A 144179-nucleotide genomic window follows, 5' to 3' on the forward strand; every position below is an offset into this window, starting at 1 on the left:
AAAATCCTCCTGATAAATTACAAATACAGTATTTGGTTAGGCAAATTATGCCTCGGCATAGTAAACAAATTGTGAATGTGTTCCAAGAAGTAACACGCAACCCTCACACCTATTTATGATATGACTTCCACAGTAAACAAACGATGCATTCCGAATACGTACAAATATTTTTCCCAATGAATTCTTGTATGTGTACGCTAACGTAAAAGACGTAAAATGTTTACTCTGCATCAAGATGTTGGAGGTGAAACAACACTACAACACTGTCCGTGCTCTGTGCAAATGCAAGAATTCAAAACGAAAACAAATTTTACAAAATGCTTCAGGGATTTAATAAGAACAATTTCCCAAGTAGCTATAAACACAATAAAAGGAAACATCCCTTTAAATTCTCGTCAGAAGCAACGTTTACATGGACATATAAAATATCTTACGTGCTTTATCTCAGCAGCGTACGGCATTGAGGAAAAAGTTGTTACTACCGTTAATATTGGGACTACTTCTTGCAGCAGTGGGAAGTAGTATTTTTAGTCGTCTAGTATGTAAGAACTACGTAAAATGATTTTATTTCCTGAAAATGCTGTACATGAAATTCAATCCAATTTTAAATCCATAGATTCACATTAATCAAATTTAGATGAAGAAATGAATAAGATTTTAAAACCCCTTAGTGTACAACAAAAGTGGAAATTATATCAACAAGCTTTGCATCGTTATTTAAAGTATATTTCATCGTCACATAAACCTTTTACTTTACCTGCCATTCAAGAAGAAGAAGAAAAATCCTCATCAACTTTCAAACATGATAACAATACTTCTATTTTATCATTTCTATCAGACATATTACAATCAGTGCAGAAAACACTTTGTAGGAAAACAGATCTATTATTAAAACAGTTGACAAGTTCTGATAAAATTGAATGGGATAAGTGTGGTATAGTACTATCCAAGGGAAAACATTACCAGATTCAAATATTATAGATTTAGTAAACTCTGTTCACTATCCTCTTATACAGTTTCAGAAACTCAAAGGCATGGTCTCTTTCCCAAAAAACCGCAAAACAGCACTCAAATAACGTCAGCGGGCAACTCTCCCGCTGCTAAAACCGATCCATCAATGCTTGTAGGACGTTGCCTTATGTCTTTTCAAATTATCAAGAAAGGGATGGACAGTGATTATTTTTTCTTCCTTTTTTCGGTGATTTTTTTTAAAATTCACAACACACTTTTCTTTTACTTTCCCGTAACTCAGATAAAGTAAACATTTTCCTGGAAACTAAAGACAATAAGCATAAACGTCTCCCTTGAACACTGATTAAATACTATAGCAAAGAATATAAGCGTTATATAAATAGTAACTATTGACTCTAGCAAAACCTAAGGAACGTACTGTAATAGACGCACTCTCCAATTTTGATGACACTGCAGCCTATTGTGTAACACAGTCCGAATACTATTACCAATATAATAAGATATATGTCTGATATAGTAGTGTTCACGAGTCGACACGATAAATGGGTTTCCTTATCTAAATTTTGTAAGTCACGTCTCTTCTCTCTTCTCGAAGAATTTTTCCTCTAGTTTCGATTATCGAAAAAGATGTCTTCGTCTCGTTTCATTTTGTAAATTCACATACAAAATTTATGACCTGATTTTTTAGATTTTCAAACTATGCTATGCATAAGTGTCGGAAGTCTTACCGAACGTGTTTGTCCGTCCGTTCGTCTGTCGTCAGTTATCACAGCCAAAACAATAGGAGATATCGAGTTGCGGATTTTGCAAACCATTCAGGACCCCAGAAACAGTTCCTGTCTTCTACATTAACTCTCTATTAAAACCAGAAGTAATTAAAAATAATCATTTCAGGTTTCAGTATTTATCGCCATAGGACAAAAATAGTAATAGACAGCGAGGAACATTTTTCTGCAATCGCTTCATGGTCTCAGGAGTATATATATATATATATATATATATATATATATATATATATATATATATATATATATATATATATATATATAATCACAACTTACAACACTTTATCGGAATCGGAAGTAGTTTAATCTATAGTACTTTTGGTTTCAATGCTGATTTTCATAGAGCAAGAACTGGAAAAGACATTGAGAAGCACTTCACTTGCAATCTCTTCAGCGTCAAAAGAAGAGTTTCTATACCCTCCCTTAATCCTCTATTCAAACTGGAAATGATCCAAATTAACGATTTTTGGTTTCAACATTTCGCCATAGAACAAAAACAGTAAGGAATAGCGAGAAATGTTTTATATATATGGACTCAGAAACAGATTCTTTCTTTGTTATTATTCCTCTATTACATCCAGTAGTTGTAGATGTAGCCGACTACTTCGAAGTTTTAAGTATTGTATTCGGATTGTTTGGAAGTATTACATAGTTTCAACTGTGAAACAATATTCACTTGTCTTAATTTCATCTAGAAGTTACCAGAATTTTTAAGCGTAACGAGAGGTTCATGAAGGGAATAACACTCAAATCATATTTATCATTGGAGTATATGGCGTAAGACTTCCGTATCTTTATAAAAATGATAAATATTCTACACTGTGTTCGTACAATCATTCTATCAACTTATGATTTTATTATGATTCATGTATTACTAAAACAAAGTTTGAGAACTAAGACTGGAATAAACCAGAGTTGCCTGCCAGACTAGTGAAATTTATCGTCTCGCTCGATTCTAGTCTCGAAAATTAGACGAAAATGGTCATTTTTCTAATCTCATCTCGAAATTAAAAGATATGTCTTATTTCGGGAACAACACTAGTCTTATACTATATATCCTATTAATAAATTACGCTTAATTAACCGTGTAGGAAAGACGTAGAATGAAAGCAACACTAGGAAAAACTCTAGGAACTAGTGAAAAAGTATAAAATAAAAAAGTCCCAGTTGCATTTGGCTGAAATATAAATTAGAATTGAACATATCCGTGAATTCATGTCATTGTGCTTTTGTTATAATTATGAAGGTTTATTTCCTGGTCTGCACAATTCCAATTGCTTGTTTCTTAAAGTCATTACGGATTCACTAGTTAATAAAAGAATCCTATTTGCTCATTTAAAACTTACTTATGAAATCTGTAGGACAAACGTAATACTTATATATGGATAATAATTATCAATCGCTAACCACTTCTCTATATATTAGCAGTTTTACAACCGTTTCTTTGTATACAAAATTCTGAGGTATTATGTTTCAATGTGGTTTTTTGTATTTTTTTAAAAAAAGACCTCTAGAAATAACACAAAAGGGAAAATGTGGCAACAGCAGATCTGTCACCCTCACTGACTTTCCTTCGCCCAGCCATAAATAAGCCTCCATACTGAGTTTGGTGACATCCTACACCACCCGCGGTGTGTCGGCATCGGACAGCAACTGTATACCATTAGAGCGGACTTACTATAAATGAGGTTGTTCGAACAAGAAATTATTTAAGAAATCCTATAGGTATTCGTGAATTTAAAAATTTATTAGATTTTAATGTTCCTAAAGAATTTATTAGTACACCTATTACCACACCAACATCAAAAGTGAATAATCTCGTAAAGTAAGCAAATCACCTAGTCCTATAGTAGTAGCTAATTTATTTAAACATTGGAAATAATATATGTAAAAAATGACAAAATTATCAAAAATATAATGATTATTCCAATGTTCATACATTATCAAGTATACAAACATTACAACGTAAAACAAACTTATTTAAAAACAAAAATTAAGAAATGGTTAGCTTTTCAAGATGCTTATACATTACATGCACCAGCTTGTGAAATTTTTGAACGTAAAATGTATTATTTTAGTGCACCAAAAGAAACATTAGAAATTGATTTAGCAGACATGCAAAATATTGCAAAGTATAATAATAATTATAAATATATATATTATGTTCTATTGATATTTTTTCACGTTATGCCTATTGTGTTCCGTTGAAAAAAGGAAAGAAAGGTCCTTAAATGGCAAAAGCAAAACAAAAACTCTTAAAAATTTTAAGTTGCCCGTCTTTAACGTACAAACAGATTTAAGTGATGAATTTTATAATCCTCATGTAAAACAATTGTTTAAAGAACAGGAAATTAATCATTATAGTGTTCATTCCAAAATTAAATGTGTTTTAGCAGAACGTTTTAAACGTGCATTAAAAGAAAGATTGTATCGTAATTTTACTAACAAAAGAACACTTATCGTTATATTAATGTATTAGATCAAATTGTAAGCAATTATAATCATTCATATCATTCAAGTATTAAAAGTAAAGTAAATGATTGCAAAGAGAATCAAGTGTGGGAAACATACGGAAATAGAATGAATAAAAATAATATAACTTGTAAATTTAGTCCGGGTGATTATGTTCGTGTTAGTAAATATAAACATATATTACAAGAAGGATACTTACCTAAATGGTCACAAGAAATATTTATTGTTGATAAATGTATTAAATCCGATCCTGTCACTTATAAATTAAAATATTGGAATGGTGAAGAATTTAAATGAATATTTTATGCACAAGAATTACAAAAACTAATAATAAATTCAAAGAAAACTTATCTAATTGACAAATTCTTGAAACTTAAAAATGAGTGGATGTATGTATAATGGTTGGGATATCCATCAAGTATGAATACGTGAATTACATCAGATTCTGGTCAGTCTCATATCGATGAGAAAGTTGAACGTCTCCATGTTCAAGTAACACCAGCATGATATTCATCAATTGAATCTATTCTACAGTTGATTCTTGAAAATGTTTCTAGGTTATATTTTTTTCAAAATAAAAAATCAAATTGTTATTAAACATTCTTTAAAATTACATGATCAATGTATGATTGGTTACGCCAGGATTACAACATATTTTTGGATTTATTAATGAATATACATTTGATATTAAAATGTTGAATACACAAAAGTCAGAAATGTAGATTTAGTATTAACACGTGTAAAATTTCCATGTAATTTAGATTATAATATTCCCAATACAATTAAGATGTGCGTTGATATTATAAAACAACAGCGAAATATAGGACCATTATTTCGAAAACTTTGTGTGCAACACGGCCATGAAAAATCTTTTGTGTTTCACATACCACATTATGTTAAAGTTGAGAAGAAATATTTTGATACGATAGAAGTAAACTTAAAAGATGAACACGGATTAAAAGTACCATTTCTTTATGGAACTTCAAACCTAACACTTCACTTTAAACGAAATTGATTTCTCAAAGTATTGATGGTAGTTTTTATATTACATCAGTTTCAAACGATAGTGCGGATGTGTATCCTACAAATAGTCGAACAGATTTTATTAATCAATTAAAAACGATATTCGTTTATCAGAATCGGATTGGCATGTAGGATTAAGTGAAATACATATTCTATTAACATAACATGTTATAATATTACCGAAGGTGAAAATGTTATATGGTACAAATTTAAAAATGGAGATCCTATGAAAAGTAAAATTATTGTTGGATATTATTTATCCATTCATCATTTACTAGAAGAATTAAACGCTGTGTCAAGATTTATATGATTTAGTTTTTCAAATATTGTACATGTTGAATGTGATCAATGTGTAAACTCAGTTACATTGTCGCCTACATTAGCTTTAGAATTAGGTTTTTTTTTCTGAAAAATCAGATCTTGTTAAAGAATCTCGTGGATTCAAACAACCATACGTAGATATCGGATATGCACATCAAATTTTTATTTATACAGATCTTACACAATATCAATTTTTAGGTGATAGAAAAGCACCATTATTACTTATAGCTACAATTTCTGATATTAAATACGACAACGTTCATACAATTACCTTTGAAGATGTTCATTATATGTCACTTGCAAACTTTTGTTTTAACACTATTAAAATACTATTAAAAGATCATGCAGGGTGAAATTTGCCATTTCGTTCTGGGACACTGACCGTAACACTACATTTTTAAGGCTCTGCTGCATCTTCTAAATAATAAAGATGAGAACAAGACGTGTTACTTACCATCGTGGACGTGGCATACCGTATTTTTCAGGACCTGTATATCAAAGGGGACATGGCATAGGTAGTTTCTTTAAAAGGTTATTTCGTTTTCCTTTACCATTTCTTTGCTAACTGGTAGCGGCAAGAGACGGTCACGCAAGTGAGTGGCTCCTGCAATTGTAAAGTTTGAACCTCCAACAAAACGTAAAGTTAAAAATGATATATTTTCATAATGGCGCTCCTAAATTCAGATAGTTCTGAATAATGTAACAATGAATTTGATTTCTTTTTCATACCAATGACACAAACAGCTTTTGGAGCAATTACAAATGCTGAATATCGTCCTATTTCTACATTAACCTCACAAGAGAAGAGAAGGAGATTATATATAAAAGTGGAAGATGGTTTATATACCAATCGAAAGCATTAATGACATCTATTACGAAACTGTAATAAAGATTTTGCGAATGCATGCACTGTGCGAGTTATACGAATATACATGGTGTCCAGAAAATTTGTTTCCATCCCTAGAAATCGCAAACGGTGATACAGATGGCAAAACAGGGAAACACGTTTTTAATCATTTTGAAAATGCAACGTATTAGAGCAAAATGTGTTGTCTCAGGGCTACCCGCAGGGTACCAGGAGTTGCCCAGCTCAAAAATTGCAAATGGTAAGGGGGTCAAGTAGCACATCGTCGGAAATTTGTTGGAAAATGACAGAAGATGGAAGGTCTCGACTCTCTAAAATTACCCTGTGTAAAATGGCGGCCTGTCACAATGTCTGCAAAAACGCATTGTAAAGTCTATTACCACACCTGCAAATCGGAAACGGTGAGACAGATGTCAAAACAGGAAGACACGTGTATCATTTCAAAACTAAACTATTGAAAGTAAAAATATTTGTCCCAGAATCCTCCACAAGTTCCCAGATATGGCCGTACTCAGAATTTTTAAATGGCAAGACGGACATTATCCCTCAAATCGTGAAGGGCTAAATGGCCTTACATGCCGAAAGCAGAGAAATCAAAAACCTTAAATGGCGGCTGGTCAAAATGTGCATCCTCATTTCGATTCCCCTAGGGCAATCAGTTTCCATTTTGTAATCGGCGCTTGTTGTCATTTTGAGACATTTGCACGTCTTCGCTGTTCCTGGTGCAAGAACATTTTTGAATCATTTTATCATTTGACTTGATAATCCGGACAACGCGCATAAGTACCACTATTCTACACTATACATCAGTTCTGTACTCAAAGTGTCAAATGTTATTTCTTTTCTTTTATTTCTTAATTTTCTTTTCTTTTATTTCTTAATTTTCTTTTCTTTTATTATATTTCTTTCTTTATTTATTTAGACATTACTGCCTCCAAAGAGTAGAATCTCACAATAGAGGCTCTCCCTTTCTTTCCGTTGAGTACAAAAATAGAGTGAAAACAAACTAAAACAAGACTACAGAAAGAAGAACTAAAAGGCAGGATATTTGCACAGTGTTATCGTAGAGCGTCCAGACCTGTTTCATCTGCTTTCATTTAACAACAGCTTTCCAACGATGTACTACTTGACATCCCGTACCATTTGAAAATTTTGAGTATAACGCCGTCTGAGAATGTGGAGGACCTGGGACAAATACTTTTACTTTCAATAATTTAGTTCTGAAATGACATCTATCTCACTATTTCCGATTTATGGGGGGTGGTCATAGACTTTACAATGACTTTTTGCTGACATTTTGAGCGGCCGCCATTTTACACAGGGTAATTTTAGAGAGTCGAGACCTTTTCCATCTTCTTTCATTTCCCAACAGGTTTCGAACGATATGTTACTTGACCCGCTTACCATTTGCCATTTTTGAGTTAGACCTCGCCTGGGACCATAAGGGTGGCCCTGGGACAACACTTTTTGCTTTAATATGTTGCATTTTTAAAATGATCACACTAGTGTTTCCTTTTTTTGGTTTCTGTATCACCGTTTGCGATTTCTAAGGGTGAAAACAAATTTTCTGGACACCCTGTATATTCATAAAACTCGCGCAATTTATCGATTCGGAAATTTTTGATTACACTTTCGTAATAGACGTCATTAGTGCTTGCGATTGATATGTAAACCATCTTCCACTTCGATATATAATCTCCCTCTCTTCCCTTGTCAGAAAGACCTATTGAATTTGTTATTGCTGGAGAAACAGGGGAATTTATACATCCTGCATATCTATATCTTTATGTACGTTCTAAAATTACAAAAGCTGATGGTACAACTTTAACTGAAGATGATAGTGTTGCACCGGTAAATAATTTCCTACATTCATTGTTTAGTCAAATTGATATTTCTTTAAATGATAAATTAATTAGTTCTTCATCAGGATCTTATCCTTATCGTACATACATTGAAACATTATTAAATTATTCTTATGAAGCATCTGAAATGCATTTACCATGTGCCATGTGGCATAAAGGTACTGCAAAACATTTTTACCCTTCAGAATTCGCGTCCTAGTTTCGTAACTGAGAGGTCGCGCACAGTCTTTTGGACCGTGCTGCTAAACTAAACTTAAACGAAAACAATATATTGAAAATACTATTTATATTACCTTGACATTATTTTTTAATGCATTTGAAGTTTATTTAATGACATATTTTCCTTTCATAAAAGAAGAAAACAGTAATTACAGTTTCCAACAATACGTGAAGAAAACCACAGGTATTTTCTGTCATTTGTAGTATGGAGTACAGAAATGAAGTTAAGTACTTATGAAACGTTTGTATGTCCAATATGCTCATTAATAATGAGAATACGGTGTATATTTCAAAATACACGCACTTAAAATTGATTAGGTTATTTGAAAAGAAAGTCAATAATATAATTATTCCTTATTACTATTCCCTCAATAAACAAACAACAACTAAAGGGAAATGATACGTCGCGGTGGCTCAGTGGTAGAGTGTTTAGCTCTGGTAAGTGGGCTCCTTGGTTCGATCTAAGCTCCTAGCAAAAGGGCTTTGTGGTTTGAAAACCCGTGTGCTCGGGTTCTCTCGAGCTTTTCTCGTTTTCTCCCACTTCCGTGATTGTGCTATTATTATTCATTTCATTATCACCACCTTCCTAAGTCTCGATGCATAATTGTAACATGTTAAACTCAGAAAATTAATAAATAAATAATAGAAAGTAATAGAAGCACAAAAAAACGGTTGGTAGTAGTGAATATATATATACTACATTTCGATCACAACTGAACATCTTGAATTTGGTTTTATTTCACTAGTGGTCAGTTTCAACTTCAGAATCAAGATTTTCATACCGTTTTACTCGCTCACAGTGGTAATTTCAGGTGTTGGCATGGCGGATTAAAGTCCCCAGGAGCAGTGAAATTTACCCGAGATATGTTTACGATTGGATTGAAAGTAGATTTCCAGTACTTTTGTTGTGTTACTTTCATTCTTAATTTACTCAAAGTTACTACCTGAGTAAATATTACAATTCACGTCGAGGTCGTGTGCTCTCTACAGATATACACACTGATGACAATTTGTCTTTTGTTTCCTGTTTTTCTTCAGGTCACAATGGTACCATTTCCGGGAGCATTTCTGTCATTAGTAGGTGGTGCAGCAGTGTTATTTTCTGAACTCTGTTATTTTGTGAAGCTTCTCTTTTGTGTTCAGATGATTTATTTTATTTAGAAGATGTCGTTCCAAATATTCACCGTAATTTTTTGAAGCTTTTTCACAAACTATTTATATTCCAGTTCATTATTCTGTCCAAGCACAATAAAACTATTCAGTCCAGTGTTTAGTAGACTAACAAAAATAGTATTGTCAATCGTTTCGATGTTCTTGTCACTGAACAACGTCCTTTGATCTCGTCTACAGTGTCCACTGCTCCTTTAGTAGAATTATAAAATATGCACAAAGTGTTTTCTCTGCTCTTCTGATTGTGGGTCGATGTTCTCGGTAGACAACAGCAATACTGTTTCGTAAATCCTTTGATTAGCATATGGATCTATTTCATACAGCACAGAGTTCGTAAGAAATACAGTACATGCCTCAAATAATGTATTTGCTGCATCTTCTCTCTATTTCACTACAGATAAACATGCTAAATTACATTCGCTCGTCCTATGAGTTAGGGTAGGATAGCGTACGTTCCATAACGTCTTGTCATCTTTTCTTTCATATTAGAACAGATAAACTTGGGTAACCTATTTCAATATTATGATGTCACCAAATAATTCCGTCATGATATCTTCTTCTACAATATCTTTTTCATCCTCAGAATCCAACATAGAACTGAGTTCTATTTCAGACAGATCATTTAAATAATAATAATAATAATAATAATAATAATAATAATAATAATAATAATAATAATAATAATAATAATAATAATAATATCATCCTTGAAATCGGCCGCACTTCTCTATAACTTACAGAAAATCCAGAATTTTGTTGTTCAGTTTAGCCAGTACATTTACGGCATAAAATTTATTTGTCAACGCTATCTAAGTGGCTTGTATTATTTTTCTTCTTTGTTACGCATGTATTACGTTCATTCATCATTCAAAAATACCACTAAATTCACAAAGAAGGCAGCAACACATTAAAATAAACGAACAATGTTAGAAAAGATTGTTACAAAACAGTACTATTTTTAAGTAATGCGAGAAGTCGCTCACGGTGCTTTCGACTGGGTTACTTTACCTCGAGGAGTCACGCAGGTCGAAAATACCAGTTAGTGAACAAAAGCTTTATTACGTGAAACTTATTAGAGCTAAAGGAAAACAATAAGTTTATATATGTAGGGGACGAGTTCACATGAAGGTATAGAATGTGATAGGTAGATGAGCGCAGTGACCTGTAATCTATGTAACTTAATTCTTCAGCACGGTCTTTAAGACCGTGGCGCGACCTCTGAAGGGTTAATAAATTAGATAATACAAATGCTGGTTTTCAAAAACGTGCTAATAAAGTGAAAAATAGTTTATCTTTTGAAATGTACGGACGTCTTCATACTGATATTGTAAGTTTAGATCGTATGCTTCCCAATAAAGTAAGTTTACGTGTAAAATTACACGGTAGTAAAGATAGTTATTGCTTAATGTATCCTGAAAATACAAGTAATAAAGTTGCACTTGAGGATGTTATTCTTCGTGTACGTCGCATTGATGTAGCTGCAGATTTAGCTATGCAATTAAATATACGAATAGTTTCGGAAAAGGCCAAGTTATCTCTCACAACAGTGGAGACAAGATCTTATACTATACCTGCAAAAGTAAAGTTTTACAACAATGATAATTTCCTCTTGGGTAATGTTCCTAAAGGCCTGGTTATTCGTTTCATCTCCAACACAGCCTTCAATGGGAAATCACATCTTAATCCCTTTGAATTTCGAAACTTTAACGTTAACATACGGCAATTACAAGTCGGCTCAAAATCATTTCCTTCCAAACCCCTCACCCCTGATTTTAATAACGATTTATACCTTCTAAGTTACTATACTTTGATTTCAGGTACTGGTATATATTATCAAAATTATTCGCATACTGTTACTCTTGATGAATATCCAAACAGATATGCTCTGTATGCTTTTATTCTATCACCAACAGGAACTTTAGATGACAATACATGGGATGTAGTACGTGATTCCCCTGTAAATTTAAAAATATCGTTTTCAGAAACTTTAACTGAACCTGTTACATGCATTGTGTATGCACAATTTGATTCCCTAGCACAAGTAGACAAAGATAGAAATATTTATACTGATAACACCTTCTAATTTATTTAGTTGAGTACGATGAGGGTTGTTGTACACTTCTCTGCTTTTGACGATAATGACGATGAGTTTATTGTAAAGGAGCTAGCCATTGTAAATCCTGACGTTTCCTATCTTCAAAACTGGATTTTAAAAAGACCATTTCCTTTAAATAAGTTAGCTGAGCCGATCATAATTAGAAACACGTATCTAGGTGAGAATGTATATGGCATTACCTGACACGAAGCCGATGTAGAATATTGACATCTTAAGAAAATACTTCAAACATATTGTTCAGATACTACAAGCATATATACACAAGGAGAAACTAGAAAGTGTTTTCTTCAAGAAACTTTTCAAAGAAATGTTACAAATTTAGAAGAAATAGACTGTCCAAAGTATACTTCATTAAGTTTTCACATTCATAGATGTGCACATAATAAACATAGTTTCGGACAATATAGATGCAGTGTTCATGAAGCATTACTGTACAGTGAATATCTGAAAGTGTATGACTATGTGTGCATGTGAATAACAGTGATAGTTACTTACTTACTACAATTAAAAATAATAATCATCATCATGTGTAGGGACGAGTTGTTAAAAGTGTTACTAGCTGATAAAATGACTGGTGCAAGTGTTACTGGGAAATCCCTATTAACAGACTTCCTGTAACGGTTGAACCTACTGCTGCACTTCTGATTAATCTGGATACGCCTTATTGAAGTGGATCACATTGGTATGCAGTGTACATCGATGAGAAAAAACAGGGATATTACTTTGACAGTCTTGCTATGCACATTTCCAAGGAAATAAAAAACTTTTTATCAAAAATTACTAAAACATACTTTACAAATAATCATCAGTATCAATACTATAATTGTCTGTTTTGCGGATATTTTGTTTTATTCTTTTTGCATCATATTATTCGTACACATTCATTTCAAAAGTGTTTAAAATGTTTAACAAGAAAAATTTGAAAACGAATGATACTACTGTTTATAAACATGTAAACAATTTGTTTTAAAAAAGAAAACGAATATTTTTAAAAAATTCTTTTTATTTTTATCTTTTATTATATATTTACATTTTTTAAATTTTTTTATCATATTTACATTTTTTTAAATTTTAAAATATTTTTAAAACTTACGTTCCTGCATTTTATTTACGATTTTTAAGAAAACCATTACAGTCTCGATAATGCATTAGTTAATGCTGTTGATCTTTCATATTGCCACGAACAATTCAACTATTATGCACATCCTGATTTCTTTACATTTGTGTGAAAAGAAGAATATTCATCAAATGTATTTCCACATAATTCATTTAATGAAGAACAATGTTTTGTTTCTAAATCAATGACATTATCTAATTAAAATATTATCTTAATCCAAAGAAATTTCTCTAAACCTTTACAACAAAAGGTTGATTTATTTGTACATAATTGATATATAAGTTTCCGTATGCATGATACAGTATATTCAGCTTTGCTAGTCCATTTCAAACCGTGTAAATTTAGTGTTAACCAATCAATTTGTTTTTGACAACCTAGTGATAATAAATTATAATCTATTGGTGATTTTATCAAGCAATGGAAATTTACTGTATCATCGCATGCAGTTAAACAGACTTCACGAATGATAAATTCGTTATCAGACATTTTAAAATCTTGAATATCGATAATATCATGATTTACGGATGTGTGCTGAATGCAATACGATATAATCTGTCCAACAAATTCTGTATTTATTAAAAGATCACAATTTTTACGCTTAACACATATAAATGAGATTTCACTATATTCTTGTTCAAACACCTCAAAGAGTTCACTAAGAGTTTTATAAAGAGATAAGTACTTCGCTGCAAATGTTCCAGTATTATGAAGATGAGTACAATCATCAAGAAGATTTAACTTGCATTCTATTCATTCAATTGGATTATTTTTGCGTAAGTATATTTTTATAGTTTTTAATACACAATTCATATTAATGTTTTCATCACTACCTAACACACATGAAACACTAGCACTATTCGAATATATTTTTTCAATCTTGAGAGTCCGATTTTCGTCTGTCTTTTCTTATGAGAATGTCCAGTAATTCCAGGAGATAGTCTGTATCACTAAATAATTCCGCATATGTTTCATAGAATTTTTCTCTTGTTAATATTCCAATAACATGCGTATTTGCCAACAAGTAAAACACATCTTTTCAACACTAGGACTTGCTGTAATACTCCAGGCGCTGGTTTTAATGACTTTGAGTGTACATTTATACAATCATGAGCAAAATCGTGATAGGATCCTTCTCTACATCCATCGCACATTAATGTATCGTTGAAACCTCATTTTTCTATATCCTTCTTTATACATTCACGGTCCACTTTTTGACAGTTACAATAAAAATCTAAACCCCAAAATCGTGATGTTCTTGATAATTCAATTCAACCTGAGATGGCGGTGGGGTTTTTGAAACTGTTAGCACTGTTGATTCTATTGCATCAATATCATATTCTTCATCTGACGGTGATTCGTATATTTCTGTTTCAGCATCAGATAATGTTTCAGTGTTAACATCGCAAGGTTCCCCTTCTCAAAGGACTGCATGATGTCTATATAGATATTTCCCGCTATAACCCGTATTTAAAGTATTTTCATACCCGCAAGGTAATCACGTGTTCACCATTCGTGGCGCCAAACTTCTTTTGAATTGCCAATTAGCATAGGGGCATGTTTCAGTGTGTTCACCTACCGCAACTTCATCTTCTTTTGTATTCTCCGCCGACATTGTCTTATGTTCACCCACCGTAGCACCAAACTTGTTTTATTACTCCGTCGGAATTCTGTGATGTCTACCCAATCGGTCTTCTTTTGTATTTGTGTTCATGTTTTAACACGTACCCGTAATAGGTCATTACCCTACAACAACATCTTTCACTCCCACGCAACCGGTTCCAAAAAAGTCCGCGAAAAGCTCAGTTCGTCTCTTGAGTTCAACAATGAAGAACGTACGAGGACCCTGCTCTGTATATGCATCAGTATCAAGAGCTTCCACAACTTCTTAACAATGAATATGCTATCCATACGATCCCTCAAAATACAAGTTGCTAAGCAATAATAGAATTTAAAAAATCCCGCATTGATAAAGTTTATTCCCTCTCTATCTTTAATTTTAATTTGATCACAGCATACGAACTAATTAAAAATAATTAATACCGCATAGCTGATCTACGGAGTATTCTTTGGCATACGTCCAACACATATGCTGAGTTTTCTTCAATAAAAACGAAAGAACCAAAAAGATACGATCCAATTAAAAATAATATTATGAAATGAAATTAAAAAGAATGACGTCATTTCGACGGATCGAATTAAATATTTTAGTATGACCATAGCATAGCTGTTTTAATGAGCTTCATATCGTAGCGAAAGAATAAATAATTAACAACGAGTTTTTATTATATATTTCTGAATATAATTCCTTTGAGTTTTCTATAGAAACGATCGCTATAAAGAAATCACGTGATACAGATAATTGAGCCTTTTTAGCAACCCTCCTAACGGTCAACATTCCAGGAACCACTCTGACCACCTAAGGGTCTGGCAATAAATCCTTTCCCCTCCCGAAGGTCTGTCCGACCACACTTGACTGGAAAACACATTGCAATAAAATAATTAACAAACAATAGTTCTATTCAAGTGTACAGTCTCGTCGGTCCCTACTCACTTTTCATGTAGGATCCTTGGTTCATTCGCAGCTCACGTCAAACGGGCTTTCTGGTGGAGGAATACCATGTGTGTGGGTTCTCTCGTTTCCTGCCACTTTCTTCATTCCAGCTTTTCACACATTCTTATCATCATCTTCCTCTTTAGACTACATGGTATAAACGCGTACAATTTAAAAGTGTTTTACAAGGTGAAAAGTTCGTCTGACAGTGGAATTTAGGTAATATACACAAAACTCTTTGGGCTTCATGCAGAATCGTTTTGACTCGCAATTAGTGCCATATTAAGGAGTTCGACTAACATAAGTCTCCTGCAGTAGTCAGACGTTTAGTATGATGCTAATCATATGCTAATCATATGCATAAGGAGGTTTCATTTGCACTCACTAGGACATATGGAGGAGGTGGGTCCTGGGGGTTCGTGCCACCTGAAATCACGACTTTTCTATAGATTTAGTCTAATTTTATAAATTTTACGAATTCTAATATAATTTACGTCATGTTAAATTTGGACCTACCTCCGACCCTCCAACCCTCCGAAAAGCTTTGACTCCACATCCATAAAACTACAATTTTTATGACTGATTATTCTTAATCAGTACCACTTACGGAGCGTAACGCAATGCGAATAGGGCAAAAATTAATTAACTGCTATGCCTATTATAGCAAACTGAAACATATTTTACTTTGCGTTGACGCAAACCAATACGGAGTGCGGCTCTTGGTTATGGTGATAAATGTAAAGAGATGATGGCAATCGTGTCAACGGCTTGGCAACTTTGTGAATATGGCCGGGAATGTGTGCGGGAAGTTTGTGTCAAAGAAAATTAACAAAATACGATGGAAACCAGTTCCAGAGCGAAATGTTATGGGAGCAGATCTCTTTCTTACTGGAAGCTGGGATGATAAGGTATACTTTTATTGTAATTCATGTGAGTAACTTTGAAGATACAATTATATGTCGGGTTTGTTCCCTAAGCACTCACACTTAAAGGTAATTGATAATATTCTCTATATAGATTGATAAACTGTCAGCACGAAGAAGTAGGGGTTATGTTTAGCAGAAGAGGTCCAGAAGCATGTAGAAAACACAAAATGTATAGGAGAAATCGAAGATGCAAGTACTACCTAATCTAACCTAATATAACGAGAATTAAGCGAAATTCTATCATTTCTTGGAAATTATGCTGGACCCCTACCATTGTTGGCTGGATTAAACTAAGGTGGTTTAAATCAGCTGTTTTTTTTCAAAAACAACAACTGGTTTAAGCCAAAAAATGAAAAATGTTTGCAAAAGTGTAAGTGTTCGTAAAATCTTGATGAGCACATGTTTGTTGGTTATCGCGTGTCACTCCCGCATATTATTCGTATTATATTCAGATCTAAATTTCCCATTCATTACTCAAGGAGATTATATTACAAAAACAACTTTTTTATATATAAGTTCATGAATGTTTCTTTTGTGATTTTTTTATTGTTTGTTATTATTGTTATGCAATTGCAATCAAAGAAAAGTTATAAGGTAATAGTTAAGAACAGCTACTTCTCATCTCCCGTGCACGAGGATACATCTTACTGTTGCACTACCTAAACACCCTAAGTACAAGGGCAAGAACTCAGTCTATTACCTACTTTTTAACATCCTAGATAGTCAATAAATAATTCCTGATAGTATGGCGTTTCTCGTCCTTCCCTAAATGGGAAGTACGGCTCCTTAACTATAACCAGTTATAAATATTGTTTCGTTGTAATAATGTTTACCATTGTTAAAATACATCGAAATACCGTACTTTTTTTTGGGGGGGGGGGGGGGAGGGGGTCATACAAACCTCACGAGAAGCATTTACTGAAGTCACAAGTATCTTTGGTATCTATTCATGTATAAATGGGTCAAAGTGGACTCAAATAATTCGTATCTTTATTCACTTTTTGTACTAATACGCCAATTAAGTCGTATTTCTTGATTAATATAAGTCGTATTGAACTAACTTGGACTTTTCTGTACTCTGCAGTATTTTGAAATTGCCCATATGTAATTCTGTATAATGGTTTCACTTGTGCAACTGTTTATCATTTTGTCCTTCTGAAATGACTCTTGACCATTAGACAATTATATTAAAAATATGTAAAGATCAGTACAACGTGTAAGGAGTCCTTCGTCAATGAGTCGACAGACTTATTGCATTTGTGGCCAGTTAGTCCCGGTTTCGAGTTCAAATTTAGGATAATTTGTTTCGAATATAAGTCGAGAAACGGTTTGGACTCCGCTTTAAACTTAGATGACCCCTTCCAACATAACCCGGTTGTTACATAATAACGCCTAGGTAGAACAAATTTATTTCTGTCCATATGGGATATAAATACATAGAGCAAATGACTTAAACCAAAAAACCTGGTTTAAAAAAAGAAAAAAAAAAGCACTGACATAAACTAATCTAACCCAAACTCACTTAAACTAAACCAAACCTAATGTACAAAGAAATCACCGAAATTGTAACATTTTTTAGAAACAATTGCTTTACCCATTCTGCTAAACATCAGTCAAAAGCTGATTTACTTTTGCGCACCACATTTTGGGAGTTTTACAGGTAAAATTCAGTACCTTGCATGAAAAGATATATTTATGAACAACGAATTTCTGCAAGCGATAGACTTAAATACAAAGTAATATACTTGTATTTTATGTTAACAGGTGTAGGGTTGCTAGTGTAAAATGGTATTTTTGCACAGTGTGCGGAAATGGAACGCTATAAGTGGAACGCTACTAGTATGAAAGCGTAACAAGTGCTGTGGAAACTCGTATCATTGCCAAAACAAACTCCTTTTTACTATAGGGAACTTATAATAATAATAATAAAAAAAAAAAATCAGGAAAATAAAAAAATGGCAACATTGCCTGGGTGTTTGAAATGGATTGACACTATACAGTTTTTACACTTTTCTTATGGTCGTTGCTTAGTACTGCTCAGGGTTGGCTGGTTTAAACCATGGTTTAAACCAAAAAACGAAAAATGTTCGTAAAAGTGTAAGTGTTTGTAAAATCTTGACGAACACACATTTGTAGGTTATCACGTTTCACTCCCGTATATTATTCGTATTATATTCAGACCTAAATTCCCCATTCATTACTCAAAAAGATTATACTACAAAAGCAACTTCTTTTTACAACTTTATTTTGTGATTTTTTTGTAGTTATTATTGTTATGTAATTGCAATCGAAGAAAAATTCTAAATATTGTTTCGTTTCAATGTTTACTATTGATAAAATACATCGAAAATGCCGTACTTTGTGTGTGTGTGTGGGGGGGGGGGGCTCATACAGACCCCACGAGAGGCATTTAGTGAAATAAGTATCTTTGGTATCTATTTATGTATAAATGAGTTTGAGCCAAAGTGGACTCAAATAATTCGTATCTTTATTCACTTTTCTTATTGATATGCAGATTAAGTCGGTGTATTTCTTTAATTTGGACCAATAAAAATCGTTGTTAACTAACTTGAACTAAATTAGTTCTTCTGTACTTTGTAGTACAGGGTGTCCGAGAAGTCCTTCCCTGATTACAGAAATTGATAACTCAGGCTAGAAATAAGATAGAAATATGAAACTGGTGTTGAATTGTTTACAAACTATAAAAGTTTTTGTCTGTGTTAGGTTTGTTCTGTTTGTTAGATCTTGAAACCCTGCAGCAACGAATAACCACAGTCGTTGCATCGATCCCTCCAGTGATGTTGGCTAATGTGTGGATGGAAATTGAATATCGCCTAGATGTGCTGCGTGCTACCAAGGGTGCTCATGTGGAAGTGTACTGATGTGACCAAAACTTTTATAGTTTGTAAACAATTCAACACCAGTTTCATATTTCTATCGCATTTCTAGCCTGAGTTATCAATTTCTGTAATCAGGGAAGGACTTCTCGGACACCCTGTACTTTGAAATTGTCCATATGTAATTCTGTATAATGGTTTAATTTCTGCAACTGTTTCTTTTTGTCCTGAAATGACTCTTAACAATTATATTAACAAGTGGACCTACGTAAAGATCAGTACAACATATGCTTATCAGGAGTCCTTCGTGAGTGAGTCGGCAGACGTATCGCATTTCTGGCCAATTAGTTCTGGTTCCGAGTTCAAATGGAGAACAATTTTCCTCGGATGTAAGTCGAGAAGCGGTTTTTATTCCGCTTTAAGCTTATGTGACCCCTTCTAGCATAACCCGGTTGTTGCATAATAACATCAAGGCGAAACAAACTTATTTCTGTCCATATATGATATGAATATATAGAGCAAATCATTTAAACCATAAACAAAAAAAAAAGTTTTTTTTTGTTTTTTTTTTAAAATAAAAAACATGGTTTTTGCCAACCCTGGTACTGCTGAGCTACGTACGAAAATCCTTAAAAAAAGTATAAAATTTTGCAACCGGACAATTACCCATTTAATTATTTTTAGAGTGGAATGGTTGTTCATATAACAATTGCTGTAATTTCTGTGTCTATGTTTTATTTCTACCCATTACGTAATTGAAATGTTCCTTTTTCACAGCTGTATAAACCCACCTATATTTTTTTTGTTGTGATTTCCTATATATATTAATTAGCATTAGAAAGCATGATCATTCGCTGGGATTACTTACCTTTGCGTTGTGATAGAGGACTTGAATAAATACTTAGATAAATAACTTCCAAGTGCTTACTTTGTTTTCCACAACATCAACACAATGTTCATATTGCTTTCATTATGCATTATTCACATTTAAATATCTTTCTCTATTTCTTTATTTGGGTTCACTCGAGCAGACTGTTCTATCAAATAGAAAATTTATAGGTAAAATACAATCTGAAATATTTTTTGTGAAGGAATGAGAGTGTGAATATGAGTAGTTACTGTCCGTGGACAGTATATTGAAATAAATTTTAAGTAATAGCCTAGTGGAAGTATTGTATGTGTAAGTGTGCCCTTCCAATATCCTCGTTTATGTATATACCCCCTTCACTGACGTGCCTGCTCCATACGGTCGCACCTCCTCGCTGCCGCTCGGGCGCCCTCCTACGCTTCTGCCCTGACTCGGTTAGATAGCGTTTGTGCTTTTCTAGTGCCCACCTAGCACAAGTTGGTTCGTGTTTTATGAACTATAGTTTTTATGCTATGCGTCCATACTGTATTTATACTGAGCCGTCCTGAAATCAATCTGCAAGTAGTAATGGAGCTTCTCAATTAGTGCTTGTCTGTTAAAGAAAATACAAAGCTTTAACCTAATCTGAAAATGTAAGAAATGTGTCAGAATTTAGTAGAGCCGTCTGCTCGAATAATGCCCTTTATTTGTATGGTCTTCCTAAATTTATCATACTTCCTGCACGATTTCAATAATTCGTGCCTCTTCACAAAACGTGATATTTCCTGTTCTTCACCAATATACGTACAGTAGTTATAATCAAAATGTCACATTAGTCACATGGAATTGCTATCTTTCAACTAATTGCCTCATCATTACACTCGAATGTTTTACGTCAGCATGCCTCCACATAAAATAGTACTAACAAGAGGCAGCTTTTTAACATATCAAAATAACACATTAAACTTGTTTTGTTTTGTATGAATTTTATATATATATATATATAAAAAAATAGCCGTTTCATCATTTCTTTCCTGTAAATTTTACATATTTTTCATATTTCTGGATCTACTCTCAGGCATTTATCCGCAATTATAGAATTTATGGTACACATGGCTCTATTCGTTCAATGTACAGGTCTTCAAACTGTTCGGTTTTAGTTATGTAAATTCCTTTTTAATTCGTTAATCAGTTCATTTGCTCTTAATCTGTGTAGTTCCTGCAAAATGGTTGGGTTTTTAGTGATATATGATAGTAATTTTGGATAAACTGTACAAGCTCCAGCTGCGCATCGATAGGTAGAGCCGCTTTAAAACGATAGAGTAGGCTTTAAAAGGCTAATTGAAGATATATTGTGAAACTGGTTTTGTGAGGAAATTGCTTTCAGACATTTTCTGCTAATCTCGAAAACTAGATTTTATAGGGAAATTTCTATCACTTCATAATGAAACACTTTGAGGTGTTCACATTTCATTGTTGTCCGTCTGACTGTGTTTAATAATATAATTGCTCCCAATTTAAGTAAAAAGCACCCCAATAAGGCTGATTCTGGTTAAGTAAAAAGTTTCCCAATAAGGCTGATTCTGGTTACCTTGGCCTATCTGTATACTTACAAGATGAGTGCACAATGATTATGGATACAAAGATACTTTTATCTAACTGTTTATCTATTCCAATACTGTTAAACCTGACGAAGACTTTAGCACCTGTCTAAGTTGAAATTAATTTTAAGGAATAAATAAATGCATCCGAAGAATAAATAAGACATTGTGACATAGTTATAGCCTACCTATGTTTAATTTTATATAATGACAATATAAGTCTTCATTACTTCAAGGTAATGGTAATGAGTAGTAAGGTTGCTCAATTCAATTTTGCATTTAGAATGCCGTTATCTAATGTTTACAACTTTTCGCTGTAAAATTGTAAACTCCACAGTTAAACATAAATTGTATTTAATTAATATATTGTTTTATTTATTCATTTAGACCAACGAAATAGCCCTTTGGCAGTATCCACCGAAGAATAACAACGAAGCAGACCCGACACTGTTATGTTCTATTCCTCATCACGGTGATGTAACGGAACTTCAAGTAAGTAATTACAATGTCTCCGCAAAGTTTTTACCTGATTACAAGAATTGTTAACTTCTGAAGTTCTCAAGATAGAGAAATAAAACTTTAGGTAAATTGCTAGAAACCTCGCTAAGATTTTTTTTTTTTTGTGTTTGTTTACATTCTATTTAAGTTAAGTGAAGAACAAACAATAATGTTTACTATTGATAAAATACATCAGTCATACTTTTTTTTGAAGGGGGTTCATACAAACCCCACGAGAGGCATTTATGGAAATCAGAAGTATCTTTGGTATCTTTTATGCATAAATGGGTCAGAGCCAAAGTGAACTCAAATAATTCGTATCTTCATTCACTTTTCTTACTAATATGCAAATTAAGTCGTTGTATTTCTTTAACTTGGACTAATAAAAGTCGTAGTGAACTAACTTGGACTAAATTAGTTCTTCTGTACTCTGCAGTATTTTGAAAGTGTCCATATGTAATTCTGTATAATGGTTTCACTGGTGCAACTGTTTATCTTTTTGTCCTTCTGAAATGACTCTTGATATTTATATTAACAAGTATATAAAGATCAGTACAATATATTTTTATCAGGAATGTTTCGTGAGTGAATCGGCAGACGTATCGCATTTGTGGCCAATTAGTTCCCGTTTTGAGTTCAAATGGAGGACAACTTCTCTCGGATGTAAACCGAGTTTTTCAACGGCTTTACTGCTCCAGCTTAAATTTGAGAAGTTGTCAAGATGTGTAATGAAAGGAAATCCTTGTAGCAATCTTGTGTTTTATGTAGTAAAAAAGTCCATTATCTAAGTAGGTATGTTTAAGACTATCAAGAAATCATCATTTTTTCTAAGAATAAATTGACATAAATTGCTGTTTTGTTTCTTTATTATTTTTGTAATGAAAAGAAAAATACATTTCTGTATTAGCAAATCATTTAATGGATTATTATGTAGGAGTTCCTCCGTGGCTAAGCGGTTAGCGTACGCGCCTTTGGCGGGGAGACCCGGGATCGATTTCCGGCGGAGCTCATGTGGTTCGGATTCCACGTTAATCTGTAGGTCCACGTCTCATATAGCCTCGCTGCTGGAAGGGACGTTAAACTCAAAATCAAGTCAAGGATTATTTTGTATGTGATTATAAACTTTAGTTTCCCTAACATCAAAGCCAACGGCAGTTTTCAAATTTATCTATATAAAACGTGATTTAGTTTAGTTGTAGATAAATTAAGATAGACGCATAATTTACTGAGTATTGAAATATATTCCAAACTTTACGAGAATTTTTTGTCTCTTTGTAAAAAGTTGTAACAAAAGTGATTTAAATAACTGTTAACTTGTCAATGAGGGCTTGCACCAACATGTAGAACGTAGATTTTAAGGTAATTATAGTAGTTCGTGTACAAAAGATGTGCACTATCACTTGACAGATTTCAAAATTCTTGCAGTTTCATCTAAAATAGATTCGCAGGGAACTATTAAAAATAAAAGGTACGGACGTCGCAGTAAACTCTTTCTCATTATTTAATAGCATAAATCATGCTAGTACTGTAGTGTTGTTACTGAAATACTTAAGTTATGAAATATAAACAGGTTTATAATACACATTGTCGGAAAATTTAAAAAAAAAAAAAAAAAAAATCACCCCTCAGTACATCACCCTTTCTATGTTTTCCAGAAAAGATATGAATTATGCCTATTCTAGAGCTGGTAATAAAATGTTGATAGTGGATAATAAACTACCGTGAAAATCATTAGAATGACTGTGAATACAATAATCGAAACAAAATACACATGCCAATAAATACCCTGTCTAAAAGAAATATAAGTAAAAAAGCTAGTATTCACCGCAAACCGTAGTGTTACTTTAATTAGCGCTTTCGGAAAGCTCGGTTTCCATTTTCAGCTTAAAACAGTTCGAAGTGAGTTTAAAACATGGAAAAAAGAAATATGGATAGGTAAAAAATGGTTAAAGAGGAATGAACAATGTGAAGCACACAATAAAAACGACACGAAGATCTTATTCCATCTCTCTCTCTCTCTCTCTCTCTCTCTCTCTCTGAAAAAAAAAAAAACAACTGGTTTAAACCACCTTGATTTAAACCAGCCAACCCCGCAAAAATACGAAAAATATCGAGCAAGAAATGTGTAAACTACTGTAAACATCGCCAATCAGTCGCTGCCATTTATTTTACTGTAGTTTTCAATGTTGCCACACCACGATATTGGTATGAATTTTTCTGTTGTTGTTATTGCTAAAATTTGTTTTGTCGAAAAACTCAATGCCAAACTATATCAACTATAATGTATTCAAGTTAGTGAATTGAATTCCTTATAATGAAATCGCATTGTTTATCAGTTTAATTAAGTAAATAATTTATCTAAATTTAATTTTTGATTATTCGTCCTGATAAAATAACATTCGCGTGTAGACTTTTCTACTGTATGATAAGTGTATAAGATCTTGATGTCTTTTATGGAATGCTTGAAATCAGTTAAGTGTTGGGTAATCCTGATACAGCTACATTTTGTGTTCTCTATCTTTGGTGTCAATATTTCTTTTAGTCATTCCACTATATGATCGGACTTGCCTTAGGTGCTAAGGACTCGGAGCAGGATGTTTGGGCTCAGACATTTAGGCGCAAAGCAGTTCACAATGAGCTGCTTCGTCGTAGTTGTTCGTTCTTGACTGGTCATTGAGAACTCTGCCATATTGTTATACAGATTCCATATCCTTATTGGAAATAATGCTGTTCTTCTTATGCCGCCGAATCGTATCGTTCCTTTACGTTAGATATATTATAAAGGACAGAAATTCGTTTTGGGGTGTCACAGGCTGCCTACAGTAAATTTTATTTGGTCTATTCTTCCTATTTCAATGTATAGGTAGTGCCTATAAGTGCTTATTTTTATGAAATCTGAAATAACTTTTTATTAATACAATAGAGCATCAACTATCCGGCCTAATGGGCAGATCAAAAGCATTCAATAAATACTTACATAGTACTTCCTGAACCACCCATAACATTAGAAACACCATTTTTATTCCAAAACTAGCTCTTATTCGTTTCTTCTGACCTCTTGGTACAGGCTAGTACTTAATAAACACTTCTTATGTTTTGTACCGCGCATTTTAATAATTTATTATAGAAAATGAAAATATGTACAGTGTTGTACATATTTTAAGATAAATTTAATAATGTCTGACTCAAAAAATCAAGAACACAGTGCAGTATAAATATATAGTCACAACTTTAAAATAACTAAACATTAACGAAAAACGTACGTTTTTTTTAACACAAATTACATATCTTTGTTACATATATCTTTTATTAAAAATAAATATTGTTTTAAATCTAAGCGACATAGTAGGGAGACCGGATACTCACGAGTCTGCTGCAGTTCCTTCCCATTTCTTTTCAACTGGTAGAGGCAAGTTGTGCATGATTGCAGAAATTTTAAAGTTTTCAAGATGTTATTTTAATTTTTTGCAAAATTATTTGTGGAATTATTCGAAATTTTCAGTGCCTATTTTCATATTTTAGTGCCTAAACGTCCGGGCTCAAGTTATGAAACACATTATAACATATGTAGGTAGGTAAACCTATTCGGATAAAAGGTTCTGAGCCCAAACGGCCGCGTCCAAATGTCTGCGCCCAAATGGCAGTGCCCAAATATCATGGACCCGAAGGACTCCTGGGTCGATCCCTGGCCACGCAAATTTGTGGTAGTCAGCATCATATTCATGGGTTTTCCCGTTTCCTTCCACATTTTCATTTCAACAGTTGTTTCATAATTATTCATTTTCATTAATCGTCCGTCTCCTTTAAATAAAGCACATAAGTGCGGGGCGTAAAACTAGAAATTTCATTCATTCACGTTTGTTCACAATCACATACAACTTCATATACGCCTGAGGACTCCCTCGTGATATTATGAACATGATGGTAAACTTAAAATCAATCAATCATATGCGCCCGAATTTACCATATCTGCCACGTCGATTAAAAGCCTGGCTTACTAAAAATAATACAAAATTTACCCTTGCGTGTTTTTCATAAGTGAAAAGAGATAATAAAATGCAACTTACAACAATTATAGATGATGTTATTCTACAACAGAAAATATGAACCTGAAGAATTTTCATTGTTGTCATCCAGAGAAATTACAGTGTTGCCAGAATAACATTTCTCCCAAAATCTAAGTTAAGGCAGCGACTAGAGGGACAAAACCTTTAGAACACGAAGTAACTATTTAGTTACCTAAAAATAAGGCTTGGGATAGAAGTAACTATTTATAGATACCTTGCAGTTTGCCCATTAAACCTAATTGTTTTTTAACTTTCTGGGTATCAAATATATGCACTTGCATGTGTTTTATTCAGGAGAGATATTAGGTAACTGCTGAATACAGAAATTATGTTATTGTCTTTTTAAAGTGATCGAACGTAACTGTTTGTATTTGTCATTCAAGCTCTTTAAAACGCATTTAAATTTTTAAAGTGTGCAGTTTTGTTCTCAGAGGTTTAACACGAAAATAAGTTAATTGTTGGGAAAGAAAATATAAATAGTCAGTCAGGAGACGTTTCCATTCCAATCTTGGTGCCAGGGACTTAATTGTAAATAGAGGGTGTGGGGGAGAGGTCTTGACCTGGCTGAGAAAGAAAGATTTATTTCTGCACGTGGTAACAACATAGTGATAAGAGAGTTTGTTTGGGTTTCTGGGCTCCTACAGCCCTTGTAAGACGTAGAGATCTTGTTCCTCTTTTCATATGTGTGTTGTTAGTCTGATGAACTGAGTGTTGAGAGCACGTTCTTTCCTGTATACGAATTTTAATTTAACATACAGTAGAATCTACCTTTACGGACCCTAAAATTTGAAAATTTGTTACCGTTGGTTTTACTTGTGAGACTTTGGTGTTGCTTGTATTAGTAGAAATGACATCGAGAGATTTTCTCGGTTCAGAAGACATTCGAGATGAGTTGGAAGCAATGGACACAGATTCGGAGTGTGATGAAGAAAGAATTGAATTTCCTTCCTCAGACACAGACGAATTTAATTTTGATGACTGATGATGATTCTTCTACCCCCTAATACTTGGTTACAGTGGTTGGGCGAAAACCATATTAATTATGAAACTTTCATGTATTCTCCGTAAAATGCTTTAACTTTTGTGAGTCTACTGCTATTAGAGTCTGAGCTACGATCATTTGAAAATAACCCTGCATTTTGTCATTTTTGTCCTAATCAGTGGCGTAGTTACATTTTAATATTGAGGAATTTCCTAATTATGCTGTATGTATCTTATGTTAACGCTGCTGTTATATGTTATTGAGAATATATCAAAGAACATTTTGATGTACATTTTATACGCATCGTCAATTTCTAGAGCGGCAGAGGGGGGGATGGAACTCAAAATTTTTGTTAGAAAAGTTGTAAAAATTCTGTTTTCCCCATCCCGTAATCCTAGATTAGAGTGGTCGGGGGGTAAACCATACTAATTATGAAACTTCCATCTATTTTCTGTAAAATGCTTCAACTTTCGTGAGGTTACGACTATTAGGGCTTGATCCACAGCCATTTGAAAATAACCCTACATTTTGTTCAAAATTGGCGCCGTATCCAAGGCTTTATTTTTTTTAAAAGGCTCCAATAACTGCATGTTAAAAAACTATTTTGTTTATTACAAACTAAATACGACTGCTCTTTAAAAAGTAGTTCACAGAATTCCAAGACAACATGATACGTAATCAAATACAGTTGAATTCGTTCTTCTAGTCGCTGCCTTAACTTAGATTTTGAGAAAAATATCATTTTAACAACACTAATTTCATGTTGCAACATTGAACATTCTTCAGGTTCATATTTTCTGTTGTAGGATAACTATCTATGATTGCGGTAAGTTGCATTTCATCATCTCCTTTCACTTATGAAAAACAAGCAAAAGAAAAATGGTAAATTTTGTATTATTTTTAGTGTGTCAGGCTCTTAATGACTTTTCAGCATTTTTCGAAGATTTGAATGTGACTTAAAATGCATATTTTTATGCAATTGTTTGAAATCTAAATGATAATCGTGGCCATAATGAGAATTGAGAATAAGATCCATTTGTCCTTTACCTTAGATTGTAAGTTGTTATTGAGACCTTTTTTACAAATCGTTATGCCATGGTTTGTTTGTTTTGTCTCCCAGTTATTTAACCTCCATTCGCTGTAAACATTCTGAGTGCCTAAGTAATAAGTTTGAGACTAGTTTTAATAAATAACTAATGATGCTGTGCATTGTTGAAGCGGGCGACCCTCTCCCTCATTAATTTTAACCACAAGCTGTAGAAGTAAGCCTCTAATCTCCAACAGAATACACACAATGCGATATAAAAATCTGGACAAATTTATGGCATCTGATCGCAGAATTGGGAATCCTTCGGAAGTGTTTTTCACATTGTGCACTTCGTGACAATTTGCTGAACGCTCAAGGAGAAGACTTTTACCAGGAGGGAATCTTCAAAGTCATCCCACACGCGACAAGTCCTTCAACCGATATGGAGACTATGTCGGAAAATAACCTAATGTATGTACTATCTGTTCACTGTATTGATTGTATGAAATAATATATACACGTTTCACTGCAGGCTTTGTAACCTTACTTTCTGATCAGCTCTCGTGTTCAGGAAAAGATGTTATATATAATTGCGGAGAATGCGGTTCCTCATTATTAGTTCATTTCAGCTGCAAGTAATTCAGACGATTTAAAATTTTCAGAAGTTAGACCATATTTAATAAAATTGTAGTTTTTTACAAAATTTGTCATGGAATTTTTATTTAAGTCTTCGGGGGATTAAGTAAATCCTGATATTTGATTGACTTCAACTGCAGAAGTGGAGATTAGGTGAAAAAAATATCGTAAACACATCATATTGTGTTAAAATCGAATAATATATACTGAAATTCCATAGAACATTTATTTTAAACCATGGGGGCAGTGGTGTGTATGACTACACTCTCTCGGACTCAATTGATTTTAAATCCAAGTAGCGGAAATGATTGTAAATCCTGAAAAAGTATATGCAGTATTACGCAAACATCTAATATTTTTACGAAAGATAAGAGCTAAATTCACCCTTCATTCTTGTTTGATTTTAATGCTAAGCATAGGCGATTACGGAAAGGAATCAAAGACATTATACATAATATTGTATCAAAATCGAATGAGTTTTATATGAGTTATCGTGGAACACTAAAAAAACAATCAATCGGTTTGGAGTAGGGGGAAGTAATACCACTACTTTGTTCCTTACTGATTTCATCTCCATGCAGAGTGAATTATTGTGAAGCTTTAGAGGAAATGTACGACATAACTATTACATAAAAATCAAACAATTGTAATGGAAATAGTAGTAAACATACTTCTTTTATTATTATTATTATTATTATTATTATTATTATTATTATTATTATTATTATTATTATTATTTGGGGAGATGGATTCACCATTCATTTTTGACTGATTTTTAATTCCAAGCACTGGTGATTAGGAAAAGTGTTAAAGAAAATATACATCAAGCGTGAGTCAAAACCGAATAAATCTAAGAAAATTTATTGTGGAAGTCTAGAACAAATCGGGGGAGGGGGAAGTAGGATGGTAAATTAACTGTTTTATTCTTTATTGATTGAACTCCTGCAGAGGAGGTGATAGAGGAGCTTAAAAGAAAATGTACCACATACTACACCAACATTAATAAAAAAAAATAAAAAAATAAATAAATAAAAAAAAACCGTAGAACATATTTTAAAGTTTAGGGCGGAGGGATGAATTCATACTTTCGTTCTCTGCAGATATTAACCCCAAGCTGTGAGAATATTCACAATGGCATGAACTGTAACCCCAAATAATAGGGTTATTTCTGGAAGTAGAAGGAAGGCACATACCAGGTTTCATCAAAATCGGATAAGTTTTTCAAGAGTTATCGTGAACCAGATGGGCGGACACATACACAAATCGACTCGAATAGTAGAAGCTTCGCTAACGTTCACTTCAAAGCTATATGACATGCTAACATTCTAGTGCACAGACTTCCTTTGTTCATTGCTGCACTTAATAATTTGTACCTTCTGATCAGTTGCCATCTGGTAGTGTAGAAGGATTTTTATCCCTCTCACTCACTCTTGCCTTACCTGTTCTTCGATAATACTTTCACATGTCGAAATGAAATAATAGAATTCTAGTTGTTAATTTGTGCTTTGGAGGAGTCTCAGGTAAGATTTTTATTAAACTATCTTTTTTTTTTCTAGTTTTTGGACAGTGAAAATGCAATTGTCTCGTCTTCCTTTGGGTCTGTTCTCGTTCTTGGTGCTACTTCAATACATTCACTCGGAGAGTGGTCACTAGTCCAGAGATCTTCGTGGGATAAGTTACATCATTTCAAGTAGGTGTATTGTCGTAGTGTGTAACTACTTTATTTATCTTAATGAAAGTAATGGGAAACATTGAAGTTTTAATGCAACCTAAATAACCCTTCAACTCGCCGAGGAAAAGTCACAGTGTTTTGGAAAACTCGTAAGCACCCCGGACAAAATATTACGAAGTGTATGCATTTTAAGAGCCTTGTGGAATGTGGTCTGGCATAGCAATATGCTTGTAAATGCCACGAATGTGGGTATTGTTTATTTGTGACAGTTTGCGGCTGGTAAGATGTGCACCCTGATGCGATATCATTTCATTACTGGTTGAACAATGCACTGAAGAAGGGATATGACCGAGTAGCAAGAGAGGCCATCGTCTTTGGACGTGGACATGGACATATTCTGCGGGAGGTAGCGCAGTTCCTTGTCTATGCAGAGTAGAGGACGTCTGGCAAAAATCAGTCGTTTCAGCCAACAGTAAACTAATCATGTCTGAGCGCGACCGTAGACGTCTGGGAAGATTATCGACCTCTAAACGATTTCAAGCCCGGCAGGAACTATTACAAGAGTACAATGCAGTACCCAATCGTCAAGTCTCTTAGCGATTCCTGCTACGGAAATTGCATGGTGTAGGCAGATTCAGTCGCGTTGGCAGGGCACGGCCCAGGTTGACTGCCATACAGAAGAAAAACTCGTCTGTCGTTTGCGAGGGAATACCGCCTCTGGACTAGAGACCAGTGGCGACAGACGAATATCGGTTCTGCCTCTGTTTCAATGACGGCTGCTGCAGAGTAAAGCGGCAAGCCAGAGAAGGCTACAAAGCTGTGTACGTGCACAGGGCTGTACAGAAGGGGGATGATAGTGTCATGTTGCGGGGTATATTTCGAGTGCTGGTGAGGTTCCTTAATAGAGGTATCCAACCGCATGAAGACTGTGTATTATGTGTCCATTCTGGATAATGACGTGTTGCCATTTATCCAGTTTCTGAGATATGTTCACATCCCAGAGTCACTGGTATCAAGACGACAACTGCACCGTTCACTGAACCAGGAATGTGCGGGAATGGCTTGCTGAAGATGAGGTGAACATCACATATCTCACCTGGCCCGCGAATTCACCTGATCTCAACGTTATCGTGAAAATTTAGGCTCTTGGAACGAGCCCTGAAGAGGAGACATCATCTCCCCTACTAATCGCTCTGCGGGGCCAGCTGTTTCAGGAATGGGGCAACTGGACTTGAACTTCATCCTCTTCCACATTAGCAGCATGTCACAGAAAATCAAAGCTATAATCCGCGCCCGTGATGATGTTGCGCATTATAGACTCATAAAGTTCGCACTTGTAATTTTTTTGTCCGAGATGCATATTATGATTATATATATCGTGCAACACATGAGAAACATTGAAATTAGTTCCGATTGTGTCCATTTAGCAGAGATTCAAATAAGGAAAATATAGGTCATCCGTTTACAAATAAGTGTTACGTATAGAACTTCATTCACAAATAAATATGTGCAAGTAATATTTTAATGGAATTTAAGCTGTATTTTTGCTGAAACACAGTGGGTGATCTTGGTAGGAAAAGATGTACCCTACTTCTACTTTTTGTCCCGAAATTCCTATTTTTCCTATTTTTTTAATCATTAAAAGTCGCTTGAATCTCTTGATTCAGTCATGACTTTTAATTACGCAATTGCAAACTATTTATTATTTTAGATAAGCTTATACATTTGTTTTAAGGGTGGTCCAAAATTTGTGAAACCTAATAAGCTCGGAATGAGTTACATAGATTAGGATGGAATAAGAAATGCGAAAGCAGAGGCTTGTTATGTAATTGAGCTTTAGGAAAGGGAGACAGCTGACCAAAGCATTCTTGGATTTGGGTGTTCTGTGAAATGTAGCTATGACTTGCGATACCTTATACGATAGGATGTATAGAAATTAATTATACTAGTTATTGTGCTCGAGCCTTCTGCTCGCTGTGTACTACAGGTTAAAATAAAAAGAAAATATTTACACTAGAAAACAAAACCTTACTGGTGCTAACAGTTGTGTATACTGTGTAGTACCAAGAAGTTTTAGTTTACTAGTGTAAATATTGTCACGGACGCTCATCGATATCATCGTTAAACTTTGTCCGAGATTGTACTTTCAGTTCAATATTCTTCAAAGGACATTCAACAAACAGCGAAAGGAAATGATGGATATTTCAAAATCAAATTGTGTTTAATTAATGAATTCTTTATCTGTAAAACTGCTATGTAATTCAGTCTTTGAAATCGTTGCCAAGCACTGAAGTCAGCTAGCTTTCACAATTCAACACGTAAAATCCATGCATTGACAAATATGATGACAGAAGTGAATTTCAGAGGTTTACGTCTTTACGTATTCTACCACGAGTACAGGAAGTTCCATAACCTCGTCTCGAGTCGAGTAACAAAACTACTGGGCTTTTCCAAAGGCAGGAGTAGTAGCTTCGAAGACCTATCAGGAGGAACACCTAGTTACTAGTGCGGATCATATTGCTTATCTAGGCTACATCAATAAGAAAAGGTATGTACCTGTTTCATATTTGTCAATGCCTAGTCATGAGTCAGTGCTTGGGAAGTTTCAAATAGACGCTACTGATCAAAACTACACACATTAAAAACATTCCCCACAGATCCTATTCTTTTATTTCAACCGAAATGACTAATGACGAATTTATTGATGTACAAACTTATCGATGTCTAGATTATTAAGAAAGTTTTGGTTATTGCTATGACACCTCTTGCGTACGTCCCGTTCTATGTAAATCATAGATAACTCATAGCATAACCGCAATATTTTAATTTATCTTATTTTTTATATAAAGTTATTTCTTACGCAACTAAGTCCAGACATCCTATCACCATTGAAACATTTTCTTACCTACTTTTGAGAGACAAGACTTAACAAAGTTTTGTGCGACTTATTATCTGAGATCCGAATATGTCTCTCCACTAGAGATAGAACCAGGAAACCGATATACAAATGATCATTATTGCTATCTGTAATTCTCCTACTTACGAAAAGTGGTGTGTTTCTGTCCTTCTATCATATAAATAATTCTAAGAATTTTTTTTTAGTATATCAATTATCTTCGTAGATTTTTTTTTGTTCATATAAATATTATTCACAATTACAAAGATTTTAAGTGAATTTCTGTCGTTTACTTTCAGCACTGGTCATTGTTCATGCACAAGTTTAGCATGTTATGATGATGATATCGCTACTGTGGGTGAAGATGGTAGAATTGTATTACTGAATGTGAAACATAAGAATCCAGTACGAATAATAGGTAAATATTAAAATGGAAAAGCATCAGGTACGTGATTATTTACATAGAAGAATCTGGACACTGGACTTGCGAGTACTCGAATCCAGTTGCTCATATCATTGATCTCCAGCAACACGACCGTTATTTCTGTTTTTGTCTTTCTTTCTCGCAGGTTCAGCGTCTATGTTTTTCTGTGTAATTACGTACTTTGCTCACATATTATAGGCCGATACACGTTAAACCTTTGTTTTAATTTATCGCAACGATGAAATATCATAAACTTGAAAGAACATTAACGTTAAGACATGTTGATATTCTTTACTCACTTGTGACTTGAGTTTCTGTGAGTGGTCTATAATTTTACACCTATATTTCGAGAGCGTCCCTGCTTCTTTTACCGGGATGAGTGCTTCTTTGGAAGGATCAAGGTGCGTCAAATTGGGTGTGATATATATATATATATATATATATATATATATATAAACTCATTTTCTTAAATTCTGACTCAAAATTGAAGAAACAAAGAACTAGAAAAAGAACTTGTTCCGCCCATTAAACTCCTGTGACCATATTTGTGCATATTTTAATTCTGACCAATACTTAAGAGCCTGACATACTAAAAATAATACAAATTTACCATTTTTCTTTTGTTTGTTTTTCACAAGTGAAAGGAGATAATAAAATGCAACCTACCACAATCATAGATAATGTTCAGAAAATATAAACCTGAAGAATTTTCAGTGTTGCCATCCATAGAAATTACAACAATAACAATTTCTTCAAAATCTAAGTTGAGGCAACGACAAGAGGAACGAACTCAACTGTATTTGATTACGTATCATGTTGTTTTGGAATCTTGTGAACTGCTTTTCAAATAATGGTTTATTTAGTTTGTAATAAACAAAATAGTTTTAACATACAGTTATTAAAATTAAACAATAATGCTATTTAAAAAGTAATACACAGGATACACAGTAGTAGATCAACTTGCTGTAAACGGCATTATGATCTTTACATCTTTCGAAAACCATCTACGTGATTAAATGTGATACATCTGTAAGCACTTTTTGGAAATAAAAGCTTTCGAATGAAGTCTTAATTCCTTGGTACTTTGTATTTATTCGAAATACTTCATATCATAATCGTAGTATTAGATTGAATGTGCATTGCCCCGTCCGTCTCACTTGCGTTATTATTGTTGTGGAGGTCTCCAAAATTTGGACGGTTTTGAATGTTTGTGATATTGTAGCGTCTTTAGTATGCAACACAGCAATAAATATGGTACTTGTATGTTTTCATTTGATACGCAGACTTGAAATATGTACTGTAATAAGCAATCGTATGTTTGAAAAAAAAAAAAAAAGTATAATTTTATATTCGGTTGACAACATCGTTAATGTAGTTGTATTGCAGAATATGTCGAACAATGTCCCTTTGCCGATATTTGCATGTTACAAAATTCCATTTCTTACCTATCTTAGTTTTCTACGGTATCACAAGGTGTAAATTTTCGTGGAACGCAATGTATGCTGTATATAAATGACGTCTGTTACTTGTTATAGAAAAACTGTTGAACAGTTTGAAAGGAATTTTTGAATATAGGTAGTAACTAGCTCGAACTGGTTTTTATCATGTCACTTTTATCAAAATGCATAAGGGGAGGAGAAATCGAAGAGTTCAAAATTTGTCTCAAAAATAAGAGTATCACAGAAGGGTTTGAAGTTAGGCAGATGAAACTCGGTATAAAAACTCATATTAGAAATAAATCACATGTGTCGCTTCTAAAGGGACCTAAGGATGCAACTTGTATATTTTAATTTTCCCATTTTGTATTCAGAAAGTGGCAAAAATAAGGGGACGATTGAACCTTTCAAAATGAATTAGCAGTTGGGTCAAGGAGGCTTTTATTCAAAGTGGAAAAAAATCATTTTTGATGATTTTTTTATTTAAATCGATTTTTTTTTATTTAAATCAAATCTTTCTCCTCGTATAATACAAGTCGCGAACTGAAGAAAAAGCCTTATGAATTAGTATTAAATGCCAATTATGCCATTTTAGTGAAAGTATTGGCGTTGAATGTTGAATTAATCCCCAATCGTTAACATATATTATCCCAAACAACGTTTCTTAACAATTTTAAATTATGGCTTTTTTTTTTTGGGAGGGGGGGAGGTAAATTATAGACTTTCAGTCAAGCATCATCCCTATTTACCTAGAATCATGGTTCATACCTCATTCTCTTCAGAATAGAACAGCTTTTGAAATGGTAACATTCACATTTTCCGTATCATGTCCCTGAAGCGGAAAATTTTGAGAGAAGTCGGGATTTTTTCTGATTTTTTTTTTTTTTTTTTTCAAATTTTGATCCTCTCTGGACTCCCCTGTGTTAACGCACAGATCCCAAAATCAACTGGGAAATACTAAGAGTGTACTAAATGTGTGTACAAAATTTCAAGCTTCTATCTTGAATAGTAAGGGCTGGAAAAATATTTAACAATGAGCTAAGAACATCCCCACAATACCCCAGATGACCCGGATGTAATATAAAAGTTTCCTCAGACATCCCTATTTATCCTAGAATCATGATTTGTACATTATTCTCTTCAGAATAAAACAGAGTTTCAAACGGTACCATTCAAATGTCTCCATCGTGTAGGCCAGTAGTTCTCAAACTTGTGACCGCGACCCATATTAAATATTAAAACTATTTTGTGGCCCAGCTACTTTTATTCAAATACACATCGTGATGCATTCCAAACCAATTAAATTTTAAGTCATATTTCTAATTTTTCCATAGAAAGGTAACTCAGAGCTAACAATATTCCCAACGCAATGCCCTACCCCGTGACAGATTTTGACTCACTCATTCTCTTTCCATCCTAATCCAGCATCTCTATTGATTGTACAATCACGAAAGAAAGTATTCTTCCGTTGACAAAATTTCTTTCCTTAATAACTAAACAAAAAATAGCCTATTAGAGTACCGCTTTTGGCAAGTTATTAAGTTATAACTAATCTAAGGATAACAGCAAAGAGATCCAAATTAATACATTTGTTCCCGAGTTATTGACAAAAGAAAATTTGTTAACTATCAAATACTTTCTTTCCCATGTGTACAAGACAGGGCTCTGAGCAATCACTTACTCTTCACCTCATTAACAAACGCTTCGAATTTTCATTTCCTGAACGGTACTTACTTTATAACATATGTTTCTGCATCAAAATAAGATTTTCATACTTAATTTCTCGCGACCCACAAAAGCACGGCCCACGATCCACCAATAGGTCGTGACCCACACTTTGAGAAACACTGGTGTATGCTATCTGGGGCTGGAAAATCACGAAAAAAGGGACTTTCTGTTAAGAAATATCCCCTTTTTTAATTTTTACCCCTCTGTACCGCCTCTGTTTAAAGACAAAGATTTGAAACAAATCTGAAAAATACTAAGGGGTGCAGTGAATGAGTGTCCAAAATTTCAAACTTCTAGATGCAAAAGTAAGCCCGCGAAAAATACAATCCCCAAATACCCCAGATTCCCGTATAAAACAGGATCTCAGGTAACAGTTTCCTGAGACATTCCTATTTATCCTAAGATCATGGTTCGTACATCATTCTCTTCAGAATAGAACAGCCTTTCAGATGGTACCATTCATATATGTCCATCTTAGGCGGGAAAATCGCGAAGAAAGCTAATTTTTGTTAAAAAATACCCATTTTTTTTAAAAAAATTTTTTTGCCCCTTTGAACCCCCCTGTTTTCACGCAGAAATCTGAAATCATCTGAAAAATACTAAGGGTGCGCTGGACGAGTGTGTAGAATTTCAGTCTTCTGAATGCAAAATGTAGGCCCGCCAAAAAATAATAAAAATAGGCACAACAAAAAATATATTTTTTTTTTTAATTTATGACGCCATCACATCGTATGTCTCGACGCAGAGAGACGTGAAAGCATATGTAACGTGCTCTACGATGCCTTCAGTCCTGATAAAAGAAGTAAAAAGCTTTATTGGTACTTTTTTTAATCGAATAATGAAGATTTTATCCTATCACTTAAAAATAGGTGATATAATTTAAAAGGTTAAGCGTTAAGGAAAAAGTACAGCAACGCTTATCAAAGTGACACTTTTTCCCCACAAAAGTTACTGATATTTGGCAGGGGCATATTTTTAAGGAAATTGTAACTAGCTTGCGGCACGAAATACCTGAATTTTGCCTAAAGTTATTAAAAAAAAAAAAAAAAAAATCGGAGACGGGATAGGACACTTCTAAATACGTCCTATTATCTGGGAACAAATATATAGATGCGCACACAAAAGAATCTTCGTCTTAAATGTCGATGGTGATTTCCCCGTTGGAATAGTTAACGATTTGCAATATAAACCCTGTGTTACGAAGAGAAGAAAACAGGATTATCCTGTTACCCGTTCAAAACGGGATTTTCCCTAATCATCCTCTGCATGACACTTGTTTTCATACTATGCCGTACATACTGTACATTTGAGTCTCATTGTATTATGATTATCATCTTCCATAATCAAAATAACAGAACAGAAACGGGACTTTACTTATTTTCACTTTAAATTATTTCGGAATCAGCGATTTTTATTTAAAAAATCAAGTGATTTAAATCAGACTGATTTAAATCAATCCACCCTGCTTTTATTATTTCATGCCGATTCAAATCTACACCAGGGAGGGGAAGGCTGTCAAATATACCCATCAAATACTTTCTATAAGCCTGTTCTTCCTGTGCACAAAATGATCATTTCAGCTAGAGGTCGGAACATTACACTCAGTCATATTTTGGCAATAGACTGTAACGTTTCTATTGTCATATGTGTGTGTGAGAGAGGAGGGAAGGGGTGGCGTTATCATGACGCATACAATATTGTTTAATGAAGACTTCCTTTTCCTTCGAATAGCTCGTATCTCTCAGACAAAACGTTTGCATTCACAGCAGACTGTTGACTGCCTTTTCTGTGCATTTGGGACAGTATGCACATCATCGTCTCTTCTGGATTTGCTGTTGTCTTGATGTTGGTGTACTCTGAACTGCAGTTTTACGCTCAACCAAAACGCCCACAGATTCAACAGCTCTGACAGCAGGAAGATGTAAACCACTTGGATTGCTTGTCCTTTGCAGAATATTGGGTTTTGTTAGTTCTTTGCCCAACTCCAACGGAATCGATATCTGCGATTTGTCTGGCGGCGGTTCCAATCTGTGTTTTTGGATATCCAAATTGTGAAAGCATTCAAGCCTCGAATATCAAGCATCTACATGAAGTCTCTGAAGCCATCTTGAGATACGTCTGGCACAAGAATACCGGTATTATCTTACCAACTTATCTGCATTGTCCACCGCACCTTTGGTGTTTTAGATTTTTATCTTGCGCATTTTTTGGAAGCTTCCCAGTGTAGACCTGCATCTTGAACAGGTATGACGTCTTCACGTCTTCAGCTTCCCAGACCTTGAACCCATATTTTGCTGGTTTTTAATGTATATACTGCTTCATTGGACATCTGCCTCGAAATGCGAGTAGTTGCTCATCCACTGTAGTATCTTCAGATGGTTTGAAGAGCTTCTTACAGCTTTTTACAAACCAATTCCAAACGTCACATATGGCTGCAAATATGTCCTTTACCTTCCGTTGAGCACGTATTGTTTTATCGTAAAACCTGATAAACTGAAGGCTATGCGTAAATCGGTTTCGTGTCATGGCAGCAGTAAAAACTGCACGACGAATGTTTTCGTCTGTTGTCCACATTTCAGAAATCCTTTCCTTTCGGCAACAAAGAGCTTTAGCAGTCAGTAGTGATAAAACGTTACAAGTAGTTGATATTTCCATTCGGAAACGTAATACCAGAAAATTATCAATATTTACTTATAAGAACACAATGAGAATTTACAGGTTTAATCGACGAGATTCAGTTCCATTACACACACATTAACCCAGGCAATATAAATGTAAGCAATCAAGACACTGTTCCTGGTATTACACAATTGCTTATTTAACCGGGATGAATTCAATGGTATTAGAACAAACAATAACCTACGTTACAAACCGTGTTCACCAGTCTACATTGTATTACTTATAATTCATGTGTGATTTATAAGATAATTTCCTTTCCTTCTAACCAATTAATAGAAGACACTTTGGAGTAAGAATATAAACAACCTAACAATACTTTAATTTTTCATATACACAAACCTAATTTTCTTCTTTTTCATGTATAGTATAAATTTAAATAGCACTTTCAGCTCTTTCAACTAATCATTCCCCTACAACATTTCCGTCTCCTTCTTCTTCTACACTTTGTTCTCTCAGCTCCTGTCTTTCGACCAATCTTGCTTTTGAGGACTTTTTCTTCTTCTTATAGTTTTTTCGTCTGCTAAAAAGCTCTGAATCCTCCATGTGACTCAGATTACTCATAACTGCGGTCTATTCCTTTAGTTCTGTTTCTTTTGCCAGTCCCTTTTGTACTTGTATAGATGAGAAGTCTACTATCTTTCTCCCAAGATAATGGATGTGTTACTTCTTGACATGTGATTGCTCAGGTTAGATGAATCCAATTTCTCATTGAGATTCTTCGAGCTGAATATGTGTAACCAGTCATATCCAAGAATGTTGTATTTAAAATTTTCTTGGCATAGGTGAAATCGACCACAATATTTTGTTCCGTATGCCGTAAAAGGTAAAATTACCTTTGCGATTATATTCAGAGAACGATTACGTTAATATATATTGGTTGCAGGAATGGGTTGTAGATCGATGGTATATAAGTAGTTTATATAGTTGGACATAGATATTACGGAATGTTCAATGTCCGTTCCTGGTACAAATTATAAGTTAGTTCCATTGCAATTTAAAATATCAATTCGGTCGGATTGAATTTCATTTATCATCTGGAAATCCCTGGTTGGGTATTTCAGAATTAAATCTGGACTGGGAAGCTGGTTTGTCTTGTAAATTCTTGTACATAGGGAGTTGTCCATGTCATTGGTAATACTATTCATAATCATTCCAGAATTAAACTGCTCGGATAGTTCTTCACATTCCTCTATTGCTTCTATAATACCGCTAAATTGAAATTCATCCGATGAAGTTTGCATATATTCCTCTTCCAAGGACCAGGAAGCCAGATTGTCCAAAATTTGTTGAAAGTCTTGGGATGTTGTATTTTGTGTGTTTTCCATATGTGGTTCATCAGATGGCAATTCATTTAACCTTTTCGTAGCAGCAAGCTGATATTTTGATCTCTGGAGGTAGCACGTTGTGAAATCGTTAAAAATACCACATCTTTTGCAATTAACATCTTAAACTTGACATTGATTAAATTAGAATTGTTTTCCGTAAGATTTATGTATCGGAAACTGTGATGTAGTAGCTTTCTGATAACTAGTTATTTCGTGATCTGTTGGTTTGCTTAGCTGGTAGATAATGTAACTGATTTTCTTGTCGGTAGAGTATAGAAGCTTCTTTCTTTAGAAGTTCAAACTGATTAGTAATATCAATTGTTTTGGACAATGTCAACTCCGTTGTATTCAACAACTTTTTCGTAGTAACTTCATTAACAATCCCACACACTATTTGGTCTCTTAGTGGGTCTTCACGAAATGTACCAAAATTACATCGATTAGCTTGCTTTTTCAGTTGTAAGATGTAATCCTGAGCTGATTGACCAACGCTTTGTTCCATATTGTGAAATCTATATCTCTCTACTATGTAATTCGATGTTTTTTGTACTGTTTTATTAATACCTCTTAAATTGTTCAAAATCTAGTTCTGGAACACATTTTGGAGGTGCCAAGTCTTTTAATGTTTGGTAAACTTCATTACTCATAACTGATATAATGATGCAAACTTTTTTTTGTTTCTGGAACGTCATTTGCGAGGCAATACTGCTCGAATCTCTCAATATAAGATTCAACATCAGTTTCTTCTGGATGTAAAGGTTCAAAAAATTGTATATGTTTTGATTCATCCATGACAGATTCTGTAATTTCCTACGTCGCCAATTTAATAAAACGTTACAAGTAATTGATATTTCCGTTCGGAACGTAATACCAGAAAATTATCAATAATTAATTAGAAAAACACAGTGAGGATTTACAGGTTTAATCGACGAGGTTCAGTTCCATTACACACACATTAACCCAGGCAATATAAATGTAAGCAATCCAATGTTCCTGGCATTACACAATTATTCATTTAACTGGGATGAATTCAATGGTATTAGAACAAATAATAACCTACGTTACAAACCCTGTTCATCAGTTTACATTGTATTATTTATAATCCATATGTGATTTATAATATAATTTCCTTTCCTTGTAACCAATTAATAGAAGACACTTTTGCAGTAAGAATATAAACAACCTAACAATACTTCAATTTTTTATATACACAAACTTAATTGTTTTCTTTTTCCTATATTGTGTAATATAAAATTAATTAGCACTTTCAGTCCTTAATTAATCATTTCCCGACAAGTGGCACACCAAAAAACGCTCTCATTTCGATAGAATCTACATCTGTCCAAATTCTCATTCTGTTCGAAGCAGTTCCTGCATCGTAATTCTGAACAACACGTGACATTTCAGCATTGGTGAAGGCACATGTAGTATGTACAATTTGGTCATCAAAGAACATGTTGAAAAATTCGGACATTGTGGTTGCAACATTAACTCTTTGCGTTGGCCCGGCAGATCCTTTGACAATATATTGACGACCGCCAGTTACTGGGGGCACTGAACTTGTCCTTTTCCATCCTGTCGTTGCTATGATTGATTTTCAGAATCGCCGTCAGATTTTCGTTGGCAGTGTCACTTTCTTCAGAATTCAGTTCAAGGTTGTCTTCCGATTCTGACACATCTCTTTGTGGAATTAAGTCCTCATTAGGTTCGCTCATCTTCTGGGTCACTGAGATCACACGGTTTCTTCCTGTTTCGCAGAATGCCTTATCAGTGTGCAACGTTGCCAAGTTTACCCATTTCTGTTTTGCAGAGTCGCATGAAAAATTTTGGTAGAACGTTAATATTAGAAATATTTCGAGAAAGGAACAAAACACAAACATAAATCTAAAGAGGTGCGGCTCGCAATAGAACCTTGTCACACAAGTGCAATCGTGGTCTACTGCAATAAGAACAAATTACAAACACCAACTCATAAATTAAAAAAAAAAAAAAAAAAAAAAAAAAAAAAAAAAAAAAATCATTGAACAATAATGACATAAACCTTAATAAATTTAGTATACTGTTACGATTCTTAATATCACCTTGTCTTCATTAAATTGTAGTTTCAACTATCCAAATGAATGCAATGAGGTACTGCATTAAAGAACAGAATAAGACCAATCTGACCAGTCGTAAACCTACTTTTGAGAACCGAGTACAACTGTCTAAACGTCTCCGCAAAGGTAAATTGCCTGCATCCATCAGCTGCATTCTTAGACTGTTCTTGCTTCAAAAGTAGAATGGATCTGTATATATAGGGATGATTTATGTCTACTTCCTATTAAACTTGAAATGCTAAACCTCAATATTGTTCGTGCTTTTTATTTTTTTTATTTTTTTTTTTTTTTGCTGTTATCAAATTTGTTTCTTATTACCCTGAAACATTAATAAAAATATAATTAGTACAATATAAGGAATCAAATAACAATCCAATAAAAAAAGTAAACTTTCAAATGTTGCTGTATTTACGGGTGGAAGGTTGCATTCAGTTCATCAATATAGGTGTCCGCCAAGTAGTTTAGGAAACCCTGTGCCTCTGGGATGTCGGGTGCATCGTCTTGTATATATGGAAATGCATCAGGAATATTTTCAAGAGGAATGAGTGGAAGCGCATCTGTTCTCCTAACCTATTTCCTCATATCAATATCACCTTGTAAAGTGGAGCCAACCCAATATCTTGCACCTTTCTCCATATAGATTGGGTAAAATGAAACAAACAAATGCGTAGTGTCGCTTGCTGGAATGTTTCTCTTGTAGCGTTTATTTCCGATTGTTCAAAGTCATTTATAAATTCTTTCACATGAAACTGGAAGCAACAATCTTCAGCTTTTTTTCTTGATTTGCTGAAGCATGGCTGTGTACAATGACTGACTTTTGCTTTGCAATAAGCAGAAGAGTGGAAAAAATATCCGAAATACTTTCCGTGCAGTGTATATAACTTTGAAAATAGACGTAAAGAAATTTTAATTTTCCATCTATCACTATCTTTTTGTTACTCTCACCTTACAGAAATTCCCTTTTACGGTGTGCTGATGTACTTTCTCAAAAATTTGTGAAATAATTTGTCACTTACTTACAATTTGTATATGTGATTACAGTATTACGATGGAATCAATTTTTCAATATGTGATACAAATATCGGCGTACTTCTGGTGCAATACTGGCTTTCCACTAACTTACGTAAAAAATAAAACTTCTCATTCTGCGAAACAGGAACACACACATTGAATTATTTTTCTGTTCTTCGAAACATGGCAACGCTGAGCGTGAAAAACCAGTTTCAATTCCTTTCTGCGAAACAGAAACACACGGATCACTTACCAAGCATCCTAACAAGGTTATTATCTGAGATTTCCCTGTGGGCTATTTTGGATTTTTTTTCGCATTCTGTAAAAAACAAGAAATAAATCAATCAAAATATGTAACGTAGTATACCAAGCGGTGTCCTGCCTGAAACCTAAGTATGTTTCTTATTTTATATTTTCTTTTGAACGAACACATTATAGATCTAATTATGTATAATATATTATAAACGGATATAAAACGGATAATTAACTCCTAATATCAAAAATAAATTGGTTGTTATAGTTGCGATAAAATCACTCTCTGGGGTGCTTAGAGGATCCCGCTTGATATACTAAGGGTTAATGTTTGTCGGCCTTGAAAGTTTTCTTCACATTAAACTACTTCATTCATTTTTTTATTTATTATTATTTTTTTTTATATATTTGCTGATGTTAATTGTGCCATTTCCGCACACTGCCAAGCGTCTTCCGGGTTCACTAAAGCCTGATATTTTAATTTTTATTTTAACTAATTAATTAATTTATTTATTTGTTATTATCATTATTTTGCAATGTTCTAACTCAGATCTTTGTTATTCATATTGTATTAGTCAGCTGCAAATAAATAAATAAATAAAGAAGTGTCTATTATTAAAGTTAGTTGTTGAGACGAAACCTTCGGTCTACTGTGCACTATAAGTTACTCTATTTTCAAGTAATTAAATTGACACAATGAATCTTTTAAGTTGCAGTTGTCCTATTTTTTACAATCTGCAAATTACCTGCACTTTAGCGACATCTGTTAACAGTCAACACAAGTAGCGACATCTATTAGCTTGACTGTACTATTATTAATTAACGCTACGCACGGACTGACGTAATCTACTATTTTAAGTAGGATATTATTTGGTATAAAAATTCAGTGCACTTAAGTAGGAGTTATTAAAGTGTAGGCGTTACTGTTGGGATAATTGGTGTATTATGTGGCAATATAGAAATTACTTTTGTGGAATCTCATCTACGATGTTAGATACTGTTTTGTCATGGTATGCTGCTTTTGTTAAAATTAAGAGATGGATTTCTTAAAAACCAACAGGTACTCACTTGTGCTTCTCCAAATTCTTGTAAATCGTTTAAAAAAATTGCGTTAAACGTCGAATTTCCGCTGACAGCATTTTCAAGACTTATAGTTAGATAAGGAACGATATTTGGTCTAGTAGAGTAAATGGAAATTTAATGTTTACCTCATAAATATAAGGGGTCATCATATGAAACTTGCTCCGCACTCTGGTAGGAACAGTTGATGACAGAATTGTATTGTAGGTATGTAGTGGCATGTATACTTGTAGCATTACTGTAGTAATCATTGTGAAACGTTTACTGCCTTTGCAAGATTTGAACCATGGCATTCATCATTCCAAATCCGTCGCAAGTCGAATCAGTGACCAGTCATCCAGTTTCTGAGTGTAGGGAGATGTCAGCCAATTGAGGTGTTTTATCGGATGAAGGTCTTCTCTGAAGATGCATGAGTATGGAAGACGACCGTTGTGAATGGACACGAATGTTTCGCACACGTCGAGCAACAACAAGTTACAATGTGTCACAATCGTACTGTGGTGGCTAAGTGTGTTCGCAAGAATAGACGTGTGTGTATTTGAGGTACAGAACTGAATATAAGCTATAGAACTGCACAAATAACAAGGGCTTGAGCTACCACAAAATGTGTGCACAGTGGGTGTTACGGATGCTTACGGAGACAAAAGCAAGAGCGTGTGGGAGTGAACATTTGAAGCGTTACTACACACAGATTTTCTTTTGCGGATGAATTTGGTGCCACCACTTTGAACCTAGTTCCAAATTCGCTGCTATACAGTGGAAACACGCTCCAAGAAATTCAAGTCGTAGGTGTCAGCTGACAGAGTGATAGTGTTCGTGTTTTTTTGACTGCAAACGACTATTACTACTCGTTTTCAAACCACTAGCAGAGTCCGTCAGTGTGATACGCTACTGTGCTACGTTGATCTATTGTCGGGAATCATCAAATCTAAACGACCTGGAATGCTGACTTCAGGTAACGCCCCTCCTCGTGTTGCCGGACAGGTACAGGGCTTGTTTCGACAGTTGAAATGGGGGATGCTGCATCACCCACCATGGCCCAGACCTGTCACCCTACAGTTTTTACGCGTTCAGTCCACTGAAGAAGACAAGATACTCAAGAGTTGTCAGTTCGACAGCGATGGTGTAGTTCAGCATGCAGTCAATGAGTGGTTCGCTCAACAACCGAGTGATTTCTACCTGGATGAAATTCATCAGCTAGTGGTACAGTGGGACAAGCGCCTGAACGCCCACAGTGACTTTTTCTGAACTGCAAATACCAGACGCACTCATCATGCATGCATGTTTCTCGTGTACACGTTTTGTAACAATACCTACTGTTAGTGGATATATGGGCTCCGAATGGGTTTTATTTGATCCCCCTTATAAAAACATCTAACATATCCACAAGTGCAAATATTTAATTTTCACACACCCTTCCCTTCACCGTTTTTTTTTTTCCACCTTAGTTTTGACCATGGTGACAGTTGTGTGTAAATTCCACGTTTAATACAACTTTTTAAACGACACATAAGAATTTGGAAGAGCAAGGATTAGGATTTAGATTTCTGGGCTTTCAGCATCTATGACCATGTTAGCCCGTCACGTTTGAGGGATGACGTCCCTCGGCGAGCATACTATTCGGGGAAAGGGAAGGAAGGAAGCGGCCTGGGACCTATAAGTTAGGTACCACCCCGGCATATGCCTGGTGTGAATGAAGAAAACCCAGGAAGACCTCACTCAGAATGACTGGACTGAAAAAGCTTTTTACACTTTTTCGACCGAGTGCCCCCACCGGGAATCGAACCCGGGACCACTCGCATCGAAGGTTGGAAGAGCGAAAGAGGGTACCTTTGAGTTTATTGGTAAGATTGCTCTTCAAATGATTTATATTACGTAGCTTTTCTATTTGTTTAGGTAATTTATCGAATAAATGTTTAGGTAATTTCTTTGGCATACTCTATAAATATATTTTCTATTGGGATTTACTCTGAAATTTTATTTTTTTCTTTCCAGATGAAGCAGATAGTTCATCTTTGCTTTGTGTATGTTTTTTGAAACATAACGAAATCATAACAACAAATTTGAGGGGCCAATTGAAGATATGGGATTTGAGGTCCCAGGAGAAGAGTCCTGTTACTTCATTAATGTTTTCAGGAGAGAAGGTAATAAAATCTGGGGTGCAGAATGATCTAGTAAATTATTCATCATTATTATTAATCGAGTTGAAGCTCACTTTACATTATTTTTCTCTCTGATGAATTTTCTAATGTACTTGAAGTGAGTCAGTTCTTATGAAACGTGATATGATTCAGCTCAATTCACGTGAACTGCAAGCTTTTTTTCAACACAGTGGTCAGCTTGAATTTTCTCAACCTGAGTTGTGAGCTGAACTAACAGTCAATATTTGTCATATAGACTTCAACAAAAGTTCGTAACGTGAGCAAGAAAAATAATTTAAGAATGGGACTAAGTCAATACAAAACTAAAAATGAATGTAAATAACGGAGATACAAGCCAGCAATTTCTGATATACTCGTTTACTGAACACATTCTACAAACGGAAAATAAGTGAGAAACTATTTGTACTCTAAATTGATGCAAAGGGATATCTTCGCGTTAGTTGTTATGGTGACAGTTTTGGATGTTCTAACGACTTTTAAGCTCTATGTGCGCTGTAAATTAATGATTCTAAGACCTGCTTCGGCATTTTTACTTCTTCTTACCAATATTTTAGTTGCTAACTGTGAAATTAGATTGACTGTTCAGAGGTTCCGGGTTTATTCAATAGTGTTCTGTCTATGAAAATGTTCTGTTTGTTGTTGTGAATTTAATATGGGGTCAGATAGATCATGTACTTACCTAATATGTAACGAACTCCGTGTCATAAATTTAGAAAGTGATTTCTTATATCAAATGAAAGAAAAAGCTTGTAACAGATATGGGTCGGAAGACGTCTCCTTTCAGAGTTATAAACTGCCAATATGCGAATAATCACGTTTTAAAAATTATGAGACTTCTCGCAAGCGGTTGTGTGGCCATTAAAGTTGGCTATGGTATACGTGATATTAAAGTGAGTTTTGGACGCACTATGTAAGGTGTTCAGGATGTCCCACATGCACCTTGTAATTTGCACCACCTATCATCATCATCTTGTGAACCAACATTGGACGAAACCCATAAAATACTGTTGGGTGTCCTTAAATGCATTTCAATCAGGGGGTCAAGCGGAAACCGAACACACGCGAAAAAGTAACAATGGAATGATTTTTATTTAAAAGAAATCGCCAGACACACTAATACATTTATCCCACTGGGAGATGAGACGATCAATTCAAGCCTTGTAGAAGGAGTTAGGTCGCTGACGAATCGACAACCTCACCCACTCTTGCACTTCCTTGTCCGACTGAAACTGACGTGCACGAATGTCTTTCTTCAGGTTGCCAAGAATGTGAAAATCGCAAGGGGAAAAATCTGAGCTGTACGGAGGATGTTGGTGTTTCCTAGCCAAAGCTCTGAAGCATATCTCTCACCAAAGTGGCAGTATGGAGACGGGCATTATTATGCAAAAGATGATTCCATCTGACAGCATTTCTGCAAAGAGTTTTCATGGCGCTTCGAATTTATTGTGACCCCATGCTCGAGGAAGTCAACAAGCAAAGGGCCCCTGCAGTCGAAGGTCATAATGACTTACCGGAACTCGTGTTAACGGCTTTGAATTTCTTTGGCCGGGGAAAATTGGGGTGTTTCCATTGTTGGCTTTGCCGTTTGCTCTCGGGCTGAAAATGGTGGCACCACGTTTCGTCTCCTGTGACGATACGGGACAAAAACGGCTACCCTTCCTCGCGGTACCGCTGAAGATGCATCAGACATGAAATCATTCTGTTAATGTTTTGTCCCTCCATCAGTTGATGCGGAACCCACTTTGTGCAAATTTTTCGGAACTGCAGGTGTTCTTTGATAATGGCATGCACGGACCCATGGCTAATTTCGACCTAAACATGAATTTCTTCCTCTGTGATTCTTTGGTTTTCCCGGATAAACCATCAATCCGCGCAATCACATCTGGAATAATGGCTCGATGGGCCTGTCCTGGGCGCGAATCATCCTGCAGTGATGTGCGTCCTTTTTGGAATCTCTTATGCCACTCTCGCACACTTGTCAGTGACATGCAGTGTTCGCCATACATTCCAAACATGAGATGATGAGTTTCGCGTGTTCCAACACCCTCAGCCACCAAAAAACGAACCACACCTCTGCTCTTCTTTGCTTGTCTCCATTTCTAATCCTGGACGAACACGCTTCTCACTACACTTACGTATAGAGCAATAAGCGAACAATTGTGTGTACCTGTGGCCACTATGCATTTCTTCTCCCGAGAGATGGCAGTATCAATAAGTAACAGCAGTGTTGCCAACTTTTGCGAGGAATGTGTTGTATGGAGTGTGTTCGGTTTTGACTTACCCTCATATTTGGTAACACTTGTTGATGCTACTCGTGTATCAAAACCTCTGAGTCTAACTCATCATGAGAACGAGCACCTCCACAAATGGATACTCCAGACATATTCAGGTAACCATAATGTAGATAAATTTAACGAAATTGTTTTTATAACTCATTATGGGCGAGTCCCATTCATTGGGTCTGCGATAAATGACTATATCTACAGTTGAAAGGAGTATAATGCCAATAATATGCATACACGTATTTCACAGAACATGGTGTTACAAATTTTTATAATGTTTACGCAGTTTATAGCGGTTTCAAAATTACGTACATGTTGCAAATGAATGTAGAAAGGGAGTTCAAAAAGTTTTGCATAATGGACCATAACTTTTTTAATAGGTGCACTAGGATCACGACCTTTTGTGTGTGTATACCTGTGTCCTTTATGTAGCACGCGTGTTTCTTAATGTATCTTCTGTCTGCTGTGACACATTTAGTCCACTGTTCTTTTGATGCTGTAAATGCACTTTGACGCTGACAAAGATCTCGGACGCTGACTATTATACCACTGTTTCATACAATTAGTTCTTGGTCACTGGCAAACTGCCTAAAAGTGGGCCCTCAGATGACCAAACAGAAAGAAATCGAACGGGGCCAGGTCCGGACTGTAAGGGGGTTGAAGAACGACTTCCTATCATCCTATACTTCTGATTTTCTGCTGCGTGTTGATTGGCAAGAGTGGGTTTGTTTCTGTTCGCTTGTGAGTAGGTGTGGCATCCAACAGGTATAAAGTTTTCTGTAACCTAAAGACTGTATTAATGTTAGAATATTACTCACAGATAACCCAGTCGCTTCAACAAAGCTGTCGTTGGTACACATTTGCAATGGGGTCTTTGTTAACGTTGTTCACTGCAGTTTATGGTCTGCTGTACCGTATTGTTCCAGCGGATTGAAATCACCACTGTGAAACCTTTTGTATCCCTTACTGGATATTGCTGCAGTCCAATGTCTCATCCCCAAATGTCGAAGCAATTTGTGTCGAATGGATGTGGCTGAGTAATTGCCGGTTTTGTACAGGACTTCAATGGCTGACCGTTGGAGGGTGCGGCTGTCCTCCATTGTGAGCGTATCTGTAAACAGAGGAAGAAAATGTGCTACACAACTTCAGCATAACGGAGACAAGTACACGCACAAAATTTCACGGTCCTAGTGCAACAATCAAAAGTTATGGCCCATTGTGCAAAACTTTTTGAACGCCCTTTGTATTAGGAGTCTCTGAAAAAGTTTGTTCTATAGTGGTTCGTTGAGATACCACAGTATCATATGTAAAGTAACAGATTTAGCGACTTGTTAATCAGGAATTTTAGTATAAGGGTAAGAAAACACAGCATTGTAATATAAAATTAATAGACAGAATCACGTAAATTTTGTGTTGTATGTATCAATATTGTAGTATCAATGCAATCTGATATTTTGAAATATTCAGTCATGCATGTAACGCAGAATCTAACTGAACGTTGTCATTATTTTATTGACTAAAATTAAGTTACTACAGAAGTCGGTAAACATCAAGCTTTTCCAATGAGACGTTACTTTGTTACAAAATGTTCTAAAGATCAGTTGATAACTCAGTTTCGATGCACGCTTTAGTAATTATAACAACATTATTTTGTAGTTAGATCATGTTTTTGGGATCTAACTGCGGCAACAAACACGAGGAGTAAATAAATAAATAAAACTCAGCACGAATGTAAATTGTAGGGATGTAAAAGTGTCCGTGACCTCAAGAATATTTTTCTTTTGTATTTCAGCAAGTAGCAGTGACATGTATTACTCATCACCCAACTCAGCGACATGTAATAGCAGCAGGCAGTGAAGATGGTTCCCTTATGATTTGGGACTTGCGGCAGAGTAAATACCCTCCCACAGAACTGAGTGCTCACACAGCTGTTGGTAAGTGCTTTACAAAATACTATGTGCTCCCCAATTTCAGAAATTTCTAATGCTAAAATTTATTTTAATTGTTCATTGGGTAAGCAAACGAAAATAAAGGAACTCCGTATATCTCAATACAGAAACGTTGTGTATGATCATTGTAATTTTGTCGAGAATGGGACAGAAAAAAAGTAATAGAAGCTGTGTAGACTGCTGTTGTTTTTATGCTTTTCTAATCCCGAGTTCTTACGTTCTGGAAAACCAGGAAATATGTGGGGAAACTGAAAATCCGCAGGGAAAACCTTGGACTTCTATAAAATATCAAGGAAAGTCAGGAAACAACACCTGACACGTTTCACTTCGTTCTTTGTATATAAGTAATAATTATTAAATTGTACAAATGAAATGTCTCCTTTTACGTTTGGTGTGAAACTCACCCTAGCAACACAACACAGAGGTGGACTGAGGTCACGCATGTAACGGCTCAAATTCAGTACACATTCGACAGACAGACTGGACTCCCCAGACAGTCAGGCAGCAGTTTGTTGTTGAACAGGGTCGCACGAAAGTACATCATAGTGCACGAAAGTGTGTTATTTTTCTTTATGAATTCAAACTGGGACATTCTGCGCGACAAGCCGCAAAAAGCATTAACAGTTCATGTGTACCAGGAATTGTGAGTGAACACACCATTATCACTTGTTTGTCAAATTCGTTCCGGTGTGAACCCCGTGGTCACTGACCAATTTCATGTTCTGATGAGCTTCTTAGGAACACTGTGGAGGCATACACCACACCACTGTCGTTCGGTGGCTCTGTGCAATCGGTAAGATGTAAAAGCTGGACACACGTGTGCCACATCTTATTCACATTGGACAACAAGAATTACTATCTGAAGGTGTGCAATTCTCTGAGTGTAATGGATAACCGGAAAAGTTCCTGCATCGAATTGTCCTTTTAGATGAAAAAATGGATGCACTGTGATAATAGTAAACGGTCAGGACAAATGTTTGAATCGCGATCAGCGTCCAAGATGGTTTTCTAAAATCTCATCTCTACCCACAGAAGGTGGTGTTGCTGGTATGGTGGTCTAAAGTGAGATTGATCCGTTATATCTTTATCAGAAGAGATGAAACCATCAATCCAGATCGTTACAGATCGTGCTGACCTCCATGAAAGCACCGCAAACTTAGTCGTAAGCTTCCAGTAATGATTAACAGGTATGATGTCCTCATGTGCTCGACAATGCTCGCCCATATATCGCACAAAGGACAGTGCAGGCTCTTCATGGGCTGTTGTATGAAATTCTTACTCATTCACCGTATTCCTTAGATCTCTCTCTCTCCCACATCTCACCTTTTCTGGCATCTCGATTACTTCTCGGGAGGAAAAATCTTTCACTTAAGATTGGGCGTTGCGGTTGAGGACTTCTTCGCGTCGCAAACTTCTTTCGTCATGAAATTCAATAGTTAGCTGAGCGTTGACAAAATTATGTGGTTGCAGATGGTGACTATTTTGATTAACTAGGTACTGTAGTTTTCATATTTTTGGCCTTTGGAAATGACACACCTGGGGATGGACATTTCATTCACACCAGCTTAATAAGTTTACTCATGTGTAGAAGTTGCAGTAAAGTAAAATCTTATCGAAAAGTAATTATCAACACTTATGTTGAACATAAATAAAAATGGAAGATGTACAGGAAGAAGTTACTATTGATTACTCTGCAACGATGTTGAATACAAGGAAAGAAAAATTTACAGTTAGAGTTCATGTCTGATGAATAAACGAAGCTTTTGTCTAACATTACCCATAAGCTTCAGCACAGAATTTGCAGTGCATTTTCGAGATATAGCAGACCAGTACGTTTCGAGTTAGCCATGTTTCGGGCAGCTTTACTGCCTTGTTTGACAATATTCTTCACAGTTGCCTAATATCGTTCGATTGGTCGGAGCTGTGGGCAGTTGGGTGGCTTCACTTTTGCAATAAAATCAAGTTTAATGTATCAGTTTACCGTAGATTTAGCGTACTGGGCACTTGTCAAATCTGGCCAAAACAATGGGGGGAGGTACACTGTGTTTTTATGCAAAGGAAGCAATCGTTATTTCTGCATTAATAGTTCCGTTTGTGTAGAAAATAGCGATCGTAGGCCAACGAACAAATTGCTTGTCACATGAGGACTTTTGGTCCAGAATTTTCCACTGACACACATTGTTTTCATTCATCCACATCTTCATCTTTGTCTTTTGTCTTATATTACGGACCAGGAAGTGCTTTGGACTCCGCTTTCACGTACGTTTCATCATCCATCAAAGCACATTGTCTTCTCTTTCTCACAATTTGTTCATACAATTTGCAAGCTCTTGATTGTGCTCTTACTTTCTGAACAGACAATTGTTTGGCTATTTTTTGCTTTTTGTAGGTTTTCAAATTGTGTCTAGCTTTGATTCGTTGAATCATTCCAATTGTAATAACTGCCTTTTTTAGCCAAATCGCGAACAGACAATGATCGATTTTGTTCGATGAACTTCATTACTTTTTGGTCCAGTTTCAGGTTACATGTACCCTTCTTTCGCCCTGGTCTTGGCAAATCTGCAAAACTTAATGTTCACACAGCATTATGAATTCTTTCTTGTTTTGCTATCTTTTTGTAGGCCATTCCTTTCTTGGAACATTACATGTGCACAATATCTCACTACCTTCTGTGGAATTCGCTTCTTTTCCTATTCGACCCCTAACACAACACTCAACACGCTACAGCTGCTACGTAGAACTCGCCAACTGACCCAAGGACTGCATTGCTTTCCCTTGAGCTGCCTGGCGCGTGCACTACACTATGAATGTTGATAAGTTACTTTTTGATACATTCCTTATCCTCAGTGCGTATAACAAATACATGATTAACACATTCTTTTTCTCAGTAGTGATAAGAAGTGTCACATTGTTGTTCGTTATCCGCGTTTAGAAAAAGATCTATAAAATAAATAAGTTAATGAGATACATTGACTACAAGTAAGGTGGAAAAATACTTTCATTAATGTGCAGTACTAGAACCTAGACAGACATAATACAGGTACAATATTTTGCCAAAGCAGTGTGTCCCTTTCTACCGAACTTGTTGCAGATGTGTATGGAAAGGCTTGTCACCTTAAGCTTTCTGAGAAACCTAAAAGATTTTTGGAAACGTGGACTACATGTTATCAATGGTGGAATCCGATCTAATTTGATACAATTAGATGAGACCATTAAAGCCCTCGATTCTTTAAAGCAGTGATGGTCAAATGGTGGCACGCGAGTGTTTCATCCTATCCTTGAATAAAAATACGTGAATCGGGACTTTTAACTGTGAATATATTTCTTTCTGTTTGGTTACTAAGCTTTTTCTGCAAGGTAAGGGCATTAGTACCAGGCCAATTTTCAGAAAAATACAATTTTGTAGTTAGTACCAAGTGCTCATGGTTCAGACTAATTGGCCTAGACACATGAAACAAGATACATAGAATAGAACAAAGATTCAGAAAATGCATCATTTAGCATATTCAGTTAACCGTCGCTTGTATAGAGAAAGGGAGGGCAAGAAATTTGCCCCTTAATATGGTTCTTACGTTATCCTGGCCCCGAAGTGCATGGGATCACATGCATAAATTCCCCATCACTGCATCACTACTCTAAAGAATCGAAGGAGTGTGCTTTTTCCCACTTGCTTAGGGTAATGTCCATCCTTTAATAGCTTCTTTTAAAATATATCCAATCCAATCTGAATTTCACTAGTCCTTTTTTATGTTGAGGATTACTTTTTTTCCTTTTTTTAAATGCATATGCCGCTTTTTTTTATATGTTACCTATTTCATTTTCGTTGAAATGTTTGTTTTCATGTAGTTAAAAGGATGATTAAAATATTCATGCTGAATATTCATTTTTTGGATGTTGTTCATATTATTGGCAGCTCATTCTTTTCTTTTCCCGTTGGGGAGGCGTGGTGGCTCAGTGGTAGAGCGTTCATCTCTTGTGCTTGGGGTCCCGGGTTCGATCCCAGCCCCCGCCAAGTGAACTTTGTGGTGGACAAACACCGTGCTTGTGGGTTTTCTATGGGTTCTCCCGTTTCCTCCCACTTTCTTCATTCCACCATTTCACTTATCATTACCGTCTGCTTTAGCCTAACCGGCATAACCGTGGGACGTAAAACTTAAAGATTTCATTTCATTTCATTTTCTTTTCCCGTTGGTGTCTAATGTTTCCATTGCTGTCCCTTCTTGTAGCGATAGATGTTGTATTAGTGCTTTTTGGAACAGTAATATATCCCTGGAGCATAGACAGATCTTACTATAACACAATTAGAAGTCAAACGAGTGTATCGAGAATCGGTTTATTGCAATCGATTCAGCATCCCGAAAATAGGTTCCATTCCCTCGGCTAACCCTCTATTCAAACCGGAAGTGATCTGTAGACAATCTCCAATACACACAATATCTTATTTTTTATCACTTTATTCTCTATCTGTGCTTATACTTAAATCTCAATTCCTTAAATCAGTTGTATTCCATACACTTATCTTTACTTACATCATAATATTAATCTTGTTATTTAACATTCATAATCTTCCTATAATCTTGTCTTAACATATCAATCTGTATCGTCAATCTATCTACCTTTATTTGCACATGCTACTCCCTTAACTACGTAACGGTTTAGTATCATCTTTCTAAATACTTTGTGCCATGCTCCAATATCCAACATGGTCCATTTCCGGTTTCAACACGCCATAGAAAATGGTAATAGCGACAAGCAGTTTTTTTTTTTTTCAGTCGATTCAATGTGTTAAGAAAACATACCATCTCTACCCATAACACTCTACTGAAACTGGGAGGTTAGAAGTTACCTAGTACTTTAGATTTCAATATAGATCTTCATAGAGCAAAAACTGTGAAATATATCAAGTTGCGTCTTTTGAAACCGATTACGAGTCCCAAGAATAGGTTTTCACCCACTATTTAAACCAGCAATGATAAAATAACTATTTCTGGTTTTAGCATTGCTCATCATAGAACAAAAACAATAATCAATATCGAGTAGCATTTTCTTTGGAATTGATTTATCGTGTTAGGAAAACATCGTTTTCACCATAATGCTCTACGAAAACCGGAAGTTATAAAATTCATTAGTACTTCCGGTTTCAATGTTGATTTTTGTTGAGTAAAAATGGTAAAGGATATCCAGAATCGGCTTTTTGTAATTTATTCAGCGTCCCAACATAGATTCCTTCTTCTCTAAATATCCTCTATTGAAAGTATAAAAAAAGCTAAAAGCTATAATAAATAGCGACAAGTGGTTACTTTGGAATCAATTTAGCGTATTAAGAAAAGACTAGCTGAACCTGCGCTCTCTACACTTCGCATCATTCGCATATGAGCATAAATCTCCTCCTCATTCTTCACAACATATGTACATGTCCCTTTACAGACACAAGTGAAAGACGTCTTAATTTAAAAAAAAAAAAAAAAAAAAAAAAAAAAAAAAAAAAAAATCGGCAAGGGATGTCATAAAGGAGAGATTTTTTCGATGATTTTTTCTCAATATCGCACCGTTTGCAAGATTTAAGCCTACTTCCAGTTGGAGTTTCTAATTCATGTATGACCAGTGTTTTCTTTCTTCTTGCATGCAGTATGTAATAAGCAAATACATTACATATACAATTAATTATAATGTCAGTTATATATGGTGTTCATTGGGCAAAACACTCAAAAAATAAAGATTCATCTTGGACTCGAGAAATGGTTATCCTTCCTTTTTCATTATTATTTGGCCATGAAACAAACGCCTGAGTCATATACAACCCCAATACAACTATGTGGTGTTGGAATGTATAATGCATAGGATATGATGCTTTAGGTTTTTTTTTTTTTTAATTTCAACGCTTCCAGTGTACCCTAAAAAAATGTAATAAAGAAATAATGGCCATGTTTTTTTTTTTTTTTTTTTTAATTAGAACTGGACAATCTACGCAAAATTTCCAATCGATCAGTGAAAACGTCATCTTTCTAGAGCTTGTAGTTTCCGAGATCTCATTGTCGAAAGGATTTACCACAAACATATAAACGTCCTCAACATATAGTTTAAAACAACTCGAAAGATGGAAGCACAATTCACATGCATTGATTTTAGAAAAGGCTTATTAAAATGCAAAGGCTTTAAACAATAATTTTATATCATAAACTTTATGAAAAAGATATAGCTAACTAATTTAGACTATTTAAAGTACAAATACTTAAAATGTTTGTCTCTGTTAAACGTGAAATCACACATAACCGTAAACGAAAGATTTGAAAGCTAAAGTTATAGGTTGGAGCTCAGGCGCTTGTAATTGCTATTATAGCATTTTAATAGATAGATACTATCTTCACACTAATACTCTACTAAAAGCAGAAGTGGAAGAAAGTTATTATAGTCCAGAAGGTATAACGTCATTGGCTTTCCGCGCTTGGACCTGTTCGTCACTGAGGGTATGGTAAGAGGGTAGCCAATCGCCACCAACCGTCTACTGCGCTCAGCGAGCCACGAGTAACCAAGCTGGCCACTCCCCATAAACGTTACTACAACTTTTCGACGTTATACCTTCCATACTTTAGTACTTTCGATTTCAATATTGATTTCTGTAGAGAAAAAACGGTAAAGGACATCGAAAATCTTTTTTTCTTTTTCTTTTCTTTTTTTTTAATCTATTCAGTATCCCCAGAATAGATTCCTTCTCTTTTAACCCTCCATTCAACCCGGAAGTGGTAGAAATCAACCTTTTCCGGTTTCAGTGTTGATCACCAAAGAACATAAATGGTAATACATAGCGACAAACTTTATTTTTTTGGAGGGGCGGGGGTGGAGGATTCAGCGCTTCAAAGAAAGATTCTTTTTCTACTCGTGTCACTACGAAAATCGGAAATAGTAGAAATTTATAGATATAGATTTGTTTTATGCATAGGTAATATTGAATTTACGTAGTATGGAAGTCTACCGTAGTTTCACAACTGTGAAAGGAAACTTTGGCTTTCTTTTACTCTTTTGTTACGTACTGCTTTGCATTACTTCTCAGTTTCTAACCCTCCTTGCTGGTCTAGTGGCTGGAGCACGTGGCTTTGGTGCACGAGGTTCTGAGTTTAATTTCCGGTGGGAGTTCATTAGATGCACTATAGTGATTCAGATCCCACTTTAAACTGTAGTTCTCGACTTGTATAGCCTCGCTGACAAAGGACTTATGTATATTCATTTTGTATTTACATCTCTTTCAGAAAGTACCAGAAAAAAATAAAAGAAATTTGGTGCAAAACTGTATGTCTTTTTTATTTTTCTCTTTCCCGTTTAGTTTTTGCATTTTGTTGTTTCATAGTTTTTCCTATTGTAATTTTTTCTTTTTTTAATATGATATATTTCTCGCACCCTTTTTTCCTTGTCCCGGATCGCGTGTCAGACGTTTAGTTATAGACTATACGGTTACATCATCCGCAGTGACTGTCCAGTACTTGGACACCGTAGGTGGCGCAAAATGTCAGCAAACTCGTAGTGGCGCGTATTTATAGCTGGTCGCAGGTTGTGATGAAGTTTTGTGTTGGCATATTTTTGGGAATAAAACAATTTTTTCTGCTTATAAGTTCGTGGACTTCCATTCAGTCATTGTTTTAGTCTGTGAAAATTGAATAATACATTTTAACACTAAAGAAAAGGAAGGGAAAGAATATCCTGTTATTACGAAATGAGGAGCGGCTTCCATCCGTGTTATATTGTATGACTATTTATTATTATATTTTCAAAGAAATTTCAGTTGCCTCTGGAAGTTTCGGGCATATTGACAAATAGGTTGTGCCAGCGGGAGGTTCGTTTGGTATCATTTGATGAGATTTTGTGGTTACAAGGAAATGGGCAAGAGCCTTTGACCTTCGGAAACTGTGTATGGGGAAAACGTCTGTACTATAACATACATGGCCTTCAATTTGCCGCCACAGCGAAAGTGAGTGGGTTTAGAAAAGTCTTATACCTTACGTTTCACTGACTCAAATGCAGCATTCTCAGTTAAGATACCAGAACACATATATGTTTCTGGAACTTCAGTCAATATGTAATTTCGTGGTAATGAGCTAGTTTCTCATATTATTTCGTCCAGTGGTGATTTCAGAAGATTCCCTTTCGGGAGGATTGGGGATTTTAATACATGGGAAATGAAAGTAGTAATCCCAGAATGCTGGTAAATCACGTTGAACAGGATCGGAAATATGCCCGGGGAAAAATTTCTTCTTGAGCCATACCCTGAAATCATCACAGGTTTCACCTATCATCATTAGTCTAGAGCAGCCCTGCCCACTGCGAGCAGATAGTGGAAACTCTCCTCGTGAACGCTCACGAGCATTCTACGGGCAAATACCATTGTTCGTGCTTCGTGGATCTTCGGGTTTCGTCCTTAGAGGAGCGGAAGTGTTGTCAACCTTGGCGGTAATCACTAGCTTACAAAAAAAAAAAAAAAAAAAAAAGTATGTATGGTAATTGATTGCCATTTAGTGTAAAGTGTTTTTTTACAATGTGGTAACCGTTAACTATAGACAATACAAACTTGTAACAGCAATCAAATGATAAACTATGTGCGTTCCTTTTCTTCTTTTTTCTTTCCTTTTGTTAAAGAAGGATGTGGGTTTGTTATATCCGAGTGTGGGTTTGTTATATTATGTTGTTTCGCTTTTTAGGAAAAGAGATAATCTGTTGATACGAAAAAAAAAAAAAAAAAAACTGTAGCACTTGTTTGTAATTATCTAAGTATTATCTCCAGAAAATTAGCTTATGCATGTATGTGTGTACGAATAGGCTTAGCAAGGGATTGGTTGTGGAGATTAGAAACCACTATTACACTATCAATAGGAAGAATAGTATTTCTTACTCCACTTTTAAAGTTACTTTGATCGCAAAGAATCAAACAAAATATTAAGAGAGCCAAAGAGATTTTCCATTTTTAAGAGTGACCGTTAGTGACTGCAATTAGTTTATTTATTTATTTTTTTTTTTTTTTTTTTAACAAGGAGTGTCTTTTTAATAAGGAAAAATGTATTGTTCCTGGCTGGTTGCTTGCCGGTGGCTTGTTAAAAGTGAAAAAGAATGTTAAATCATTTCAACGACTGAAGCTACACGCTTGTCTTTCTTCGATAGTTACTGACTGATTTTGAAAGTCACAATGTTGTAGGCCTACTGTAATAGCGTAGGCCTACTGTAATAGCGTAGGTCTACTGTAATAGCGTAAATTCGGAAGGAAACGTTCCAACTGAATGATACGAACAATTATTCCCAATGTCTTGAACATGAAACGTGGGTTGCACGGATAACGCTTAAAGTAGGCTGGACTGCACTGGAATTTCCTTCCGGCAAATTAGTGTTTGGTCGGAACTCAGTTCTTCTGTGTAATTGTCTCTTAACAACATTTGAACATTTCTTTTAGATAATAATAACTAACTAACTCTATGGCCTATGGAACCCGAAGGTTCAATGCCGCGTTTACAAAATATTTCCACTAACTTCTGTCCTTAGCCAACTGGATCCAGTTTCTACTCTGTACTCTTTTTTCTGCAAGATCCATCTTAATATTGTCTTCCCATCTACGCCTAGGTCTTCCTAGTGGTCTTCTTCCAATTGGGTTTTCAGTTAAAATTATGAAAGCGTTTCTAATTTCTTCCATTCTGGCTACATGGCCTGCCCACCTAAGCCTTCTACACTTAATAACCCTAATAATGTTAGGTGAGCGGTATAAACTATGCAATTCCTAGTTATGAATTTCCTCCAATCCCCATTTTCATCCCTCTTTGATCCAAATAATAATAATAATAATAATAATAATAATAATAATAATAATACGCATTATTATTATTATTATTATTATTATTATTATTATTATTTTCAACCTCCCGTCGTTCTCCTATCAATCTAGCAACGAAAGGCGTTTACAACTTAGCAAACGTGAAGCGAGTGACAAGTTACAGACCGAGTGCTAATGTAATACAACGTCACGAATTGTGTAAGCAAGCTAAAAAGGTCTGAAACAATTCGTTTCCGATTTTTGCAGTCGTTTTTACGTCTGTAAGATGACATGTTTAATATTAGTTTCTTTCTTTCTTGTTCATTTGTTAGTTACTTCAACGCTAACTGTAACCTCTATCATGCGTCTTCCTCGACCAAAAAACGTACCAATTTTATTTCCTGCAGTGTTTTCGCGTCACTGCTTTCGAAATGGGGAGGGGGAGAGCACACCTGCACATTTCACGCTTGCGTCTGCTCAATGCTTATCATCTTGCGAATTTCTGGCCAGGCTTGGCCATAGGTTTTTTGCCATCATGTGTGGTTGGCAACACTTATCGGATGCAGTGGAAGAAGCGAAGCTAGCAGCACCTGTGCTCACCTGTTCTTATCTTCGCTCGTGCTCGCTCACGCTTTGGCTCCGGGAGCCAATTCATGGACAGGCCTGGTCTAGAGTATTAAAAGTTTTAATGAATTAGTAGTTGTTAGTTTATATGTAATTGCCAATTCTAAGTGACGCCCAGTCTGTTTGTTTCTCACTCTTGTTATAATAATTAATAGGTCTTAAAAAATAGGGAAGTGGGTAATCGGTGAGAATTAATGGAATAACATGATGCAAAATAGGATCATATACTTCTTTAGACTCTTATCGTATTTTTTAATTTCTTTCTTGTAGTGAGCGAAGTGAAGTTTCATCCTACACAGCCTGAACATCTGTTTACTTGTTCTCAAAGTGGAGAACTGTGGCATTGGAATGCAGGTTCTTTATCTCGTGCTCCACCACCACTTCTTTCGTCCACTATTTCTGGCAGGAAATCTCCAGGTAAGAATATTTTTACAATGTACTTAAGTAAATGTCTTATTTCTACAGTGCCCTGCAGCTATCTCGTATGTTATAAACTGAAATTGAACGAGTGATTGCTTTACTGAGTTCAAACTACATAACACCTGTGTAGTTTCATGCTCATAATCCACGTTTCTCTTGCAGCTACTGAGATAAAAAATATAAATTCCGGTATCGATTGACTTAGAAACTATTGGACGCATAATTAAAATGTTAACCTTTAAAACGTACTGAATATTTCAAGTCGGATCTGACCCGAGAACATACCATTGCTTCTTTTTTTTTTGGGGGGGGGGGGCATTTATTCTTTTTTTAAAATTTCTCAGTATAGTGTGTGCCTTTCTTGGTTTGAACGAAGTAGAGTTTAATAAAATTATGTATCATAAATTACTAAAATATATACGTTTTCCTTAAGAGTAGTACTATTTTCGACTTTTTAAATTGAAACAGCATTGGCTCGGATCCAACCCAACCGTACCGCATTTGACCTCACAGTGCACCACAATAGAGGAGGGTTAAGAACAGGGTTGGCTGGTTTAAACCAAGGTTTAAACCAGCTGGTTTTTTCAAAAAAAAACAACTGGTTTAAACCAAAAAACAAAAAAATGTTCGTAAAAGTGTAAGTGTTTGTAAAATCTTGATGAACACACATTTGTGGGTTATCACGTTTCACTCCCGTATATTATTCGTATTATATTCAGACCTAAATTCCCCATTCATTACTCAAAAAGATTATACTACAAAAGCAACTTTTTTTTTACAAGTTTATAAATGTTTATTTTGTGATTTTTTTGTAGTTGTTATTATTGTTATGTAATTGCAATCGAAGAAAAATTCTAAATATTGTTTCGTTTCAATGTTTACTATTGATAAAATACATCGAAAATGCCGTACTTTTTTTGTGTGTGTGTGTGTGGGGGGGTCATACAGACCCCACGAGAGGCATTTAGTGAAATAAGTATCTTTGGTATCTATTTATGTATAAATGAGTCTGAGCCAAAGTGGACTCAAATAATTCGTATCTTTATTCCCTTTTCTTATTGATATGCAGATTAAGTCGGTGTATTTCTTTAATTTGGACGAATAAAAGTCGTCGTTAACTAACTTGAGCTAGATTAGTTCTTCTGTACTCCGTCGTACTTTGAAATTGTTCATATGTAATTAATTCTGTGTAATGGTTTCACTTGTGCAACTGTTTATCTTTTTGTCCTTCTGAAATGACTCTTGACAGTTATATTAAGAAGCATGTAAAGATCAGTACAACGTATTTTTTTTATCAGGATTCCTTCGTGAGTGAGTCGGCAGACGTATCGCATTTGTGGCCAATTAGTCCTGGTTCCGAGTTCAAATGGAGGACAATTTCTCTCGGATGTAACTCGAGAAGCGGTTTTTATTCCGCTTTAAGCTTATGTGACCCCTTCCAGCATAACCCGGTTGTTGCATAATAACATCAAGGCGAAACAAACTTATTTCTGTCCATATATGATATGAGTATATAGAGCAAATCATTTAAACCATAAAAACCTGGTTTAAACCAAAAAAACCGTTTTTTTTTGGTTTTTTTAATAAAAACCATGGTTTTTGCCAACCCTGGTTAAGAAGCTGACCTACCTAAACAGTTTTGTTATTCAATTGTCCAAAGTTATTTCACGGATAATTTCTGTCTTTATCGGTGAAAAAGTAAAAAATATAAGCTGTAGAACACATCACATTATGGCGGTGTCTCTAAACTCATCAATACTGAAGACTGTCTACAAATGAAATGGTAGAACTCTTAAAATCTTTCAATTGATTCTGTGATTAAAACTTGTGACATATGAATAAGTATGCTCTTCTGGAAGGAAAGATCAGATGCTAAAACATCACAAATTTGAACGTAAAACTTTATACACTAAGGTAAAGAAGACTTATGAATGTTAGTTGATTTATACTTCTTAGTAAACATAGAAACTCGCGATAAAGTTAAGTGATTGAACAAATTTTTCCAACTGTAACTGTCGTAAGTTGTACGTTGAAACAGTTTGGACAATCGAATCATTGAAACAATTTCTAACATCTCACATTAAACGACTTTATTTGCATTTATTCTTGTGAACTTTATTGAACAAGAAGATTTTTATTATTTTTGTAAGATACAGATACTTAATTTAATGGAAACACCTGAGTTGGCAACGCGTCAAATCTCTGGGTTAGCAACGCTCAGGCAGAGACCGCAGCGGAAGGCTGTTGGTGGTTGTGTATTAGGGACAGCTCCGTATTGCGTGAGGAGCGGTAGAACGGGAGTGTGCAGTGAACTGAACAGACGGTGATAGTGTAAAATAAGCAACCTCTCTGATTTCTAAAGAGGACAAATTGTTGGCGCTCACGTATGCGATGTGAACGTGATGAAAGTTGTAAGTGTCATGGGTGTGTCTATCCTGGTTTTCCGTGAACCCTGTAAAGATTCTTACCGATCACGTCACTGCCCATAGATTATATTGCCGTTTTAGGGATTATGTACATCCTAAGTCCGGGTATTATTTCCGGGCAGTGACGCGGCATTACACGATTATAATGCGCCCATTAACACAACTGGAGCTCCTGAGGCGTGGTTTGAGGAACATCGGGACGGAGTTAAATACTTTCTTTTGCTTCCTAATCCCTGGAGTTGTATATAATTGTACATTTGTGGTCCGTTCTGGAGACAGAAATCTGACAAAAATTTCCGCCTGCATCCTTCATGGAACTGAGTGATATACTCCACGCGGAATAATGTGATACTCCATTTGCTACCCTACGCAACCTTATGACTTCATTCTATGTCGCATCCGAGCTGTTTGAGAGCGAAAGGTGATCCAACTCCATATTCATTGTCTAGCACTTTTGCCAGGTGTTTCCATTAACTTGATAAGTGTATTTATGCCTAGAAATTATTATCGATATTTCTTTTGGATACAGTGAATTCCAGAGCTGTGGAAGTTAACAACAATCTTATTCATTCTGATATTGAACACATGAGATTGAGAGATTCAGGGGTAGAGTGAAGTTAAGAGACGTGATTATGTAAGGTAAAAAGGATACCAGATGAAGTGCGGACAATGGCAAATAACTGATTGATGTTTGCAAACAGAAAATAGGTCCTCTGAAAATCTCTCTCTATGGTTACACCATGTGTAACCCTTGGTTTACAAAACTATGATCTCCCACTTCAACATTTTTAAATCTAAGAACTACTAAGATATCTGCTTCAACATCAAGAAGGTGGGGGGGGGGGGGGATTGCATAATGTATTCTTTAATAATATAATCATATTTTGAATACGAATATGTAATAATATTGTAGCATTATGGCTTAGTATTATAAACAGCGCTTTGTTTAACATAGTAGTCAAAGCAGAAATGTTAAGGATAATCTGATATTAACTAATTAGTCTGAATACATAAATAAATAATTACTCTGATACATAATTTAAAGTTAGAATTGCTCCAGTTTTTTAGTAAATTGAAAACTTAACAAAATTGAGACAGTGCTGTTTCTACATTGTATCAAGTAATCTAAAAGGCATTGAGCCTTTTGCGCATGAGATATGTTAGTGTCTCAAATCTGAGGGTATATGGGTCAGGTTTAACGTCATTTGATAGTTGAAGCTAGCAGACGTGCGAAAGCGTTGGTATTCTCATCAAATGTAAGGTACTGCGCCGTAAAGATAAGTGAACTTTCCACAAAACTGCGCTGCATTTTACAATTTTATTTCGATAAAGGCGCACATGCTGCGCAGACCCGTGAAGAAATTGGTGTTGTTTAAAGGCAAGATACGTTATCAAAAGCAATAACTAAAAGATAATTATTCACTTTCGTTCTGGAAATTTCGATGTCCAAGATGCTGCTCGCAGTGGGCGACCATTACACTAAGTGGATGATATTGTAGTAAAAGTCGAGCAAGAGCTGTATGTCAGTAGTCGTGACTTCATTGCTAATGACCTAAACATCCATTACCAATCAGTGTTAAACCATTTAGAGAAAACTGGCTACAAAAAAGAAGTTGGGCGTTTGGGTGCCACATGGTTTAACTCAAAAACAATTACTCGGCTGAGTTCCTATCTGCGAATTTCTAATGAAACGAAACAAACTCGAGCCATGTCTGGAGTGTTTGATCACGAGTGATGATCGTGTCTGTCTTTCTTATTATTAGTAAATTCTCATTTGCAGTCAAATCCAAAATAAGAAGCTTCACTGCACTGTCAGAAAGTCAAAATGCTTTGTTTGACACAACAACTCATTAGATTTCTGAAGAGAGAGAGAGAAGTTCTCAGTACAGGAAACAAATTGCTCAAGACTGGAATTTACACTTCATGAATCGTCTTGCACATTTACGTTCCCTGACTTTCCATGACTTTACGCAAAATGCATGATTTCCCTGACATGTTTTCATTTCCCTGACTCCCTGATTTTCCAGAATGTGGGAACCCTGCATATAACTTCACTACTGGGAGGGACGCTTAACTCCAATCCAGCCAATCAAATGAATATATTTTTCTTCTGATTTTTGGTCAGAAAGCGATAGCATTCATAATATTATATAACGAAATAATGGTCATATTTTATCATACATATTATCACAATGCGTATTAGATATTTTAAAAGAACAGAATCTGTTCCACGCATAATTAACAATTAACAGAGACAGAATTTGCCCGCTCTACTGGACGGACATTGTTACTTTCTGAAATGTGTAAGGAATAATTTGGCTAGTGTTAGTAGCTTAATTAAATTTAAGGTAATCTATCCGGAATCTTATTTGCACTATAAATCAAACACATATATACACTATTATATAACCTGAATTCTTTATTCCTCTTCCATTTAACTGTATCCTTGTTATTATATCTTTAGACAATAATCTCCTTGAATCTTTCTCAATTCATTCACTTATAATCTTCCTAATCTTTGTCCTTACGACATATATTCATAATCTTTCAATATATCTTGTTTATCTTAATCAACATAACAACCACAGACTATAAATCTTACGCTACACAGTATGTGTAGTCTACCGTGATACTTCCTACCAACAGACATAATAAGTTTTGAATACTTAAAATATTATGTTACCACACTACCAGTTGAACTTACTCCACCAGAAATAGTATGCTTCGGACAATTTATTTTATTTTATTTTATTTATTTATTTTTTTGCCTTGTTTCTTCCATTATACAGTTAAAACTATTATTCGCTTCCATTCATCAGTTTCTTATTGTAAATTTATACCAAAGGGCTTAAGCTCTTTTGAAGCGTTGAACATTGTGAAGTCATAAAACTTGGTATATTAGCGTTTTTAGTAAACAGAATCGAATGGTTTGTTCAGTTGCACGACCTAATTAAGTTGGGTAAGAAAAATTTTACATTTTTGTTTTAGAAAATTTTGTAGCAATATTCCCCTTGTGCCTTAAGTGACGATAATAAATCGAGGTTTACGAAATGTGAGTTCTAAGAGAAGAAAGGAAGGCTTGATTTTTCTTTCTGTTCTTCAAATCTCTGAAATTATCAGATGTAGAGCTTTGAATGTATTAAATATTCCTCTTATGCCCTAATCCAACGATAAGACTCCGAAGGGGAAAAATAGGCCGAGTGTCTACGTAACCTTAGTGAAAAACTCTCATCAACAAATATTTTGAAAGAAGAAAATAAAATGTATATAGCTTTCTATGAACTTTTATTCTTGGTGTGTGAAGATAAACATCCTGCTAATTTTGAATAAGATCCTTATCCAATAGTAAGTAAACTATAGTAAATAACGTACCTTAGGTATTACTACTAGTTTTGTAATGTATTCATATTTCGGAGTGTGACATGTTTAACGCTGTCAACAGGCTTATAACTTCGTAGATGACCGATTTTCTTGTTCTAATGTATGCTTTTGTAAATTCTTAACTTATTTAGTTGTTGGTGAACTGACTACTGGAATGTTATTAAATAGTTGTCGTTCCGTTACTTTTCAGAATTTGTAGAGCAGAATCCGTGGCTTAACACCGATGCTGTAAAACATCGACTGGATGTGTTTTCTTTGATCTCAACTCTCCACAAACCAGTTAATTCCTTGGATGTGGATCGCAATAATGTGATATGTGGATGTGACAACGAGGCAGTGTATGTTGTAACTGATGTTAAACTGTGAGAAGAAGCAGATAGAACTAACGTGTATTTTGTATCATAAAACCTTTTGTTAATTCAATTTATGGGCCTTTCATTCTAACATCCTCTGAAACAAAGCTGATACTAGTTGATTATTTCAATCTCATTTTTTCAGTGCTTCGAAAGGTAGCCATAGGCAAAAATATAAAGTATGTTCGAAAACAACACCAACAACTCATAAGGAAACATGAAAAAACCTTTGCACCAACGTGGGGCACAAACACGTCATTTCGGAGATACAGTCCTTCGAAAATTGGAAAGAAGTTAAAGGTCATAAGTTGAGAACAAGGTGAGATCAAGGTCGAGGAAAAGAACATAGGGACAATATTGATTAATGTAGCCGTAAGATATGGAACGCATACCACTTTTTTAGTTCTCGATTTTTATTTTTCATAGGTGAATATTCATGAATTTGAAGACGACCTATTCCATGTACTCTCTCTCTATCGTGTGAGAAGTAATTTCCCAAAGTGTTGTTTCCGAATAGCCTGAATGTTTGGAATAAAGACACTTTATTTGATATGGGGGGGGGGGGATCAGTGGTAGAGCGTTCCCCTCCAGTGCTTGGGGTCCCTGGTTCGATACCAGCTCGCGCCGTATGGACTTTGTGGTGGACAAACACCGTGCTTGTGGGTTTTCTCGGGTTCTCCCGTTTTCTCCCACTTTCTTCATTCCACCATTTCTCATAATCACAGTCTCCTTTAGCCTAACCGTGGGACGTAAAACTGAAAAAATTCTTTTCATTTTTCTAATACGTTGTTTTGGTAGGTTTTTCCTCAACTTTGTAAAAGATGCTAATTGGTCTCCACCACATTAAGAAACGAAAGAGATGAATCAAGAAATAATATATTGTAAATCATAGACAATAATAGAGCGTTGCTTTTGTTGTGATCGAACTTACAAGCTCCCGTTGTGCCAGGTTGTGCAACACATCATATGTTTCTTAGGGTGGGTCGAAGAAAGCGAATTTTGGAATATCGAATTTTAATAGTACGGAAAAGTTGTGTATTCACATGCTAATAAAGGGGAAAATGTTGAAAATGTTTCTATCTTATCTTCCGTTCGCACAGAGTCTAAAGTTAAAAACTTGATCATTCAAAGTTTATGTTTTCAAACTTCTAATAGATAAAATTACTTGTTTAATAAAGATAAAGGTATTAAAAAAAACGTTAACTTTATACGAGTTCGTGCATGTGGCTTAACGTTAGTGAATTTCGATGAAAAATTGATTTTTAACAGCTTACAAAATGACGCACTCTTGTATTAAAATCAGGGTGGCCACGCGTCGAGAATTTCGGGAATTATGCATGAATTTTTAAGGCCTTGAAAAGACCTGGGAAAGTGTGTGAATTTATTTATAGATCTTTGAAATTTTAAAAAATAAACTAAGTTACAAATGTGAGGCTTTATTAACATTTATTAATATTTGAGAATATTTTTCAGACACTGCATTTCCCGTTGAGGTAAATTTCCTTGTTAGGTACATTAGGTACAGGGGCAAATAGTTAGAATTGGCTCCTATTTTCGACGCAAAAAAAAAAAAAAAAGTCTTTATTGGTCTGTAAATTAATTTTGTAGTGGGTATCTATAACAAGGGGGACTTATTACTGTACTCTTTCCAGGTTCATGATGTCAGGAACAACATCAAAGGGTTCCCAATGCCATGGTAAGACTTAGTTTCAAGAAAGTTGGCTCCAGGACCCACTCCTCCGGGATAGGCTAGTGAAACTGAAAGAGATGTTTATAGTGCAGGTTGCCGATTTTCCCTCAGGCTATTATTTCTGTTGCCAATATGGGACGTAAGCATTAATTAGCCATATGCAGGGGAGACACACAGAAAAGAAGGAAGCCTGTGATTGGTCCAACCTTCTCACATTTATAAGAAGACCACAAACACCAAGTTCATCAGGAGTGAAAAGCCGAGAAACTAATACTGTTTCGTGTTCAGCTCAGGGTTTGAAAAAACCCGGGCTTTTTTGAAAAAGCCCAACCCAGCTGGGCCCATATTGGTTTATTCGGGTTTAATCGTTTTTTTTTTCCGAAATATTCCAATGCCTTTGGGGTAAAAGTATCAAAATGTGATTTTTATTTCAAGATTATCATTGTCACAACTTACAACAATTTTCTACTCACTGCTGTTTTAAAAAATATGGCCGCCATTTTTAAATTTTACATTTGATCGCCGAGAAAATCTATAGAACAAATTTAGTATATATCGTGCTTCCACCGTCAAAATTTCAACTTAAAAGACTGAAAATTGCGCCTTGTAGCGTGGATGCTCGCTATTTTGAAAAAATGACCGCCATTTGAAATTTTACGTTGGTATGCCGCCAAAATTTATACAAGAAAGTTAAGAGTGTCTCGTGCTTGTACTCTGAAAATTTTAACTTAAAAGACCGAAAGTTGTACCCTGTAGTGTGAGTGGTAGAGGCAGACAAACAAACGAGTTGAGTTGATTTTGTGTTTAACGTCCCTTTCAGCAACGAGGCTATATGAGATGGGACCTATTGATTAACGTGGAATCCAAACATGAGCTCCCGCCGGGAATCGAACTCGGGTCTCCCACGCCGAAGACGCGTATGCTAACCGCTTAGCCATGAAGGAGCTTGGCAGACAAATGAACAAATATAGATCAAGTCATACAGAAGCCTGACAGACGTTCGGCATATATGAATACCAAAAGGGGTCTATTGATTGAAAACAAAGATACAATTCATGTTGTATGAAATAAATGCAACTCTATCCATCACGACTCTGGAACTCACTAAAGAAATAATAAACACTTCTGACCAGAGTATATACACAGTTTATTAAAAACTAAATTCCAGTGTAACAGTTTCAACCACGTAACGTTGTCTTCATCAGACACTAACTGAAAGAGATACCTTAGAGCGCAGTTATTTATACTAAAAGTGAAAGTCCTTGTGTGCATGGGAAGCCACCTGGGTCGGCCTTCCCCGGGCGTCATCTTTCGGCCACCTGCCCTGACTTAATTACCCTCCCACCTGTGTTTATCTTTTCCAGACACACCTGTTGTTTATACTTGACCAATTGCCTTAAAACATTTCCTCTTAATCTACCTCTGATGCCTATTAGAAATAAATAACAGACTATACTACATACAACTGATTATAAATACAGCAATACAAATATATATATATACATAAAAATAAACTATAAAATATAACAATATATAAAACTCTATATATAACTATATACAACATTAAACTATAATAATATTAAACTATATATAATATTAAATATATGAATATAAATTACATATAAATATGTTCAATCTCGCTTTTTCACTTCAATTTGTTCTAATAATTTATCCCATAGACCATGTATTAACAGTCCACTTGCCCAGTTCATTAATTTGTCACTTTTCTCTTTCTTTATCCTTCGTGCTTCCTTCCATTTTCTTATCATTGGTCTATTCTCCCTTTCTAGCCCCTTTACACCTTCCCAATCTATATCATGCCCCGTTTCTTTAACATGTTTATATATGGCATTATTTTCTCTCTCAAGTCTCACATCATCCCTATGTTGTTTAATTCTCTCCCTAAGTTTTTTCCCTGTTTTCCCTATGTATATCATATCACAATCCTTACACGTCACTTTATACACTACACCTTCATCTTTCTCACATATTTCCTTCGTTCTACTTTTCGCTTTCTTAATCATTTCCAAAATCCTTCTTCCTTCTCTTCTGTACGTCTTCACACCACCTCTTCTAAGTATTCACTCAAAAGAAACTTAATAAGGAATATGGAGAGAAAAATAGAAGAAATAGATACTGAAGAGGATAAAAAGGAGGAGGACACAGAGAAGTTCCACAGTTTACTAGAGCAGAACGGGTACAACAGACAGAAGTTAAGGAAGAACAGAATTGAAGAGGAAAGAAGCAAAGGAAGGAGAAAGGAGAGAAAGGAAGAGGAGGAGAACAAATGGCACGGGATAGAGAGCATCGGGGAGAAGACAGAAGTACTAAAGAACTTACTTAGAAGAGGTGGTGTGAAGACGTACAGAAAAGGAGGAAGAAGGATTTTGGAAATGATTAAGAAAGCGAAAAGTAGAACGAAGGAAATATGTGAGAAAGATGAAGGTGTAGTGTATAAAGTGACGTGTAAGGATTGTGATATGATATACATAGGGGAAACAGGGAAAAAACTTAGGGAGAGAATTAAACAACATAGGGATGATGTGAGACTTAAGAGAGAAAATAATTCCATATATAAACATGTTAAAGAAACGGGGCATGATATAGATTGGGAAGGTGTAAAGGGGCTAGAAAGGGAGAATAGACCAATGATAAGAAAATGGAAGGAAGCACGAAGGATAAAGAAAGAGAAAAGTGACAAATTAATGAACTGGACAAGTGGACTGTTAATACATGATCTATGGGATAAATTATTAGAACAAATTGAAGTGAAAAAGCGAGATTGAACATATTTATATGTAATTTATATTCATATATTTAATATTATATATAGTTTAATGTTGTATATAGTTATATAGAGTTTTATATATTGTTATATTTTATAGTTTATTTTTATGTATATATATATATATTTGTATTGCTGTATTTATAATCAGTTGTATGTAGTATAGTCTGTTATTTATTTCTAATAGGCATCAGAGGTAGATTAAGAGGAAATGTTTTAAGGCAATTGGTCAAGTATAAACAACAGGTGTGTCTGGAAAAGATAAACACAGGTGGGAGGGTAATTAAGTCAGGGCAGGTGGCCGGGGAAGATGACGCCCGGGAAAGGCCGACCCAGGTGGCTTCCCATGCACACAAGGACTTTCACTTTTAGTATAAATAACTGCGCTCTAAGATATCTCTTTCAGTTAGTGTCTGATGAAGACAACGTTACGTGGTTGAAACTGTTACACTGGAATTTAGTTTCTAATAAACTGTGTATATACTCTGGTCAGAAGTGTTTATTTCTTTATGAAATAAATGTTTCAAAATATCTTATATAAAATAAACATCTTCCAGTGTAAAATAAATGGCTTTATTGTTGAAGTTCACTCACGAGACTTTGTGCGTTCAATTACGGAAATTTCCCAGGGGCCGCGGTAGCTCAGTGGTAGAACGTTCACCGCTGGTGCTTGGGGCCCCGGGTTCGATCCCAGCCCCCGCCAAGTGAACTTTGTGGTGGACAAACACCGTGTGCGTGGGTTTCTTCAGGGTTCTCCCGTTTCCTCCCTTTCTTCATTCTACCATTTTCATTCATTACTCATCATCACCGTCTCCTTTAGCCTAACCGGCATAATCGTGGGACGTAAAACTCAGATTTCATTTCATTTTTACGGAAATTTCCCGAGCACTTGTTGCAAGATGGTCCTTTCCCGAAAATTAATTTGAAACAATTAACAAAGATATAATTCATATTTTATAAAGTAATTGTTTCAAAATGTCTTAAATGAAATTAAATATCTTCCATCGTTAAATAATTAGTTTTATAGTTGAAGTATTCATTTCTGATGCTTCTGCGTTCAATTACGGAAATTTCCCGAGCACTTCTTTCACGGCGATTTTTTTTCCGAAAATACAGGTTTCTTTACTGTATATCGAAACTTCCATTAGTACTGAAATTTGAATTCAGCACTTGAAATAGTAAGCGTTACATAGTCTTCGGAACTCCGAGCATTAAGCTTCTTAAATTTTACAAGAATTTTTACGTTTATTGCTGGTGTTGATTTTACAGAATGCTTGTTTGAAGAATAGCAAAAAATGATTGAACTAAACTGTTGTTAATTGGAAAACCAAATTTTACTGAAGAATACTTGTTTTACATCCGAGGTAAGAAATAATACTAATAGTTTTACTAATGTATTTACATATTTACTATTAGTATCGGCATCTATGACCTTAAACTCGTCAAACGTATGAGGGATAACGTCCCTCGGTGTCGCCGTGTCTATGAGCACACTATTTTCGGAAAGTATTTTCTAAAGTACAAAATTGCATATTTTACTTCAAATAGGCAATAAGCATAATCCATATACTAATTTGTTCTATAACTATCACAAACTGTTTTTTTTAAATTCATTCAGTGCATTCAGAACTTTGTAAAGGTCTTCTTAATGTTGAATACTGTTGTATACCCTAACGTGAAAACATCTAATTCGCCCAAGGAAAGTCTAAAATCTGATAAAAATCACTTTCAATGTGATCACCTTAGTTGTACCAATAATATACTAACAAAAAGCTCAAAAACCCAGGTGGGTTTTAAAGTGTTTTTTTTTTTCAGGTGGGTCCAACCCGAAAAAAAAAACTTTTTTTTCGGACTGGGCCCATTTGGGCAAATCCTGGTTCAGCTTCCTCGTTAGGTGTGAAAATCCCAGGAACTAACACTGTTTCATGTTCAGCTTCCTCGTCAGGTGTTGTCTGTGATAAATCTTACGGCAATAGTAATAATATTGGACCTTCTGATCTTCATTCAAATGCCTTTAAGAAATATCTGCTAAACAGGGTGTTACTAGTGCGGATATTAAAATTGTGTTTACAAGTAATTGACACACACAAATCCTTCCGTTCTGCGGAAAAAATATACAATTATTTCCCTACTTATTCCCAGACAGTGAAATAGCAGCAAAAAATGCAACTGGGCCGTACTATGCTAGGTTACATCATTTTATTTGGATTAGCACTAATTTTAAAAGGGAATTTCATAACACAGTGTGCAGTAACAGTCCATTTGTTATCGAGTTCGATGAGGCACTTAACAAAGTGTCTTAGAAAATTAAATGGACGTCAATGTCAGATTTTGGGACACTACTAAGAGAGAGGTTTGTACTCGTTACCTGACTTCTGCTTTCCTTAGACGAAGTACAGCCTCAGATCCCTAGGAGCATTCATGGACTCTGTGAAACCCCTCAATGTCAAAAACATCATACAGGTTTCTATGGATGGACGCACGGTAAATTTAAAGTTCCTTCAGGAGTTCCGTCAGGAGCACATTTCTGAAATCATAAGAATGTGACTCTTGTCCTTTAAACTTAGGCAGTTGCGGCTTGCATACGTTAAATAATGTTTTTAAAATTTGTATGCTCGCAATAGATGGGGGATATTGCAAAGTTTGTGCGTTCTTTATACAATTTACTCAAGAACGTTCCTGCAAGGAGGGCTATACATACTGAAATGACAAGTTCCGATATGTTTGCCCTGTCCCTTAGTTATTAAATGGAAAAGTAGCACAGCGATCTCTTGATATGCTTCCCTGCCTCAGAGAATTTGTGAAACAGGCACCATTCTTCAAAGATAGTAGCAAACCGTCTTGTAGCAGTTGTAGTAAAACACTGCCTTGAACACCCAATGTTAAGCCCCAAACTAGCTATCTTTAAAACCATAGCTAGTGACATTGAACAATTTCTTACGGATTTTCAGAATGACAGACCTTTAGCTCCCTTCCCACACTCAGAGTTGCACAGGAATGTGTATGCAGTTATGCAAAAATTTGTGGAACCAGAACACGCTGAAAATTTTTAGAATTGATGTATAGAAAGAAGAAAACTTGTTGAATTCAGCAAATGTTGATGTAGGATTTGCCACAAAAAAGGAAATAAAGAGATGTCGGAAAAATGTTAAGGATGTAGAACTAGCCAGTTCTACAGGGATTGTCGAAGAATATTGCAGAAAAATGCTGCAGGAACGATTAACACTGAAATTTAAGTTGATAAAAGCCATAACTTGCTTGAATCCAGAGATTGCTGCGTCCGCTTCAAAGAACTTTTAACCATATTGGTTGAAAGCAATTGACTCGAGGGCCACACAGCTAATGTTGCTGCTCGGCAGTGTTGTTCTGTAATCAGTGATCCAAATACCAGCCCGTGTCTTTAATCTTTTGATAAAAAGTATCACAGATTTGACAGATTGTGGTCTAATGTCATTTCTGCCCACAAAGGTGAGGCAGATGCCTTGATGAAGGTTCTGCGTTCTACACTAATACTCTCTCTCTCTCTCTCTCAAGGAAATGCCAATATGGAAAAAGGATTTTCCTAAGTAAGGAGTACATTGGTGAGAACATGGCAGAAGAGACTTTGGTTGTACAGAGAACTTTGTTTGACACTATTAGATACAATAGGTATATTAGCAACGTAAAAATCACAAAATCTCTTCTGAATGCTGTCCGTTCTACTAGACAGAATTATCAAGCTGCTTTGAATGAAAAAAAAAAAAAAAAAAAAAAAAAAGAATACGAAAGAATGTGAAGATGAAAAAGACAGGAACAGAAAAAGAACGAAGTTGTTAATCAAAGAGCTAGAAAGTAAAAACGCTAAGATAGAAGAAGATGCAAGGAAAGCTAAAAGTGATATTGACAGTGAACTTGAAAAAAACTATTCAAAACTCAACGTAATATGAGTGTTTGGTGTATGGATCACTCAAAGGAATATCTGACATTTATAATTTTCTACAGTTCTTTCCTTTATTACAAGATTTTTTTTTTTTTTTTCATTTGATAAATTTAGGTATACATGAAATATTCAAAGCAATCTATTGTTTTTTTTTTTTGGTTTTGCTTTAAATTGTGAAAAATGAAACATTAATTTTTTTTGGGTGTAACTATGAACATATCATCAGACTGTGAATAGACATGATATATCGGAAAAAAAAAAAAAAAAAAAAAAAAACCCGACAAACTTTGGGAGGTAAATCTTCCCATGAAAAGAAGCAGAAAAATCTTCGCAAGTACTGCTCTCAAGGCATATAGAAATAAATGGTGCATATTTTTGTATCTGTTCAGACATAGTAATATGGAACTTATCGAAATAACTTTCTCTGTGCGTGTGTGACAGAATATTCTAGTAGTTACTCTTGATTTGTTGAATCTGTGCATATTCGTTTGGTGCATATATATAAATGATGTATTATTATATCTGTACCTGTTCAGACCCTAGAGTAATGTGGAATTTATGAAATAACTTTCATACAAAAGTTCTTGAAAAATGTTATGATGCTGGAAAACCTGGAAATCATTTTTTTTTTCATACTTAGTAACATTTGTTATTTAGGAAAGTATAAGTATGAAAAGAGTCTGATTTTTTCCAAGTTCACATTTCTAACAAATATTCAGTTTTTATTGATTGTCTCAATGTCTCTTAAGCTGGACTTGTGTGGTTATGGAAGTCATAGCTTCAGTTGTTTATTTCTATTACTGCCGGTTTGAATATTGCCTCTGTAATCGAACTCTATTTTTAACTTTTGACAGTCTACATACTGAACATATTTGATGGTGATCCATCAAGTAATCCCTGAGGTGTTTTCGTCTTGCGAACAGACGGACACACGGACAGGATAAACATATCTCCTTAACAAGATTTGTTTCTAACTGAAGTACCTTTGCCTAAAAATTACAAGTTGTTCCCTGTTTCTATCTTCATGAAAAACATTCTACCTCTAGAGAAGCGGGAGGAGGACCTTGCCAGGGAGGAAAAGTTTCTTCTTCACGAGAGTACATATTTTTGTCAAGGAGAAATTCCTAGCATCCCCTGTCGTCCCTACGCACACGGGGAAGAATAAACGGTTTAACTCATTTTAGTAACATCTATGTAATCTTTAAAAAGAAAGAAAAAAGGAAAAATGCTCAGATTATTGATTTCCTTGGTATTTAAGAAATTATCAGATACACACGGCAATCAGCGAATTTCTAAAGCATGACTTCTACTGAAGAAAGAAAGAAAAAGAACGAAGCGAACCATAAAATCAGGAACTGTAAAATAAGAACAGATTAAAAAAAAAAAAAGTACCAGTGGGATACGAACCAGGTTGAAAAGTTTTGAATCTCAACAGAAGAAGCAATTAAACACGCACGGCTATCGAAACAAACTGTGGAACTGTCTTCCAGTTGTGTTGATAGTGAGGAGCCTCCTTAAAATCGTTCTTGGTTTTAAATTTTCTTTGGGTTAAAAAACGTGTGTGTTCTTCAACAAAACGAAGTTTTCTGCATTTGTCAAAGTACTATTTTGTTCTGAAACTAACATTTTACATCACGTAATGGCAAAGGACCTGGATATTTCAAACACCAAATAACAAGGTGTGTTAGGAAGGCTTCACTACTCTTTTTCTTATGACTTCCTCTTCTGTAAGCTCGAGCGCGTTGTTGCCGAACTCACAATTTTAAAAAAGACAGAAAAATTCAGCTGATGTATACCTGTATTGTGGAGAAGTGCACATTTGAGGATATAAATGAGGTTGGAAGAATCTTAATTATTATTTTCTAATGAGATGTTGGAAATTCAGATTGGTCTCTAATATAGATCCAATTTCACATCTAGGTTTCTCACATTCCTTCGATAAAATCCTAATCATAATAAAAATAATTTAACATTCCACAGCTATGCCCTTTAAATTAAACGATACGAATGATTCATGAAGGTGAACAATAATGATAGAATTAGCGAAATAAGAATGGAGGAGGAGGAAACTGAAGAACACCGAGAAAACATACGGATATGATGTTGACTAGACACTTACTTGGTCTGGGATTAAGGATGGGCAAACTAGTTTTTTTTTATATATAAAAACCGGTTTATGAAAAAACCGACATTTCGGTTTTCTCAAAAACCCGGTTCGGTTTCTCACCAGAGTAGTTTCCTTGTTCTCCTGAAACCGGATCCGTTTACAACAAAAGCAGTTTTGTTTTAAAGATATTGGTTTCTAATCATAACGGTTTCCGTTTGGACTTCCTTTTTGTGAGAATTTCCAACGAAACACTATTCTGGTCAGAAACAGAACCAGTTTTGGAGAAACTGAAACCGGTTTCGGCAAAAAAAAAAAAAAAAAAAAAAAAAAAAAAAACTGAACCGGTTGTTGGAAAAACGAAAACCGGTTTCGGTGAAAAGCGAACAGGTTTTTGGAGAAAACCGAAAAGGTTTCGGCAAAAAACCGGTTTTGTGCCCACCACTATCCGGAATAGCACCAAGGACGACTAGCACCAGAGGAAAGTGCTCTACCACAAGCAATCGTGTTTTCTTATCTTTGGTGGAGGTGACGAGTATTTCACAAGGGGCCAGAAACCGTTTTTAGGTGAGTATGAAATACGCAATATTTATGAGTTTCCATAAGAAATGGTATCAAGTGATAATATGCGGAATACAAAAATCTATGAGAGGGGGTTCTTTGTTCTATGGAGCTCTATGCATAATTAAAGTATTTGCAGATAAAGCTAGGAAGGGGGAGAAAGTAAATCCAGTTGAGAATGTCGTATGAGACGTCGCTTACAGCTTGTTGTGGCACCGAACCACAAGAGCTCTTACCGGGAATCGAACCCGGTCTCCCGTGCCGCTGACTAGAATGAAGGAAAATCGATTTGGATCATTCTGTGGCAGAAAAGTAGATCTGAGGATATTTTATATGTATTTATCTTAAGATAATGAACAAATGGAGGCTGCGCGTTGGAGGGGACTTTAGATTCAAACTTGGAATCACTCAAAAGTCTCCCAATATGAAGCATTTTTGTCACAAAGTTAATCGTTTAATCTTGGAAAATTAGTACATTTATTTTGGCGCGAGTGACATGTGTATGAGTGGCAAAAATTAAAAGATATATAATTATTCATTTTGGCGCGGGAAACAAATGAGACACGCGACTAAGGGGGTTTCACATTCAAATTCAACACTATCATGCAAAAACTGTTCAATTTATTTTCAACATTTTTGGTAGTAAAGTAAATCTTCGACCTGATAGACGTAAACATTTATGTTAGCGCTGAAGTCAGAAGGGTTATAGCAACAAAAGGAAGCTCAAAACTCAAATTCACTATCACCACGTAAAATTAGTTTACCGACGAACACCGTACAAAAGGCATTCCACTTCCTCGTCTGTTCGATTTGAGTAATTTTTGGATATATTGTAGCTGAGGACCCCCGGTCAATTGTTTATATAAGGCCAACTCCCTATAATCAACCCTGGGTCACACCGTATAAAAAGCATTGCATTTCATCTTCTGTCCGATTTGGGTGATTTTTGGATATGCTGTAGCTGAGGACTCCCTGGTCAATTGTTTATATGGGGCCAACTCTATGATCAACCTTGTGACCTCAGAGGTCACCAAAGGTCACACCGTACAAACAGTATTCCATTTCCTCTTCTGTCCGATTTGGAAGATTTTTGGATATCTTGTAGCTGAGGTCCTCCCGGGAAATTGTTTATATGGGGTCAACTTCCTATGACCAACCCTGTGCCCTACAAAGGTCACCAAAGGTCACACAACGGGTGTTGGTAGAACTGGTACAAATTTGGCATACCAAAAATTGTTGTGTGTTATACTGGGCTACGGAAAATAAGGATAGTCCACGATAACGAAGTGACTTTTGATGACCTCTGGAGGTCACAGGATTGGCCATAGGAAGTTGACTCCATATAAACAATTGAACGGAGGGTCCTCAGCTACAACATATCCAAAAATCACCCAAATCGGACAGACGAAGAAATACAATGCTTTTTGTACGGTATCCTTTATAACAGATGATGCTCAGATTCATGTTATAGTCGAAGAAAGAAAATTAAATAATGATAGCTCGTTCCCATTATTTCCTGGTCAGAACTCAGTAGTATGATGAACTGTTTGTGAATCCAAAATTAAGAGGCAGTGTGCTGTAGCATTTTGTAGGTAATTAGCATGTTGAAATTACATCATTTAAATCATACAATGCAAATGGCACAGTACCTAGGCTATAGGAGACGTGCATTTATAGCTTAACGCGGAATCAGAAATACGAGGGACATTCAATTTATAACCGGAATTCATTTCTTTTTCAGGTTTTGCTATGCGCAGTTTGATGTCCGTGTCTCTTCCTGTGATAGGATAGTTTTGACACTTTTCTGCAACAACGGGCAGTTGAGGAGATACAGTCTCAGAGAGCGGCGATGGACGATAGCAACGAGCCCATTGGAGGAGTGTTGCATCAAGTTCCTCCTGAAAGAAGACGTGAAACCTGCTGAAATCTTCAGAAGGTTAAGTGTGCAATATATTGAAGAAATTCTCTCTCAGTCGCAAGTATGCGAGTAGTATTCAAAATTCAAGGCAGAAAGAGAATCCGTTCTCAACGTGACACGTACTCCACGCCAAGCCAGGGTGTCCACTCTCAAAGCGTTTTGAAATTCCTGGTTAATTTCCGGTTTTCCCGGTTCTACTAGATAATTTCCCGGTTATAACGGGCACTGAAACACGAATATTTTGTGAAAGAGGCGGAAGGATTGTTATTTAGTTCCCACCCGAACAACATAAAATTATACTATCGAAAGAAATTATATTTTCTTACCTGTTTTCATTACTTCCCGATAAGTGCATTGATTTTTTCTTCCAGAAAAGCAGCTTCTTTTTTGGCCTTAGCAATTACCTTTGCCTTTTTAGCTTCCAATTCCAGTCTTTCTCGCGTCCGTTTTCTCTCTCTTTCCATCTTTTCCTTTTCACTCAAATCCTTCGTCTTTTTCTTCAAATGTTCAGTATACCGAGCATGTGCATTTCTGGCCGCATCTATTATATCTTTGCTGATTTTAATTGTCTCCAATCCAGCTAATGCACTCACACCATCATACACTTGTCTCATGGCAATAAGGCTTTCCTGTTTGATTCTCAAAAATGCATTCAGAATTCCCAGAAAATCCTCTCTCTACTGATGCATTTCCGTATGACAGTATCAAAATACACTGTCCTCACTGAATACGCTAAGAAGTTCAACATAAAATGCATCCAGACGCTTCTCCTTTCTTTTAAACGTTTTGCCTGATTAATAGATTGAGGTTACGAAAATACCTTCCGATATTGTCCCATAATTTTATCTGCTTTGCTTCCTGTAAACCATCGTTTAGCTACCATCTCCTCCAAAGATAATGTCAAACGCTTCTCCGCTAGTGTCAGGTTGTGACCAATAAGCACAGCATCGAGACACGAAATAGCTCGAGTAAGTTTGTATTTCAATGGTGACCTATCCATTATTTTACTAATCATCGCTGCGATAGCTTCTCTGCACGTTCGTCACAGTGTTAGCTTGTCTAGATCCGTTATTTCCTTGATTCCACGCATGGCATTCCTAGTTGCAAAGCCTATGTCCATATCTTTAGCAGGAAGAAGATTGTTTGGATCTGATATATCTATTTTTTGAACAGATGCACCTGCTTTATTAAGAATATCATCTTTCACTATTTTTTACATTAATCTTTGTACGAGAGAAGTGAGCTCTTCATGCAAAAAGGGTTCCATGGGTTGGTTTGTTTGAAATTCGGTCAGAAATGGTTCCACCATTGAAGCAATAGTTGAGAAAAATGCTAATTTTGGGGCTAGCATTTTGTCGTGCAATTATTTTCTCTACAACCGAGAACTTTGTCGAGTTAGGTGTTTTCTTGTCCTTCTTGACACACGCAATATATACATATATATATATATATATATATATATATATATATATATATATATATATATATATATATATATATATATATATATATATATTAATGAGGCAACATTAATAAGGCCCGAGCTGCAACGTCACTGTTTTCTACCCATCTAACAGCACAATACTTCTTTGGGAAAATATCAGATTCAGTGTAATAAGTGTAGTCCGAACTTGGCCCATACTGAATGAGTTTCTTTAAAACGTCCGAAGATACCTTTTCACTGATACCTTTTAACAAATCTGACACTGCTGAGTGTCCGAGAAAAACAGATGTAACGTATCTTGTTGTAACAAGAGATTTATTTGGATCCCAAAATCGTACATGTAAATCCATTTGTTGCCTCTGAGAAACCTTATTCATGATTCGTCGAAACAGATCACAACGTAGATACAGTCTTTTAATAACCTCTGAAGCGCTCGCTCGAAACGGGGTGCTAATCCAAACTCTACCGTGTACCCGACTTTAGTTCGATGCTATTGCATTCTTTCTACAATATCAGTCAGAAAACATCAATTTAAATGTTGATGCACAATGCTCAGCTTCTCGGAGAGACATATGGTTCATTACAATTTGTAAACATCAAAGCACCTCAGCTTTAGTAACTGAATCTGCTAATAGGTAACGTTTAATAGTCGGTTAAGAAGTAGAGTTGAGTTGAGTTGATTTTAGTTTAGCATCCCTTTCAGCAGCGAGGCTATATGAGACGTGGACCTACTGATTAACGTGGAATCCGAACCATATGAGCTCCCGCCGGGAATCAAACCCGGGTCTCCCACGCCAAAAGCGCGTACGCTAACCGCTTAGAGTTAAGAAGTAGAATGAATACTGCCTGATTGACAAGAAAAAGATGTATCATTCTCAGTCGAATATACACAAGTTGACGCATGACAATGATCAGTGGATGAACTTTGCTTACTATTAGTGTCGGACGAGTTTTTATGACGATTTGTGGATGAACTTTGATGACTATTAGTTTTGGACGACTTCTTAAACGCAACATGAGTTAATCCATTCACAACGCAAATGAAAGTCCTTCAGCTGATTTTTCCATTGTATTAGGCAATAAAAAATAAGAAACAATAATAATATTTCGGCATATGTCGGCCTGATAGGGGCCAGAACTTCTTACCAAAAAATATTGTTTTTTAAATGCCTAATTTTGGTTAGATAAGGTCAATTTCGGTTAGGTTGGGCTAGGTCAGGTCTGCTTAGGTTAGATTTGTTCGTTATTTATGTTTGTACTTACTATCACAGTTTGTATAGATTGGTCCGCAAGAATTTGTGCAAGAAACTTCAATATTTCACTTACATTAAAGTGGATTACTGCCGGGACTGGGGTGACGATTGCACATCAGACGCAATCACAAACTCGCTCAGTTTCATATATGTTCATGAACAATTTATTTATTTTCTGTGGTGTGGAATCACTGTAACAAAAACCTTTCTACTGTTATTCGATACTGTTAAGAGAATAATGACCATCAAGACGTAATATGCTCCCTTATTGTGCTGATGTTACCACGCGTGATAAAAAAAAAAAAAAAAAACTTTTTTAGTCACTTCGTGATGCAGAAGTAACTTTTGCCTAATCCAGAAAATTAATGCCCTCCTTTATTTTGGCATTCCTCGCCTCAAAACTGCTTTCGTTTTACATATTAGCTCACATCTGTTTAAAGAAACCCAATAAACTTGTACGCCATCAATAATGTTTTATGAGGGCCAGTCCTACAATCTACTGATGCTGCAAGAACGGGATGATAAGTGATCACAATATTAATATTGTATGTAAAATGAGAACTACTGCCGCAACATCTTGCTGAAAGTTTTAAATTACCCAACAAAGTTGTATACCAATAAATATGCCCTCAGGGCAAGCCCTGCAATTTTCTGAAGTCTCTTAATCGTCAGATAAGATAATGGAATGATACAACTTATCACAGTACTAATGTGTTATTTTACTAAAATAGTAACTACTGCAGCTGCATCTTGCTAACTTATCTGGTGGTTAAAGATATCAGGAGATTGTAGAACCAGACCTATTACTAAACAAGCAATCATAACTGCCAACTAGACGATCTCATTCTCGCCACTTACTATTCGCATTCATCTTTACATTGCTATTCATTTTAAACAAAAATAATAATAAAGAATATATCAAAGAAACAATTCGTGCTACTTAAAGTTGAATTATAGTTAAATAATTATCCATATTTTTTTCCTTAAAAGACCAAGGCCAAAACAAAAGACCACACACATGATTGTTGACTACAACACAGCGCTCTTTCAGGTTTCAAACAACCCCCTATGACGCATCACTACTCTATTCTTTTTTAAAAAATACAAAACATGGTCGATAAGCGAACCACAACGTAGGATTCAAGCGAGCGCTTGTTTCACCGTCGCCACGTTCACTTGCGATTCACCATTGATGCTGAATTCGGACGCCCCAAAAGATGGATACCGACAGAATGACGCTGGATCCGACCCAACGGATCATGAATTCAGAAGCGCCCAGTGACTTATTGGTAGAAAACAATTGTGCCACGCCTTGCGTTTTTAACTTTCGGCCTTCTTTGGCTATTATCGTTGTGTTTTCCGGTTCTTCGGAGAAATTCACGGCTTTTTTCCCGGTTCATGAAATTCACGGCTTTTTCCCGGTGGGTGGACACCCTGCAAGCTAACGAAACCAACATTCGTCGTATGGAGCAACTCATTTTGAGTAACCGACCCATCAATATAAGAGATTTGAGTGCGAAAACAAATATCAGCGTGGGATGTGTGAAAACGATGTGCAGGTATGTGGATCCGCGAACACCTACACTTCCGGAAAATCACAGCCAGATGGATCCCAAAACTGCTAACGTTCGACCAGAAGCAGTGTAGTGCAAACGTCTCGTCCCGGCATCTGCAGCGATTTAAGAGAGAAGGCGAGATCTTCCTTGCAAAGATAATCACCTGCGATGAGAGCTGGGTGCATCAGTACACTCCGGAGTCAAAGCGCTCCAGCATGGAGTGGAGGCATCCACATTCGCCGATGCCGAAAAAATTCAAAGCACAGGCGTCTACTGGCAAAGTGATACTGATGGGGTTACTGGGACAAAGATGGAGTGATACGCACAGATTTCCTGGCGCGCGGGGCCACAATCAATGCGGCATACTACAGCAACCTCCTGCGGACCACAGTCAAAAGAGGGTTTGAGAAGAAAACGGCAACAGAGGTGAATGATGGCATCATCATCCTGCATGATAACGCGCGTCCTCATATGACCACAACGGTCAAAGCTATCACCAAACTTGGTTGGGAAATCCTAGACCATCCCCTGCATAGCCCTGATTTATAGCCTTGTGACTCCCATCTTTTTGGTTTCCTCAAGGAGCACTTGGGAAGACAGAAAAAAAAAAAAAAAAAACAGTAACATCAACGACGAAATCAAAACGTGTGTGCTGAAATGCCTTAAAGATCGTCCCAAAGAATTCTGTGCCGAAGGGATACGGTCACCCCACACCAATGGGACAAGTGTATGCGTGTATATGACGAGTACCCTGAAAAAGAACAGTAATTGATTCTCATGTTGCCTTCTCTATGTAACAGAAAAAAGAAATTCCGGTTAACTTGAACATCCCTCGTACATGAACTATTTCCGGGAATCGAACCGATTTCGTGCCGGAGTCGCGTACGCTAACCTTAGAACCATGAGGGAGCTTTGATATTATTTATAAGATACAAACTGATTCGCATGTATTTCATTAGAAATGTGTATATTAGGTTCTATAATAGTTATTGATTCAGTATACATTTATATTTTGTAAGTTGGCCACTTTTCAATGAAACAGATGGTGGCCAACAAAAGGCAGCTTTCACTATATTGTGAAACGTTAACAACTTGTCTGTTTTCATGGTTTCTGAATAATTTGCTCTTCGCCTATATAAAGTTTAAGTCTACTAGATTCTGTTGAATGACAAGGTGCGAAATATTTTTTTTTTCTCGAACCAATATACTGATTTCTCCATATACTCAAACCTGAACAGCCCTCCCTACTGATTTTTTGGTTAGCACGTCTTTGGTGTACGTGATTCTGAATTCATTCTTGGTGTAAGCACATTGAAATTTGAACGCATTACAGTAATTTGGATTCCAGCTTAAACTATAGGTCCACTAGGGCTTCGGTGCTGAAAATCAACACTAAACTTTAATAAATAAACAACCAAACAAACGCTGAACACCGGAGACTTACAAACTTCAACCACTAGAATAGAAAAACCTTTAAATCTACGTACTAGTGAACAGAAAATCGCTATATATTATGATGGAAAAATAGATTTTTCTATGTTAAAATTATCTTCGATTGTTTAAGTCTATTCACAGTTTATTTTGCACAGTAGTATGTTGTATTTTCGTGTGAGAAATGTAAATTTCTCGTGAACATTTTCGAGCATTTCAAATGCAGTTAAACATCGAGTCCAAGAGATAGAAGTACCTCTGTGAATATCTCTGTGAATAGTATGTGCCCAGGAGGTAACATGAATTAAGTTGGGGTAGAAGGTTTTCAGATGTTGAGAAGCAGCAATCATGTAGGAGGCAGCGTCGGTACTGAGAAGAACTTTGAAATCATCTACACCACTGAGATGTAAAAGTTGCAAACTTTTATTAAAATATTTATTTTTTAATTCTTAAGAAAATATGTGTAAACATACTATTTTCTTGTTTTAGGTTATTTTAGGCTTTTAAAGCACAAAAAATGCACAATAGGCGCTAACACCTCTTTTAGAACATTTTAGGACACTAAAACATTGTTTCAATAGGCCTAATTTGTATAATTCGTCAAAATCCAAAGTTTTATTACCGTACTGTGCAAGGAAGAAAATAGACATTTGCCCTAAAATCCGAAGTCTAGTGATTATACTCTTTACCTGTTCTCTGCCAATAGCAGCTATGAATTTATAATACAAAATGTATACAAAAGAATATATATACAGGGCCAGATCTAGGATTGTCTGAGGGGGAGTGCACTAATAACTACCAATATAACCAATCACATTGAAACTCTTCAAAGTAACATGTGACAATATTCTTTACACCTGACAACGCTGATACAAAGGACGGAGGTGAGGGCAGTATTTTAAAGCGGGTCGCAAGTGTTATGCAGGAAAAAAAAAAGTTCTCTCCTCCTGGTTTCTGTTTTGTTCCCTACTTGATAAATGCTATATTGTTTTTTGTTTTGCTTGGTAAATCCTTTTTCTTCAACCTTTCGAAAATTGACTGAAACTATTGCTTTTGCAAAGCTCTGCTTTCTTTTAAGCCCCAAAGGGAAACATGATGGCAGAAAGTTTCGGAAAGTGTGACTATTTTCACTGCTAGCTTCTCATTTTAGATAGTGTATATTTACAACGAAGGGGGGTGCACGTGCACCTTTGCACCCCCCCCCCCTAAATCAGGCCCTGTGTATATATAAGGATGTATACAGAATAGCCCAGTAAAAATAGTTCGACGAGCTGAAAAAATTCTAAAAAAGCTGAAATTTTCAAGATTTGCTCCTTGTGCCAAATACAATAAAACTTCAAAAGTCCCAAAATATCCCATGTGAGCTTCATCCTCAAAATGGCGGTCAAAGATGGCCGCCTTCCAATGCGCGCCTGGTTTTCTATTTCATCGGGTGTCTTCCAAACCAATAAGGATATTTGAATTTAGAAAGCACCATTTTACTCTGCAAGAACTGTACTTTAATTTGGTATATCATACATTTTAACCAATTCACATCCAAAACGGTAATGCATGATCAAAGTTGATAATTTCGGGATTTTAGAAAGGCAGTCTGTAGTATTTTGCGTTTAAGCTCCTAAACCATTAAAAAATCGTAAAAACATGTTCATATGTTTTTGATTGTTTGTTTCACAAAATGCATTTTAAAAAATATATAATCAAAATCGGATCATAACTTTTCGAAATATTGACTCTGTTGTGAGCCTAGCTGTTAGCGGTGATTTAACCTTTAGACGACCTCCAGGAATTTTAACAAAATCGTAGAGTCTCACGTTGGGGGCTCTGGTGACCCTCTTAGTTATCACAGTCATGACCCATACACCGTTGGAAAGCTTATGGACCACGGATTCCAACGAAATAACATTCGTGCAATTTCCGCAATATTCGTAGAAGAGGAAGAAGAAGAAACATAAACAATCATAAAATAATATGAAAAAATTGACTTTGCGGGGCCCTGATAATCCTTGCGGTCACTCTACGTTGACAAAATGATGCTAATGTGTAGGCCAGCCACTTGTGACAATTATATTTAAAAAAAAAAAAAAAAAAAAAAAAAAATGGTACATTGCTGTAATACAGAGCGAGATAAAAATTCATGGCTCCTCAAAACCTGATAAAAATGCACACTGGCGGAAAGCTTCATCCCTCAGAAATACGTTGTTACAAAAGTAATCTTCCTACCTTAATTAGGAGCTGAACTATTGAAGTTTAAATTTTTACTTTGAAACATTTCATATTTGTGAAGTATACGCATGAATAGTAACAGAGCTAAACACGTCAATATTCTGAAATAGTTTAAAACACCATGCACAATATTGAATAAAATTCTGTGAAATAAAACATGGAAGCAAAGGTGATAGGTAAAACGATTAATCGTCAACCTTCTCACTAGATTCACCAGCCGGTTATGAGTTTGTGCAAGAAATTCCCTTACAGAAGGAGCAAAACTTGGAAAGATTGGCACGCGTACATTCGCAGGTTTCAACATCACAATCTTTTTGCGAGGAGTTATTTTGCATTGTCAGGCAATCAAATTAAGCACTTCTTCAGGAACTGGTAGAAGGAATAGGAGAGTGTCTGTGTTCTTTGAGGAACCATCTCCATTCAGTTAGATTCATATTGTTTCCCAACCCTGTTGCACTTGCTGATAAACGTGAAGGAAATGTTGAGAGAGCCGCACTGACTTGTGCTAAATTTGCTAGTTGAAAATTAGAAGAAAGCTTTTCTTCTATTTGTCTGTTGTACATGTTATATGTGAGAGTGTCTAGTGAGGATGCTTTATCACCTTCATAAAGCCATAGTAAGTAAGGTTCTCCAATTTCAGTAACACTCTGTGGTGTAAGGTTGGTTTCATTGAAGCTCAAAATAGAAGATCGAAAAGCACACTGTCCTTTTGAAGGAGCTTAAAGGCTGCTTTCTTTTCTTTTCTGAAGATCGCTAGTGGTGTCACACCAAGTGATCTAACGAAGAAAAAGGAAGCAGTCTTTCAGTGGTCCAAGAGCATTTTGTATTTTGCCAATGTGGTAGCACTTTCCTTCGTTGTTGCTTATCTTCAACTTTACAAAAAAACAGTGACATTCCAGGAAGTCCATGAGCGATGAGAATGGGTAGAAGTCTGAATCTGTCTCTATAACTGCAATAGAACTATGATTTCAGCTCAAATCTATTGCTGTTTTGCAAATTAGGATATCAGCATCTCCAACTATTTGGTATACTGTGTCCCATTTTTACAAAACTATGACTTCAGCATGTTAATCAGTCGTACCTTATTCTCAGAGTTCCATAAAAATTCAGATTGACCTGTCATTGCCTCCATGTTTTCGTGACAGGCGGTGGTTGTAGCCATTTTCGGCACTTTTCTTCTCTTTCTCTCAATATTCTTAGTACAGATTTTAGAAGTATAGCCATCAAACACTACTGCACCGCAGGAGTGATACGTCGTTGTACAAAGTCTACATACTTTTGACATCACATTGTAGGTGTCTGATTTGGTCCAAACCGTTTCATAAAGAAGATATCCTTCATCTATTACAGCCACAAAATTTTTCAGTGCCCTTACACATGACTCAAGAGTTACAACTACAGTCGAAAGAATGAATTTTTCATTGACACCTCATCAAATAGAGATAGAGGTATCGGTTCTAATTCATATCTGAGATACTCGTTAAGATTCTTACTCGAATGAAGTACTGCTGCAATTCTACTGAAGAGCTGCAACGGATTGATAAGACACATTTTGCTTTCGAATTTTGTTGGTAGCAGATACAGGATTTTTTTTCCCTCCTTTCCAGTTTTACAGTTCCAGAGTCACCACCAATCATCTTGTTAAATGACGTTTCACCAATCTTTTTTGCTTGTTCATGGTTTGTCTGAGTGTCAGCGATTAAAAGACTTGCAATGTTCATGAGTAAGTCATTGGTGATGAGTTTTCAATGGGATCATGAAGATCTAACTATACTAGTCAGACATTTTTAGAGCCTGATTATCTCGTATCTGGCAAGAGGGTCTAAGCTCAACATGTTCTGAAGACACAAAATGTTTATGGCAAAAGTTTTCTAATGCTTCAGTGACTTTCACGCTGATGGGAAACGACAGTATCTATTTGGCAAATGTTGAGTCTGTTATTCCTCGGCCTTCAAATAACTCTCCAAAAATTTTTATTGATTTCATTAAAGTTTGCTCAATGATCATACCTGATGCAGCCTTACTGCAATATCTATTTCTTCTGCGAATGGTAAAATATCCTCATGTATTTGCTGTACTCCTCAGGATTCACTTTCTTCTTTTTATCTGCTGAACATATAGATGTACCTTTTGCATAAAAGTGATGGCCGACAACGTGGAAGTACGGCAGCATTGATTTGATTGCATGCAAATGCAATTACCAATCTCCAGTAGGATCTGCTTGGTTGTATAATAGTGCGAGGTTGACTTGTTCAGTGTATTAAAGAATGGGAACATTCTTCTGTATTGATCATTTCAAAAAGAGCGACAACCAAAACTTGAATATCTTCATTGTTTTCTTCATTGATAGACATTGCTCCGGAGAACACTTCGTCAATAGCTTCTCGGATCTTGCCCTTCCTTGTCTTGTCTACTGTTTCTCCAACTGAATGTAGAATGTTATGAGAGTCAACAAATGTGCTTTCAACGATCGTGACCACTCAATCATTTTCACGACAGTGTTTTGGGCATACAACAAACTTCAAAGTTTTTCCAGACCACTAGCTGACATGATGTGACAAATTGTTCCTAGAAAAGACATAAGCAAGTGAAATCCTCCCAACCGCATCACTAGTTTTTGATAATACATTGTCGTCTTCGCTGCAGAACAATTTCTCCACTTTCCAATATAGTGGTTGATCGAATGAGACAATACAGGTGTTCTGTCCTAGTTTTTCACATTCATTTAAACCATAGAGTAGAGTGAATATTGTGTTAATATTTCATGCGGTATTATTAAAGAAAATCATCATCATCATCATCATAGGTATTCTGCCTTTATTGGCAGGTCACTTGCCGCAGCTGAGAAGCTTCCATGCTCCACGGTCCTCCGCTAACCTTTTCGTCTTCGCGTATGAACTTTCTGTTTTAATATCATCCATTAATTGTAGTCTCTTTCGCCCCCTCCCTCTCTTTCCCGCCACCATACCCTCTAGGACGTCCCTCATGATACAATCTCTTCTTAGGCAATATCCCAACCAGTTTCTCTTCCTCTTCCTAATAATATCTAAAAGTGTTCTTTTCTCACCCACCATTTCTAACACTCTTTCATTCGTTTTCCGCTCTACCCAACTAATTCTTTCCATTCTTTTCCACACCCACATTTCGAAGGTTTCCAGTCGATTTTCGTCACCTTTACGTAATGTCCACGTTTCCGCCCCATACAGTACAACACTCCACACGAAGCATTTTATGAGTCCTTTTCTCAACTCTTTATTCAAGGTCCCACAAAACAGACTTTTCTTCCTCCTAAAGGCTTCTTTCGCCATTCCTATCCTTGCTTTTATTTCACGTTCGCACTTCATGTCATTACTAAGAATACTACCCAGGTATCGAAAACTATTCACTTGTTCTATTTTCTCCCCTCCTACTTTTATATTTGACACAGACCCCTTCGTTCCAATCACCATGGCTTTTGTCTTTCTAACATTTATTTTCATCCCATATTCTTCAAAGCCCTTTCTCATTTTTTTTAACATTTTATTGATTTTCTTTTCAGATTCTGCAAGAAGCGCCATATCGTCTGCAAATCTTATGCATCTAATCATTCTACCTCCTACCGAAATGCCATCATCATCATGTAGGCTCTTTTTCACTATCTCTTCTAGATAGACATTAAATAGTGTTGGCGAGAGGCAGCATCCTTGTCGAACTCCCCTTCCAATTGCACTCTCTTCCGTCAGTTCTTCCCCTGTCCTAACACTTACTTGTTGGTTCATGTATAAGTTATTTCCTCCCAAATTCTTCATTCTACCATTTCATTCATTTCCCACCCTCGCTGTCTCCTTTAGCCTAGCCGGCATAACCGTGGGGTGTAAAACATAAAGATTTATTTTTTTCTCTTACCAAATACGTAGTTATCCATATGTTCGCCCACTCAGCCTCCTCTACTTTTGGAATAACTTTATCTGCAAAAGAAATCCGCTAACAGCTAAGCTCACAACGAAGTAAATATCTCCAAAAGTTGTGATCCGATTTTGACTATCTTTTTTTTCAAAATGCAGCTTATGAAACATACAATCAAAAATATATAAACATATTTTCACGGTTTTCTAATGGTTTAGGAGCTTGAGCACAATATACTACAGACTGCCTTTCTAAAATGCAGCAATTATGAACTTCGATCATGAATAACCGTTTTGGGTGTGATCTGATTTAAAGGTATATCAAATTAAAGTACAGTTATTGCAGAGTAAAATGGTGCTTTCTAAACTGAAATATCCTTATTGGTTTGGAAGATACAGAATGAAATAGAAAACCAGACGCGCATGGATGGCGGCCATCTTTGACCGTCATTTTGAGGATGAAACTCACATGGAATATTTTGGGACTTTTGAGGTTTCATTGTATTTGACACAAGGAGCAAACCCTGAAAATTTCAGCTTTTTTTAGAATTATTTCCACTCGAGCCCCTTTTTGGGCCTTTGTTTACTGAGCTAGAAGAGAAGGCGAAACATCACATCATATATATGAACAAACTTGGACGGTGATAGTACATCTATAAAGAAGCAAAAAAAAGTCCTAGTAAACATGGGAGAAATTTCATCACGTTTAGGAGTGACAGAGTGTCGAAAGCGTGGGAACATGAACTTCAGAGGCCAACAGCTTAAAAACAATACATCGTACAGTGCGGTTAAAAACGTCACTTAGAAAGTCATACCTACTATATTGAAAAATGCATGTTTGAAAACACAGCGGATTTGTGCGTACGGGATTAACAACGTGTGACACTTCTTTTCTTTACAGCATGTCCGGGAATCCCGTGCGCACGCATAGCTGCGTTTTCAGACATGTATTTGTCAATAGAGTAGGTACGACTTTAAGTGATGTTTTTAACCGCACTCTACGAGGTATTGTTTTTAAGCTGTTGGGCTCTGAAGTTCATGTTCCCACGCTGTCACTCCTAAACGGATGGAATTTCCCCCATGTTCACTAGGACTTTTTTGCTTCTTTTTAGATGTACTATCATCAGTCCAAGTTTTTACACATAGTTACCGTTCACCCTATATATATATATGTATATAAATGTGTTTCACAGGGCGCTTACATAAAGGGCGCACTGTGGCTCAATGGTAGAGTGCTTACCTCTGGTGGGTAGTGTCCGCGGTTCGATCCCCGGCCAAGTAAGTTTGTGGTGGACAACATAATGTTCGTGGGTTTTCTCGAGGTACTCCCACATTTCATTCTACCAATTCTTTCATCATCATTCACTTGTCTTAATCATCCTTCTGCGTTAGCCTAAAAGGTATAATCTTGGAACGTTAAACTTAAAGTTTTCATTTTATTTCAAGAACAACTAAAACCACTTATCTATAATGTGATGTTTTGCAAAGCTCTTTATGTAAAGGGCGCACTGTACCCTTCAAGAGTTGTTAACCAACAGTAACTGTATGTATTTATTGTACCCTGTGGTATACAGAAGAATAAATAATACCGTTTATCTCTGATATGGTTTCGCAAGGACGCCGTATGTAAAGAGCACACTGTACCCTTCTCAGGTTCTTAACCAACAGTAACCGTATGCATTTATTGTACAGATCTTTGATATTACAGAAGAATAAATAAAACCTTTATCTTTGATGTAGTTTCGCAAGGACGCCTTATGTAAAGGACGCACTGTGCCTATCACAGGTTCTTTGCCAATAACAACTGTAGGAACTTATTGTTAAAAACTTGTTATCTTTATTTATAACGTGATGTTTTAGAGGGCGCACCGGCACATGTCCCTCTAGGACCCCTTAGGTGAGATTTTGTTTATGATTTCTATAATTCTAATTTGAAAAATTAATTTTACATAACAATTATAAAAGGTACAATTGTAAAGTTGAAAAAAAATTGAATTTTCGTATTTTTTCTTTCCGCTCAGGTTTATATACATCCTTTTAAAAATGTTTACCTATACACGTAACACAAGTAAATCTTAGTTACAAAGCACAATATTAAATTTCACCTAATGTAAACTTGAGAATCTCAGAGAGTAACTGATCTCAATATCATCTTCCTTTCCTTACCCACGGAATGTTCTTGTCAAGCACTAGAAACAGTTTAGATGTAATTCTCACACTATTACGAAAACGCCTCAACGGAAATGATCTACTCTTAAAAAATCAATGTTATAGTTTGTGCAGGTTAATTAAAATCTCTGGCAACGAATAACTGTGAGTAAAACAGCTTAGGACATTACGTTAACACTGACAAACAATTACACACAAAATAAAAACACACGCATTTTCAATTTGAGCTATTCTCCCCTTCACATCTTACTGCCTCTGCATACTGAGCTATCCAATCTTTTGGCTTACAGTTACCATATATCTTACAGACACAGTTCAAAATACCATGGCGAGAGATTTCCTTTTCTGCACGTTTTCCCCATTGATATTCGTATATCGCAGGATCAGTGTTAGGAACTCGAGTGTACTCCAAATACAACTGTCGAACAAATTCCTGCTTGATTATAGCTCTTGCATCACCGAAAAACAAATGACGAGCGTTGTTCTCATATATTATCTCTAATTTTGTCAAAAACGACATCAATTGTTCTTCTCTGATCGGTTTCCCACTCATAAATATGTAAGATAAAACGAGCATTAATAGAACGTCTTTTGCCTTTTCTGTTTCTGATTCAATGATATGAGGCTTATCGGGATCATTTCTCAATGAATTCACTACGATGAAAGATTTTGCGCTGTCAACATCAATCAACTTCAAACCAAAGCTTCTCAGTAGAACTCTTTCAGCTTCTTGCATTACCCTCCGAAAATGTTTGCTGTAACTTTGAAGCACATTTTTCGATATATCTTGTCGTTTTATTGGGTACTTTGTTTTAGCATGTGAGACAATGTAAAGCACTGTATCATTCACCAAGTTCTTGAATTCCTCTCCAGAGAGAGCTTGGCTGGCAGCCTGAGATCCAAAGTCATCACTTTCCCTCTGAGATTGAGAAGCCTGGGACGTAGATGGACGATTCATTCCGATACCTGAGGAAATAACAATAATTTCTCATTAAATTCACATTTAAAATTAATTCAAACTTTCAATACTAGCAACGTTATACACAATAGAAGTATTCTAATGCTGCGCAATTATTTTCCTACGCAACTTGTATGCACAGACGTGGACATTATTAGCAAAATTAACTTTCCGGGAAAGGGACACTGTAGAACGACGATACGTGTGGTTTCTGTGGCAGATTCTCACGAACTTACGGTTGCGAAGTTGCCTTCACTCAGCAAGAAAGCAGCAGACACTAAAAGCATGCTTTCAGTAAAACGCAAGTGTACGAATAGTTTGGTCGGTTTAAAAGGGGCGAAATGACCACTGAAGATCAGCCCCGTTCCGGTCGTCCTTCAGGTGTGTGAACCGAGAACAACACACCAAATCCCGTGATTTAATCAGGGAAGATCAAGGCAGAACAATCGACCAACTCGAAGACTTATCTGGATTATCCTGGAGCTCCATTCAGTGCATTTTACACGACGATTTGGGAATGCGACGAATGGCTGCTAAGTTTGTGCCCAGATTTCTCACCGAAGAGCAAAAGGATCGTCGCGTGGAATTCAGTGTTCGCCGGTTTTTGGCCTCAACGTAGACGACTACCGTGACCCACGCGCTCTATTCGCCAGATTTGGTTTTCGTCGAATGAAAAGGGACTTGAAAGGCAGGCGTTTTCCCAATGTCGACGAAGTCAAACGCAATGTCTCGATGGCATTAGCAGGTATCAAAGAGGCCGAATTTGTGAGGTACTTCCAACAATGGAATGAACGTTTGGACAAGTGCATTAGTACTAATGGAGAGTACTTCGAGTACTAATTAAAAAAAAAGTTTATCAGGAAATTCCTATTATTTCTGGGTTTCCTTTCGTATACAGCAAAATGCAGTTGTAAATAAAAGCCTGTTGTTGACTATTGTATAAAATATTCTTCTGACACAAACGCCCCCTAGGTTCACTGCTTCAAATCAACTTTCATTTGCTACTTCTTTTCCTTTTCGTGACATGCCAGTTTTTGTTTAGTCAAGACATTTAAGCGTTCTTAGGTTTGTATGGAAAGAAATGAAAATGGTTAAATAACACATCTAAACATCGCATGCTTAATACCGATAACAAAGCATATACATTCTCAGGTTAATATTTACTCATCTGAAATTTGTTGTAATAATGTCTCTACTATTGTGTATTAGCCAACTAGGCATACACATTCGAGTATTTAAAAAATTCTATTTACCGGCAATGAATTATTGCGAAAGTAAGCTAAGTTCCCACGTCACAAAACGAGCATACAACTGCTTATTCCTGAACATTATTTATACGGGTGAAAGAAGTCAATCATTGGAAATGTATAGTTCGCAATTCCCGAAGCGCCTTACCGTTACTGACAGACGAAAACTAATTGCTTAACATTTATACTTCACATGAAAGGAAAGCATTAGTTTAACGTCCGACAAAAGAGGAAGTAATTCAGGGTTGGCTGGTTTAAACCAGCTGTTTAAAAAAAAAAAAAACTGCTTTAAACCAAAAAACGAAAAATGTTCGTAAAATTTGATGATCACACATTTGTGGGTTATCGCGTGTCACTCCCGCATATTATTCGTATTATATTCAGACCTAAACTCGCCATTCATTACTCAAAGAGATTGTACTACAAAAATAACTCTTTTTATATAAGTTTATGAATGTTTATTTTGTGATTTTTTTAATAGTTTATTATTGTTATGCAATTGCAATCAAAGAAAAATTTTAAATATTGCTTCGTTTTAATAATGTTTACTATTGATAAAATACATCGAAAAACTGTACTTTTTGGGGGGGCGGGGTCATACAAACCCCAAGAGAGGCATTTATTGAAATCATGGTGGTATCTTTGGTATCTATTTATATATAAATTGGTCATAGCCAATTAAGTCGTATTTCTTTAACTTGGACTAATGAAAAGTCGTAGTGAACTAACTTGGACTTAATTAGTTCTTCTGTACTCTGCAGTATTTTGAAATTGTTCATACGTAATTCTATATAATGGTTTCACTTGTGCAACTGTTTATCTTTTTGTCCTTCTCAAATGACTCTTGACAATTTGACAATTATATTAAAAGTATGTAAAGATCAGTACAACGTGTCTGGAGTTCTTCGTGAGTGAGTTGGCAGACGTATCCCATTTGTGGCCAATTAGTCCCGGTTTCGAGTTCAAATAGAGGACAATTTGTTTCGGATGTAGGTCGAGAAATGGTTTGCTCCGCTATAAGCTTATGTGACCCCTTCCAGCATAACCTGGTTGTTGCATAATAACACCAAGGTGAAACAAACTTATTTTTGTTCATATGTGATAAAAATACATAGAGCAAATTATTTAAACCAAAAAAAAAGAGAAACTTGGTTTAAACCAAAAAACCTGTGTTTTTGGTTTTTTCGACAAAAAACATGGTTTTTGTCAACCCTGGAATAATTATTGAGCTAATGATGTACAAACGAAAGGAATGTGAGTAGGGGAATGCAACATGGGGAAACAGTCAAGCAGTTTAAAATGCATTTTTGAACATATAGTAGACAAACATTTTAGAACATACATAGTTAGCCTACCCTAAGCTAAGCTTTTATCATATTACTTTGATTCAAGGGCGAATCTTAGGGGAAGGGGGGAAAGGAGGTTCAAAATTCATGTAAAAAAAAAATACAGTATGTAACAAGCCCACCAAGTTAGGAAGATAAAATTCGGTATATAATATCTTCATTAACAATAAGTACACACGTGTTGCATTTTAGATTTTTTTTTATTTAAGGGGAGGGAGTATTTCTCCATAATTCCTTTGTTTGTGTTGAAAGCGATATTGGGCGTTATTTGTGATCGCATCATGGAGAAACAGTTGAATAGTTTGAAATGAGTTTTGGAACATAATTTATTATCATTATTATTATATTTATTTTGATCGCATCATGGAGAAACAGTTGAATAGTTTGAAATGAGTTTTGGAACATAATTTATTATCATTATTATTATATTTATTTATTGTGTTACTTTGATTAAAGGGCGCATGTTAATGAAAGTAAAGTAGATTAAAAATTTTAGCCAAAATTACAGTATCTCATGACTATGTCAAGTTAGGAAGATGAAACTCGGTATATAAACACTTCATCAAAAATAAGATGGACACGTCACTTCCTGTTTTTGAAAATTTCAATTTTAGGGGAAGAAAGAACGCGTTTTCTATTTCTTTCTTCGCATTTAAATCGACGACGCCTGTTGTTTGTGATCGCGTCACGGGGAAACGGTACAACCGTTTAAAACGAATTTTTGAACATGGTTAATACCTACCTCAACCTGGGATTTTATCATGCAACTTATCTTAAAGGGAGTATCGTAAGGGAGAAGGGAAAATTCATGCCAAAAATATAATATCTTATGAAGTCACTATCATTGATATACAGGTAGAGAACATTGAAAGCGAAACACCTGTGCAAATGGCATAGGATGTTCACTGGGCTCACCAGAGTCATTTGATAGTTTATATCGTACTTTTGAGCAATGAGTCACGTTTGTGGGTCCTTGGTAGTAACTCCAGTACGAAAGGTTCGTCAGTGAACGTCAAATCATGTGTAAAGAGTGGTATAATGGAAGCTATATCCGAGTTCAAAAGAGTGCAGATCGTAGGGCGCATCTAGCAGGTGTATCTGTGTCCAAAATCACACTTCGTGACGTCTCACGAGCTATGGTATCCCGGGTGATGTGTGCATATGAACAAGAAGGACGAACCACATCCACGAGGAGCAACTACAGGAGAAAATGGAAGTTGTGTGAAAGAGACATCAGGACGTTTAACTACTATTGTTGCAACGAAAACGGAAACCACCGCAGAAGTGAATACACACTGCACAAAACCTGTGTGCACGAATACGGTCCGTGCACGATCGCCATATCAAAGCCTTTCAGGATTAGCACAAATGCCGGAAATCGAGTTCAGTAGTGCCAGAAACATAAACACTAGACGTTGGATGACCTAAAACGTGTCATATTCTCGGATGAGTCCAGGTACACTGTTTTGCAAACAACAGGAAGAGTGTTCATCTGGGGAAGCCTCTCTCACGCATACAATCGTGACTATTTGATAACCACAGTAAAACACGGAATGGCATCCTTATGGTTGGGGTGCAATATCGTGGCAAATTTTGGGCACACTTAATTGTTCTAAAGGTGTCCCTGCCAAGGACTATAAAACCATTTTGGAGGACTATTTATACCATATTGTTCGAACATTCTTCATGGACGGTGGTGCAGTGTTCTAGGATGATAACTGTCCCATTCACACTGCCAAACTTGTGACAGAGTAGTTCAATGAGAATGACAGTGAGGTTCAACATCTGCCGTGGTCCGCTCAATGGCCGGATCTCAACATTATTGAGTCTGTATGAGGTTTGTTAGAGGATCGAGTGAGGAAACGTTTCTCTTCACCATGTGACCATGCTATACGTGTCACTGCGCTTCAAGCGGAATAGCTGAAAATTCCTCTGCCAACGGTGCAGGACCTCTATCGATCCTTTCCATGTTGTACTGCTGCTATACTAACCGCCAAAGGCGTCCCAACACCTCATTAAATACAAATTATGACTTTGTACCAGTTGTTACGGTTTCAATGCCCACTACCTGTATGTATCCTAAGGGGATAGGAGCGTTTTATTTTCCATGAACATAATTCTCCCCGTGCAAAGAACAGGTATTTCAGGTAGTATGGAATAGAGCAACGTAACTACATTTCCTTTGATTTTCTAATACATACTTGCGTATTAATATAAACAGATAATAAAATGTCTTTCTCCATGTGCCAGTTAATAACAAATCGAGAACGCTTCACTTTGAAAAGAAAATTACTAAAGATATAGCTCTATCTTCTCAACACTAACGACAATCAAATCGTGAAAGTCTCTTAATTGTTCTTGCGTATCTGATGGAGTATGTGAAGCATAGTACAATTACTGTATGTCACAAAAACTCTTTAATTGGAAAATCTATTGTAAGAAACCAAATTGGCAACTGAAAATGAGAAAAAAAAATCAATAAAGCCATTTTTTTATTATCTGGCTCCTGAACTTGACGTACTATCCCAGTATTTACCTGGCGTGTTTTGAGAGAAACTAAAACAACCTTTAGTCAGGAAGGTTGGCTTAGTGATTTGAATTCTGAGTGCAAGAGGTGATTTTATTCCTATTCTGTATTACATAAAATTGTACATTTCTTTGTTACTCTAGAAAATTGTGTACTTCCTTCCTTCTAAAAATCGAAATATAAGCGAGTGTCAATGATACAGTGTGTGTCCCATGGAAACGCTGATGAGGCTTGACGGACTGCTTGTGCAATATTTTTTCTTTCTTTCTCTTTCTTTGTTATTTTTAAGTTTCGTTCAATGTCTCATAAATATGCACTGACACTAAGGGAAACTGATGAAATGGGTGATAATGATGACATGATGAAAATGGGAGCGACGGGAAAACCAGAGAAAATCCACACACACGTTGTTCGACCAACACAAACCGCACTTGGCAGGAGCTGGAATCGAACTAGGAACGCGCGCCACAGGTGAAACCACCGCGGCTCCACAATGAAGTTCCACAGTCATGTGTACGATAGAACATGAATCCTTAAATAGTATTTTAAGTAAGAATATGTCTTTAAATATACATATGCATAAAATGTAACAAAACTCAATATTGCCCAATAAACTCCAACTTTAGCCAATAAAGCCGACTGGACTGTTTTTTTTTTTTTTTTTTTTTTTAAACCTGGGTTTTTCATAACCTTGGTTAAAATACTTATTGTCTACTGTACCTGACGGTTGAGCAACCACTATATTTAATATGTTATGACGTTATAATTGGAATGCACTATCTTGTAGTGATCACCTAACACGCGTTGAGGAGCATGGTTTTCTCACGAATAACTTCTTTGCGGGCCCATCTATTTTGTCCCACCGCAAACAAAAGAAATTTTGCTTTTAATGACCACCCAGCACAAATTGGTGCTTACTTTTCACAAATAATAGTTTTTATGAAATATCAGTATTTCGGAATACTATCAATTTGTACGCAATTATTGGGCATGCACAAAAAACTCAAGAATGTGTTGGGATAAAGTGTTCCCCTACATTCTGAACCTGCGCGGACTTTCACTTATATAAATTGTTCCCTTGTATTCTTAACCCGTGGAAAATAAAAATATCTATGGTACTAACTCTCACTATTGACGTTTTCGTAGTATATCTATACGAATAAATTTATTTTTGTAATCTACCGGTATCAGACGGTCCCATGACATTTGGGCGTGGCTATTTGGACGCAAAACCTTTTATGGAATTGAAAAAATGGAATCTTTAAGTTTTACGTCCCACGCTTATGTCGGTTAGGCTAAAAGAGATGGTGATGATGAGAAATGAATGAAATGGTGGTATGAAGAAAATGGGAAGAAACGGGAGAACCCGACAAAACCCACGAACACGGTGCTTGTCCACAACAAAGTCCACACGGCGCGAGTTGGGATCGAACCAGGAACCCCAAGCACCGGAGGTGAACGCTCTACCACCGAACCACCGCGCCCCCTTTTATAGAATTGGTTTACCTACCTACATGTGTTAATACTATATTTCATAACAACAGTCCGAATGTTTAGGCACTAAAATATGAAAATAGTGACTGGAAATTTCGAAAAACTCCCACAAATAATTTTGTAAAAGCTAAAAATTACATCTTGAACACAGCAAAGTATCGGCACATCATGCACAACTTGTCTCTACCAGGTGAAAAGAAATGGAAAGAAACTGCAGCAGACTCCTGACTATCACTATCGCGAGTATCCGGTCTCCGTACTATGTGGCTTTACAACGATAATGTATAATTTGTATGTACTTACTAAGTATTGTTAATATTTACGGGCAAAAGTGCTATTTTAAGGCACAAGCAATTAAGAAGAAGAAGAAGAAGAAAAATATAAAGAGATAATTTAAATATTTGTATCATATTGAAATATTTCTTAATTTCGTTGCTATGACAACTTGTTTATCTGTTTGATATCATTGTTACGGTAACTAAGAAAGATAGATAGAATGAAGAACCATCTTGTAAAGACCGAATGCATAATATTTTAATGTGACAAATAAGGTATATGTGGAAAAATATATATAATGTAAAAGTGCATAACTGTGTTGTGTAATTCAGGATAATCTCGTGAACTGTATAAATATTCAATATATACATTTGGAATCACGTAATGTAACGTAGCAGAAGAAATAACGTTACAGCGTAGCTTTACAAGAATATTTCTTTATAATAAAATAATAGATATATAATAAGGACATGTAATTTGTGTTTAAAAAAACAATGTCCGTTTCTCGTTAATCTCAAGTTACTATAAAGATGTGACTTAAAATTTGTACAATACTGTACATATTTTAATTTTTTGCATTTTCTTTTTCTATAATAAATTATTAAAACGAAAGGTACAAAACATAATAAATGTTTATTAAGCACTGGCCTGTACCGAGAGATCAGAAAAAAATAAGTAAGAACTCGTTTTCGAATAAAAATGGTGTTTCTAATGTTATGTATTGGGTGGTTCAGGAAGCTAGTATTTATTGAATGCTTTTTTTGTTATTCGATATGCCCATTGGGCCGGCTAGTTGAGACTCTATTGTATTAAGAGAAAGTTGAGACACTATGGGCCTTATGCAGTCGTTTTGACATGTGATTAGTGACATATTAAAGAGTTGGATTAACATATGTTTCCTGCAATAGTCAGTCTTTTAATATGACGCTAATCATACGTCAAAACGACTCTGCATAAGGAGGTGTAATATTAATAAATGTCATAAATATAAGGCCTAACTATACATTTAAATAGAAAGAATAGGCCAAATAAAATTTACTGTAGGCAACCTATGACACCCCAAAATAAACTTCTGTACTTTATAATATATCTAGCGTTAAGGAACGATATTGGTCGATTTGGCGCTTTATTGATGCATTTCGGATTACACACATACAAAACAGCAGAATTCGGTGTACGAGGCAATGCTTCAAGAAGACCATCCGCCCAAGCAAAGAAGAAAATATATTCAGGCAGATGAAAGAATTTGCCGTACAGAATTTTAAAACGGTTGACATTGTAGAATAATGCTGGATTTGGCCCATAATTCCGTCATGGAATGACAATGTCATGTTAATTGTAACATAAGACAATATGTATATTAGATTTCACTGTTTACTTCTTGTTTCACTGTTGTTTCCTTTCCAATTATCTCTGTTGCAAATACATAATAATAAGCAGTAATGCAATGTTATGAATAGCTATGAGGTTATGAATATCCTTTACGTTAGAGATATTATAAAGGTAACTTCACAGAAGTTTATTTTGGGGTGTTATAGAATGCTCACAGCAAATTTATTTTAGCTGTATTGGGCTAAAATAAATGATGGAGATGCTGTGAGGTTTACGCCCTTGGAACGATTCCCTAGAAACATAGCTCATAGTCGTTAGAATTATCGATTGCTGATTTTTTTTCCCTTTATAGATAAGTACATTTGATAGTAGCGATAGATAAGTCAGGCATATTAGTGATTTTAAAAAGATAAATCCTATCGAGTTGAACATAATGAAAATGCATTTTGCGTAAAGAATACAGTGTAATTTATAGTTTTTTGCTGACAAACAGTTCGAGTAGAATTACCTTTATGCCCATCCTCGCTACGTTTGTGCATTTGCTTAGTTAGAGTAACTTTTATTTAATTGTTTTTTAGTTGAATGATTAACTGAGTGAGATATATGCAAGTGATTTTGCCAAGTTAATATATTTTTTGATATATATATATATATATATATATATATATATATATATATAGAGAGAGAGAGAGAGAGAGAGTAGTGTAAGATATTTATTTATTAGTGTGATTAAGAATAGTGGTTTAGAATAATAGCTGTAATGGAAAATAAAGAGTAATTTCATCCACATTAGATCGTTTAGTAGAACCCCGCCCCAGATTTTCTGGCAAATTAAACGAATCAGTTCAGTTAATTTTTAATCAATCTGAGGACTTCTCTATCCTTCATAACCTTCGTGAAGTACAGAAACGTCATTTGTTGCCATATTGTTTGGAAAATGGGGCTCGTGCTTTTTTGTTAGCTTTACAATCGACCACAGAATATGACAATCGCATGTATGTTCAAATTAAGAAAAAAATAACAGAGGCCTATCAAGACAATATAGTTTTACAAGTTTTACACCAAGAAATGAGAAATAGAGAACAGTTAGATTCTGAACTTGTTTTAGATTACATTTCTCATAAGTGAAAATTAATCTTAGAATACGATCCGAAGATGCAATTAACAAAGCAAATGAACTTGATAATCCACGGGCTATTGCCTTCATTCTATTCTGTACCATCAAGAAAATCCTTTACGTCTGTTATTGAGTTAGCAAAAGTTCTTAGCTTTAGAGTAAAGAATTAATTTTCTTGTCAGCATGCGTAGTCAGCGATCGAAGTATTCGGCAATATCAAACGAACATAATTTACATCCTGTTGGTAATAATGCTACACAGCAAAAAGAAAATATTTTAGATTTTAATACTCAGAACGTAAATGAAGTTGTAATTCAGCCTGTAGAAAAACTAACTTGATCGCTCAGTTGGAGGATATGAAAGTCCAACTTGAAGGTTTCGTGCTGCGAAATGCGGTCGCAAAGGCTATTCACGCACACAAAGACAAATCTGTGAGCGTTCGCGTTTCCTTCGACAAATAAAGAGCAGCATATCAAATCCGGCGGAAAATTGGAAACTCCCCGAAAAACAAGACCTGATGACAAATTTGTGACAAGGATGAACATTTATGACGACTTTTTCCGCGCCACAATTCGAAGACATGTCCATGCGTTCTTCAAGAGGAATGAACTATCGACAAGATCTTACACGATCTGAGGGATGACGACGAAGTGTCTCAGTGTTCAAAGTGGACTTTGCGCCGTATTATGAAAGAAATGGGGTTTGCCTATATGAGACGGCAAAGAAGTTCTCTACTTATTGATAGAGAGGACATCATTGCAAGTAGGCATAAATACTTGCGTCTTATCAGGAATGCTAGAACAGGGTGGCCACTCATTTGGAATTTCAAAATTCCCTGACTTTTCCAGAAATTTTCCCGGTTTTCCAGAAAATTTCTAGAGATCTAAAATTGGTATATATAGGAACCTTGGGCAACTCAGGGACACGAACCCCTAAATTCCAGTAAAATTATTGCTTTTAATTATTCTTTTGTGATTCCAGGGCCCCGGGCATTTGTCCCCTATTCCCCCTCCCCTGTCGCCGGCCCTGCAAACCCGTAAACCATTATTAAACACAAATCATGTGAGTTATACGGCAAAGAAGTCCATGTGTTAAGAAAAAGAATTACTCGAAAACATGGTATTTTGATCCAGGCCCATAGCTAGGAAATGACCAATGGAGGTGGAGCCCGCACCCTGCGACAATCCTCAACTCCCTTGACTGAAATTTTCATTTCTTTTTTAAACAAATATATGTTTAAAAAATAAGTAGTCAATAATTCTTAAATTTATTTTCTTGGAAAAACACCATTACAGAATTTACATAAAATCGGTTTAAAATTGAAAAATTCAAATCAAGAAACTGTTCTACTCATTATCTACTTATTATTCGTTAATTTGCAATCAAATATTTCTCCGGATTTAACAACAAATATACAATACCTTCACCAGGTGTGCTTATTAGCAACCTCTGTCATATTGCAGTACAAGGTTATGCTATCGTTCTTTGACGTCACAAATGAATGGAGAGGACAATTATGGAGCTACCTGTATTAAGAAGTAGCGGACTTCGGTCTAGAAAGCCGGCATTAACAACTTTAGGTAGGCCCGGGTCCCAAAGGTTTTGTCGTGCCAGCAGTGGCGTGCGGTGGTTATGCAACCGGGGAACAGGTCGACATAGATGGGAAATATTGTGTAACAAATCAACGGAACTGAAGTAAATGAGCACTATTAAAATGTGCTTTTAAGAAATCAGAAAAATTTGTTTGAAGCTGATTTTTTTTTTTTTTTTTTTAGAACAATAGTACATGCAGTAGCGGAATTGGGTGTAAAAACTAGGGGGAGGGGAATGCCATTACTTCAAATTGGTGGTCAAAACGTCAAATATCTGTAAAAAAGCATGGCCAATTAATCGTGTGGCGCAAAAAGTACTGCCGCCACTGAGTACAAATGCATGTGGAATCCACACAGTTTTTGATTCCACATAGAAATACACGCATTAACCAAAATTCCACACATTTTGTGGAATTCGACACACATTCGGAACTCTTCCGGCAGAAATACTCAACTATCGTTCAGCCTTTATATTAATCACGTGACCACCAAAACGGGATGCAGGGGCGCAGCCCCGAGCGAATTCTGGAAATCAAGCAGCCATCGAACTAAACAAGTTTGTTAATTACAAAATGGTCCCGATTTCGCTCCAGCTCAATTCATGGGCAGCACTAAATGACAAAAGAATATGAAGAAAGTATGCGCAGCCCAAACCAGCAGAGCTAGATAAACGAAACCTGGAAGGAAGGAGAAATCTGGGGGCGAAGCCCCCAGCTACCAAAGCTACTTTGTATATAAATAAACCGGCTAAATGGCTAGGAATACAGCAGAACGTAAATTTTCTCCCGAGTAAAAATTCTATGTTTTTCATCAAAATTCCCTGACTTTTCCCGAATTAAAAAATTCCCTGACTTTTCCCGGTTTTCTAGGTGAGTGGCCACCCTGTAGAAAACAAGGCAGATCAATCGTGTATACTGATGAAACCTGAGCCAACAAAGGACATACAAAATCTAAGGCATGGACTGACACTAGCATAAAATCAGCTGATCAGGCTAAACGAGAAGGACCTTCTACAGGGGTGAAAGCTCCAATAGGGAAAGGAAAACGACTGATTTTGGTACATGCCGGTTCTGAAAACGGTTTCGTTCCCAATACTCAACTGAATTTTAACGGAAAAAAGGATAAAAGAAATACCGATTATCACGGTGAAATGGATAGTAGAGTTCACGAAGTCTTCACTGAGAAAGTGCTTTCCAACGTCCTGCCATATTCATTGATTGTCTTCGATAATGAAAGCTACCACAGCGAAAGAAGTAAAAAACTGCCCACGAAGAGCAGCAGCAAGAAAGAAATTCAGTGCTGGTAGACATCAAAGGGAATTTCGTGGGATAAGGACATGCCAAAGTTCGAACTTTATGTAATTGGGCAACAGCATCGAACAAACTATGAAAATATTTATAAATTAGATCAACTAGCTAAATCTGCTGGGTATGAAGTGTTGCGATTGCCTCCATATCATTGTGAATTAAACCCAATTGAATTGATTTGGAGTAAAGTAAAAATCACATTGCGAGTGAAAATAAAACTTTTAATCTGAAAGATGTACGTGTGCTAATGGAGGAAGATATTGCGTTAGTGACTCAGGAAGACTGGAAGAATTGACGTCATGTGCAGAAAGTAGAGAGCAATATGTGGGACGTTGATGGTCTAATGGAAGAAATGCATGGCTCGTTAATTATTAATCTTAATAGTGACTCTGACAGTGAGGAAAATGAAGAATAGGAGTGGAACCATTGGAATCATTTTAAGATAAGTGCTAGTTTAGAATATCTTTTTCACTTGTTATATAATCACCATTTTTCTAATATAGATTTTAATATTTTACGTTCAAATAACTAAACCAGTGATGAAAGAATTGGTGGAGAGAAGAAAGTGGATGGAAACGAGAGAATCCCGAAGAAAGCCACGATTTCTATCAGTAGCAGTGCTTCTTTTAAGTATACTTTCAGGGGGGCTCTGCCCCCTAGCTTCCATCCCTGGAGCTGACCAATCTCCCACATAGAGTTAAGAAAAACTAAATTGCAATTGCCAATATATCAAAGTATTTAAGTATACTATATTCAGGAAGAAACTCTGATCAATATCTTAGTGGTAACCATGTTTGAGAAGGAAGCCTGAAAAGAAAACCACCCTTACATCTACTAAAATTTAGTTTAATAACCACAAAAAAAATTTTTTTTTAAATTTTCTATCTTTTTTTGTTTTTCCTGCTATTCCTTTCAAACACAAAAAGAAACTTCGGGACTAATGTAGCTGAATTATCATTTCATATTTTTTCTTCCTTAATACGTAATGGTATGAATGAAGTTCTGTTCTATAATGATAAAAATCGTGTAACTGGACATAGACCGGAGAAATGTACGAACAGAAAGTGCCACTCACAATACAATAAAATGTAACTATAATCAAAATACAGCAAAATACATTTTGTGTAGTATTTTCCTTTTCTATTACATAATACAATTGCTTTAAGTTGCGTGGCGATTAGCATGATATTGACATCTTTGTCATTTTAACATGCGTTAACATTAAGCGACACAAGTGAAGCAGGCTTCGGGATGTTTACTTTGAGAAGTCTCACGTTTGAATGCGCGGGAGTGAGATCCGACAACGCCACCGGAAGAGTGAAGTTCCTTGTAGGAAGGGAAACAATGACTAATCTTGTCGATTGCCTGGTTTCATAAGTTGCAACTTACTTTAGTGCTCATCCTTTATCTTATAGTCATAACCCATCTCTCTCTCACCTTTCCCCCAACTAGTCATTCTCAAAGTTAAAACATTTGAGTTTTATTTAAATTCAATCATAACTCTTACAGTTAAGTACCGTGTTGGGCATCATTTTCATCCCCAATTGCTACATTCATATAATTAATATTTTAGAGATTATTCTGAGCTAGGACTGATGGCACAGCACCGGCACATGGACTCCAAATTTATTTTAGCCCAATACAGATTCATGCTGAAAAAAACTTCTGCTGATCATTGTCTCCGATTTTCCTGAAATTAGGATATATCATTCTAGAAACTAAATAATTAAACCCATATCTTTTCTTTCTCCATTATACAAAAAAATATTAGAACTAAATTAAGCATCCATTGCAACTGAGACTTTCTGTAAATGTTTACCATAGGACATACTATAACGTAACGAAAATTTGGTTTTGAAGATGGCATTAAAAAAAAAAGTCAAATTTCACCTTTCTGAATTTCTTAATTTTAGGTTGTGCAGTTATTTTTAAGACAGAGTTTTCGTGATATTAAATCTATTTTTAAGGCTTTTACTGCGTAAACACCCGGTTTCTTGTTATGAAATACATTGTAACTCATTCAAATAGATTAACCTATTTAGATAAACGGCCTTGCGTCCAAACGTCTCGCGCCCAATCGTCCTGCTCCGTATCAGAGAGAAAGGAGGCAGACTAGCAGCATTCAGACTGAAATTGCTGTATTTCGTTTCCCTAATGTAATATCAACGGGCTCCCATATTCTTAATCTGTGCGAATGTGTTTCTGCTACTTTAAATAGGCTTCCTGTGATGTAGACTAATCAAGTCTGCACAATGTACAAAACGTATATTCTATGTTTACAGTTACCGTATTTGCGCGAATATAGACCGCGGTACTAAATTTACGATAAAGTTCAACTAGACATGTATCGCTCTCTCGTTCTCCTTCTGTAACCCTCACATAACTAAGGGTGACTCATGAAGATGACCTTCTTTGTAATAGTGACTAAAAGCAGCATTCTGGATCGCTAGCGAGGGTGAAGAATCAAACGCTGGTGATGCTGAAATGGTGGGAAACTACTGTGCGTGATTTGGGTGGGTACAAACAAGCTGACACAGTTTTGCGAAACAAAGTTGCTTTTTTTTTTTTAAGAACAGCTACTGTTAATATTCCGTATATATTATATATACTGTATAAGAAACAACTCTTAATAAAACCATTGAGTGTATATGTGCTTTTTGTACCAGTGTAAGGTGTTAACGGTACCCAATGAAGGTGGCAACTTTTGCGAACAAAGTATGTTTTTATGCTATTTTCTTCTTAAGTCTTTGATGATTTACAAGTATCCAGGGTTGAAAAAAATCACGATTTTTAAAATTTAAATCACTAGTACTTGATTAAAAAAAACAGTAAAATTAAATATTCATTTTTGTTATTTTGTTTTTGATAAGTTACGAAGGTTTCCCAGTTCCTTTTAGTTAGACTAAAAAGCAAAATTGGGGCTTTCCCGATATTTATGGTGTGTTTTCAGAAAGGTTTTTCTCATACGTGACAATTAATCACGAGCAGTACATCACTGTTCTCTTAACTTGTAACAGTGGGTGGTCACGTTGATCTCGGGAGTTCGAATCTGAATGATTGAAAGACAACAATATATATAATTGTTTTATCCGAATTCCAACTGCAAACGAGAAAGGATTTCATGCACAATGCAAGGTATGTGGCTCAGAAATGCAAGATCTTGTTATTCAGATGAAGAAACATTTAGAAGTGCGCAAAGCAGAAGAACTAGTGGAAGATTCTGGGAGTGATGAGAATGACATTAAAAATTGGCCAGTTTTGTTTAATGTATGTGAAGAATCTACCAAAAATAGACAAAACGATACAACAGAAAGCGAAAAATGTAAATATTAAAAGAAATGTAGGACACGTGGTTCAAACTCTCAAGCCAATCTCTGTTGCATTGGACAGAATTCAGAAAAATGAAACAACAATATCTGACGTTGTAGGAATATGAAAGTCTCTTCATGAAGAGTTAAAAAAAAAAAAAAAAAAAAAAAAAAAGGACGCACTGCAGGACGAGGAAATAGAAAATAAATATGAAAACAGGTATACGGAAGCATTAACGCCTCCCTATTTCTTGGTCTATCTTCTCGATCCGAAACAGAAAAAAATTCAAAGTAACTGACGAAGGAAACGACTTAGCTTTGAAATTTGCAGAAGCTTATTGGTGGTACTTCTCTACTGCCACGTTTTATACAAAATTTTTCAGTCTGTACTTATATTTGTACAGGTACAAAAAATCGTGACCCAAAAGCTAAATTTCTTGATTTTCGTGACCGTTTTCTGATTTCGTGATCGATAGACACAGTGAAAGATTTTCTTCTTCTTTGGTTTTGTACAATCTAAAATACAAAATCGTTTAGACACTGATATAGCCTCTAAGTTAGTTTTTATTTTTAAACAACTTAATTAGAAGAGAATTTAAATATGCTCGTGTAGAAAAATTTGCATTGCACTGCAGAGTGTTATATAGCCTATTTTATATTTTTGTTTATAAAATGAATAATTTTTTATACTCTTCTATTTTTACTATATTGTAATAAATATCAGTATCTTTTTATATAATGTTAATCAGTGTCGTTTTGTATAATGCCATGTGTTCATATTTCTTGTACGCACTTACATTTACCTATGGAAGAGAAATAATCACTAGATGTATTGTATAGGCAAATATTTAATTTTATTTTGTTACACACTATTATTTTTCGCTTAAAAACTGTAAATATATTCAAGGTAAACTTGTATATCAACATTTTATATATATATATATATATATATATATATATATGTGTGTGTGTGTGTGTGTGTGTGTGTGTGTGTTTTATGTTATACGTACATAAACAATTTCAAGTTATTTACACTGAGTACGACCAACATAATACAACACTATGTAAGATGGTTTAGTAGTTAGTAGAAAGTAGTTTGGCACAGGACGTAGACACTGCCATAAACGAACAGTTTGTAGTTTCTAATCAAAAATCTCATTTCTTAAAAATATATTTTTCAATGTTATTAATAATTTTGCAGTTATGGTAAAAAAAAAAAGTATGTGATATATATATATAGGGCTACCTAGGTATTAGCAAACATGGTATGTAAAATTCAGAACTGTAAATTGTGAATATTGAATTCTAAATTATTCATTGTCATTGAGGATGAATTCTACATTGTCAAAATTCCTGGCTTAGGAATTTTAATCTTAAAAAAGTATTTTGTTTAAACTTGCATCCTAGCTGATCTTAAAATATATGAGCTACGAACTAATAAACGGAACAGCAACGACGAGGTTGGCTAAATGTTAATTTTAGATTCCTTATATAGTATCGTCTGACAACTATCTACTAATAAGGGAACAAACACGATTAATGATTATACATGTAATTCGTCACATTATTTAATGATCAATAATATCCCATTCTAAGTAGTACGGAAATCTGATCTTAATAGGTCAGTATGTATCTTACTCGAATCATAAACTAACTTTCATCACTACACATAAACCAAGTAATCTATTAAGAACACTCCTTCTGATTATCCTATTAACTGGCATCACTGCCGCTACACAGTACGGACTAAGATATGAATTTTAGATTTAAATTGGATTAGAGTTTCAGAAGCTCAAAAGTACTGCATTTTGTTTCAGTTTAAAGAAAAATAAGTCTGATTTAAATCACATTTTTTTTTTTTTTTTTTTAAATCATGTGATTTAAACCATGATTTAACTCAAACAACCCTGCAAGTAACTGCATTAACTTGTAATGGTATTAATTTCAACTCACAACGTACGTGTATATGTCATTTTGAAATTGACGATTTATGATCTGACGCAGAAAATCTCGATTATAGGCCGCAGAAGTCAAAATTTAGGGAAAAAAGTTCGGCCTATATTCGCGCAAATACGGCACTAGCGTAAAACCATGACAAGTGCTCTAACCTATAGAAATGCGCTGTTTTCATGTGATACAATGTATCTTCCCTATCCTAGTCTGTACGCATACCTCCCGTCGCTACGTGCCTGTCCCCTAAGGATGCACCTTCAACTCTGCTTCTGCCCTGATTCGGTTAGATAGCATTTGTGTTTTCAGTGGCCACCTAGTACATGTTGTTTAGTGTCTTTTGCAAAATGTTTTTATAGCATTTGTCCAAACGCGTAATTATACTCGTAAGGGGTCACATTACTTTGCACACATATTATCAATCTGTGTGCAATTCTTCGGGCAAGCGTCAAGGAAATAAGAGCGCAGAATTTCTGAAAGTATCATTCAAAGTACAAATGGTGAATTTTTTTTTTTTTTTTTTTAAATGGTATACTGTACATCTGCAAAACTTAAAGGTGAAAGTTTATTTTAGCGAGGCATAATTTGTAAAACCTACGGAAGAAATATGAACCTTTGTTTCGCAGAGTAGGTCCAAAGCTTTAAGGTTTAGGTTTATGTCTAATATAGCTTTACCGTACGCCACTTAACTGGAAATATATAACTTAATTTCGCAATAGGATTGTACATGTAATCAAAATTTGGGATCTTACCTCTAACATGTATAAGCTTAATAAGATAGAAATATGAAATGCAAAGTGCGTTCTTTACCACGCAGTATTAAAGTCCATTCTAAACAAGAAGCTAATTGACATCTCAAAAACACGTGCAAGTTTGTTTTGAAGAAAGGAGTCTACGTCACACAGTTATTGCGGTCACTCAGCGAGGGCCGAATCATAAACGCCCTTTTACCAACAGTGGGTGGAGGGTTTTCTTGGCAACAGACCTTAACATTCTAATGTTGCCGCTAGTAAACACGTATTTTCAGAAAGAAAGAAGATATTTTTAGTGTTTCGTTTCCTTGTGTGTGGGAGTGATTTCTAGATTATTCTTGTGCATTCGAGTTTTATCTTTGTGTACAATTCTGTAAATATATTTGTATATGTGAGATATTTTGTTGTATATATCGTGTGGTGTTGTGTGTTTGTGTATATATATTTATATTTGTGTATATAACGAATATATAGGCTATTTTAAATAATGTCCAGTGAAATGGAGGACATTCTCCCTGCAAAACGGCCGAGAACACATTCTTCTGAAAGAAAGAACGTTTTAGGGAAAGGTATTCCTATTAAAGGACAATCAAGGGAAATTATTTGCTCGGTTCGGGACTATTTCGAACAGGAAAGGGACAATGGAGGACCGATTATCCCTGTAAATAAGGTGCTTGACAGGACTGCCGCTGCTGTAAAAGTAAATAAATGTACCATCGTGAAAATTGGCATGGAGAAGTTCGAAAATGAAGAAAATCAATCCGGGTCTTCAAAATTAGAAACTCCAGGCAAGAAGAGAAAAGTAAGTAAACGTGTGACGAATTTGGATACTTTCCAAAAAGATGCTATACGGCAACATATTTATTCTTATTATCAAAAGAAGGAGCACCTCACTCTCCTGAAATTACACGCGTCACTCCAAGAAGCCGAACTTTTTCAAGGAAGCAAAACATCCTTGTATAGTATTATTAAAAAGTTGGGGTTTTCGTATAAGAAAATAAATGGAAGGAGACTTTTAATGGAGAAGCCGGACGTTTCTGCGTGGCGATGTAGTTTTCTTCGGGAAATATTAAAACATAACTTTGATAATATAGTGTGGCTTGATGAAACCTGGGTGAACGTGAACCACAGCGTTAGTAAAGGATGGACCGACGGCACGCTTCAGGGCACAATGGGATTGCCGTTAGGTAGAGGGGGAAGGATTATACTTCTTCATGCCGGTACGTCTTCTGGGTTCCTCCCAAACTGTTCCCTTCTCTTCACATCGAAGAAAACAGATTATCATGAGGAAATGAACCAAACGAAATTTCTTCAGTGGTTTCAGGAATCTCTTCTCCCCGAACTGCACACGCCATCCATTATTGTTATGGATAACGCAAAATACCATTCAGTTATTGCTGACAAAGCTCCTACTATGGCCACTAGAAAAGAGGACATTGTTCGTTGGTTAATTCAACGCAACGTGGAGGTTCGAGATGATTTGAGAAAAGTAGAATTAATGCAACTCGTGCGAAGATACAAACCCCAGTTCCCCACATACGTCATTGACAAAATCGCTACTCAACATGGACATAAAGTAGTGAGACTTCTCCCTTACCATTGTCACTTCAATGCCATAGAACTTATTTGGGCACAAATTAAAGGGTACGTTGGCCGTAAAAATAAAAGTTTCGCCATGTCGTCTGTTGTAAAATTAACAGAAGAAGCCATAGCCTCAATTACGCCAGAAAACTGGAGAGATGCAGTTAACCATACGTCTAAAGTTATTCAAGATGTATGGAAAAATGAAGCTGTGCTAGAAGAAAGTGTAGAACAATTAATAATAAGTGTTGGTGGTTCCAGTGATTTATCTGGTGAAGAGGAGCTTAGTAGCAGTGACATCAGTAGTAATGATGATGATGACTTGAGTGGAGTCTATCCACTGGAATAAATTACATTTCAGGTATGTCTGATTCTAAATTATGCTTGCATTTATCTTTCTAGGCCTATACTGAAATAAAATGAAAATAGTAGTTCTTTCAGAAAATATGTTCCGGGGGAGGACACATGTAGTATTCTGGGGGGCACTGCTGGTACTATTTTATTTATTATTATATGATAAGACGTATTATTTTGATCTCGTCCGGGAACACTCTCAGAGCTCCGGGGGCGGGGGGCAGTGCCACCCCAAAAACATGTCTGGAAGAAACCCTGAATGACAAAAGCAAACTTTTTTTTGGACAGCACAATATATATAATATGTTCCAGTGACAAAAAATTGAAAAAACAAAATCGTCGCGGGAACCAAAAATTGTTTACTGATCTCATTGCAGAAATATGTGTTTCTTACGTTTAGTCAGTATAGTACCGTAGAACGGAGTAAAACAGATCACTAGCACACACCTACATTGAAAGAGTGCTGTCACCTATCGTTTCAAACTGAGTGTAGGAAATATATCATAAAAAGAAGGGTGATTAGACACGAGATCTGTGAGCATAGAAAGTTAGAGTATGATGCATGCAGATTGTGTGTATAGTGCAAATTTGCTTAATGGTAAAAACGTAATTATTGCAGAACCCTGTTTCCGTTATTTTGGTGTGACTACAGTACGCAGTTATAGCTTTTAGCATCTGCTAGAGAAACAACATAGAAAACTAAAAAACTAAAGATCATTTATTTGTAAATATTTGTTGACAAATTTCTAACAAATGCATATTTCTACCAGCCCCAAATTTCAGATGAATCCGGACATTCAGAAGTGTTTTGTAAGTTCTTTTTATCCTCATGATTTGTTTATATTTTTCATTTATTTTTTCCTCATAAGCATTTAAAAGATGTTCTACTGTTAAAAAAAAAAAAAAAAAAAAAAAAAAAAAAAAAAAAAAAATTAAAAAGAATACTTTCTTCACAATCACAAGCAAGATTTCATTTCTCTCTCTCTCTCTCTCTCTCTGTCACATACACACACACACACAGCCCTCCCCCTTCCCAACATGCAGAAACTGGGACGACAAACATATCTTTTCATCCATCCAAACAAATCAATATTTAGAGATTTCCTTTTTCGTTGACTCAGAAGATAGTTCTAGCCCGAGAACTAACCGGGATGCGCACGAAGTGGCAACAGCGTACCACGTGCTTCTCCAAAAATCAATTTGCTTCTAGTTTCGAATGGACTATACATAAGGAAACCATGATGAAGTAAAGCGTCATGTGAAGGCAATGTACCAAGTTTTCGTAGAAGTCGCAAAGTTCTGCCATACGCAAGGTATGTATTTTCATGCCATACGAAGTGTTTTTCATGTAGGTTTACTTTTGGCACATCACTCAAAATAATTGCTGAAAAAATATAATTATTTCACTAATTTCCTTTGCATTGCCTCTTGAAAGATTTGCGCCGGGCGACATGAAAATATCTCAGTTGGCATAGATAAAATTCAAGGGGGCCCACCAGAATTGTTAAAAAATTACAATTCATTTATGATTTGCACATAAATACAACTTCCGGATGTATGACAGTGCAATAAAACACAAACTAACATTTGCTAGGTAAACACTAAAAAGCACGAATATTATCTAATCAGGTCAAGCAGGGCGAAGCTGGTGATCTCACCCCGTAGCAGGCGCTTAAGTGATGGTAAGTATACACGTACACGAGGGTAGTGAAAAGAAGTGGGTTTTGGCAATGATACGATCAAAGCACTTGTCAGAGTTTCACTAGTAACGCTTCACTTACAAACATAAAATACAGCTTGTGTACACTGTGCAAAAATATACCGCCGGTGGAAAATAACATTTAACAAAGTAATCTTTCATACGCAGTCAGTTATTATATCCGTGGGAAAGCACTTCTAATGACTTTATGGTGCTGATGTAGGTTTGGAGCATCACATTTTAGAAGATCTACAGGTAAAAATCAATATTTTGCATGAAAAGCTTGTTTATAAGGAACAAATTTCTGCAGGCAACACAATGAAATACAAAGTGATACAGCTTTATTTTAGGTTTACAAGTCTAGGATTACTAGTAAGAAACCATTACGAGTACTTTAAGGCGGATAAAACAAGTCAGTGCATATGAAAGATGACACTTATATGTTATTTTAAACCGGCAGTATATTTCTGCACAATGCACAGAATCTGTACTTTATGTTTACAAGTTGAGCGTAATTAGTATTAGGGTTGGCTGGTTTAAACCAGCAGATTTAAAAAAAAACTGGTTTAAACCAAAAGACGAAAAATGTTCGTAAAATCTATTTTATTCGTATTATATTCAGGCCTAAATTCCCCATTTATTACTCAAAGAGATTATGCTACAGGAGCAACTTCATATATATATATATATATATATATATATATATATATATATATATAAGTTTATGAATGTTTCTTATGTGATATTTTTTATAGTTTGTTATTACTGTTATGCATTTGTAATCAAAGAGAAATTCTAAATATTGTTTCGTTGTAATAATGTTAACTATTGATAAAATACATCGAAATGTCGTATTTATTTTTATTAAGGGGGGAGGGGTCATACAAACCCCACGAGAGGCATTTATTTTGAAATCAGAAGTATCTTTGGTATCTATTTATCTATAAATGGGTCAGAGTTGAAGTGGACTCAAATAATTCATATCTTTATTCACTTTTCTTACTGATATGCAAATTAAGTGGTCGTATTTCTTTAACCTGGATTAAACGTCGCAGTGAATTAACTTCGACTAAATTAGTTCGTCTGTACTCTGCAGTATTTTGAAATTGTCCATATGTAATTCTGTATAATAGTTTCACTTGTACAACTGTTTATCGTTTTATTTTTATCAGGAGTCCATCGTGGCAGACGTATCGCATTTGTGGCCAACTAATCCCGGTTTCGAGTTCAAATGGAGGACACTTTCTCGCGGATGTAAGCCGAGAAGTGGTTTGGATTCCACTTTAAGCTTAGGTGACCCCTTCCAGCATAACCCGGTTGTTGCATAACACCAAGGCGAAACAAAGTTATTTCTGTCCATATGTGATATAAATACATGGAGCAAATTATTTAAACCAAAAATATCTGGTTAAAAAAAAAGGTTTTTTTTCAATAAAAATCATGGTTGTTGCCAACCCTGATTAGTATGAAACCGTGAGAAGTGCTATTGAAACTCATATCATTGCCAAAAGTCAGTTCTTTTCACTAGCCTTGGCATTACTGCTGTATCGCCGGACCAAGCGAATATCGAAAAAGTAAATATTATTTAGTTTCTCGCCCAAAATATCAGGATGTGACACTGGCCCACTAGATAGTGATCATTGTTCTAAGTACAAAGAGGACGTATGGCATAAAGACTAGTGTATCAAATACGAACTAACATTGTACCAGGGGGTTACAGAAAAGCACGAAGCTAACTAACCGAGTCAAGGCAGGAGGGAAGTCCTAACGTGATCAAGGGGTGCATCCGTAGGAAGCAGGCGCGTCAGCGGTGGTGGGTATACGCATTAACCAGGATAGTGGAAAAATACTTTATACATCATAAAGTGCATGGCTCATTCGTTGCCACCACATATACTGCCACTTAAAAAATCAAAAACAACTATTATTTTCTTAATTTCAACTATTTGCCTCACCTGACTTTCACTGCCCTTGCTTACAAACCAAAATACATTCACCAATTCATCTTGTACATGTTCAAAAATTGGTCCTGCGATACAGCAATTAATCCCTAGTCAGTATCGCCCTACTTTGAGTCGGTTATATAGCGCTCGTGTTTTTGAGCGGCCACCTGGGACAGGTTGGTTTGTATTCTTTGCATTGTGGTTTTTATGCCACACATCCGTAAGCCATATTTATACACAAATCGTAAATGAACTGTAAACTTTCAACAGTTAATTCTGGCGGCCCCTTTCGATTTTATCTATGCCAAGATAGAGATTTTTGTCACCCAACGGAAACCTTTTAGGGGACAAGGAAGAGATACGCGAAAGAATTATAATTTTTCAACAATTCTTTCTAATGGTGTGCCAAAAGTAAAACAGTGCGGATTTTACAGTAATAACCCTAAAGCACAGCTGTATTTAATTCTATTGCCTACAGAAATTTGTTTCTTATAAATATGTCTTCGTACAGTTTTACTATTAAATTTTACGTGTAAATTTTCCAAAATACACCAGCACTATGTTTTCCCCCCTCCGTTCGTGTATGCGAATATCCATCATCATTGACGTGACTGCTCTCTACGAACTTTCTCCCTGCTGCGCTCGTGCCCTGGTTTTGATAGATAGCATTTGTCCACGTAGCGAGCTACCACAAATTTATTGGTGTTTTTAAATTGGTTCGTAATTTATATCCTTAAATACAGCTGTGTTCGGTAATAGTATACAAGAGGACCTCATTATGTCCAGTGCACGTGCACACTTCCTACTGTTGCACTACGTATGAAAATGATTTTATTACATGTAGAAGTGGTAATAGAACACGCAAGAGACCCAGATCATGTTGTATTCACACTCCAATATGAAGTGTGAATACAACATGATCTGGGTCTCTTGCGTGTTCTATTACTCAAGGTAGAATACGATGTAAAACATTTTTCGGGAAGGATTGTGACTGTGACTGTAACAAATTACTGACAGTGCACAACATATTGAAATGAGCATTGAGTGATAATGGAAGTATTGTGCTCTTCCACTATCCTCGTTTATGCGTACACCCCCGTCGCTGACACGCCTGCTCCCCACGGAGGTACCCTCTCGATAACGATCGGGCATCCTGCTCTGACTCGGTTACATAGCATTCGTGCTTTTTAATGGCCATCTAAGAAATGTGTCAAACTTTGGTACAACCATCTGCTCGAGTAATCCCGTAAAATTCATTTTCCGACTTTGTTTTGCAAAAACATACATAGATCATAAACCAAAATTCTTTTTCGAATAAATCGAGTACTTGTATTACCGCTGAGAGTTGCGATTTCTTCTTTTTCTTTAGTTAATTATTTTCTCGGCGAAGATCGCTATTCTGATATCTTCAGTGTTGGAGTTCCTCCTTGGACTACGGACGTATTTCAAAAATAAACTTTTCACTTTGTACTTTTCAACTTTGAGTTATTTATCTTGAAGAAATATGACAACTAACAACAGAATGTTGAAGTGCGTGGTTTCGCGCTCAACAAATTCATTTGCTTGGCAGTGATGCCAACCTGAAATGAATCTCGCGAGGCAGAAATTCCTATTTTGTACCGAAAAAATCCCATGTTACACTAATTACGAAATTTGCATAAAAAAGTCATCAATATACCACTTACCTTTTTCAATGTAAGTCTGAGTGTATCAAAAAATTCCAATTCTCTGTAGTAATAACAGATCACAGAAACATTGAGCAGTCAAGAGTTCGCGGACCAGTGACGACGCCAGCTTTAAGTTCTAAGGGAGGCAAAGGAGGGGCAGATACATTTTCGTGGGGGGGGGGGCTATTTGCCATACCAAAAATGACATATGTATTACATTTGACATTTTACATTACATTGTGCATTTCGTTGCTGTTTTCATATTATACCAATATGATTATAAATTAAACTTATTTCAAGTAAAATTTGTAACTGACAAATAAGTAACGTCTGCACATGAAACATTTTTCAATGAAACTTTTGAAGCCTGAATGTAAATTGAATTACTTTCGCGTATGCTACAAGTAACACATGCGTCTAGTACTATATGCTACGTATCTCTCTCTCTCTCTGTTTCTATATATATATATATATATATATATATATATATATATATATATATATATATAGAGAGAGAGAGAGAGAGAGAGAGAGAGAGAGAGAGAGAATTTACGAGAAGCTGCTGAAAATGTCGTAGTCCAATCCAGGAGTGTAGGTACTACGTAGAAAAATGAAACGTAGTTTAGAAAAACATATCTCTGTATGTATATACACATTCAAATTTTCATATTAATAATGAAATTCTTATTGTTTCTCAGGCCTCTGTGTGCCCAAACATAATTTTACGAACATCCAGATCCTAACTGTTATAACATGTTTGTTCCACCAAGGGAAGTCACTGAAGTAAATTAATTAGGGAATCAGTGAAACACGACGGAACTCTCCTCCGTTATATACAGTGGTGAAGAAGTAAGTGGCTTAGTATAAACGTGGCGATTTCTCAACAAATTATGCTTTACATCCATAATGATTAAAAGCAATGACTCTTCCCGAAATCATGGATGCCATTTGTGACATTATTCTTGAAAATTGCAGCACTTCAGCCAGTGGTGGATATAGCCCGGGGCCGGAGTGCCTAGGCCACCCCAGTTTTTGAGTGACAAAAATAATTTAAGCTATTATTTATATGGTTTTTAAAGTGTATAGTAAACTCACGATATACTTATTATAGTCCGAGGTCTGGCTGCACCTCGCTTTCTCAGAAAAACCTCTCACCTCGTTTTTACCTTCTCAGCAAAATTTGTGTTCGAGATTGTGGGCATTTCTTTGGAACGCGTCGGTAGCATAATTCAGAATGGCTTGGTTATGCGCAAGTTCTCGGCATAATGGGTTCCCAAAAAATTTGTCAGGAGAATAAAAGAGTGACGGCATTAAGAGAAGTCTTCTTCCAATTTGACCGTAATGCTGATCAATTTCACTTACGAATAGTAACCATGGACGAAATATGGTTCTACCACTATGATCCTGAAACGAAACAACAGTCAATGGAGTAGTAGCACTCATTTCTCCCTCGCCCCAAGAAGTTCAAGACACAGAAGTAGGTTGAGAAACTGTTTGCAACATTCTTCTGGAATAAGTATGGAGTCGTACTCGTAGACTACTTCCGCTATGGTCAGATATTTAATCCAGAATCTCTGCATTACTTACAAAACTGAAAGAAAAATTCGAAGTTCAACGCCGCGGAAAATGAAAAGAATGGAATTCTGTTCCTTCAGGAGAATACACCTGTCCATCAAGCCCCTGCGAACACAACTGACATTGCATAATCTAGGATTTCAATGTCTAGATCATCATTCTTATTCCACAGATTTAGCTCCGTCTAACTATTACGTGTACTTATTTTCCAAACTTAAATAACACTTGAAAGGATGTCATTTTAGATCTGATAGGGGTAGTGCTACGAACAGTCGTGCGAGGAAATCTTCAGATTTTTTTACTTTTCTGCAAAAACTGGAGCACTTTACAAGGTAGTATATTGACTCCGGGGGAAGTGTAGAAGAAGTAAAACTTCACTATTCTACGTGCACTCCTGGGTTGGGTTACGAATTTTTCAGCAGTTCCTAGTCAATATGGTAGACGTCACGTCAGTACTTTGAAACAAAGTAAGTAAGGGAGCACTAGTATAAACCAATTACTAACTAAACACCAGCACTCTGACAATACGTTTTATTGGGAATCAATTTAATTTCATAAATTTATTATTATCATTTGCAGGAAGGGAAAACACAACTCTTTTTTATCCCCTTCAAAAAATTAAGCCCTGGTAGTTGCAAACTAAGCTGTTATAAGCACATCCTCTGAATATTGAAAGCAGCGAATACTGTTTCAGAAAAGAGAAATATAGAACCTTTACATAAAACAAAATATGAAACTGAAAACTTCAAACCTGGATAAATACAAACAAGTTACGTAACTGTTTTTACCTTTGTTTTGTTCCCTTCGAAGTTGATCCAATGAGAAGAAAACAAACCGACCAAAACTAGTATTGTTCGCTAGGCACAATAATTAAAAATCATAAGAAAGAAGTATAACTAAAATTTACCTCAAAAGCGCTAAATTAGAAAACAGAAGTATGCGTGCATACCCAGACGCTCAAAGAAGAAAGCTTGAGGACTAATCTGCCACATAGTAAATGCATGGAAAGTAGACTACAATTTGACGATGAGATTGGTTATGGTACTGATATAAAATACTACATGTAGAATGTTTATAGATTGTAGGAAACGGGGGGGGGGCAGTCTAGGTGGCAGTCAAAGGGTGCCGAAGTAGCTACTAGGGGGCGCTTGCCCCCCTTGCCCCCTTCTGGCGTCGTCACCGTTGCGGACGCGTTCTTTTAATGTGACATGGGAAGTATACTATATGAAAGGGCATTCATTTCTCGGACGCGCTTGAACATGATGTTACCTCCGTTGGCTTTCATCCCTGATCTCTATAATTGAATTTTCTTCTCCTGAACAAACGCATCACCTATGGATGCTTTCTCGTGGTGGCGAATTGCAACAGCGTGTGATTGTTGTTAAAGCGTGCAGCTAGTCAGGAAATAGCAAAAAATAGGACAACACAATGAACAATCTCATTGATGCTTCCATAATTTGAGAAATTTGTTGTGGAAGAGGGAAAATTCAATATATTGTATGTAGCCAATTTTATGAAAAAATATCTTTAACCCATTCTTAAAAATTAAAACCCCAAAATTCCAACGAAATGGGATTTTCTCACGGGCTTGCATCACTGATGCTTGATTGGTGTTCAGAAACCAAACTTTCGAAAATTTTCAGATGAGCAGTGTTCGTCTCTTTGTAGTTTCAGGGAAATTTTCCTAAGCTAGGGAAATTTCGTAGGTAAAAGCAAAAAGGGAATTTTTCGATAAATGTGACAATCCAGGGAAATTCTCGCGCTGAGAGATTGACCAATATAAATGATTTTTTTTTGTTACTTCGTGAGAGATAAACCAATGCAATAGAATAGTTGTGTGTTTTTTATAGCATCATAATCACTGGCGCAAATCCCGGGGGATGAGGGGGACATATCCCTTCCAATCTTGGAACTGAGGGAAGTGTCCCCCCAATAATCCGATTTGATTTTTTTTGGGGGGGGGAATGTGATGATTTGTGTCCGATTGCCACAAAGGAAAGTGAGATGAAATTGATGTCCCACCACAATAAGTCTCAAATCTGTCCGCCTCCCACTGTTGAAGATACCTCTCCTCCCTAATTCTCCACAGGATTGTTTTTCAACTTCAAAATTATTTAGAGCATCGCTTAACAAAAAAAAAAAAAAAAAAAAAGTTCTTACTTGTCCTCCCCTAGTGTTTAAGGCAGATTTGCGCCGCTGATCATAATTTGCACCCATTCTTCAATGGGTGTATTTGTGTATATTTTTTGTAATAATAATAATAATAATAATAATAATTGAGCCCGTGTAACGTGGGTTCCTGTCACCACGGCATGGCGCGTCCTCAGGTTGCGGATCGAGGAGAAGGCCTCTAGATATAGAGGTTAGCTGCGAATATACTGAATAAGCAGTCGCGGACAGACGACTAGGAGTGGTCCTCCAGCTTGAGGGTTTGGGTAAGGCTAACACCCTCATCCTGTAAAAAAAGGTACTTGTTCAGAAACATTCACAAAAGCCTCGGACAAGGACTGATAACTTGGCACGACATCAGCAAAAGAAAATGGACATGAGATTTGGAACATGGAATATTAGAAGTCTTTATAGGGCAGGCGCGTTAAAATCTGTAACGAGTGAGTTAGAGAAATACAGGATGGACTTAGTAGGAGTTCAGGAAGTTAGGTGGGAAGGAAATGGATCTGAGAATTCCGGAAATTTTACGTTCTTTTACGGGGAAGGAAATAAAAATCACCAGTTAGGAATAGGGTTTTTCGTTCACAAACGAATATCACCAGCAATTAAACGGGTTGAATTTGTTACTGACAGACTTTCTTTTATTACTCTTAAGGGACGGTGGTGTGATATTATTGTTTTAAATGTATCCTCGTCGCCAAAAGTGCCTTTACATCGCCGTGACGGGTATGTGACTGCGCAGTACTCTAAGGAAGGGATGGTTGCATAAGAATTTGTGATTAATTTTGAAGAGTTTTTATTTTGACTAGGGAAATAACGTAGGTATAGAGAGTAAAGGCACAGATTTCAAGCATCAGTGCACTGTCATCTCTGTTTTTCAATTTATTGCCTTATATGTTAAGTTAAAAATCACAACATATGTCACTTATGGCGTAGATCATCTTACTTTTTAAAATTGCCACTTTAGCTTATTTGTCCAAACACTAATCTCCAGACATGATGTAGAGAGAAGAGAAAGAAAGAGATACAACATCTGTAACATTTATGTAATTCATTAAGGAACTATAGGGACTGACTGAGCTAATTACTGCTACTAGCGCTTTTCACTCTTCAGGAATTTACTACGGTATGTTTCCTAAGTCCTAAATCTGTGCATGAATTATATCATTCGCCTCACTGTAATTATTTGGGAATGGAAACTGATTACGCTGAACGTGAATATGTTTCGCTGTCGTAAAGCAAGGACCGTAATAAATGTAAATAACGTTCTCATTATTATATAAAACACAGAAGTATTTATTCCGTGTATAAAACAATATAATACAGTAACTAAGCAACATCATAATCACTAAGGCCAGCAGAATTTTTTCCAACAGGGGGGGAGGAAGACCCATATAGAAAAATCTTTGAGTTTTACGTCCCACGTTTTTTCCGGTTAGGCTAAGGGAGACGGTGAGGATGAGTAATGAATGAAATGGTGGAATGAAGAAAGTGGGAGGAAACGGGAGAACCCCGGGAAAACCCACGCACACGGTGTTTGTCTAACACAAAGTTCAATTGGCGTGGGCTGGGGTCGAACCCGGGACCCCAAGCAGCAGAGGTGAACGCTGTACCACTGAGCCACCGCCTCCCCTGAGTTTAACGGCCACGCGTCAAAAGGGTCCGAGTCAAAAGGTTTCCGCAACAAAAGGATGCCAGTCAAAAGCCCCGAATCGAAACGCAACTCACCAAAAGGGCCCGGGTCAAAAGGAGCCGAATCAAAACGCCCCTCATATTATAGCCCGGTTCAAAAGGGTCCCACGACAAAATGAGCCAAGTCAAAAGGCCATGCGTCAAACGGGCCCGGGGGAGGAGTCCGTTACAAAAGGACCCGAGTCAAACGGCCCTGTGTCAAAATTTCCCGGTTAAAAGGGCCCGAGTCGATAGGTGACGAATCAAAGCGCTCCTTATTAAAAGAGCCTGGGTCAAACGGGTCCCACAACAAAATGACCCAAGTCAAAAGGTTCTGCGTCAAACGGGCCCAGGAGAAAAAGGGTCCCGCTACAAAAGGTCCCTAGTCAAACGGATCCTAGTCAAAAGGCCCCTCATAAAGAGAGCCCGGGTCAAAAGGGTTCCACGACAAAATGACCCAAGGCAAGAGGCCCTGCGTCAAACGAGCCCGGGTGAAAACGCACGCAACAGTGTTTGTCCACCACAAAGTTCAATTGGCGTGGGCTGGGATCGAACCCGGAATCCCAAGCAGCAGAGGTGAACGCTCTACCACTAAGCCACCGCGGCCCCTGAGTCAAACGGCCCCGCGTCAAAGAGCCCGGGTCAAATGGTCTCCGCAACAAAAGGGCGCGAGTGAAGTCCCAAATCTAAATGCCCCTCATCAAACGGGTCCTGGTCAAAAGGAATCGAATCAAAATGTCCCTCATAAAAAGAGCCTGGGTTAAAGGGCCCCTCGATAAAATGACCCAAGTCAAAAGGCCATGCGTCAAACGGGCCCAGGAGAAAAAAGGGCCCGAGTCAAACGGCCCCGGATTAAAAGGGCCCGAATCGAAAGGACCCGAATCAAAACGCCACTCATAAATAGAGCCCGGTCAAACGGGTCCCACGACAAAATGACCTAAGTCAAACGGGCCCAGGATGAAAAGGGTCCCGCTACAAATGTTCCAAAGTCAAACGGGCCCTAGTCAAAAGGCCCCTCATAAAGAGAGCCCGGGTCAAACGGGTTCCACGACAAAATGACCCAAGTCAAAATGCCCTGCGTTAAACGAGCCCGGATGAAAACCCACGCAACGGTGTTTGTCCACCACAAAGTTCAATTGGCGTGGGCTGGGATCGAACCCGAATTCCAAGCAGCAGAGGTGAACGCTCTACCACTGAACCACCGCAGCCGCTGAGTCAAACGGCACCGCGTCAAAGAACCCGTGTCAAATGGTCTCCGCAACAAAAGGGCGCGAGTGAAGTCCCGAATCAAAACGCCCCTCATCAAACGGTCCCTGGTCAAAAGGAACCGAATCAAAATGCCCCTCATAAAAAGAGCCCGGGGTAAAGGGTCCTTCGATAAAATGACCCAAGTCAAAAGGCCCTGCGTCAAATGGGTCCAGGAGAAAAAGGAGCCCGCTGCAAAAGGGTCCGAGTCAAACGGCCCCGGATAAAAAATGGCCCGAATCGAAAGGAGCCGAATCAAAACGCCCCTCATAAATAGAGCCCGGTCAAGCGGGTCCTACGACAAAATGACCCAAGTCAAAAGGCCCTGCGTTAAACGAGCTCGGATGAAAACCCACGAAATGGTGTTTGTCCACCACAAAGTTCAATTGGTGTGGGCTGGGATCAAACCCGGAATCCTAAGAAGCAGAGATGAACGCTCTATCACTGAGCCACCGCGGCCCCTGAGTCAAACGGCACAGCGTTAAAGTGTCCGGGTCAAATGGACTCCCCAAAAAAAGGGCGCGAGTGAAGTTCCGATTCAAAACGCCCCTCATCAAACGGGCCCTAGTCAAAAGGGGCCGAATCAAAATGCCCCTCATAAAAACAGCCTGGGTTGAAGGGCCCTCGATAAAATGACCCAAGTCAAAAGGCCATGCGTCAAACGGGCCCAGGAGAAAAGGAGCCCGCTGCAAAAGGGCCTGAGTCAAATCGCCCCGGATAAAAAGGGCCCGAATCGAAAGGAGCCGAATCAAAACGCACCTTACAAATAGAGCCAGGTCAAACGGGTCCCTCGACAAAATAACCCCAGTCAAAAGGACCTGCGTCAAACGGGCCTTTGTCAAAAATGGGCCCGCTATAAAAGGGCCTAAGTCAAACGGCCCCGCGTCAAGAGGGTCACAGTCAAATCGTCTCCGCAACAAAAGGGCGCGATTGAACTCCCGAATCAAAACGCCCCTCATCAAACGGGCCCTGGTCAAACAGGAGCCGAATCAAAATGCCCCTCATAAATAGAGTCTGGTCAAACGGGTCACACGACAAAATGACCCAAGTCAAACGGGCCCAGGATAAAAAGGGTCCCGCTACAAAAAGTCCCGAGTCAAACGGGCCCGAGTCAAATGGCCCCTCATAAAAGTGCCCTGATCAAAAGGGTTCCACGATAAATGACCCAAGTCAAAAGGCTCTGCGTCAAATGAGCCCGGGTGAAAACCCACGAAACGGTGTTTGACCACCACAAAATTCAATTGGCGTGGGCTGGGATCGAACCCGGGATCCCAAGCAGCAGAGGTGAACGCTCTACCACTGAGCCACCGCGGCCCCCGAGTCAAACGGCACCGCGTCAAAGAGCCCGGGGCAAATGGTCTCCGCAACAAAAGGGCGCGAGTGAAGTCCCGAATCAAAACGCTCCTCTTCAAACGGGCCCTGGTCAAGAGGAGCCGAATCAAAATGCCCCTCATAAAAAGAGCCCGGGTTAAAGGGTTCCACGACAAAATGACCCAAGTCTAAAGGCCCTGCGTCAAACGACCCCGGATGAAAACCCACGAAAAGGTGTTTGTCCACCAGAAAGTTCAATTGGTGTGGGCTGGGATCGAACCCGGGATCCCAAGCAGCAGAGGTGAACGCTCTACCACTGGGCCTCCGCGGCCCCTCAGTCAAACGGCCCCGCGTCAAAGAGCCTGGATCAAATGGTCTCCGCAACAAAAGGGCGCGAGTCCAAAAAGGCGAAGTTCCGAATCAAAACGCCCCTCATCAAACGGGCCCTGGTCAAAAGTGGACGAATCAAAATGCCCCTCATAAAAATAGCCTGGGTTAAAGGGTCCCTCGACAAAATGACCCAAGTCAAAAGGCCGTGCGTCAAACGGGCCCAGGTGAAAAGCGGGCTCGCTTTAAAAGGGCCCAAATCGAAAGGGGCCCAATCAAAACGCACCTCATAAATAGAGCCCGGTCGAACGGGTCCCTCGACAAATGACTCCAGTCAAAAGGACCTGTGTCAAACGGGCCTTTGTCAAAAATGGGCCCGCTAAAAAAGGGCCTAAGTCAAACGGTCCCGCGTCAAGAGGGCCCGGGTCAAAATGTCTCCACAACAAAAGCGCCCGAGTCAAAATGCCCGAATTAAAACGCCCCTCATTAAAAGGGCCCCGGTCAAAAGATCTCCGCAACAAAAGGGCCCGAGAATAGCTTGTTAATGCAAAAATTTGTGATTTAGGTAGCGATAATAAACATAACAATTATAATGACTGTCTGCATTTTTGCATTACGTTACTATACTCACAAGGAAGGGTCACGCAGTGGCTCCGCTGAGATCCGAACGAGACAATTGTGTTGGCATTTGATATGTTATAATTAGATGAATCCCAAAGTTATACGTGCCACCGGGCGGAATATCGTGAGTTACAAGATATTTTGTAATATAAAAGCTACAAAGCTGGCAGAATAGTTTGAACCGAGACATTTGTTCGGAAACAGTTTGGTAAATTGAAAACTCGGACAATACGTGTCCCATCATTTTCAACGACAAACATTTTTGGGGTAAAAACTTTGTCCCAGGGTTCCCCGCAGGGTCTCAGACGGGGTCCAACTCAAAATTTTCAAATGGCAAGGGGAGTTAAGTGGCACATCATTTGAAAGCTATTGTAAAATAAAAGAAAATGCAGCAAGTCTCGACTCTCTACAACAACCCTGTGCAAAATGGCGATGTGTCAAAGTGTAAAAGAAAACTTAATTGAAAAGTCCATGGTCACCCCTATAAATCGGAAACGGTAAGACAAATGTGAAAACAGGAAAGGATGTGTGGCATTATTTTCAAAGTACAACGATTAAAGTGAAAACGTCTTGTCCCAGGGTCCCCACATGGTCCCAGGTGGGGTCCAACTAAAAAGTTTCAAATGGCAAGAGAGGTAGGACATCGTTTGAAAGCTGCTGTTAAGTGAAAGAAGATGGAGCACATCTCGACTTTCTACGACAACCCTGTCCAAAATTGCGGTGGGTCAAAATGTAAACAAAAGTTTAATTGAAAATCTATTGCCACCTTGAATCCAAGAGGGCCGCTTCAAACCTATGTTATTCATAGTAGAAATCTAGATCTCTATTTTTCTCTATTATGTATTTAGAAATAATAGGAAGACTAAAGAACAATTGAATTTCGATTCACTTCAACTATTATTTCATTCGGTAATAACACACACACACACACACACACACACACATATATATATATATATATATATATATATATATATATATATATATATATATATATATATATATATAGTTCTTAATGCACGTTCCTCACTGTTCTCTGGACATTATTTACTTGAATATAACGAATATGCTATGAACACACAACTCTGATTTCCTACTCATGCTGCTAAACAAAAGTCGAATACCTTCGGGTATTTTTTTAAATTTTGTCATACGTAGTGCATACAGAAAGAACTTGGTGCACCAGTAGATCGGAGGCTCTATTGTAACGTATTCGTGATGGTTCCATTTGTATGTCATTCGTTGGTTTGATCGCAATACTTCAAGCAATACCAAATATACAAAAAAAAAAAAAAAAAAACATTTGCAACATTGGCGAGTAGTACCAAACATGTGTAAGTCATTTCAGTACATCGAGCTGCTTCAAACTTTGTTGGTGTGGTCACAGTATTCCAAGAAATAACATATTTATATACAAACTCATTTTTCACGCTGGCAGCCACATTGGATTACAGGTTATATATACTCTTTGATATTTTGTGGATATCTACTATTAACCATAAACGTTCGCTTCTCCAACTGGATATGCGTTCGATACATAGTGAGGCATTTTGAACTCAGGATGTTGCGTTTTTGAACATTTTGCATATTTTAGTCATTTACTAATCAACATTAATGCCAAATTTGTTTTCGTAGCTTCAACAGTTTGATACGTTTATCCTTTCGATATAGGTTTAAAGCGGCTCTCTTGGATTCAAGGTGGCAATAGATTGTCAATTAAGCTTTTGTTTACATTTTGACCCACCGCAATTTTGGACAGGGTTGTCGTAGAAAGTCGAGATGCGCTCCGTCTTCTTTCACTTAACAACAGCTTTCAAACGATGTCCTACCTCTCTTGCCATTTGAAACTTTTTAGTTGGACCCCACCTGGGACCATGTGGGGACCCTGGGACAAGACGTTTTCACTTTAATCGTTGTACTTTGAAAATAATGCCACACATCCTTTCCTGTTTTCACATTTGTCTTACCGTTTCCGATTTATAGGGGTGTCCATGGACTTTTCAATTAAGTTTTCGTTTACACTTTGACACATTCTGCCAGCCTTGTAGCTTTTATATTACAAAATATGTTGTAACTCACGATATTCCGCTCGGTGGCACGTATAACTTGGGAATTCACCTAGTTATAACATATCAAATGGAAACACAATTGTCTCGTTCGGATCTCAGCGGGGCTACTGCGTGACCGTTCTGAGAATTTTTGCGAAGACTGTTAAGGAATGACAAAATGTGTTGTAACTCACGATATTCCGCTCGGTGGCACGTATAACTTGGGAATTCATCTAGTTATAACATATCAAATGGAAACACAATTGTCTCGTTCGGATCTCAGCGGAGCTACTGCGTGACCGTTCTGAGAATTTTTGCGAAGACTGTTAAGGAATGACAACCAACGTCAGTAACAGAGGCGACTTTTGATGGAAGTTACAATTTTAAAAGTTAACGTTTTACGAATGTAATTCACTAATGTAATTCACTGCGCAAATGTATGGTGGAATTCCATTTACGGTGGAAAACATTAATGGTCTCAAAACAAAACCACAACCACTTTTTGTTCATTGCTATGCAAATTTAATGATTATTATTATTATTATTATATTTATTATTATTATTACTACTTTTTCTATTATCATCATTAATAATAATAATAATATACAAGGTCAGTGGTAGCCCATGCTTTCAAACCAGTATATGCCACTGTTCGAAACTATTAACTCTATATTAACATCGGTCGTCTTCCGATCATTTTATGTTACTCCGTCCCATTCCCCAAGTTGTGCAAGGGTGCCTTCTTAATCCTTGCCCCAAGGCAAGAAAAGCAAACACAGCCAGGCTTAGAGAAGGAGTGACACACAACGCACACAGCTTGCTGTATAGCTGCAAGAGACCTATGGGTAATTAGTTGCCCTCTTGTTACAAGACGTTTAGTCAGTATCTATCAAGGTCAGTTCCAGCAGCAACAACTAGTCCCTTCTGTTTACTTTTCACGAATATTTTTCACCTTCATGCGCACAGGTCACGTATTGCGTAGATTAAATGACATGTGTCAAGTATATATTCTCAAAAAGATATGAGTACTCAAAAGGCAAAAACATGTAGCTATTTTTGTTTTCCCCTTTTATATTAGCCAATGGAAGTGTGTATGGTTGTTTCACATCCCTCTTGTAGTTTGCTTACTATTCCTTCTTCTTTTTAGTTGAGCTTTTGGCTATGAATACCACCGCGACAAGACGTGGTTCTTATGATAGTGGCGTATTTTCGCCCCGAGAAATTACGGAAATAATAAATGATGTAGACTACGGTGCTTTTGAAACGGTCGATGAACGTAGTTTGTAGGAAGATTCTAGCATCAAGTTGTGACACACATGCCTTTTTTCATATAGCCTCGCTGCTGAACGGGACATTAAATCAGTGGCGGAGTAGACACACACATTATATACACAGGGTGGCCCATTTTAATCTTTCCACGGAAATATTTCGAAATCGTTTGAGTATAAATAAACTGAACAAAAACTCAAATAGGAAATACCATGAGGCAAATCGAACGGCGATGTCGCGATGCCCCCAGAGCCGCTTTTCAAGCGAGCCTGGGGATAAATTAAAAATATTAAATGGAAGCGTGGGGCGAGTGAGACTTCATTCGATAGATCTTTAAAAACTAAGAAGCGATGTGGCAAAAGATTTTTCATATCGGTCACCGTGTTCAAAATGGCCGCCAAAATATGTTACCTGTATCACATAAACGTCCAGTAGCACTAATATGGAAACCAAACAAAAACTCAAATAGGAAAGTCGTGGGGAAAATCGAATAATGTTTTCGCGGTGCCTCCAGGGCCGCCTTTCATCTTAGCCCAGGCCCAACTTAAAAATTTTATATGAAAATATGGGTCACGTGATAACTCGTTCGATAGGTCTTCATACACTAAACAGCGTTGTGACAAAAGATTGTTCATATGGACCACCGTTTTCAAAATGGCCGCCAAGACATCTTGCCTGTATCAGATAAAACGGCCAGTACCACTAATATGAAAACGGTTGAAGATAATGACGGATGAACAGAATAAAACTCCTATAGGAAATCACAGAGGGTATTTATCATTCCACGGCTCGAAAATGTTGCAACGGAGGAGATGATTAGAGTAAAGGTGCCATAATGCAAAGGAGGAAATCTAATTCCTAGAAAACGGTCCAACGATAAGTGGGTGAAGGGGACGGGAAGGAACGGTAAAATTCCAAACGAGCACCTTAGTTTTTGCAAATTGTATCTACACAACAAAATTATCTGTTACATGTTTTTTATGAGATATATGTCTGTAATGGAAAATAGTAGGTAAAATTCTTATTAAACGGTACCTTCCATTTTAATTGCAGGAAACAATTTGTGCAAAATGAATCAACTAAAATGAGAAACCAATTTGTCGAACAATGTAATTTTAGAACCATGTGTAGAAACGTTGGTTTTCTCAAAAATCGTCTGCAGAATATTGGTTCATTACAGTACCAGTCACTTGTACACCCCAAGTGTTTCAGGAGCTCCTCCGTGGCTAAGTGGTTAGCGTACGCGCCTTTGGCGTGGGAGACCCGGGTTCGATTCCCGGCGGGAGCACGTGTAGTTCGGATTGCACGTTAATCAGTAGGTCCACGTCTCATATAGTCTCGCTGCTGAACGAGACATTAAACCCAAAATCAACTCAACCAATTGTTTCAGACAAACCATACCTATTGCAAGTAAATTTGGGGGTTCTCATTTGAAATTTTACCATTCATTTCCGCTTCACCCCTTACGGAAGGAGATCGGAAAGATAATTTTCTAAGAATTAGAGTTCCTCTTTAGCATTATCACTTATACTTTAATAATCTTTTTCTCCATAGGATCATTCTCGAGGCGTGCAATGAATAATACCCTCTGTGATTTCCTATAGGAGTTCTATTCTGTTCATCCACTATTATTTTCAACCGTTTTCATATTAGTGATACTGGACGTTTATCTGATATAGATAACATATTTTGGCGGTCATTTTGAATACGGTGACCTATATGAAAAACCATTTGCCACATCGTTTTTTAGTTTTTAAAGATCTATCAAAGGAAGTGCCACTCGCCCCATGTTTCCATTTAAAATTTTGAAGAGTGGCCCTGGGTATATATATAGTAAAATCTGTCAACTTGGCCACCTGTCTATCTTGGAAGTTGGCCACATTGAAACAATGTTTACCCTATGATAATGATGATAAATTTACCTGCATATCGTGGCCACGCAAAGTACCATTTTGTCGTTTTTCTTAACTCTTTCGTATTCCCATACGCGAAGCAGATGTTCTGTATTTGTAAGTGGAGACAAAGAAGCATAGATTCCCACGATTTGTTCTTGGAAGTCAAAGGACACAATACCACCCTGATAAAGGGTTGGGGAAGGAAGACTTGAATAAGAAAAAGCACCTACAGGAATTCCTGAAATGATTGCACGTATTTGTTTACCCTATCTGTTTTGGTAAAATCATTAGCTATAGCCTATCAGCTCCGTTCATCAGTGGGGAGCTTTAGTAATTTTGGGAAATTCTCAAGGCTAAAGCTAACCATCTCAATTCTCAACTATTGGCACATGACTTCTTGTCAAAAGGTAGTGGAGGTTTTGAAATATGAATTCCCTTAACATTTCTCAAAACATCTTTTGCTCCGAGGAAAACAGTTGTAGCTCATTAACAAAAAGTAGTTAAATGATTAATCTATATACATTATTTTAAAGTAGCTGCCGTGCCATTGCTTATTAACAACCAAGTAATACTAGAAATCCTATTCTAAAAATACACGAATCACACTTATTTTTTGTAAGTTGGCCACTTTTCAATGGAACCAATGTTGGCCAGCATAGAAAGGTTTCGCTGTACATAAATATATATATATATATATATATATATATATATATATATATATATATATATATATATATATATATATATATATATAGTATTTGTAAGGCATATGTTTACTCTCTTCCTTTAAGTATAAAATTTTATAATTAGTGAAATTTGGTGAATAGTTTTTTTTCGAAGCATAGATTTCTGAATGGTACCTCATTTGCAAGAAATGGGGGCATTACTTCCCCATACCCTCCTTAGGGATAGTCATTTCTAAATACCTTAGAAATGAACTGTAAAGTGAACAAAAAAAAAAAACCGATAGAAGTAAAAAACCAAACACCTTACAACACCTAACTTAATACCTAATACCAAATACCTTAACTAATTCCTTACAGTTTTGTGAATGAGCTTTATATCCTATTCTTCATTTCGGCGAAAACATTAATAACTCTTTTTTTTTTTAATTCAGGTTCCTACAAAGCTTCTATACCAAGTTCTTTATTGTAAGTGTCCGTAATTCAGAAAGTTTGTCATGCTGTTTGTTAAGTAAGTTACACTCTTTTCAGGGCATTCATTGAATGTTTATAAAATACTGGAGTTGATGGAATGCTCAATACCATATTCAGCAGCTTTGTTGTTTCCTGATATACGCTTTGAAATTCATTACTGAGAATATATTTCAAGTATTCAGGAAGAGAAATGTGTTTGTTCTATCGGGACATATGTTGATAAGTTCATTCTTAAGCTGATCTGAGCAAAAAGTATTAGGAAAAGTGGATATCAAGTCATTCAGTTTGCCGTATAGATTTTTGTATTTTTCAAATCTTTCATCTGCACAATTATTGAGCGAAGAATCTAATACAAAATAAAGTAGAGTTTCTTTGTGTGTCTATCTAAATATCTTTGTGTCTGTGTGCGCCAGCGGACCAGATGAGTGGACCGAGTTACCAAAATTTGGTCACGGGTACCTTGATCCAGGCCCCTGACCAAGACAAAAAGGTTTCTCGTTTTCAAAATTCGAACCGGGGGGGGGGGGCATTTACCGGGACATGTAAAAATACTGGTCACTCTCGCGAAAAATATAAAAGTGATAGAATTGCCAATACATCTAAACTTTTCGTTAGGGAGTCTTCTTTTTTTTATTCTGATGTTGGAGACATGTAGGGACAATCTATATATATAAAAGAGAACGTACAAATCCTTTGTTCCCTCATCACGCTAATACGGCTGAACCAATTTCTTTTATTTTTGGGGGGTTATTAGGATTTGGACCCTAGATGGTTTTTATCATATCACTTTAATTTTTAATTACCAGTGTCTTGAGATAATTGACCATTCAAGTGTCCATAACGTACAAATCCTTTGTTAGATCATCATAGGTAAAAATAAACGTATTTATATGCAACCCGCATGACCGTGTCACTCGGCGGGTTAACATAAATGACAGGCGCTATAATGTTAACATTTACTGCAATCACTTGAAAGCGAAAAAGTAAAAATTATCTAAGTAACAAAGTTTATTGCGTTCCGGGGTGACCGCAGCGAAGCGGGGCGGGTTAACATAAATGACAGGCGATATAATGTTAACATTTAATGCAATCTTCTATGGTTTTTATCATATCACTTGAAAGCGAAAAAGTAAAAATTATCTAAGTAACAACGTTTATTGCGTTCCGGGGTGACCGCAGCGAAGCGGGGTGAACGCTGCTAGTATATATATATATATATACTAATGTTCTTCAGGGATACAACAATTTAACATTTTATAGAGGGAGCTCGAAAGATGGTTTAAAATAAAAACAAATAAGAAGAAATAGAAATTTCTGTCACTTACAAATCCAGCTTAAAATGAAGATATTTACCCCTGTAAACGTAGTCAGAACAGCAACTGTCTTTTCGCAAGTACTACAGTGAAACCTCTACCAACGAACACTTCCCATAACGGACATATTTTTTAATCCCCAAACACTGTAATGGGAAAAAAACATTGATAAACCTCTCTAAAGCGGACACTCTCTAGTACGGACACGGACAGTCTTTCCTGTCTTTTATAGGTATTATTTACCTCCGTATTACGGACACTTTCTCTAGAAACAAGTTGGAAAGTGCAGTAAAAATACATTTTTAGTAATTCATACATGTGTCATCAAGGAAGCATTGTGACATTTTGCCTCTCAACTGGCTGCTCAGCAACCCAGACGAAGTCTCTGTTTAACAACACTCTCATGTCCTTTGCTTACATCCACTCCCACCCAAACTGTTTTAGACAGAAAAGTGTTTGACAGTTACCAACAATTTGGGATGACACGTTATGGTACTGTTCCGCTAGAATCTGTAAGCAAGCAGAAGACAAGTTTTGTATTTTTGGCTCGCGGGTACACATATTGTCTGAAAAAAGACACTACTGGACTGCAATTAACCCACAAATTAAAACAACATACCGAAAATGTAGTAAGTAGTAGCAAGTGTAAAGAGCAGAGAACTATATCATCTTATTTCCATGTTGTGCCTCGAACATAGAGTATTGGGTGGCGGAGGATAATTCAGGCATTTTTGTAATATTCGTAAATACATGATTCATGCAAAAATATTTGTTTTCTAATTGTGTATTACCTTGTTTACTAATTTACGTCATAAAATATTGAAACCTCTCTAAGGCGGACACCTCTCTGTAGCGGATAATTTTTGATTCCCCATGGCTGTCCGCTTTAGAGAGGTTTCACTGTACTACATAGCACGAGTCTTTGGACTTCGCACGTGGTTGTTTGTTTCTCCTACGCTTCTATAGGAATAATGTTCAAGGTTTCGCGAGATCCATTGCTTTCTGTCTTTCATACGCAAGCATTAAAAAAAAGCTCAGAAAAATTATAGGAAATTTTAAGTTCAGAATCTAAATTGCAAAATTTTAAGTTAGTAATTTAGGCTTAATGGCTTAATACATATAACATTCTAAAGGGTAGAGGCTGTCTACCCTGTAGAGACCTGCACGGGCCGGTCCCGGCCCGAGGCCCGAAGCCGGGCCCAGCCCGCGGGCGGGCTTGGGCTGGCCGACTCTGTTATTTCCTTGGGCCGGGCCGGGCTTGGGCGGGCCGACACTGTTATTTCTTTGGGCCGGGCCGGGCTTGGGCTGGCCGACACTGATTTATCTTCAGGTCGGGCCGGGCTGGGGCCGATGAATTGCAATTCTTTAATAAATATTGACTTTCGTTAAACGATAATTGGAATAAAGCCAAACGTTGAAGAAGTGTGTCCGTGAAAATGTTACAAAAATGCAATAGCTATTTACAGTTTGTGTTGCTTAGCGGCTCCAGTTTCACTATAGAGGATTGCAGGCATTATGCGGTAAATTGAGCTCTGACCTTGACCTTCACTGAACTCAAAATATAACAAGAAGGGGTGGGAATATTTTGCCTGTCGCTAAACAATATTGCCATCTTCACTTTATACTAAAAATCAATTAAGTTAGATTTTTGTTACAGGGAATGGAGTTTTTGTTCTCCCGATGACAGGCAAAGTTCTAGGAAGCAATGGTACCATTCGGGAGGCAAGCGTCAGATTGTGAACCAGAGTTTAGAAAATGTTTCTGAGGGTTAGGTCAAATTTAGTACTAAATTTTGAGAAAGATTGGGGCTCGAGCTAAATTTTTTAAAAAATTATCGGACCAGGGTTGGGCCAAAAACTTTTAAAATTTATCGGGCCCGGGCCGGGCTTGGGCCAAGAATTTTGAAAAGCTCATCGGGCCGGGCCGGGCTCGGGCCGAAAATCTCCAAAACTCTTCGGGCCCGGGCTGGGCCGGGCCTAGGTACGTTCGGGCTGGATTGGGCTCGGGCCGAAAGATTCGGCCCATGCAGGTCTCTACTACCCTGTCTCCCCTCAGGCCTTGCCACTGCGTTAAACTCAAAATCAAAACTCAACACATACCTCCTTTTTTTAAAAAAATATTGTGTGGTATACAATATGCGGAATTCAAGATGGCTACTATGATGTATACTAAATCATTTAACGCAGTTTCTACACCAATGCCAAATTGTAACATTTGCTTTTCCTCTGTCTATGCATCTCTTTGTTGCTGCTCTATCATGATACATTTTTTCTATTAGATACATATGTCAAACATAGCACACTCTGTCTCAAACAAATGATGTGTAATAAATGAGTTCACATTCTCATTTGTGGGAATATTCAAGCCTAAGTTGAAGTGTAAAATCATAACCTTTTACATTTAAAACAATATTGTGTGATATGCAATATGGCGGAACTCAAGATGCCTTCCATGGTGACCACACTCCAAATCAATGCAGGTTTTACAATAATACCATTTGTAACATTTATTTTTCCTCCGTCCGCGCATGTCGTTATTATTGTTCTGTCCCAATACTTTTCACTAACCCTGTATGCAGATCCACATATGTATTCTCACAGTAAAATTAAACTAATCTTTCCCACAGAATATTTTTCATACTATACTTTGATCCAGGACTAGAAATGAAATTTTACAAGTAAGGGGAAAATCAGCAATAGATAAAGTTTGATTGGGCTATGTAACGAGAATACAAACTCAGAAAGACAGGAGTCAGGGGCAGACTGGCCAGAGCCGTTAGGCCGCAATCGCGGCCTAGGCCCTCTCAAAAAAATGAAACAATAAAGAAAGAAAGAGAAAGAGAGAAAAGCTAAAACAGAAAAAAACTAAATAATTCGGTAGATCACTGTTATTATGCTGCCAACACACACTCCTCTTCTATCTTTTCATCAATCAGAAAGTTATCTTTTTCAATAAGGTCCTTTTGTTACTGGATTTGTGGCTAGGTCCATCTTTCACTATGGTCTTTTATTATCAGAAACTGTGATTTAGTTTGTACCTGGGGCCTTGGACCCTTCTTTCAATATATTGGACAGTTGGGACCTTCTTACATTACATTAAGCAGTTGTGGCCCTGAGTCCTTTATTCATTATATTGGGCAGTTGGGGACCTTCTTTCATTTCATTGAGCAGTTGGGCTCCTAGGCACTTTCTTCATGTTGAGCTGTTGGGACCTGGAACTTTTTTCATTATGTTGGGCAGATGGGGCCCTTTCATCGTTGAAGACTGGGGTCTGGTTTGTAGCTGAGTCCCTATTTAACCATAGGCTGATTGGTCCTTTATGGATGTTAATACATCTTGTAGGTCTATATTTGATAACTCAAAAATGGAAAAACGGCGTATTTTTAAAAAATTATTTTCTATCAAAAACGTTTACAAAATTGCAGGAGAAAACAGTGGAAGACGGCAAGAAAGCGGGCATTTTCAGCATAATGGTTGATTCTATTTAAGATGTTTCAGTGCTGAATCAGCTTACTATAGTAATTCTCTGCGTTATAAGCGGTCAAGTATCTGGGCGGCTGTTAGCAGTTGTTGTAAAGAGTGACACTATAAGACAAGTAACTTAAAATGAAAACAAAAGAGTACTTTGTGCCAACAATGTTTTGATCTCTGATATTGTAAGTTGCTCTTTTGATGGAGCTGCTAACTTGAGTGGATGCTATAAAGGAGTCAAAGCATTACTGGAGAAGGATAATCCTGAAATCATTTACACCCAATGCATGGCTCATGCTCTTAATTTGGCTATGACAAATTTGACTGAGTAGATCCCTGAAGCTGCAAACTTATTTGGTGTGGTTGAAACCAGTACCGTGTTCTGTCTGAATACTACAAAAGAAAGAATGTTTGGAAGAAAATGATTGATGCAAGCCACGAGGAACATGACCAACTACGAAAAGTTCAACAAGTTGGTGCAACACGATTGTGGAGCAAAAACAAGGCACTGAATGCGGTAGTCGACACTAACGAGTTTCGCTACGAAACATGAAGCCAAGACGAACACTGTAATGATGTGCTCTGTGTTTCAGGACTTGTTTACAGAAACGAAGCATGTTTCAAAATACCTGCAGTCTCACGGATTGGACTATCGTACAACCTGGAGACTTGTAGACAACTTGCTGCAGTAGCTTCAGAAGAAAATAGAGGCAAAAGATGTCTGTTTAAGCTTTACGAAAATACAAAAATATTTTGTGTGAAAAAACAACAGCTTGTGCAATCTGATGTAGAGATAACAATGGAAAAAGACTTTCCGCCCAGAAGAATATTAAAGAAGAAGAAAATGTCAGGAGAGCTTGCGGCAGTTGAACTGGGAAAGAATTTAAATGTAAGTGAAAATGATTTATTCAGAATAAAAAACTTCAACGAAAATTCTGAATACAGCTGTTACATGTGTCAGTGATAGATTTCAGCAGCCAAATGAACTCCAAACGCTGGATCCCAATCACTTTTCGGAAATCGGGAAGAATGGTGTGTCTGCAGGAGCTTTCAGAGTTCTTGCGAAAAAACTAAATATAAAATAGGAGGAAATATACAAAGATCTCCAGCAGTTCTTTGTCGTATATTCTGTCACAAAACGTTCTGGTTTTTGATGATCCTGAAGAGAATGATGCCCCTGAATCCATAGAAGAAGATGATGATTATGCATCTTAGCATGCTATAGGAGATTGAACATTTTGGATGGAATTCACGGCAAGAGTGATAATGATGCTGAAAACAACTTGCGTAAAAAAATTTTGTCATGTGCAGGGAAAATTTTGTACCAATTTCTGTCAGTCTAGTTGTTTTAATAATTTATACATTGCATACAAACATGCGTTATCTCTACTATGCATACAAGTGACATGTGAAAGGTGCTTCTCAAAGTTAAAGTTAGAGAGTAAACAAATCTCAGAGCTAATTTGTGTGAAGACATTTTGGACACATTTTTACTAATGAAAATGGAAAGAGATATGTTAAATTTAGTGTCTGTGAACGAAGTTACTCAGGAACTCTGCCATTCATTATCTGAACTGAAAAGAATCTTAACGTTTTAAAATTATTAGTTTTTTAGTTGTTCAGCAGTGTTTTGCATTTTCAGTAAAACGTCGTGTTCATTCCAGTCAAAAGTTATTATTAGTTGTTTGTTACAATTTTCAGTAAGCTGTTCTGTTCTTTCCATAGTAAAAGCTGTTGGCTTCTATTTGTTTAGTGTTTCAGCTACTATACAGAGTGTCTCAAAAGTCCCATGACATACGGTAACTCTCTTATTATCAGAGTTACAACAAAATGTAAGAGGGGAA

At 36.4% G+C, this 144179-nt stretch overlaps 2 protein-coding genes across 5 annotated transcripts; one reads left to right on the forward strand and one right to left on the reverse strand.

Annotated features, from left to right (window-relative positions):
- Window positions 1–16223: 16223 nt before the first annotated feature.
- LOC145661989 (nucleoporin Nup43-like) lies at window positions 16224–68947 on the forward strand. 2 transcript variants are annotated; one of them, XM_081727332.1, is made up of 8 exons: window positions 16224–16381; window positions 22072–22176; window positions 30451–30584; window positions 33762–33880; window positions 47489–47637; window positions 51730–51871; window positions 62568–62714; window positions 68715–68947. In XM_081727332.1, exons 1-8 carry the CDS (start codon window positions 16259–16261, stop codon window positions 68888–68890), a joined length of 1095 nt encoding a protein of 364 aa, XP_081583458.1. In that variant the 5' UTR covers window positions 16224–16258; the 3' UTR covers window positions 68891–68947. The 2 variants fall into 2 exon arrangements, with proteins under 2 accessions (XP_081583458.1, XP_081583461.1); XM_081727335.1 differs by having other exon boundaries at window positions 16271–16403.
- A 26512-nt stretch (window positions 68948–95459) lies between these two features.
- On the reverse strand, window positions 95460–122428 carry MAGE (necdin, MAGE family member). 3 transcript variants are annotated; one of them, XM_081727349.1, is made up of 2 exons: window positions 122283–122428; window positions 95460–96780 (listed from the first exon to the last, which is right to left on the reverse strand). In XM_081727349.1, exon 2 carries the CDS (start codon window positions 96770–96772, stop codon window positions 96032–96034), a length of 741 nt encoding a protein of 246 aa, XP_081583475.1. In that variant the 5' UTR covers window positions 96773–96780; window positions 122283–122428; the 3' UTR covers window positions 95460–96031. The 3 variants fall into 3 exon arrangements, with proteins under 3 accessions (XP_081583475.1, XP_081583468.1, XP_081583479.1); XM_081727342.1 differs by lacking the exon at window positions 122283–122428 and adding an exon at window positions 121934–122167; XM_081727353.1 differs by lacking the exon at window positions 122283–122428 and adding an exon at window positions 115021–115136.
- Window positions 122429–144179: the final 21751 nt, after the last annotated feature.

This window comes from Thermobia domestica, chromosome 1 (assembly GCF_964235325.1).
Source record: "Thermobia domestica chromosome 1, izTheDome1.hap1.1, whole genome shotgun sequence".
Lineage (NCBI taxonomy): Eukaryota > Metazoa > Arthropoda > Insecta > Zygentoma > Lepismatidae > Thermobia > Thermobia domestica.

Excerpts from the sequence above, each read along its gene's own strand:
- MAGE (XM_081727349.1), bottom strand. The coding sequence starts at position 96,772 with ATGAATCGTCCATCTACGTCCCAGGCTTCTCAATCTCAGAGGGAAAGT.
- LOC145661989 (XM_081727332.1), top strand. The coding sequence starts at position 16,259 with ATGGCCGGGAATGTGTGCGGGAAGTTTGTGTCAAAGAAAATTAACAAA. Across the intron at positions 22,177-30,450 it reads GTGATGTAACGGAACTTCAA|TTTTTGGACAGTGAAAATGC; the intron begins GTAAGTAATTAC and ends TTTTTTTTCTAG. Across the intron at positions 30,585-33,761 it reads GATAAGTTACATCATTTCAA|CACTGGTCATTGTTCATGCA; the intron begins GTAGGTGTATTG and ends GTTTACTTTCAG.